Source organism: Hyperolius riggenbachi, chromosome 10 (genome assembly GCF_040937935.1).
Source record: "Hyperolius riggenbachi isolate aHypRig1 chromosome 10, aHypRig1.pri, whole genome shotgun sequence".
In the NCBI taxonomy this organism is placed as follows: Eukaryota; Metazoa; Chordata; class Amphibia; order Anura; family Hyperoliidae; genus Hyperolius; species Hyperolius riggenbachi.
In genome coordinates this window covers 261,712,553-261,856,731 of record NC_090655.1, presented here as the reverse complement: position 1 = coordinate 261,856,731, position 144,179 = coordinate 261,712,553, and the positions used below count along the sequence as shown (strand labels likewise).

At 45.9% G+C, this 144,179-nt stretch overlaps 1 pseudogene; it reads left to right on the top strand.

Moving 5' to 3' along the window:
* Positions 1 to 23,214: 23,214 nt before the first annotated feature.
* LOC137537144 (uncharacterized) lies at positions 23,215 to 140,599 on the top strand (annotated as a pseudogene).
* Positions 140,600 to 144,179: the final 3,580 nt, after the last annotated feature.

Here is a 144,179-nt window from a genome sequence, read left to right as displayed (position 1 = left end):
CAAAACATTCAATCAACTTTCTAAATGTTTAAATATAAAATAAAATCCTGGGATGTCTTAAAAAAATCATTTTTAGGAGTAGCAGGATAAATATAATTGTTTATCTCATCAGTTTATTTTCACCTCGGGTTCACTTTAAATCACCTGCCTCTTTTTTGAAGTCCTCTAATCTGTTGCAGTTCCTTCTTAATCGAAGAAACTGTCCTGTGGGCACCGCCCATTTCTGTGAAGGGAGGTGAGAGCTACTGGCGGACAAAAGGGTATTCCCTGCGGATGGTTTTCTAAATGAGCTTGTAATCAAGGTGTTATTCTTGCTAATCATTAAGTCCAGGAAGGAGATTGACGTGGGACTGCTTGTATAGGTAAGATATATATTTTTGTCATTTCTATTTAGGTCGTCTACAAACAATTTAAGTTCCAGATCTGATCCCTTCCATATCGACCAACAATTGCTTAGGAAAGAATCCATGTGGATCTACCAATGTGGAAGCCTATATCCAAACGGCCTGAATAAGGATTTGAATATAAAATCATTCTTATAGTTTGTAATGAACTTTTCTTGTTCCTTGATCTGCAGTTCCAAGTTTGCCCACAAGATGCCGCTCTAGTAGAGACATGCGTATAAGCGTATCTTTATGCGTCCCAGCGTGGCTATAAAAGAAAGCTCCGCACATGCGCAGTACGTCTGAGGAAGTCCAGAGTGACGAAACGCGTCACGTGCTGTGTGACGCCGATCCAGGAAGCTACCTTGCAGCGTCCCCCGTGCCTCCGCATCCCTCCTCTCCTCCCAGCCGGCCATATACAGATACGGAACTTGACAGGCTTTATCCTACAGCAGATAACCTAAGTGATCCGAGCGGACATCATACAATCGCCAGCGGTGGTCGAGAAACCCAATTCCAGGGTACCCCACCACGATGTATTCCAGCAGAAGGTTCACCGGAGGTTACGTGAGTTATACTTGATTAAGCCAACATTAGGACTGAGGTTAGACCTAAGTGGGTCTGTAATGGATGCCTATATGCATATGGCATAGAGGCTTGCTACACTTTGCAAACGAGGTGACAAAGGTGATTACTGCATACTGGAGTCCTGGTTGTTGCAACTGAAGCTTACCTTATATATGGGCCTGAAGATAAATGTGTACACAAATTAGTTCTTAACAAAAGGAGTGCACTCCAATTAGGACTAATATGGCCATTTAAACGGGTGCTTCTGTCAGTTTTTATATGGGGGGTTTTTATGGTATATGTTATATATGTATGTTCTCTCTTTTTGCTACCGAGTCTTTAATAAAGCCATTTGAATTATATTGCTCTAGTGCTCCCCAAATCCAAACAAATGGCATTACTAGGGTGGGGGACATTACATACTGGAGGATAATGGTAATGCTGGGGGACACAGGGCGGACATGGCTACACTGGGAAAGAAATGGCATTACTGGGGTGGGGGGACATTACATACTGGAGGATAATGGTAATGCTGGGGGACACAGGGCGGACATGGCTACACTGGGAAAGAAATGGCATTACTGGGGTGGGGGACATTACATACTGGAGGATAATGGCAATGCTGGGAGACACAGGGCGGACATAGCTATACTTGGAATGAAGTGGCATTACTGTGGTGGGGGACATTGCATACTGGAGGTGAACTACATTGCCCGGGGACTGTCACAGTATTCTACCATTTCCTGCCTGTTGGTGGTGGCATTAACTTGGACTGCCCTGGACATTCATTGCTCCACCAGCAGATGAACTTCGAGGACACCGTCCTGAAGCTCCCCCATCCACCAGCAGGTGGCCAATTACTGCTGTTGCAAAGACTTGAAGTTTCCTGTTTGGCCTGTGGATGGCTTCAAGTGAACTCTGTACGATTACAGCTGGTTCACACTAGGTCTGGAAATGTATCCGTGTCTCCGGTTTTAAAACCTGATCAAAACCGGTGACACGGATAGCAATGTTAAAAATAGCAGCTGTCTTCACCCAAAAAAAACAAAAACAAAAAACGGGGACCCGTTTTTAAAACCTGAACGGAAGGTCCGGATCTGCTGCATTTTCCTGCAACGCATATGGATCTGGATACAAGGAAGGTTAATGGCAGGCAATGGGAAAACAGATCCCCCTCGGGGGTGGCAGCGGTCAGAAGGGGGGGCGTCACCTGGGTCCCCCATCCCTGCTACCCCTTCCAGCTAGTGTCTGCAAAATTTGTTAAAATGTACAAGAGCATGGAGCGGGGAGCTTACCTCCTCCTTCCTCCGCTCACCGCCTGCAATGCTGCCCTCCGAAGTATAGAGGGCGGCTTTGCAGGCAGTGATGCGGTGAGCGGAGGAAGTAGAAGGAGGAGGTAAAATTCCCACTCGCCGCTCTTGTACATTTTAAAAACTTTTGCCGAAACTAGCTGGAGGGGGTAGCAGGGACGGGGACTCAGGTGAGGGAAAGGGGGGGGGAACTTCCCGCTCCCCCCTCCCCCCACGTCCTGTCTGCTACACCCTCCATCTGAACGCAAATGGATCAAAAACACATGCTGCAAAAAGTAGCATGGATCTATTTGTGTTCAGGTTTGGCTGGATCACGGACTGCTAGGATCACGGACCGCAGGCTCTGTCCTGCAACTGTGCCTAGTGTGGACCTAGCCTTACCACTAGCTGCATCCTGTGTCTGCTAATCACAGACTATCTAAGAACTGCCTCTTCCTCTCGCAGAACTTTGCAGTTACTTGCTAACCTGTTGCCGAACCAGCAGTCCTGTCCTTGATTTTGCTACTAGCCTCTTCCTTTTCTACTGTGCCTTGATCTGCAGCTAGCCTGTTGCTGACCAGGCTCTCCTGTTTGACTCTGTTACTGCCTGCTCCTTTGGTACAGCATATGTTTGTCCATATCAATATATCTGTATATACTGTATGTCCTGGTTTGTGAGTATTTCTTTCTATACATCTTGTATTGAAGTGATTGAATGGTGTTTGCACTTAATTTGCATGTATATTTGTATGCATATTTTACACCATATTGTTTGAAATAAATACTATTACACACTATTGTTCCTATCTCAATATCTCTGCAAACTGAGGTCATTCATTTTAATACCTTTTGAGTAACTGTGAAAGGGACATAAGGAGGACATGAGCATGTTAATTACAGTGCAGGAGATTTGGGCACAGCTGGCGCCACCATAGACCGTAAAAGGAATTACAGCTACAGCAGTGCACAGTGAGTAACTTTGGCGTTGTCAGAAGACGGAGCTGAAGTTACTTTTACAACACGGTTATTCGGCCGCCAGCAATAGCTAAGAGACGAATTACATAATTCCCCACCATCCACACCGACCGGGAGGGGAAATAGTAATTGACACCACCAGGACTTGTGCAGGAGCCGGGTAAACCGCATATCCTGCACCCAAATCTCCCAGCAGCAAGTCTGTACTAATTCCCCTACTGCTCCTCCATACCCATGTCTGTACTAATTCCCCCAATGCTCCCCCATACCCATGCCTGTACTAATCCCCCCAATGCTCCCCCATACCCATGTCTGTACTAATCCCCCCAATGCTCCCCCATACCCATGTCTGTACTAATCCCCCCACTGCTCCCCGTACCCATGTCTGTACTAATCCCCCACTGCTCCCCATACCCATGTCTGTACTAATCCCCCCACTGCTCCCCCATACCCATGTCTGTACTAATCCCTCTACTGCTCCCCATACCCATGTCTGTACTAATCCCCCCACTGCTCCCCCATACCCATGTCTGTACTAATCCCTCTACTGCTCCTCCATACCCATGTCTGTACTAATTCCCCCAATGCTCCCCCATACCCATGTCTGTACTAATCCCCCCACTGCTCCCCGTACCCATGTCTGTACTAATCCCCCACTGCTCCCCATACCCATGTCTGTACTAATCCCCCCACTGCTCCCCCATACCCATGTCTGTACTAATCCCTCTACTGCTCCCCATACCCATGTATGTACTAATCCCCCCACTGCTCCCCCATACCCATGTCTGTACTAATCCCTCTACTGCTCCCCATACCCATGTCTGTACTAATCCCCCCACTGCTCCCCATACCCATGTCTGTACTAATCCCCCCACTGCTCCCCCATACCCATGTCTGTACTAATCCCCCACTGCTCCCCCATACCCATGTCTGTACTAATCCCCCCACTGCTCCCCATACCCATGTCTGTACTAATCTCCCCACACCCATATCTGTACTAATCCCTCACTGCTCCCCCATACCCATGTCTGTACTAATCTCCCCACTGCTCCCCATACCCATGTCTGTACTAATCTCCCCACTGCTCCCCCATACCCATGTCTGTACTAATCCCTCCACTGCTCCCCCATACCCATGTCTGTACTAATCTCCCCACTGCTCCCCCATACCCATGTCTGTACTAATCTCCACACTGCTCCCCCATACCCATGTCCGTACTAATCTCCCCACTGCTCCCCCATACCCATGTCTGTACTAATCCCCCCACTGCTCTCCCATACCCATGTCTGTACTAATCTCCCCACTGCTCCCCCATACCCATGTCTGTACTAATCCTCCCACTGCTCCCCCATACCCATGTCTGTACTAATCTCCCCACTGCTCCCCCATACCCATGTCTGTACTAATCCCCCCACTGCTCCCCCATACCCATGTTTGCACTAATCCCCCCACTGCTTCCCCCATACCCATGTCTGTACTAATCTCCCCACTGCTCCCCCATACCCATGTCTGTACTAATCCCCACTGCTTCCCCATACCCATGTCTGTACTAATCCCCCACTGCTCCCCCATACCCCATGCCTGTACTAATCCCACCAGTGCTCTCCCATATTCATGTCTGTACTAATCCCACCAGTGCTCTCCCATATTCATGTCTGTACTAATCCCACCAGTGCTCTCCCATATTCATGTCTGTACTAATCCCACCAGTGCTCTCCCATATTCATGTCTGTACTAATCCCACCAGTGCTCTCCCATATTCATGTCTGTACTAATCCCACCAGTGCTCTCCCATATTCATGTCTGTACTAATCCCACCAGTACTCTCCCATATTCATGTCTGTACTAATCATACAATTTTTGCAATGCCGAATAGGCATAAACTTGGTAGTATAACAAGAATCACAAAATTACCTCTTTCAATAATGTATCCTGTCCATTATCTGCTAGTGTTGTCCGGATCATGAACGATTCGGATCCGAATCTATTTTATGAGTCGATCATCCGAATCATCAAAATGAACGATTCGGATCGCAAAAGGGGCGGGGCCATGAGCGACACGCCCCCTCTTAGCGGGCAGCGGGGTCCTGGAAGCAGAGATCGCTCTGTTGGATGGGAGGCAGCCTTGCAGGGAGACAGGTAGATGAGAGAGAGGGGACATGGGTGCCACTGCCAGATATGTGTAGAGCACACATACTGGCTATAACGTGCTGCCCATTATAGGCTGTCTGTTCCGTAGTGCTGCACAGTGAACACATTGGAAGCTTTTGGCTCAGCACAGCTCAGTAACTTTGCAGACAGTGTGATTGAAAGGCAATATAATCCTCCTGCTCTCGGCACTAAACAGCTGCACTTATCTTCTGGGAATGCTTTCTTTCACTGTGCGACCTTTTCTTTCAGAGTGTACAGATGAGCATATAGGTGAAATATATGTAAAGCACATGACTTCAGCATGTGGGTATTACGTGCAAACATTTCTGCTCTCTGCTCGTCCCTCCTCCCTTCTCTGTCCACTCCCTGCCCTCTGTCCATCTTCTCCCCTTCTCTGTGTGTCCACCCCCCTCCCCTTCTCCTGTCCACAGACCTGTCCTACTGTTCATTTCACCCCCGAATGCTTCCGGTAGTAAAATGATCCGAGATTCGGATCAAAGATCCGGATCTCTTCAATGATCCGATTCGAATCATCCGGATCATTGAAAAGATCCGAACTTCCCATCTCTATTATCTGCTGTGTTTTATCATTTCCTGTCTGTGGCTGTATTATTTCCTGTCAGTGTGATCGCCATCTTGTGGTGAATAGGCCAACTGCAGCCTCTGTGAAATCTGCACTAAACTTTCTAATATTATTATTGTTATTTCTGTTGCTGCAAACAGCCCTATCTAGAAACGTATCACATATAGTAATAATAAATTTATTATTATTATTATTATAAAAATAGACCTTCACAAGTTGACTGCCTATAAGATCTCCTGGATCTGAAAAATCTACACCTTAACCACTTAAGGACCAGGGGATTTTCTTCTGATCGGTGCTGCGTGGACTTTCCAGCCCGCAGCACCGATCAGGAAATAGCCAGGGCGATCAGACTGCCCCCCTTTTTCCCCCACTAGGGGGATGTCCTGCTGGGGGGGTCTGATCGCCGCCGGCTACCCGCACTTTCCGGGGGGGGGGGCTCTTCAAAGCCCCCCTCCGGTGCACTTTCCGCCCTCCCCGGCTTTCCCTCCCTCTCCCTTACCCTCTGAGCGGCGCAGGACGGATATCTGTCCTGCGCCTGATAGGATAGGCTTCTGCCTATCAGATGCTGGCGATCCCTGGCCAATCAGAGGCCGGGGATCGCCTATCTACATCACGGCGCTGCTGCGAAGCAGCGCCATGTGATTTAAACAGCGGGGATTTCTTCCCCACGTGTTTACATTTTGCCGGCGAGCCACGATCGGTGGCTGTTCACGGAGACACCCTTCGTGAACTGGCATGGTCCATGCTATACCACTAGGCGGTCGTTAAGTGGTTAAAGATGATCATCTTACCCTGTCTCTTATATTTATTTGAGACACTTTCAGTAGCGGTTCTATCCTCTTAACTGGCTATGCTACAGTCTGCTTTTTCAAAATTTGTCTGGAATCAAACGGCCAAGGGTCAGCTCTTCAATTCTACTCTCACTTAGAGAATTAGGCGGTTTAGGCCTACCTCACCTAAGATTTTACTATATGGCTGCACACTTACGCCAATTGAGAGAATGGACCAAGCTCAAGGTCTTTACTAAATGGGGGCTCATTGAGGCATAAAGACTTCAACCTATTTCTCTTGCCTCCCTGATCTGGTCTCATTCTGTTCCTAAACTTCCTCATGTTGATGTGCTCCCTATGATCACTTTTACTCTTCAGATTTGGCGTGCAATTGCTTCCTCAGCTGGTTTAAAATCCACTCCTTTCCCATTGCTCCCTATACTGGGTAACCCTGCTTTCCAACCTGGCCTATCGCAAACATTTATGTCCATTTGGTACAACCTAGGTTACTTTAATTTGCATAATTGGACTGACCCCTTAACGAGTGGTTTACTCTCTAGATCCAAGCTTGAAGAGAACATTTCTCTGAACCCCCAATGTATAATGGAACTGAATCAAATACTCCATTTCCTTCATATGATTATAAAGCCGAATCACACTATCCCTTCTCTTGCCCCATTTGAACATGAATGGACTAAAACTATGGAGCAAATGACTGCTTCCTTATGGGACACAGAACAGAGTATGGAGTCACTGGAACCTCTACTCCCCGATTATATGCCCTGTAAATTTCCTAGATCACATTCAGGCTCCTCCCCTTCCCCATTGCATACTCCTCAGGTTCACCCTCTATGTAGAGTGGTCTATGGGTCCTATGTTATTCGTTTCGGACATCCCCATCCTAGTTTATTTTTCTTTTTTTTTTTTTTAGCCCTGGCCTTCGAATATTCTCTCTTTCTTTTTATGCCTATTTCTGGGGTTGCCCTTCTTGGTCAACCATATATATTAACCTAGCTCCAATTTCCACCCTTTCCTTCTGAGATGACTGTCAGATCTTTTTCTCTCTATAAGATATTGTATCTCTTTTTCTTTCTTTACCTCAGGATCTTCGTTGGCTTTCCTCTTCTCCTATGCTGGATTCATATATCTCTTGACAAACACTCTCTAAGGGCTGGAACCCACAAGGGCGTTTTTGTGAGCATTTAGGGAGCGCTTGAAAACTCTGGCTAATGTTAATGGATGGGGCAACTTCCACAGGAGCGTTTGCGATTTGGAAAATCGCAAGTGCAGGACATGTAGCATTTTGTTAGCATTTGCGCTTCAATGTAAAGTATATCATCGATGGCGTAATCGCTCATCAAAACCTGCACGGAGCGATTTTGCTAACATTTTAAAGTTACTGCACACTAACACTAACAAAATTAAAATTAATTGAAAGGACCAATCAGACTTTAAATCGCTACACAACCGCTGGCAAATTGTTACACTTTTTAAAAATGCTCCCTAATACACTCATGAAAATCACTTACAAACTGCTCATTCAAAATGCTAGTGCTTGCGACTAGCGATTGCGTTTTGCAGTGGGTTCCAGGCCTTATTTTTAATGACATATTGTACTTTCTACTTTACTGATCTACTTGTTAACCTCATATCATCTGTTTTTGGACTATTAATGTCTATTCTCCTACTCTATGCTAAGAGATGTGTTAAACTTGGTTTGTTATTGCTTTGTATTGAAATGAATAAACTATAATGAAAAACAAATAAAATAATAATTAACAACAAGAAAAATAAAAATGTATATTATATTGCAGTGTCGGACTGGGAGCTGGAAAAGCTGAGGCAATCCACTTTCTGGCCAAGCAGCAGTAGTCAGGTGTTGCTGCTTACAGTGAAGGCTTGCTGCAGGTTTCAATTGGGAGTGATAACACAGGGTTTCTGCTTCTTGGCCAGCAGGGGGATTTCCTCAGTTTTTCAATCTCCCAGTCTGACACTGCACCAGACTGGCCATGGCCACAATACACTGACATCCCGGAGACTGATAGCATGTTTGGGCCAGTGGAAAGATGCGCAGTGCAGGTCCATGTATGAGTGGTGTGTCAGCCATTGCCATGGTGATGCATCAGAGGACTGCTACCCCTGCTCCCGAAGGGTGGCCTGAACATTTTCAGCCATCATCCACTCAGTCCCCAGGGTCATCAACAGCAGCAGTGCTTGGCATTGGCGGTGCTCCATGCTGCTACTGAGGCCGACAAGGTCACGGGGCGTGCGCACGGTTGCTGAGGAGAGCGCTGTAAAAACAGCTCGGTACTTCCATAGGCCATAGCATTGCTATTACAGCTATAGCGGTGCTCAGTAAGTAATTTGGGTGCCATCAAAAGACAGAGCACAAATTACAATAAAAACGCTGTAATCCGGCCGCCAGCAATAGCTGGAAGCTGAATTACATATTTCTCCATTATCCATGGCAGCCTGCAGGGGAATAGAAATTAACACCCCCAGGACATTTGCAGGAGCACAATGAGAATCTTTTTTTGCTTTACCTTGCACCCAAATCTCCCAGAAGATTAATCATATGTATGCTGCTGAGGGGCCGGGATCAGAGGAGACTGCGGCTCCCAGTCTCCCTGACCCCAAGAGGGGGCTCCACCAGCTGTGCTGCTGCTGCACCAGTTGCTGAGGCCCCACCCCCTTCCACAATGGTGACCCAGTGGCAGGTGAAGGACAGGTAGCAGCCCTGTCAATAGTGGCTGCTCCATGAGTCCATAGTCAGATGGACCCGGTTGCCCACAGAGTTATTGAGCACACGGGTCACATTCTGCTCGCACATATCAGTCCCCTCCTCCACATCGGGAGTATGGCGGAGCTGGGAGCACATCAAATGGGCCAGCATCCCATTCAGCTTCTGGATGGGCCTGTTGCTGGGAGGCAGAGCCTGGGTCACATGAATGGTCTCGCGGATCAAGGTCTGGAGCTGAACAGAGCAGGAAGCTGTGGAGGGTGTTGAGGAGGCCACTGAGGACTGGCTGGTGTCACCAGCCTCAATTTCAGGGGGAACACTGGGGGCTTGGCTGTGTTTCCTCCTTCCTACTGCTGCTCATGGAAGTTCCGGAGGATGGGATGGTTCAGCAGAAGGTGGCACAGTGGTACTGCTGCTCTGACCACCCTGGTACTTCCTGCATATCCCGAGCTCCCTCCAGTGGTAAATCCTCAAGTGGGAATGGAGGCCTCATGGACGCGGCATTTCATGCAGATGGTGATGCATAGATCTGCATCAGACTGGTGAACAAATTGCCACATAGACGAACATCCTCTTATGACTTGAAGGGGGTGCAGCTGTCACTCTGGTTGGGGGGTGGGTTGTGGTATCAGCAGCGGGCTGTGACTGCTGACTTCCATGTCCACTGGTGGACCTTCCACTGACCTCCATGACGCATTGCCCCACCCTCTACCATCCTGGTTCCTCTGCCTCATCTGAGCTCTCATCTGAGCTCACATCTGAGGCAAGTGGAACAAAAATAGGATCCTCCCCTCATCACTCACTTCCTCCTCTGACCCCATGACCTCTTCAGCTTCTTCCCCACATCTTCCTACAGGTGACATGCCACATGCAGGAGAAGATGCAGCAGGCACCTCCTCTTCCTGCAGATCCCCACCCTGCTGATCCTGCCCACCAGGCCCCAGGAACAACTCAGATTGCTCCAAAGCTAGGCGTACCTCCCAACTGTTAGAGCCAACAAAAAGGGACACTAAGACAAGCCCCCACCACTCCTTTAGCCACACCCCAATTGTATATATGACATGCCCCCTCCCTATCATTCCCTGGTCTCTCTCCCTCCCTCCTCTATACAGTTTCCTGGTGTCTAGTGTATCCCCCCCCCCCCAGTGGCTTCCCTGATGATCTAGTGCCTACCCTTGTACCTAATATGCACCCCCACCTTTTGTCTCTTGTGCTGCCTACTTTTCCTGGGCAGATAAAACAGAAAGGACCGGCACCGCTGTCTTGTATCAAAGCTCTTTTAATAGCACCAAAGTGGCAGCAGTGACAGACTGCTGTTTCGGTTTACACCTTTATCAAACTGCTCAAAGCCATAAAAATTGTGACAAGACAAACACCTTTAAATACCCCCTTCCTGTATGGGAGGGGCCCCAGAGCGGACCTGAGAGGGAACTTCAATGGTAATATGCAAATATGCTCATGTTTCATGCACACTGAAAAAAAAAGTGTAATACCTGAATTAGCTTGTACACCACACCCCCAAGCTGGGATGTATGGATGATCACTTCCAAAAAAGGGAAACACTTTCTCCTCCTGTCCCTCCTCCAGCCAGCCACTCACTTTTCCTGGGCAACCTGATTAGCATTAAAGATGGCCCAAACTGTTCACTGGCAGACAGTATTCGGTGAAGATTTGGTGTGTTCGACCCACCCCCTATACATCACCATTGAGCTAAACTCCAGTGCATTATTTGTAGAAATGTAATGTGATTACTGCCCTTTAGCGATTAAAGCATGACTGCGTCAACTCTGTAATAGAGATGTCGCGAACCTCCAATTTTCGGTTCGCGAACCCTGTTTGCAAACCTCCGCGAAAGGTTCGGTTCGCGAAAAAGTTCGCGAACCGCAATAGACTTCAATGGGGAGGCGAACTTTGAAAATTTTAAATTCTACTGGTTGGAAAAATGATAGAAAACATGTTTCAAGGGCTCTAATACCTGGAGGCCCTCCCTCCACCCTCCTACCTACTCTCTCCTCCCTCCTACCGGAGGGAGGAGGGTCTCATCTGCCAGGGAATTATACTATTTCAAAAACCAGTTTACATACCATAGCTGGGAATCGAACCCAGGTCTAACTGTGTGGTGGGCAAGCACCCTAACCGCTGTACCACAACAGTACTAACTGAAGCTGGCCTAGCATTTACTATTTATGCTCAATGCAATAGAAACATTAGGTTGCTTAAAGGGAACCTTAACTGAGAGTGATATGGATGTTTCCTGTAAACAATACCAGTTGCCTGGCAGTCCAGCTGATCTCTGTGACTTCAATAGTGGCTGAATCACACCCTGAAACAAGCATGCAGCTTCAGTTAGTACTGTTGTGGTACAGCGGTTAGGGTGCTTGCCCACCACACAGTTAGACCTGGGTTCGATTCCCAGCTATGGTATGTAAACTGGTTTTTGAAATAGTATAATTCCCTGGCAGATGAGACCCTCCTCTCTCCGGTAGGAGGGAGGAGGGAATAGGTAGAAGGGTAGAAGGGGAGGAGGGAAGCAGCTGTCCCTTAACTAATTAGTGTAGGCAGACAAGTGAGTGAAATGGCATAAGGACCTTGCTTGGAGGAGGGGGGGCAGGCCTCCAGCAGTGAGAGCAGTGTGTTTGGCAATAATGTGACTGCTGACTGTGATGTAGAGGGTCAAAGTTTTGCTCAATAGAGCATTATGGGGTGAATCGAATTTCCGCAAAAGTTCGCGAACCCCCAAAGTTCGCCTGGAACCGTTCGCCGGCGAACAGTTCGCTATATCTCTACTCTGTAATTTTTGGTGGGACTTTTGGCATGGATCCCCCTCCGGCAAGCCACAGTCCAGGTGTTAGGCCCGTTGAAACAACTTTTTTCATCACTTTTGTGACCAGAAACAGTCTTTGTAGGTCTTAAAATTTGCCTGCCCATTGAATTCTATGGCAATTCGCCAGATTCGCTTGTTCGCAAACATTTCGGAAGTTCGCGTTAACTGTTCAGGACAGAGCCCAAAATCTGATGTTCTTGAAATCTCTAATTAGCATTATGCTGTATACACCATACAATTTCCCCATCAGATTGATGAGTTGATAGAGAAATGGGTCGATTTCAATATCAGAACTGCACAAAATTGATCTCTTTCTTGATCGGAAGCAGATTGGAGATGCTAGAAATTATTAAACGACGCATCAATCTGATGGCAACATTGCATGGTGTGTACCAGTCCATGGGAGTTTGAGGATGGGGGGGCTGGACTTTATTCCTCCCATGGACTCCCCTCCTGTGCTTCCCAGTACTGGATATAAAAAACTGACAAATCTCACACAAAGGAATAGAGTCATAGCACTCCGTACGAGGGATGGGTGGATCAAAGGAACACACCCCCATCCTGCTGCAGGCAGGGCCGGTTATAGCTACAATGAGGAGGCAGCTCCCTTCCCCAGATGTCCCCCTCCTCCCTTTCCCAGTCTTCTCCTCCCTAGATGCATGGTGCTGCTTCACTCACCTGCTCCCAGCATTCCAGCAATCCTTTATCTATGGCTACAGTGGCACCTCATGTGACCTGTTACATGATGGCAGGTTACATGAGGGGCCACTGTAGTCAGAGGACTTCATATGTGGCTGCTGGCTGGTGATCCCATCACTAATCTGCTGAGAGCGGGTGATTGATGCGGCGCCAGTGCAGCACATACCTGGCATCCTGGGGATCAGGTGCTGCAGCCCAGCAGGGAGAAGATACTGTTTTGGAGGAAGCAGAGGGAGGTAAGTGCAGTGCCTGCAATGCACAGCCCAATGTGTCTCTCCTCTCTGGTCTGGCTTTGCACCTGCACATTGGGAAGGGGGGTTGTTTTGTCTACACAATGTATTGCCTACCGTATATACAAAAAATGACCGACACACCAGGCAGTTGTAATTGCATAAATCTTGTATTAAGGATCAAACACATGCAAAGTGTACAAACAATGGGCTTTGAGCAACAAAGTAAAGCCCAGACAGTGGTAACAATAAATATGCAAAGCTTGACAGCAAAAAACATCCACCACAGGGGGATCAATTGTAATGGCAATCAATATAACAAGTTAGCAGCTACCAAAGGCTATCAGAAAGCAAATAACCCCATCCATCGTGGTTCTACCATTGCTAGGTTTAGATATTTCCCATCAGAACCAGTTTTTGTGATTCACCACCGCTTTGTTCTAATATGACCCATTTTCCAGTTTTTTCCCACTTTTTTCATTTTCTTGCATTGCTGATCCCCAGGACTTACACGTTTTGTGTTACAGTCCCACTTTTCTGCCACCCCTTATCTTGCTGATGTGTGCTTAGTTGCTGGCTGGCCACCATTCTTTCTCTGTCTCAGAAGGATCAGTGCGCTCATGCGCTTAATACAAGATTAATTATGCAATTAAGACTGCCTGGTGTGCCGGTCATTTTTTTGTATATAGGCTATTGTGTAAGACCTTTAGGAGGTCTGGTTTATAGACTGAGCACCCTCTTGCATTTTTCCACCTGCTGTTTTATGGTGTGCTTACCTTCATCCATTTAATTACACAATGTATTGCTTCAGGTGACAAAAAGTCTAGAACTGGCCCTGGTGGGCACCTGACCCTGATTTACAATGTTTCCATAATGACTTAGCAAGGGAAGCGGATATGTGGGATAGTGAGCAGCCCAATATACCCATCTCAGTGATTAATGTTTGTGAGAGGGGGAATAGCGGGTGCTAAGTTCCCTGGGGTGAGCAACCTTTCCAGGTATAGAGACCAGTCCAGTGGATTTTCCTTCAAACAGTGGTGTGTTTATTTACAGCTATATACACAGGTGCATAAAAAGGTGCTTCAAAACAAAATAAATTCAAAAACAAAACCCTAGCCGTGTCTCAGCTCTAACTATATACAATATATACAGTTCTCACTATAGATTGAACAAGCCTTATGCTTTGTTTAGTCACACTGCAACAAATGACAGTTTTTAAACCAACCTTTTAGCTCCAGTCAGACCAACCTGTCTGCTCCCCAGGTTACAAAGCAATGAATGAGAGCAGGGCTTAGCTATTTAACATAATCCACCTCCTGAATACTAATTAATGAATCAGTTGGATTCCCGGAGTGGATTACAGCTCCCTGTAAGCAAAGGATAGAAGTCTGGGTGATCTATAAACTCCTGACAGGACTTTTCCAGGCTCTCTGTTAGCCATCCTGCTACATGTTCTATTTGTTATCCATACTACAATACAAAAGTTTGCCTTCTTAAAACAGAAGGTATTTGCAATAAGTCAGATTGGAGTGAGCACATGATGTCTCCCACGATGAATCACGGCTGAATATGCAAATCACCCATTGTTGTCCCTGCAAGCTAAACACACCTCCAGAACTGCTGGAATGCAATGATGTGTCAGCTTGTTAATTGTACTACACATACAATTCATTATATTATTAAAGGGGTTCTCCGGGGTAGAAAAAAAAAAGCGTCACTTACTTTACTACATAGCGTACTGCACAGGCATAGTATGAAGTTTTCCAGTACTGTGGCTGCACAGTAAGCTCCCGATGACGCACGCGGGAGTGAGGACGCGTGCGGCCATGGGCGCGCAGCCGCAGTACTATTCGTCTAGTTAGACGAATAATTAGCAGGTCACTGGCAGCGGCGAATGGCGGAGGCTTCAGTGATGGCGTGGGACTTAATAGCTGTAGAGGACCAGTAGAAGCCCCAGGTAAGTGACACTTTTTTTTTCTACCCCAGAGAACCCCTTTAAGTGATTTTTTTGCTTCAGGTTTGTGATAAGCACTGTATAAAGGTACTATCCCAGAGCCGGCCTTAGAGTACGCGGGGCCTGGGGCGAGTGTCATATGCGGGGCCTAGAGGCATAAGTGAAGGCCATGTACCGTACCACCACAGTCACGGGCTTGTCCACCTCTAAAGCAGTAAGACGTATTATTATTTAAAAACTTGTTAAAGGCCCCTAAGCCAACCAATACAGGAACAATTACAATACATAATGTAATCAAACTGTACCTGTCCCTAGCTCCCCAGCCAGCCTCTACCTATCCCTAGCTCCTCATGAAACCTAGCACCAATCCCCAGCCAGTCTGGAAGCTCCAGCCCGAGCCCCCTCTAGCTCCAGTCCATGCTTGACTGACCTAAATGCCCCTGGGGCCCTCAGGCTGAGGCTCTTGCATGTTACCTTAATCTGACATTTGGCAAGCTTCATGTCAGTGCAGAAATTCATTACAAAAAAGCAAACGGCATAGTACAGTAAAGCATGCTGAAGACGAAAACCTAAGCAATAAAATGGGGGGGGGGGGGGGGCAAAATAAAAGGTGTGTAAAACAAAATAGGAAAATCTGAGTATTTGTAAATGACACACTGCTCAGAACACAAACAGCTAGACCTCTGTAGACATTTCCTTCGACACCACCAAAATGAGCATGGTATGCCAGGCATGACATGCGGGGCCCTCTTCATGTGCGGGGCCCTCTTCATGTGCGGGGCCTGGGGCGATCGCCCCACTTGCCACCCCCAAAGGCCGCCTATGCACCAGTCTCTCTCTCTCTCTTCTTCAGTTGGCTGTACTGGTTGCTTCTCTGAGGAAAAGCTTGTACCTGATTGGTGGAGATGGCAAGGGAAATAGCAGGGGTTGCCCCACCCTCAGGAGTCTCAGACCCAATGGATACACTACCAACTTTACTGTCCACTGATAGGCTGAGAGGAGGAGCTTGCCCACACATGAACCTGTAATTGGCTGATCAGGATAGAACCCAGAAGCTGCAGCTTCAGGGACAGCTAGAATACATTTTAAAATAGCCAAACATAGGGGTCTGCCACAGGACACATTTCCCAACCCGGGGCAGTCACAATGAAATCGGGATGATTGGGACCTTTAGCAACAAACTCCCTGAGGTTGGGCTGAACACCAATGAGGTTTCATCCAGGGAGCTTGGGACCATTGGGGTAGACGTTGCCCAGGGTCATTTGCTACTGTTGCTGGACTAGTAAGAGGATGAGTAGTTATGATGGAGGCCTGTGTGGAACTGTCCTGCTGCTGCAGCATCATCTCCACAACTGCCTCGACATGGCTCCTCTCAAAGGGGTGATTACCCTAGGGGAAAAATAATGCCTTGCACCTTTCCAATCAGCTCCCTCCACCATTGCTGAATGCCCACTGGCTGGCGGTGAACAAGCCAGGGAGGCAGAAAAAGCACTGCCCCTCCTGCTTCTGCTCCTAGCAGATATTTTACTAAATTTTACAAAAACTTTTCTTAAACAGTAAAGGTGTAAATAAAATGTGTAGTGTGTTTTACTGTGAAAACTGTTGATATCAGATACAAGCAGTGAAATGTATGTGCATATTAAAAAAACTGTACCACTAAACTATAATTGAAACCAATCAAATACACTTACACTGAACAGAAAAGTTCTTCTATTAGCAAAGAAAAGGCAAGAAACACACAAAAACACAAGTACTTAACGACACTTGTAGCACAGAAAAGTTTTTTTTTTTTTTTTTAAACAGCACACAAACAATTGCACAGAACACATCGAAAGAAAAAAATAGAGATGAGATAAGCACAAGATAACAGAATAGTAATGTTTTTGTTTGTTTGTTTTACGTAAATAACAACTTTCAGACAAAAAGTGTCGCTGAGAAATTGCAATGCAACAGCTATGACACAAAACATAAGTGCAATGACAAAGTACAAAAAAAGCAGAAAAAACTATATAGCACACATAACCTGCATGGCTGCCTGTTACATAAACACTTACTATAGTAGTAAGTTACAGATGACCACTAAGCGTGATGCTAGTACATTAAGCTGGTTTACTGAGAATATATAGAGATGAACTGTGTAGTAGTAGTCAAATAGGTTAGTCAAATAGGTTGCTCAGAAATAACGTTTTATTTTGTTTTAGGCCTTGCGTTGAATCTAGGGGTTGAGAGGGGGTAATATCAGTAACTATGCCCTCATTTTCCTGCTGTTGGCAGCATATGCATGACTTTACCTGTATCCAGGTAGCAGTGACCCATGCAGCCCCAATACGTGTAAGTGCCGGTGACCTTGCCATGTTTGTGAGATGTCTGTTTCTCACGGAAATGACTCTTGACCAGAAAAAGGGAGTCCAAGGAGATATATTATTATTATTGTTATTATTATTTTAATTATTATTGAATAGGACACATCCAGGGGAATAACTTAGACATAACCAGACCTGCAAAAATGATAGCATGGATCCCCCTTGGTCCCCAAACCCCATGTGGGTTACGTGATTGAGAGCCAGTGAATGGCAGCAGAGAGTGTTCTGCTGTGAAGCAGCCTTTGGAAACAGGAAAAAATGATGCACGCTCCTGCACACGTTTTTGTCAGTGAATGGGGAGGTTACGTTGCTAAATGGCTGCACTTGCAATTGGGGAAAGGAATGCGGAGGGAAGTGCCCCTAAAGCCTCTGGGCCCCCCTGCGATGGCAAGGGTCACAGGGGTGGTTGCTACGCCCATGGATACATTTGTAGATGAGAATGTTGAGCAGCAATAGGGAACAGTGGTGTATCTAAGGAGCTATGGGCCCTCATAGGCAAACTCAGGGGGGGACTACAGCTGCCCAGAATCCCCCCTCAGACCAGGGCCGGTGCAATGTCTGGGGACAGGCACAAGCTTAGACACCAGAATATCTGCAGGTATCCTGCAGCTCACAGCACTGCCCCCTTTCTTTCCCTGCTACAGCTGACTTTGGATGGAGCAGCAGCGTGTGCACAGAGCATGGAGCAGCAGAGTGTGTACAGAGCATGGAGCAGCAGGGTGTGTACAGAGCATGGAGCAGCAGCATGTGTATATAGCATGGAGCAGCAGCGTGTGTACAGAGCATGGAGCAGCAGTGTGTGCACAGAGCATGGAGCAGCAAGGTGTGTACAGAGCATGGAGCAGCAGGGTGTGTACAGAGCATGGAGCAGCGCGTGTACAGAGCATGGAGCAGCAGCGTGTGTACAGAGCATGGAGCAGCTCTGGGGAACTTAACAGAGTCAGGGATGAGCACAGCCCTGTGCCCTGCTGTGTGAATGCTTCACGTTCCCCTTCATTAGCAATGTCGGCTGTCCTCATTATCAGCATCGAAATTGCTCCTGATCTATCCCGTTGTCGATCGGGAGCAGATAAGACATTTAGGAAATAAGCGTCAGATCCTACCAGTCGGACGGGAAATTGCATTGTGTGTACCCAGCATGATTACTATAACAACATATTACTATACTGTATTGTGTGTGGCTGAGGGAGACCTTTCAGGAATCTCCCCTTGAAAATCCTAGGTTTGCCCCTAGCCCTGGTGAAAGTTTTACATGGGGCCCCCAAGCACTCTAAACATAACAATTAATACAGCCCACAAAAAAAAAGCCAACGAAAACCACAGTGTCAGATGTGCAAGAAGAAGATGGGAAACAGCTTGTTAATGATTACTACCACATAGCTCCCAACTGTCCCTCTTTGGGAGCCCTGTCCCTCTGCCCCCCTCATTTGTCCCTCTTTCAGGAAATGGTCCCTCTTTCTATGTAAATATATATTTCTCTATTAAAAATGTGTTTGATTGACTCTAAACTTTATTCCCATCCTTTTAATTGATATATTTACTCAGAGCCGGCCTTTGACCTGAGCGACCTGTGCGATCGCTCAGGGCGCCGGCTTCCAGGGGGCGCTCCTGCTGCCTGTATTTTAATGTGAACTACGTTGCGAAGCTGCGGCCCCGGCTGGGTCCGTCTTGCTCCGCCCCCTGGTGCCGCTGCTGGGGGTGATGGCTGGGGGGCAAACTTGGCAAACGTGCCCGTGATAGAGGGGGAGCCGCGGGGAGGGCAGCCCGACCTCTCCCTCCCTTCCTCTCCGGGCCGCCCTCCGTGCTCCCCCCTCCGATGCAGACTGCAGTGCAAAGTGAACAACTCACCTCCCTGGTTCCGATCGCCGGCGCCTCTCACTTGCCGCTGTTCTCCTCTTCTACATTGTCACTGAACTGAACTGATGCACACTAAACTTCCTGCTTAACAGGAAGCTTAGTGTGCATCAGTGACAATGTAGAAGAGGAGACCAGCGGCAAGTGAGAGGAGCCGGCGATCGGAACCAGGGAGGGAGGTGAGTTGTTCTCTTTGCACTGCAGTCTGCATTGGAGGGCTGAGCACGGAGGGCGGCCCGGAGAGGAAGGGAGGGAGAGGTCGGGCTGCCCTCCCCGCGGCTCCCCCTCCACTATGAGGGGGAGGGGCACCTACCTATCTAGCCAATAGTGGGGGCACCTACCTATCTAACCTATACTGGGGGCAGCTACCTATCTAATCTATACTGGGGGCAGCTACCTATCTAATCTATACTGGGGGCAGCTACCTATCTAATCTATACTGGGGGAACCTACCTATCTAATCTATACTGGGGGAAGCTACCTATATAACCTATACTGGGGGAAGCTACCTATATAACCTATACTGGGGGAACCTACCTATCTAATCTATACTGGGGGCAGCTACCTATCTAATCTATACTGGGGGCAGCTACCTATCTAACCTATACTGGGGGCAGCTACCTATCTAATCTATACTGGGGGCAGCTACCTATCTAATCTATACTGGGGGCAGCTACCTATCTAACCTATACTGGGGGCAGCTACCTATCTAACCTATACTGGGGGCAGCTACCTATCTAATCTATACTGGGGGCAGCTACCTATCTAATCTATACTGGGGGCAGCAACCTATCTAATCTATACTGGGGGCAGCAACCTATCTAATCTATACTGGGGGCAGCTACCTATCTAATCTATACTGGGGGCAGCTACCTACCTAATCTATACTGGGGGCAGCAACCTATCTAATCTATACTGGGGGCAGCAACCTATCTAATCTATACTGGGGGCAGCAACCTATCTAATCTATACTGGGGGCAGCTACCTATCTAATCTATACTGGGGGCAGCAACCTATCTAATCTATACTGGGGGCAGCAACCTATCTAATCTATACTGGGGGCAGCTACCTATCTAACCTATACTGGGGGCAGCTACCTATCTAACCTATACTGGGGGCAGCTACCTATCTAATCTATACTGGGGGCAGCAACCTATCTAATCTATACTGGGGGCAGCTACCTATCTAATCTATACTGGGGGCAGCTACCTATCTAATCTATACTGGGGGCAGCTACCTATCTAATCTATACTGGGGGCAGCTACCTATCTAATCTATACTGGGGCAGCCCCATTAGTGTATGTGTGTGGTGCGCTCACACGCAAAGAGGATGAATTGGGGGGGGGGGGGGGCGCCAAAATCTGGTTATGCTCAGGGCGCTGTGAAACCTAAGGCCGGCCCTGTATTTACTCATTTTAAAATGTTAATGTGGAGGAAAATGAAACAGGATAGAAAGGACCAGTGTAGTTTGACTGATAATGCAACCTCTGCAACCCCTATTGCTACGCCACTGATATGGAATAATGACAATAATAATATTATTTGATAGCAGAGTGCCGGTGCGCCGACGAAATAACCCGTCGAATCTTCCTACATCCAGTGACCAACGCATAGAAGGAGCACAAACAGAGGCTGCAGTTAGCGTACTTACCACAAGATGGCGACCACACATCTCACAGGAGAAATAAACAGGCAAGACATAGTAAAGCCGAACCCAGGTAGTGATCTAAAGCAGGCAGGAAGTGATATTACACAGCAGGAGGAGACGTTGCACGAGGTGGAGAGGAGTCATTGTTGGAAGAGGTAATTGTCAGATTTTTGTTATATATTGAGCAGAGCAGAGGTCGGGGTGGACATACTTTGTTACAGAGGAGGTCATAGTCCTCCTTTCACTATCCTTAGTCTACGTACTTGTAGCTACTCGGAATCAAAATATAAATTACACAGCTGTGATCGGGGGTGGGGGAGCGGTTTAACTTACCCATGTTGCCGCCTGATCCGATGTGCTCCATTTGCGTTTCACGTCGCGTTCCGAATTTCGTTCACATCACTCCCACGCTTCTTGCTTCAGCCTGGAAGGAGGAAGCATGGGAGTGACGTTGGAACGCGACGTGCAATGCAAATGGAGCGCATCAGAGCAGACAGCCGGATGGGTAAGTTGATCCCCCTCTCCTTCTGGAACAGCTGTGTAATTTACATTTTGATTCTGAGTAGTTAGGTACTCGGAAGAACAAGACTAATCCGGATCACCCTCCGTGAAGTAATTGCCGTAGAAGAGACTTTTATAGAACTGCTCTGACTTGTTTGTCAGTTTTTTAGTGTCGTCCCCCCGCCCCCACATGTGCCATAGATTATAGCTGGCATCCACCTCCCCCCATCCCCTGTGTCCCCAGCATTGCCATTATCCTGCAGTATAAAATGTCCCCCCACCCCAGTAGTTCAATTTCTTCCTGGTATAGCCATGTCCTCCCTGCGTCCCTCAGCATTACCATTATCCTCCAGCATGCCATTATCTTTCAGTATATAATGTCCCCCACCACCTATTTCTTTCTTAGTATAGTCGTGTGTCCCCCAGCATTGCAATTATCTTCCAGTATGTATTTTCCTTACACCCCCCCCCCCCGTGTTCTTCAGCATTGCCATTATCCTCCAGTATGTCATATCCCACCCCAGTAATGCCATTTTTTTCCCAGCTTAGCCATGTCTCCCCCTGCCCTGCCCACCCAACATTGCAATTATCCTCCTGTATGTGATGTCTCCCAACTCAGTAATACCATTTTTATGCTTTCCTGTTATACTCTGCATGGTCCTCCTACCACCCACAAGTGACAGCAATGGGGAGGGCGATCCTGTATTTGTAATTCTTTCCGCTGATTACCTAGATTATCCTCCACTTATTCTCTATCAAAAGGCATCAGCATCCTTTACAGATCACATGACCACATCACTGAGGATGGAGGAGGACCAGAGTCACATGACCGAGAGGATATTCAACCTCACCCTGGAGATCATCTATCTGCTGACTGGAGAGGTGAGAAGGATTCTGGGAGGTCACATGACATCACTTTTATATCTGAATGATACAAGCCTTTCACATCAATTTCACTCAGACAGCTGCCAGGGGTTCTTTCAAGCAAAAGGTGCCAACAAATTATCCTGTAACCTCAGCGCTGTATGTCGACAACCTGCAGACATCCGGTTCACGACAAACCTCATAAGTGGCCACAAACATACAAATGAATAATAATAATCTGGTGTTTGGCCTTTAAAAAATTACTCATAAAACATTTTAAAAACATAAGCGCTCACATTGTGGGTCCTTGCATACAGGATCCCCATGCATCAAAAGCCTTAAAGCGGATCCGAGATGAAAAACTAAATATAACAAGTGACTTGTCTATATATCTTATCTAAAGTTTAGATAGTTTACACAGCAAATCTATCTTCAAACAGCTTCAACAGTATATTAATATTTTTCCTGTGATACAATGGGAGCAGACATGTTTTCTGCTTGTCACTATTACACAATTACACACACAGGCAAGCTTATCTGTATCTGGGCATGCTAATCTGCATATTCTGTGAAAACTCCACTCTTATCTCCTCCATTACACAGGCAACTGATCTGTATCTGCACTGCAGCTCTCAGATTGTGAAAACTCTGCCTCTGAAATCTATAGCTAGTAACACCTTTTTCACCTGCCCAGACTGAAATCCCACAATCCCTTGCAAGCGCCAAGGCACTCTGGAGAAGCTGTGGGTGTGGTTTGTTTAGTTTATAGGATATTAGGGTATTAAAACAAAACAAAACAAGTATTTGGCTTGAGGAATGCCCTATAAACTATATGTGAGGAACACAATTATGCAAGGAGTAAAAGTTCATCTCGGATCCACTTTAAAATACAGTTCACATAAAGTGCAAATTACACATAAATGTCTGATAAACTTTCCCACTTTTCTAAACCCGACTGGTTTCAGCCTTGCGCCATCATCTGGCGTGATTTGGAGAGTGAGCCCTGAGAAGGGCAATATATAGAACTCACTTTATCAGTTGTAAGAGAGTCCACTTGCAGCTGCCAGTATCCATTTGGTGCATTAGACACTTCTAAATCGTTGGGATCAGTCATGTGACTACCTCCCCAAAATCTAATCAACCACAATGGGTGCTGGGTATCATAGTTCACTACAGTGCCATTTATACACACTGCCAAAAGAGGCTAGTTCGGGGGCTCTTGAAGACTCTCCCAGAGTGCTCAGCTAGATTGCAAAAGCACTCTGGGTAATGTAGTGCGCTCGCGTAGGGCCAGTTTGTTGAAAAAAACTTGCAAAGTCATTAGACCGTGACAATCCCATGCATGTTAGAAACACATCCATTGATAAATCAAGAAATAAGCATTTTATAAATAACATAACTCAAAATATATAAATTGTCTAGTGGGGCTGTTAATGCGAATAACATAGCAGCATATTCTAAAATTCAACGTGCAATCTAAGTTCACAAATTGCATATACAAATAAATAAATGAATTGAGGATTGCAGCAATTAATTACTACATAAACAATAGCAGCAAGTTCAGAGTGCATAATGCACATCAGAATAACAGTTCATTCATAAATGGGTGACAAAGAGCAGCAATGTATAAACAGATCAAGATAAAAATAAATGAATGAGTGAGCCAATGAAAGCAATTGTATCTCTATTAATAAAACACACAGCTGACTGGAGAGGTGAAGAGGATTCTGGGAGGTCATGTGACATTGTTTGTCTTTCCATACAGAGTTTACCTCCAGTGAAGTCTGGTGATCATGTGACCATCACAATGCCCCCACCTCACTCCCTGATATGTGAGGGACACAACAAGCTGAAGATTCTGGAAGTGATCAGGAAGATGATGGAGCTGCTGACAGGAGAGGTGAGTGGTGCTGGGAATTATGGGACATTATCCAGTAATATCAAGGTGTGTTTAGTTTGTGACTGAATCATTGTGTGTGTCAGGTTCCTATCAGGTGTCAGGATGTTACCATCTATTTCTCCATGGAGGAATGGCAGTATATAGAAGGACACAACGACCTCTACAAGGACACCATGATGGAGAATCAGCTGCACCTCACATCACCAGGTAAGAGGAGACTTTCATTTCTTGTAAAGGAGAGAGCAGTACGGAGGGTCCACCTAGATTTACCATAAACACATATATGGGGTCGATTCATAAAGCATTACCGCATACGGTAATGCAGAAAACAGCTGACTTTACTGAGCGCTTAGAAAAATGTAAATTCATAAAAGCTGTTACCGCATGTAAAGCTGAAATTCCCAGCAGTGAGGTAAATTACTGACTTGTGCGGTAATTACCTCAACACATCAGTAAATGTCAATTCATAAAGATTTGAGCAGGTGGTAATGGCACAGAAGAATACAGCCTGCTTTGAAGAGATAAGAGAGCGATAACAGCAAAGTTGATGGAGACTCACAAGCAGAAGCAGTGAGATCTCTTCCCCCCCCCCCCCCCCCACAGGCAGAGTGGAACAAACAAGGCTTCCCCTAAAACCTTAGGGCTCGTTCACACTGCACGCGTTTCCAGCCGCGTTTTGGAAACGCGTGCAGGTGGCCGATACGCACGACATCAGACATTGCATAGAGTGCAATGTCTGATGTTCACACTGCATGCGTTCCGGACCTGTGCGGTCCGGGAACGCATGCTGCACGCAGATTTTGCTAAAACGTGTGGCTGTCCCTTTCACTTTTCAGTGATGGGATCAGCCACGCAACGCACACAAACGCGGATGGCCATGCGTTCGTACGCGTTGCGGTCCACACGCGTTCCGCACGCATGGCCATCCGCATTTGTGATCTGAACGGGCCCTTAGGTTGTGTGTTTAACCTCCTTGGGTTCCTGCTTTTAAGATGTTTATTTCACATCACAAAGCCTGGCCTGTGTCAAGTTTTTTGAAACTTTTCTAAGCTGTGGCAATTAAATATATTGTTTAGAAAGACTTATAGACAGATTCAGAGCAGACTCAGGGCAAGCGGAGGCAGTATAACAAATCATGCACATCTAAATTGAAGTTGGGGATGCCTCTTTTATTGTAATGCTGTCTCTACACCTAGAACAGCCAAATGTAACAACTCAGCCAGCTACTCTTCTCATGTTACCGACAGTTTAGTATGATAAATCACCACATTTCTATCGCAGCTGTGAAAATGTTTATGAATTAGCACACAAAAGTCCAAGATACCGAATGTGGTATTTTGTCGACCAGATTTTTTTTACCGCACAGCCTTTTATGAATTGTCCCCATGGAGACAATGTATTCAGTCAGTGTGTGTGTTTCCTACATATGTATCCAGTAACAGTATCCCACCAGAGAGATGTACAAGTTCTCTTTATTCCCTATATCCCCCATCTTCTGAAACGCACATAGAGACACTGTATTCAATTAGTGTGTGTGTTTCCTGCAGATGTATCCAGTAACAGAAACCCACCAGAGAGATGTACAGGTTCTCTTTATTCTGACAATTGTTCACAAGAAAGTCACACCATATCCCACCATTATGAGGTAGGTGGAACTGAGGGTCATAAGAGACTCTAAACTGTAACACATTCTTTCCTTCTGCATATGTTGTTATCTGTGTTCACAAATTAAATTACATTTTTATTTTGTGCACTTAGGGTGGAGAACTGATACATGTAAACACTGTGGTTAAAGAGGAAGAAGAGACATATGTGAGGAGTGATCAGCAGTCTATGAAGCAGAATGGCATGATGAAGACAAGCAAGGAGCAAGAAGAAAAAACATATGTGAGGAGTGATCAGCAGTCTATGAAGGAGGGTGACATGATGAAGACAAGTAAGGAGGAAGAAGAAGAGAAATATGTGAGGAGTGATCAGCAGTCTATGAAGGAGGGTGACATGATGAAGACAAGTAAGGAGGAAGAAGAAGAGACTTATGTGAGGAGTGATCAGCAGTCTATGGAGGAGGGTGACATGATGAAGACAAGTAAGGAGGAAGAAGAAGAGACATATTTGAAGAGTGATCAGCAGTCTATGGAGGAAGGTGAAATGATGAGGACAAGTAAAGAGGAAGAAGAAGAGACGTATGTGAGGGGTGATCAGCAGTCTATGGAGGAGGGTGACAGGATGAGGACAAATAAAGAAGAAGAGACATATATGAGGTGTGATCAGCAGTCTACAGAGCAGGGTGACACTGTGAAGAAAATTAAAGAGGAAGAAGAAGAGACATATTTGAAGAGTGATCAGCAGTCTATGGAGGAGGGTGGCATGATGGTGACAAGTAAAGAGGAAGAAGAAGAGACATATGTGAGGAGTGATCAGCAGTCTATGGAGGAGGGTGACATGATGGGGACAAGTAAAGAGGAGCATGCTGACAAAATGGGTAAGGAAAAAAAAAAGCTTTAACCACTTCAGCCTACAGTGTTGTTCACCTTATGCATCTGAGCAACTTTCACCTCCCATTCATTTCGCCAATAACTTTATCACTACTTATCACACCAAAATGATCTATATCTTGTTTTTTCACCACCATTTAGGCTTTCTTTGGGTGGTACATTTTGCTAAGAATTATTTTATCCTAAATCCATCCTGATGGCTTTTAAGTATGCTCTGTTCTGTTTTGTCACACATCGGGTTACCAGCCTGTAATAAGCTGATAATGGTCACTGTACATTACTGTACACAGATTGGTCACAGTAAGGGTGAATTAGTGTTACTGGCCTGTAATAAGCTGATAATGGTCAGTGTACATTACTGTATACAGTGTACAAGATACAGAGGCGCCAAAAGAATAAAAGGTAATTAAATGAACTTAAAAAAACAACTGGTTAAACAGAGGAGGCAGCAGTGGTCTTACCCCCTCCAAACAGACACAGGCAAGGACTGCGATTCAGACAGTCAACAATTTATTCAGAACTCCAAAAAACAATGCAACAGGCCATACATCCTGCTTCCTCAAAATTCCGGCAAAATACAGTAGGAGTCACAGCATCTGTATTTTATCAGCGGGCTCGGCGCCTCTGCAGAATATTAGGCTTTCTTTGGGTGGTACATTTTGCTAAGAATTATTTTTTCATAAATGCATTATAAAAGGCCATTATAGCTTTAAAATAATCCACGCTACCATAATTAAAACCTATCTATTTTATTTGCCCGTTTGTCTCGGTTATGACACCATTTAAATTTTGTCCCTATCACAATGTATGGCGCCAATATTTTATTTGGAAATAAAGGTGCATTTTTTTCCATTTTGCATCCATCACTATTTACAAGCTTATAATTTGTTCGTAGTATACCCTCTTCAAATGCATATTTAAAAAGTTCAGACCCTTAGGTAACTATTTATGTCTTTTCTTTTCTTTTTTTTTTGTAATTTTTTTTTTCCCATTAAAAATTTTATTTGGGTAATATTTTGGTGTGCACAGGCAGACAGCTGTTTGACCATTCCTTATGTCTGAGGGATGCAGGTCTCTGGATAAGAGACCTGGCTTTGCTTTGCAAGTTTCAGACCTGCTCTGCTGCTGAGGGATTTGCATACATTTGTTATGCAAATCACCTAGCTGCTTTCTTTGAAGGCTGGCAGTATATAGGCTGGGTCTTCCCACAATCCTTTGCTGGTCATTTTTCATGGTTTGTTGATACACTCCAGGAGTGTCAGCCTTGCTATTGTTTGGTAAAGTTATCTTAGAGTATTCTTGGGGGCTGTATTAAACACCCCCCAGTTCAGTCAGGTTGTATTATTTGTATTGCCTGTTCTGTCTGTCTGGGGGTGCTAACCAGAGCAGCGGTTGCTACTGGTAGCCCCTTCTGTTCATCTGTTTGGATCGCACTAGCCTCTAGCGGTAGCGGCTGTGGATCCTTCTGATCTGTATTCTTGGAGGGTAAGCTGGAACAGCGTTTGCTACTTGCTACCTCATCTGTCTGTCTTGCTGTGCTTGGATCGCACTAGCCTCTAGCGGTAGCGACTGTGGATCTTTCTGATCTGTATTCTTGGAGGGTAGGCTGGAGCAGCAGTTGCTACTGGCTACCTTACCTATCTGTCTTGCTGTACTTGGATTGCACTTGCTCTGGCGGAAAGAGCACTGGTTCCTGCTAATTCTGTTTCTGCACTGGCGGAAAGAGCGATGGATCCTGCTGACTCTGTTTCTGTACTGGGATCGCACTCGCTCTGGCGGAAGAAACAGTAGATCCTGCTAGCTCTGTTACTTTACTTGGATCGCACTTGCTCCGGCGGAAAGAGCAGTGGATCCTGCTAACTCTGTTTCCCTACCCTGATCGCACTCGCTCTGGCGGAAGAGCAGTGGATCTTATCTGACCTAGACCTGTGTCCTGTAGGTCTGTCTGTTTTGTCTGATACGAGCGCTTGCGCTACGGTGAGGTAACCGTTAAGTAAGCGTTCGCGTTCTCTGTTTCGTGTTTGTGTGTCCTCAGTTAGTTAGGGTTGTGTGCTTGTCTCTGTTGCGCTTAACGTGCGGAGACCGCGCAGTAAATGTGTTCGCTGTTGCGAATGAGTGCGGTGTTCGCATTTAGTTAGCGTTTGTTATTTTCTCTATCTTTCTCATTGTATTATTTGTTGTGCCTTTGCTCTGCTCCTGGGTTACCTCTGCTCTGTCTTGTGTCACTTGTGGCAATCGCTACTCTTGCGATTGCGTTCCTACTTTACTTCTGCGGTTGTGTATTCGCCGTTGCTGGTTGGCGACTAGATTGGTGCATACACATTCGCCCTGTCTCTGTGCTCTCTCTTTAAGGGCTATCTTGCCCTATCTGGTTGCGAATCGGACACTTCTCATCTGGTTTCTGTGGCAGCGCGGAGCCCTTGCTCCTCTGCGCTCCACAGCTCCACCTGCCGGTGAGAATTCCCCTCTACTGGTGCTTGCACCAAAGCTGGGTTCCCCCCTTCATACGCTTGTGGAGGATTTCTGCCGTGTCAGCGCACGCCTTGTGCGCTGATCACGGAGATTATTCCGCAATCGTTACAGGAAATAAACAGTTAATTTTGAATGTTATATGTGTAAAATGTAATGTAAAAAATATGTAGATGTAGTTTTACTATTTGGCCACAAGATGGCCACCTTGAGTTTTTTTCTCCCTCCTTGTGCTTCACGCTAAGCGGAAGCACAAGGGGAATGCGGACATTTTTACGTTCAGAAAGACTGAAGCCTCTTGTAAGAGCGCTTCGGGTTTTTTGCTGGTGACACGGATCGGTGATCGGGAACCATGTTCCCATTGGGATTCACTGAACCCAGGGCTACTGGAGGACACCACGGAAGCGCGGCACCGCAAGAGAGCAGCCGCCCGGACATGAGCTTCACTTCCGGGCGGCTGAAATGGTTAAAGAACAAGCGACACCCATGCTAACCTAGAAATAAAAAACACATATATAAGTAGATACATACTACTACTTACATAACAGATGTATTGTGCTATCCACGTAATGATTTTACAAAGGAAAAGCAGAAAATTCTAATCTAGGCAGTGGCCATTTTGTCAAGCTAATGCTGACATCATATGCTCCCTGACTCTTGTTTCCCCCCCTCCCTTCTCTTGCTCATTGTGTATTCATTAGCTGCCCTCCTCCCAGAGTCTTCAGACACTCGGAACACTAGGAACTGTACTTCTTTTCTCCTCCAATCGCTGAGTCACCTCAGCCTTGCTTGTAAACACAAGTGAGCAGGATCTTGTTTCAGATAAGAAGCTAGGCAGGGTAATAAATGGAAGAGGAGGAATATATTATAGATAAAATGAACCCCCAGCATTCCCCTGTTTGGCACTGACTACTAAAGGGCCAGTGCTCCTTAAGTATGTGATAACTCCAAACCATAACAGCAGAAAAAGTTTTGCATGTTTTGAATGCAGGATTAGCATCTTTATTACTTAATACACTCAGACCAGTTGCTGTTGAAATTCGATTTTTACTGACAATACTGCAAGAGATGTCATGATAGATAAAACAAGCAGTTTACAGCCAGCTGCAAGAGGAGCCTGGTACTTGGCATTCACTCTGGCTCCTTTCTCACTACATACACACTTGCTTTGTAATCTAACACTGCTGTCCCAGCACTCTGTCACAAACTGCCAAATGTCTTTCCCTCAGTTAAATCGTTGCAACATTCAGCTTTCAGAATCTGCACATAAATGGCTAAATATTCAGTTTAGCCCATCTGATCTCGGCTGTTATGCTTAGTACGCAACAATGCCATTTTCTGTCAGGTTGACAGTCTAATCGATTTATGTCCAACAGGTCCAATCTGATTTCCAATCGTTTTTCTGATCTTTTCTATACAAAATCAATCAGAAAAACTATCGAGAATCGGATCAGACCTGTCGGAAATTCGACTGGCAATCTGAATGAAAATTGCATTGTGTGTACTAAGCATTGTAAAGAAATTCTAAGGGCTGGAACCCACTAGAGCGATAGAGCGTTTAGGGAGCGATTCAAACGCTAGCGATTTCCCTAATCGCTCAGCTAATGTTAATGGATGGGCCAAATTCCACTGGAGTGATTAGCGATTAGCGTTGGCGTTTCTGCAATGTAAAGTATATAAATGCTGGCGTAATCGCTATGCTTGTTTAGGGTCTACGGCTAAACCTATTAGAGGATCAGCAGGTCAGACAGAAAAGTGAAAAAATGTGGCAGCCTCCACAAACCTCTCACTTCTGGTGTCCTTTAAATAGATAATTACTCTACATCGCAGCTCTTACAGTTTAGTGTTGTGTAACGTCACAATATGTTTATTTGGACAAATAGGAACATGAGAGAGATAAAGGTACATTACAAGGGGCATGTGAGTGACAGGAGGATACAATGGTAATAAGAATGTGTAAGTGACACCACATTGCTATACAAACATAACACAGATTTCTTGCTATAAGTACATATAGGTCTGTTGTCACAGGAGTAACACATTGCTTCCATTGTCTCATCAACCTCTACAAGTTACTGCTTTTCCATGTATGGCCAATGCTTTATGTATAGGGAGGTCAATGAGATGCAAATAACTGAGATTGTGCAAAGCGTATTTTAATAATATGCAAAGCTATCTGGTCCATTTCCAATTTGCATAAAGTTTTCATCAACTTGGAACTCTCAGCAGCTCACTGACCATCCCTAATGATAATTGTTCCTCCCCTCAGAATTCTAACAGGAAGTGATGATGTTTCTCTATTTGCAGGGCGGAGTCCCGGCATCAGGAACCTCTCAGAGACTCGTCTCTCTGTATCCACAGACTGCACAATGGATGGTGATGTCACTGGACAAGAGTCTCCTGCAGATATCCTGGTTACCCCAAATATTCCCCCAGACTCCCCTCACCTGTCTAACCCTTATACCCAGAACAGGTCTCTACCTGCTGGTGGATCTTATTCTTGTTCCACATGTGGGAAATGCTTTGTTCGGAAATCAAATCTTGTCGTACATGAGAGATCTCACACTGGCGAGAAGCCATATTCATGTGCTGAGTGTGGGAAATGTTATCTATATAAATCACTTCTTGTCACACATGAGAGAACTCACACAGGTGAGAAGCCCTATTCATGTGCTGAGTGTGGGAAATGTTATCTATATAAATCACTTCTTGTCACACATGAGAGAACTCACACTGGTGAGAAGCCCTATTCATGTGCGGAGTGTGGGAAATGTTATCTATATAAATCACTTCTTGTCACACATGAGAGAACTCACACTGGTGAAAAGCCCTTTTCATGTGCTGAGTGTGGAAAATGTTTTGCACAGAAACCACATCTTATCATACATAAGAGATCTCACACTGGTGAAAAGCCCTATTCATGTGCTGAGTGTGGGAAATGTTTTCTACAGAAATCACAGCTTGTCATACATAAGAGATCGCACACTGGTGAGAAGCCATATTCATGTGCTGAGTGTGGGAAATGTTTTCTACAGAAATCACAGCTTGTCATACATAAGAGATCTCATGCTGCTGAGAAGCCCTTTTCATGTGCTGATTGTGGGAAATGTTTTGCACAGAAAACACATCTTATCATACATAAGCGATCTCACACTGGTGAGAAGCCCTTTTCATGTGCTGAGTGTGGGAAAAGTTTTCTACAGAAAGCACATCTTGTCAGACATGAGAGATCTCACGCTGGTGAAAAGCCCTTTTCATGTGCTGAGTGTGGGAAATGTTTTGCATGGAAATCACATCTTGTCATTCATGAGAGAACTCACACTGGTGATAAGCCCTATTCATGTGCTGAGTGTGGGAAATGTTTTCTTCAGAAAGGCAACCTTCTTACTCATGAAAGATCTCACACTGGTGAGAAGCCCTATTCATGTGCTGAGTGTGGGAAATGTTTTCTACAGAAATCACAGCTAGTCATACATGAGAGATCTCACACTGGTGAGAAGCCCTATTCATGTGCTGAGTGTGGGAAATGTTTTGGGTCTAAATCAAATTTTGTCACACATGAGAAATCTCACACTGGTGATAAGCCCTATTCATGTGCTGAGTGTGAGAAATGTTTTCTTCAGAAATCACAGCTTGTCATACATGAGAGATCTCACACTGGGGAGAAGCCATATCCTTGTGCAGAGTGTAGGAAATGTTTTGCATCTAAATCACTTCTTGTCATACATAAGAAATCTCACACTGGTGAGAAGCCCTATGTGTGAGCTGAGTGTGGAAAACATTTTGCATTGAAATCAGATCTTGTCATACACGAGAGATCTCACACTGGTGAGAAGCCCTATTTTTGTGCTGAGTGTGGGAAATGTTTTGTTTCTAAATCATATCTTGTCAAACATGAGAGATCTCACACTGGTGAGAAGCCATATTCATGTACTGAGTGTGGGAAGTGGTTTGAGTGTAAATCACATCTTCTCAGACATGAGGGAATTCACACTGGTGAGAAACCCTATACATGTACTGAGTGTGGGAAATGTTTTCTTCAGAAATCTACTCTCGTCAGTCATGAGAGATCTCACACTGGTGAGAAGCCCTATTCATGTGCTGAGTGTGGGAAATGTTTTGCACAGAAATCAACTCTTGTCAAACATGAGAGATCTCACACCGGTGGTCAGTAAGGGTCAGGGAAACATAGCTTTGCCTTCAGTGAACCTGAACTGGCCACAGCACACTGCTTTCCATCTCCCCAACGTAGCTGGAAGTAGGGAGGATGGAGAGTGGAGTTCAGCAGCCAATAACAGGCTCGTTCAGTTCCGGTTCTCCCTCTCTCATCGCTGGTGAGAAGCTCTATTCATGTGCTGAGAGTGGGAAATGTATTAACCATAAGTGTTGCTTTTCAAATTTTCTTTTATTCGTTGCTAGATGCCCATTGCAGCATATTTACACAGCATTCCAAGGACTCTTTCATGCTACTCAGTGCATTGGCTTGTAAAGCATTAAAGTCCCTAAACTGAGGTGACATGATGAGAAAAACATGGATACCTATACTATTATGCCTAGTATGATCTTTGTTCGTTTTCTACTTTTTTCTTTGCATTGTAAGGGTTAATTAACCAGGTGCTCTATCTATGCAAGTGAGGTCGGATCTGCAGTCACATGCATCCATGGCTCTTGAAAATCAACATAACCAAAACACTTTTATCAGGCTGAACAAACACCCCTGATAATAAGAGTGCTGAAAGATAATTAATTTGTTATGGGGGGGTAGCTGAATATGACTACTGTGCAGAATACAGAGTCAGAATTTAACCCCGTGAAGTGAAAATCAAAATGTGAAACTGAAGTGAAGGGATAAAAAGAAGAGAAGGAGCTGTTTTATAAACCACCCAAATGCATTATATTGCACTTACTGGAATTAAAAAGTTACATGCATATAATGGGCATCTGCCCCTTTAATCCTTGAGTGTAGCCTCTCCACCTGCTGAGGCCAGAAGCGGTATGTGTCCTAGCTGGGAAAAAGATGGACACCCATCCTGGACTTCCGACTGCCAGTGATGTCACTACACGTTTCGTCATATCCACGTCTTCGTCAGGTACGTCACTGGCATGCACACAGAGGTTTAAATCTTTATGGGTTGCCGTGTATTGCCATGGCAGCACAGATCACACCGCTGACCTGCCAAAGAACTGTGTGCAAATCACAGCCATTATAAAGAAATGTAAATTTACAAACTGAAACATTCAAACCCATCCTCAATGTCACATCTGTGTTCCCCGAATCTTTCTCGTATTGGTCTAGTGGTTGTACCGACATAGTATTTTGGGCACCCACAGGAAATCAGATAAACAGCATTTTGTGGAGCAATTTGTGAATTGTTTATTGTAAATGTTTATTTTGATACAATTTGTGGGATGCCTAATATATTGACAGCAATGGCATTGCATTTTGCCACACTTGTAAGTTTCTGTTATTTTCTCTCCTTTATTGTACCGATATTGTTCCGTGCTATCTGATAGTTTGGAAACTTGGCTCTTCTGAAGATGACTTGTGCAGTGTTCTCCCCAGGCTCTTTTAGCAGAGAGCTCCACCATACTAGTTTAGGTGAGCACCCGGCTGTCATTGGCTCACCTCCTCCTATTCTGTTAGCAGAGTTGCACAGAGAAGCACCGATCCTGAATGCTCTCATCTCGCCCCTCCCAGCTACTTTTTCATGCCTCCAGGCTGGAAACAAATTCTGGGGAGAACACTGTTGTGGTCTAGAAGACAGATTCTTATGCAGAATTGGATTCATAACTAGAAGGGGACAGGTCACCCTGATGACATGGCTGGTTTCCTGTAGAAGGGGCCAAATTTAAAATTCCATTGCACTTACAGATTAATAGATGTCATCGAAAGCGTAGAGTATTTTCCCACGGGCTCTCCCCCGTACAGTTGGCCGGTTGGCATAGGCGCACCCCAATGTATCTGCAGAGTCCGCACCGCCGCGCGCTCGGTGTTCTCTCCTGCCCTGGGTGACGCCGCCGTCCGCGTGTGTGTACTTGTCTCTTACGCGTCCAGAAAAAAAAACTATAAATGGGTAGATTCCCATGAAAAGCATGTCACTTTCTAATTCCAGCAATGTATTGCGTTGTGTGGTTAGTAAAATAGCTGCGTTTCACTATCAGAGCGCTCCTCCCCTCCTTTTTATCCCTCTCTAAGATCAACCTGACAGGCTGGGTGAGGAGCTGCAGGAGAGAGTGATTTCAAGCCATAACCAGTTGCCTATTAGCTATAGTGAGTGCAGGGCTTGTTGTATGGGAGTGTATCAGCTATAGTGAGTGCAGGGCTTGTGGTATGGTAGTGTATCAGCTATAGTGAGTGCAGGGCTTGTAGTATAGGAGTGTATCAGCTATAGTGATTGCTGGGCTTGTAGTATGAGAGTGTATCAGCTATAGTGAGTGCAGGGCTTGTGGTATGGGAGTGTATCAGCTATAGTGAGTGCAGGGCTTGTGGTATGGGAGTGTATCAGCTATTGCGAGTGCAGGGCTTGTTGTATGGGAGTGTATCAGCTATAGTGAGTGCAGGGCTTGTGGTATGGTAGTGTATCAGCTATAGTGAGTACAGGGCTTGTGGTATGGGAGTGTATCAGCTATAGTGAGTGCAGGGCTTGTGGTATGGGAGTGTATCAGCTATAGTGACTGCAGGGCTTGTGGTATGGGAGTGTATCAGCTATAGTGAGTGCGGGGCTTGTGGTATGGGAGTGTATCAGCTATAGTGAGTGCAGGGCTTGTGGTATGGGGGTGTATTAGCTATAGTGAGTGCAGGGCTTGTGGTATGGGAGTGTATCAGCTATAGTGAGTGCGGGGCTTGTGGTATGTTAGTCTATCAGCTATAGTGAGTGCAGGGCTTGTGGTATGGGAGTGCATCAGCTATAGTGAGTGCAGGGCTTGTGGTATGGGGGTGTGTCAGCTATAGTGTGTGCAGGGCTTTTGGTATGGGGAGTGTATCAGCTATAGTGAGTGCAGGGCTTGTGGTATGGGGGTGTATCTGCTATAGTGAGTGCAGGGCTTGTGGTATGGGGGTGTATCAGCTATAGTGAGTGTCGGGCTTGTGGTATGACAATGTATCAGCTATAGTGAGTGCAGGGTTTGTGGTATGGGAGTGTATCAGCTATAGTGAGTGCAGGGCTTGTGGTATGGGAGTGTATCAGCTATAGTGAGTGCAGGGTTTGTGGTATGGGAGTGTATCAGCTATAGTGAGTGCGGGGCTTGTGGTATGTTAGTCTATCAGCTATAGTGAGTGCAGGGCTTGTGGTATGGGAGTGTATCAGCTATAGTGAGTGCAGGGCTTGTGGTATGGGAGTGTATCAGCTGTAGTGAGTGTGGGGCTTGTGGTATGTTAGTCTATCAGCTATAGTGAGTGCAGGGCTTGTGGTATGGGAGTGTATCAGCTATAGTGAGTGCAGGGCTTGTGGTATGGGAGTGTATCAGCTATAGTGAGTGCAGGGCTTGTGGTATGGGAGTGTATCAGCTATAGTGAGTGCAGGGCTTGTGGTATGGGAGTGTATCAGCTATAGTGAGTGCAGGGCTTGTGGTATGGGGGTGTATCAGCTATAGTGAGTGCAGGGCTTGTGGTATAGGGAGTGTATCATCTATAGTGAGTGCGGTACTTGTGGTATGTTAGTCTATCAGCTATAGTGAGTGCAGGGCTTGTGGTATGGGAGTGTATCAGCTATAGTGAGTGCGGGGCTTGTGGTATGGTGTGTATCAGCTATAGTGAGTGCAGGGCTTGTGGTATGGGAGTGTATCAACTATAGTGAGTGCAGGGCTTGTGGTATGGGGGTGTATCAGCTATAGTGAGTGCAGGGCTTGTGGTATGGGAGTGTATTAGCCTTAGTGATTGCAGGGTTTGTGGTATGGAGGTGTATCAGCTATAGTGAGTGCAGGGCTTGTGGTATTGTAGAGTATCAGCTGAAGTGAGTGCAGGGCTTGTGGTATGGGAGTGTATCAGCTATAGTGAGTGTAGGGCTTGTGGTATGGGGGTGTATCAGCTATAGTGAGTGCAGGGCTTGTGGTATGGGGGTGTATCAGCTATAGTGAGTGCAGGGCTTGTGGTATGGGGAGTGTATCAGCTATAGTGAGTGCAGGGCTTGTGGTATGGGGGTGTATCAGTTATAGTGAGTGCAGGGCTTGTGGTATGGGGAGTGTATCAGCTATAGTGAGTGCAGGGTTTGTGGTATGGAGGTGTATCAGCTATAGTCAGTGCAGGGCTTGTGGTATTGTAGAGTATCAGCTATAGTGAGCGCATGGCTTGTTGTATGGGAGTGTGTCAGATATAGTGAGTGCGGGGCTTGTGGTATGGGAGTGTATCATCTATAGTGAGTGCAGGGCTTGTGGTATGGGAGTGTATCAGCTATAGTGAGTGCAGGGCTTGTGGTATGGGAGTGTATCAGCTATAGTGAGTGCAGGGCTTGTGGTATGGGAGTGTATCAGCTATAGTGAGTGCAGGGCTTGTGGTATGGGAGTGTATCAGCTATAGTGAGTGCAGGGCTTGTGGTTTGGGAGTGTATCAGCTATAGTGAGTGCAGGGCTTGTGGTATTGTAGAGTATCAGCTGAAGTGAGTGCAGGGCTTGTGGTATGTTAGTCTATCAGCTATAGTGAGTGCAGGGCTTGTGGTATGGGAGTGTATCAGCTATAGTGAGTGCAGGGCTTGTGGTATGGGAGTGTATCGGCTATAGTGAGTGCAGGGCTTGTGGTATGGGGAGTGTATCAGCTATAGTGAAGTTAGCTTTAAAATTAATAATTTGCTGTTCTTCCAAAATGTATGGTCTGAATCAGAAGGCTCTGCCTGCTGCAATGCATTATGGGTGAATCAGAAGGTTTGGCCTATTGCAATGCATTATGGTCAGAATCAGCAGGCTCAGCCTGTTGCATTATATTCTGGGCTGAATCAGAAGGCTTAGCCTGTTGCAAGGCATTATGGTCTGAATCAGAAGGCTCTGCCTATTGCAATGCATTATGGTCTGAATCAGAAGGCTCAGCCTGTTGCAAGGCATTATGGTCTGAATCAGAAGGCTCTGCCTATTGCAATGCATTATGGTCTGAATCAGAAGGCTCAGCCTATTGCAATGCATTATGGTCTGAATCAGAAGGCTCTGCCTATTGCAATGCATTATGCGTGAATCAAAAGTCCCTGCCTGTTGCAATGCATTGTGGGTGAATTCGAATGGTCGGCCTGTTGCAATGCATTATGGTCTGAATCAGAAGGCTCAGGCTCTTGCAATGCATTATGAGGGAATCCGAACGCTCGGCCTGTTGCAATGCATTTTGGTCTGAATCAGAAGGCTCAGGCTATTGCAATGCATTATGGGGGAATCAGAAGGCTCGGCCTGTTGCAGTGCATTATGGTCTGAATCCGAAGGTCTGTTGCAATGCATTATGGGGGAATCAGATAGAGGCTCAGTCTACCACAAGGTGTGAAGATTCTGTGAATACTCAGCTTGGTAAGGTAGCAGATGCATCTGTGATGAGATTTGTGTGTAGCTGCATGGCTGGGAGTCACAGGCTTGATAAGGTAGCAGATGCATCTGTGATGAGCTTTGTGTGTAGCTGCATGGCTGGGAGTCACAGGCTTGAGAAGGTAGCGGATGCCTCTGTGATGAGCTCTGTGTGTAGCTGCATGGCTGGGAGTCACAGGCTTGGTAAGGTAGCAGATGCATCTGTGATGAGCTTTGTGTGTAGCTGCATGGCTGGGAGTCACGGGCTTGGTAAGGTAGCGGATGCCTCTGTGATGAGCTTTGTGTGTATCTGCATGGCTGGGAGTCACAGGCTTGGTAAGGTAGCAGATGCATCTGTGATGAGCTTTGTGTGTAGCTGCATGGCTGGGAGTCACAGGCTTGGTAAGGTAGCGGATGCATCTGTGATGAGCTCTGTGTGTAGCTGCATGGCTGGGAGTCACAGGCTTGGTAAGGTAGCAGATGCATCTGTGATGAGCTTTGTGTGTAGCTGCATGGCTGGGAGTCACAGGCTTGGTAAGGTAGCGGATGCCTCTGTGATGAGCTTTGTGTGTATCTGCATGGCTGGGAGTCACAGGCTTGGTAAGGTAGCGGATGCATCTGTGATGAGCTTTGTGTGTAGCTGCATGGCTGGGAGTCACAGGCTTGGTAAGGTAGCGGATGCAGCTGTGATGAGCTTTGTGTGTAGCTGCATGGCTGGGAGTCACAGGCTTGGTAAGGTAGCGGATGCATCTTTGATGAGCTTTGTGTGTAGCTGCATGGCTGGGAGTCACAGGCTTGGTAAGGTAGCGGATGCATCTGTGATGAGCTTTGTGTGTAGCTGCATGGCTGGGAGTCACAGGCTTGGTAAGGTAGCGGATGCATCTGTGATGAGCTCTGTGTGTAGCTGCATGGCTGGGAGTCACAGGCTTGGTAAGGTAGCGGATGCAGCTGTGATGAGCTTTGTGTGTAGCTGCATGGCTGGGAGTCACAGGCTTGGTAAGGTAGCGGATGCATCTGTGATGAGCTCTGTGTGTAGCTGCATGGCTGGGAGTCACAGGCTTGGTAAGGTAGCGGATGCATCTGTGATGAGCTTTGTGTGTAGCTGCATGGCTGGGAGTCACAGGCTTGGTAAGGTAGCGGATGCATCTGTGATGAGCTTTGTGTGTAGCTGCATGGCTGGGAGTCACAGGCTTGGTAAGGTAGCGGATGCATCTGTGATGAGCTTTGTGTGTAGCTGCATGGCTGGGAGTCACAGGCTTGGTAAGGTAGCGGATGCATCTGTGATGAGCTCTGTGTGTAGCTGCATGGCTGGGAGTCACAGGCTTGGTAAGGTAGCGGATGCCTCTGTGATGAGCTCTGTGTGTAGCTGCATGGCTGGGAGTCACAGGCTTGGTAAGGTAGCGGATGCATCTGTGATGAGCTCTGTGTGTAGCTGCATGGCTGGGAGTCACAGGCTTGGTAATGTAGCGGATGCATCTGTGATGAGCTCTGTGTGTAGCTGCATGGCTGGGAGTCACAGGCTTGGTAAGGTAGCGGATGCATCTGTGATGAGCTCTGTGTGTAGCTGCATGGCTGGGAGTCACAGGCTTGGTAAGGTAGCGGATGCAGCTGTGATGAGCTTTGTGTGTAGCTGCATGGCTGGGAGTCACAGGCTTGGTAAGGTAGCGGATGCATCTGTGATGAGCTCTGTGTGTAGCTGCATGGCTGGGAGTCACAGGCTTGGTAAGGTAGCGGATGCATCTGTGATGAGCTCTGTGTGTAGCTGCATGGCTGGGAGTCACAGGCTTGGTAAGGTAGCGGATGCCTCTGTGATGAGCTTTGTGTGTAGCTGCATGGCTGGGAGTCACAGGCTTGGTAAGGTAGCGGATGCATCTGTGATGAGCTTTGTGTGTAGCTGCATGGCTGGGAGTCACAGGCTTGGTAAGGTAGCGGATGCATCTGTGATGAGCTCTGTGTGTAGCTGCATGGCTGGGAGTCACAGGCTTGGTAAGGTAGCGGATGCATCTGTGATGAGCTTTGTGTGTAGCTGCATGGCTGGGAGTCACAGGCTTGGTAAGGTAGCGGATGCATCTGTGATGAGCTTTGTGTGTAGCTGCATGGCTGGGAGTCACAGGCTTGGTAAGGTAGCGGATGCATCTGTGATGAGCTTTGTGTGTAGCTGCATGGCTGGGAGTCACAGGCTTGGTAAGGTAGCGGATGCATCTGTGATGAGCTTTGTGTGTAGCTGCATGGCTGGGAGTCACAGGCTTGGTAAGGTAGCGGATGCATCTGTGATGAGCTCTGTGTGTAGCTGCATGGCTGGGAGTCACAGGCTTGGTAAGGTAGCGGATGCCTCTGTGATGAGCTCTGTGTGTAGCTGCATGGCTGGGAGTCACAGGCTTGGTGAGGTAGCGGATGCATCTGTGATGAGCTCTGTGTGTAGCTGCATGGCTGGGAGTCACAGGCTTGGTAAGGTAGCGGATGCATCTGTGATGAGCTCTGTGTGTAGCTGCATGGCTGGGAGTCACAGGCTTGGTAAGGTAGCGGATGCATCTGTGATGAGCTTTGTGTGTAGCTGCATGGCTGGGAGTCACAGGCTTGGTAAGGTAGCGGATGCATCTGTGATGAGCTTTGTGTGTAGCTGCATGGCTGGGAGTCACAGGCTTTGTAAGGTAGCGGATGCATCTGTGATGAGCTTTGTGTGTAGCTGCATGGCTGGGAGTCACAGGCTTGGTAAGGTAGCGGATGCATCTGTGACGAGCTTTGTGTGTAGCTGCATGGCTGGGAGTCACAGGCTTGGTAAGATTGGCTGATTGCTGGCTTACATTCTGATCACCAATTCTATGTTATATGTTACTGTGACATGTTACTAGATGTGATTGCTAGAGGTATTACAGCCATATCAGTCACTGCTTATTATTAGTATGTTACGCTGGACACACACACAGGACTGATATTCAGAGAGATTGGATCACTGTGACTGAGATGGGATCTTCCAGGGATCTCCTGATTTCTCTACATAATTTTAGGAGTAATGTTATAGATCTATATTGTTACACCCTCACAAAGAAAGATTGGCAACTATTTTACATAACGCTATAAATATGATAGCAGCAATAGATAAGGTATTAGAAGTCAGATGTATTCCCAGGTCATATTATACTCCAGCACAAATAATGCAGATACACCGCAATGCCTCAGTACTGCACCCCATATGTAAATTAGAAGGAGATGATTGGATACAGGTGTTTGGGGTGGAGGTGAGATACAGGAATTCTGGGGTGGAGAGGGGGGCAGGTTATTGTTATATGTGTTACAGTCACTGCTACAGACAAAAGTGGGAAGCTGTTGCTGGAAACAATTCTGTGTTCTGTAACAAAATAAATCCTATTAGAATGCAAAATCTGATGCATCTCCAAGTATCTCTCCTGTGATTAAAGCTGCTAATAAAGTTATTCCTCTGGATAATGTGCTGAATATCAGCTGTATATTGTTCCCACAGTGTGACGTGATTTGTTCCTCTGCATGTAATGTAAGATGTACTATTATCTGCATCACTCAGATTTACTGAAATAAATTCATTGCGTTGTTATAATTAATGAGGCCAGTGTAAGCTCAGTGTTTGTAGCCGGAGCTCTCTGTAACATTGCAGGTCTGTAGTCTGTCACTGGTGATGGTCAATGACATGCAAATAATTCTGAGTTAATGCAAAATTATGAAAACGTTTTATGCTAATTTTTGCAGCTTGAGAATGGACTAGTCAAATACAGATGAGGTGGGATACGATTGGACCATTTGTATTCTGTGTAAATTTGCATCAACTTAGAATTATTTGAATCTCATTAACCCTCCATATCTGTCACCTCTAATGTATACAGGCATAAGCTGGAGCACATGCCGCCCCCATGGAGGTACCCCTCACCTGCTGGTAAAATGGTCTTTCAATAATAAATAGTTCAACTCCAACACAAGCTGCATCATATCACATATGAAGTCATTGTGTACATCCCAGTCAGGGAATGCCTCATTCTGGAAAACACTGTCTAATACTTCTGTGCAAAGCCAGGGATCCTTAGTGACATTTACTGCAGTAACCAAGTAAGCTAACCAACCATTCATCAATGTGCCCCTTATCTGGTGATTCCTCTACCTGATAAATGCGTCTGTACCTGTGCCATGCTCAGACCGGACAACTAATGTCAGTTAGGCTGCTGGCACTGTGTAGTTGAAGTGTCCACACATCACACAATTCCCGATATATTTTGATATGGCCCAGTATGGGAGTTTATCGGCTATAGTGAGTGCAGGGCTTGTGGTATGGGAGTGTATCAGCTATAGTGAGTGCAGGGCTTGTGGTATGGGAGTGTATCAGCTATAGTGAGTGCAGAGCTTGTGGTATGGGGAGTGTATCAGCTACAGTGAATACAGGGATTGTGGTATGGGAGTGTATCAGCTATAGTGAGTGCAGGGCTTGTGGTGTGGGGGTGTATCAGCTATAGTGAGTGCAGGGCTTGTGGTGTGGGGGTGTATCAGCTATAGTAAGTGCAGGGCTTGTGGTATGGGAGTGTATCAGCTATAGTGAGTGCAAGGCTTGTGGTATGGGAGTGTATCAGCTATAGTGAGTGCAGAGCTTGTGGTATGGGGAGTGTATCAGCTACAGTGAATACAGGGATTGTGGTATGGGAGTGTATCAGCTATAGTGAGTGCAGGGCTTGTGGTGTGGGGGTGTATCAGCTATAGTGAGTGCAGGGCTTGTGGTGTGGGGGTGTATCAGCTTTAGTAAGTGCAGGGCTTGTGGTATGGGGAGTGTATCAGCTATAGTGAGTGCAGGGCTTGTTGTATGGGAGTGTATTAGCTATAGTGAGTGCAAGGCTTGTGGTATGTTAGTCTATCAGCTATAGTGAGTGCAGCGCTTGTGGTATGGGAGTGTATCAGCTATAGTGAGTGCAAGGCTTGTGGTATGTTAGTCTATCAGCTATAGTGAGTGCGGGGCTTGTGGTATGGGAGTGTATTAGCTCTAGTGAGTGCAGGGCTTGTGGTATGGGAGTGCATCAGCTATAGTGAGTGCAGGGCTTGTGGTATGGGGGTGTGTCAGCTATAGTGTGTGCAGGGCTTTTGGTATGGGGAGTGTATCAGCTATAGTGAGTGCAGGGCTTGTGGTATGGGGGTGTATCTGCTATAGTGAGTGCAGGGCTTGTGGTATGGGGGTGTATCAGCTATAGTGAGTGCCGGGCTTGTGGTATGGCAATGTATCAGCTATAGTGAGTGCAGGGTTTGTGGTATGGGAGTGTATCAGCTATAGTGAGTGCAGGGCTTGTGGTATGTTAGTCTATCAGCTATAGTGATGCTGGGCTTGTGGTATGGGAGTGTATCAGCTATAGTGAGTGCAGGGCTTGTGGTATGGGAGTGTATCAGCTATAGTGAGTGCAGGGCTTGTGGTATGGGAGTGTATCAGCTATAGTGAGGGCGGGGCTTGTGGTATGGGAGTGTATCCGCTATAGTGAGTGCAGGGCTTGTGGTATGGGGGTGTATTAGCTATAGTGAGTGCAGGGCTTGTGGTATGGGAGTGTATCAGCTATAGTGAGTGCAGGGCTTGTGGTATGTTAGTCTATCAGCTATAGTGAGTGCAGGGCTTGTGGTATGGGAGTGCATCAGCTATAGTGAGTGCAGGGCTTGTGGTATGGGGGTGTGTCAGCTATAGTGTGTGCAGGGCTTTTGGTATGGGGAGTGTATCAGCTATAGTGAGTGCAGGGCTTGTGGTATGGGGGTGTATCTGCTATAGTGAGTGCAGGGCTTATGGTATGGGGGTGTATCAGCTATAGTGAGTGTCGGGCTTGTGGCATGGCAATGTATCAGCTATAGTGAGTGCAGGGTTTGTGGTATGGGAGTGTATCAGCTATAGTGAGTGCAGGGCTTGTGGTATGGGAGTGTATCAGCTATAGTGAGTGCAGGGTTTGTGGTATGGGAGTGTATCAGCTATAGTGAGTGCAGGGCTTGTGGTATGTTAGTCTATCAGCTATAGTGATGCTAGGCTTGTGGTATGGGAGTGTATCAGCTATAGTGAGTGCAGGGCTTGTGGTATGGGAGTGTATCAGCTATAGTGAGTGCAGGGCTTGTGGTATGGGAGTGTATCAGCTATAGTGAGTGTGGGGCTTGTGGTATGTTAGTCTATCAGCTATAGTGAGTGCAGGGCTTGTGGTATGGGAGTGTATCAGCTATAGTGAGTGCAGGGCTTGTGGTATGGGAGTGTATCAGCTATAGTGAGTGCGGGGCTTGTGGTATGTCAGTCTATCAGCTATAGTGAGTGCAGGGCTTGTGGTATGGGAGTGTATCAGCTATAGTGAGTGCAGGGCTTGTGGTATGGGAGTGTATCAGCTATAGTGAGTGCAGGGCTTGTGGTATGGGAGTGTATCAGCTATAGTGAGTGCAGGGCTTGTGGTATGGGGGTGTATCAGCTATAGTGAGTGCAGGGCTTGTGGTATAGGGAGTGTATCATCTATAGTGAGTGCGGTACTTGTGGTATGTTAGTCTATCAGCTATAGTGAGTGCAGGGCTTGTGGTATTGTAGAGTATCAGCTGAAGTGAGTGCGGGGCTTGTGGTATGGGAGTGTATCAGCTATAGTGAGTGCGGGGCTTGTGGTATGGTGTGTATCAGCTATAGTGAGTGCAGGGCTTGTGGTATGGGAGTGTATCAACTATAGTGAGTGCAGGGCTTGTGGTATGGGGGTGTATCAGCTATAGTGAGTGCAGGGCTTGTGGTATGGGGGTGTATCAGCTATAGTGAGTGCAGGGCTTGTGGTATGGGAGTGTATTAGCTTTAGTGATTGCAGGGTTTGTGGTATGGAGGTGTATCAGCTATAGTGAGTGCAGGGCTTGTGGTATTGTAGAGTATCAGCTGAAGTGAGTGCAGGGCTTGTGGTATGGGAGTGTATCAGCTATAGTGAGTGCAGGGCTTGTGGTATGGGGGTGTATCAGCTATAGTGAGTGCAGGGCTTGTGGTATGGGGGTGTATCAGCTATAGTGAGTGCAGGGCTTGTGGTATGGGGAGTGTATCAGCTATAGTGAGTGCAGGGCTTGTGTTATGGGGGTGTATCAGTTATAGTGAGTGCAGGGCTTGTGGTATGGGGAGTGTATCAGCTATAGTGAGTGCAGGGTTTGTGGTATGGAGGTGTATCAGCTATAGTCAGTGCAGGGCTTGTGGTATTGTAGAGTATCAGCTATAGTGAGCGCATGGCTTGTTGTATGGGAGTGTGTCAGATATAGTGAGTGCGGGGCTTGTGGTATGGGAGTGTATCATCTATAGTGAGTGCAGGGCTTGTGGTATGGGAGTGTATCAGCTATAGTGAGTGCAGGGCTTGTGGTATGGGAGTGTATCAGCTATAGTGAGTGCAGGGCTTGTGGTATGGGAGTGTATCAGCTATAGTGAGTGCAGGGCTTGTGGTATGGGAGTGTATCAGCTATAGTGAGTGCAGGGCTTGTGGTTTGGGAGTGTATCAGCTATAGTGAGTGCAGGGCTTGTGGTATTGTAGAGTATCAGCTGAAGTGAGTGCAGGGCTTGTGGTATGTTAGTCTATCAGCTATAGTGAGTGCAGGGCTTGTGGTATGGGAGTGTATCAGCTATAGTGAGTGCAGGGCTTGTGGTATGGGAGTGTATCGGCTATAGTGAGTGCAGGGCTTGTGGTATGGGGAGTGTATCAGCTATAGTGAAGTTAGCTTTAAAATTAATAATTTGCTGTTCTTCCAAAATGTATGGTCTGAATCAGAAGGCTCTGCCTGCTGCAATGCATTATGGGTGAATCAGAAGGTTTGGCCTATTGCAATGCATTATGGTCAGAATCAGCAGGCTCAGCCTGTTGCATTATATTCTGGGCTGAATCAGAAGGCTTAGCCTGTTGCAAGGCATTATGGTCTGAATCAGAAGGCTCTGCCTATTGCAATGCATTATGGTCTGAATCAGAAGGCTCAGCCTGTTGCAAGGCATTATGGTCTGAATCAGAAGGCTCTGCCTATTGCAATGCATTATGGTCTGAATCAGAAGGCTCAGCCTATTGCAATGCATTATGGTCTGAATCAGAAGGCTCTGCCTATTGCAATGCATTATGCGTGAATCAAAAGTCCCTGCCTGTTGCAATGCATTGTGGGTGAATTCGAAGGGTCGGCCTGTTGCAATGCATTATGGTCTGAATCAGAAGGCTCAGGCTCTTGCAATGCATTATGAGGGAATCCGAACGCTCGGCCTGTTGCAATGCATTTTGGTCTGAATCAGAAGGCTCAGGCTATTGCAATGCATTATGGGGGAATCAGAAGGCTCGACCTGTTGCAGTGCATTATGGTCTGAATCAGAAGGTCTGTTGCAATGCATTATGGGGGAATCAGATAGAGGCTCAGTCTACCACAAGGTGTGAAGATTCTGTGAATACTCAGCTTGGTAAGGTAGCAGATGCATCTGTGATGAGATTTGTGTGTAGCTGCATGGCTGGGAGTCACAGGCTTGATAAGGTAGCAGATGCATCTGTGATGAGCTTTGTGTGTAGCTGCATGGCTGGGAGTCACAGGCTTGAGAAGGTAGCGGATGCCTCTGTGATGAGCTCTGTGTGTAGCTGCATGGCTGGGAGTCACAGGCTTGGTAAGGTAGCAGATGCATCTGTGATGAGCTTTGTGTGTAGCTGCATGGCTGGGAGTCACGGGCTTGGTAAGGTAGCGGATGCCTCTGTGATGAGCTTTGTGTGTATCTGCATGGCTGGGAGTCACAGGCTTGGTAAGGTAGCAGATGCATCTGTGATGAGCTTTGTGTGTAGCTGCATGGCTGGGAGTCACAGGCTTGGTAAGGTAGCGGATGCATCTGTGATGAGCTCTGTGTGTAGCTGCATGGCTGGGAGTCACAGGCTTGGTAAGGTAGCAGATGCATCTGTGATGAGCTTTGTGTGTAGCTGCATGGCTGGGAGTCACAGGCTTGGTAAGGTAGCGGATGCCTCTGTGATGAGCTTTGTGTGTATCTGCATGGCTGGGAGTCACAGGCTTGGTAAGGTAGCGGATGCATCTGTGATGAGCTTTGTGTGTAGCTGCATGGCTGGGAGTCACAGGCTTGGTAAGGTAGCGGATGCATCTGTGATGAGCTATGTGTGTAGCTGCATGGCTGGGAGTCACAGGCTTGGTAAGGTAGCGGATGCATCTGTGATGAGCTTTGTGTGTAGCTGCATGGCTGGGAGTCACAGGCTTGGTAAGGTAGCGGATGCATCTGTGATGAGCTTTGTGTGTAGCTGCATGGCTGGGAGTCACAGGCTTGGTAAGGTAGCGGATGCATCTGTCATGAGCTCTGTGTGTAGCTGCATGGCTGGAAGTCACAGGCTTGGTAAGGTAGCGGATGCAGCTGTGATGAGCTTTGTGTGTAGCTGCATGGCTGGGAGTCACAGGCTTGGTAAGGTAGCGGATGCATCTGTGATGAGCTCTGTGTGTAGCTGCATGGCTGGGAGTCACAGGCTTGGTAAGGTAGCAGATGCATCTGTGATGAGCTTTGTGTGTAGCTGCATGGCTGGGAGTCACAGGCTTGGTAAGGTAGCGGATGCATCTGTGATGAGCTTTGTGTGTAGCTGCATGGCTGGGAGTCACAGGCTTGGTAAGGTAGCGGATGCATCTGTGATGAGCTTTGTGTGTAGCTGCATGGCTGGGAGTCACAGGCTTGGTAAGGTAGCGGATGCATCTGTGATGAGCTCTGTGTGTAGCTGCATGGCTGGGAGTCACAGGCTTGGTAAGGTAGCGGATGCCTCTGTGATGAGCTCTGTGTGTAGCTGCATGGCTGGGAGTCACAGGCTTGGTAAGGTAGCGGATGCATCTGTGATGAGCTCTGTGTGTAGCTGCATGGCTGGGAGTCACAGGCTTGGTAAGGTAGCGGATGCATCTGTGATGAGCTCTGTGTGTAGCTGCATGGCTGGGAGTCACAGGCTTGGTAAGGTAGCGGATGCCTCTGTGATGAGCTTTGTGTGTAGCTGCATGGCTGGGAGTCACAGGCTTGGTAAGGTAGCGGATGCATCTGTGATGAGCTTTGTGTGTAGCTGCATGGCTGGGAGTCACAGGCTTGGTAAGGTAGCGGATGCATCTGTGAAGAGCTTTGTGTGTAGCTGCATGGCTGGGAGTCACAGGCTTGGTAAGGTAGCGGATGCATCTGTGATGAGCTTTGTGTGTAGCTGCATGGCTGGGAGTCACAGGCTTGGTAAGGTAGCGGATGCATCTGTGATGAGCTCTGTGTGTAGCTGCATGGCTGGGAGTCACAGGCTTGGTAAGGTAGCGGATGCAGCTGTGATGAGCTTTGTGTGTAGCTGCATGGCTGGGAGTCACAGGCTTGGTAAGGTAGCGGATGCATCTGTGATGAGCTCTGTGTGTAGCTGCATGGCTGGGAGTCACAGGCTTGGTAAGGTAGCGGATGCATCTGTGATGAGCTTTGTGTGTAGCTGCATGGCTGGGAGTCACAGGCTTGGTAAGGTAGCGGATGCATCTGTGATGAGCTTTGTGTGTAGCTGCATGGCTGGGAGTCACAGGCTTGGTAAGGTAGCGGATGCATCTGTGATGAGCTTTGTGTGTAGCTGCATGGCTGGGAGTCACAGGCTTGGTAAGGTAGCGGATGCATCTGTGATGAGCTTTGTGTGTAGCTGCATGGCTGGGAGTCACAGGCTTGGTAAGGTAGCGGATGCATCTGTGATGAGCTCTGTGTGTAGCTGCATGGCTGGGAGTCACAGGCTTGGTAAGGTAGCGGATGCCTCTGTGATGAGCTCTGTGTGTAGCTGCATGGCTGGGAGTCACAGGCTTGGTAAGGTAGCGGATGCATCTGTGATGAGCTCTGTGTGTAGCTGCATGGCTGGGAGTCACAGGCTTGGTAAGGTAGCGGATGCATCTGTGATGAGCTCTGTGTGTAGCTGCATGGCTGGGAGTCACAGGCTTGGTAAGGTAGCGGATGCATCTGTGATGAGCTCTGTGTGTAGCTGCATGGCTGGGAGTCACAGGCTTGGTAAGGCAGCGGATGCATCTGTGATGAGCTTTGTGTGTAGCTGCATGGCTGGGAGTCACAGGCTTGGTAAGGTAGCGGATGCATCTGTGATGAGCTGTGTGTGTAGCTGCATGGCTGGGAGTCACAGGCTTGGTAAGGTAGCGGATGCATCTGTGATGAGCTCAGTGTGTAGCTGCATGGCTGGGAGTCACAGGCTTGGTAAGATTGCCTGATTGCTGGCTTACATTCTGATCACCAATTCTATGTTATATGTTACTGTGACATGTTACTAGATGTGATTGCTAGAGGTATTACAGCCATATCAGTCACTGCTTATTATTAGTATGTTACGCTGGACACACACACAGGACTGATATTCAGAGAGATTGGATCACTGTGACTGAGATGGGATCTTCCAGGGATCTCCTGATTTCTCTACATAATTTTAGGAGTAATGTTATAGATCTATATTGTTACACCCTCACAAAGAAAGATTGGCAACTATTTTACATAACGCTATAAATATGATAGCAGCAATAGATAAGGTATTAGAAGTCAGATGTATTCCCAGGTCATATTATACTCCAGCACAAATAATGCAGATACACCGCAATGCCTCAGTACTGCACCCCATATGTAAATTAGAAGGAGATGATTGGATACAGGTGTTTGGGCTGGAGGTGAGATACAGGAATTCTGGGGTGGAGAGGGGGGCAGGTTATTGTTATATGTGTTACAGTCACTGCTACAGACAAAAGTGGGAAGCTGTTGCTGGAAACAATTCTGTGTTCTGTAACAAAATAAATCCTATTAGAATGCAAAATCTGATGCATCTCCAAGTATCTCTCCTGTGATTAAAGCTGCTAATAAAGTTATTCCTCTGGATAATTTGCTGAATATCAGCTGTATATTGTTCCCACAGTGTGACGTGATTTGTTCCTCTGCATGTAATGTAAGATGTACTATTATCTGCATCACTCAGATTTACTGAAATAAATTCATTGCGTTGTTATAATTAATGAGGCCAGTGTAAGCTCAGTGTTTGTAGCCGGAGCTCTCTGTAACATTGCAGGTCTGTAGTCTGTCACTGGTGATGGTCAATGACATGCAAATAATTCTGAGTTAATGCAAAATTATGAAAACGTTTTATGCTAATTTTTGCAGCTTGAGAATGGACTAGTCAAATACAGATGAGGTGGGATACGATTGGACCATTTGTATTCTGTGTAAATTTGCATCAACTTAGAATTATTTGAATCTCATTAACCCTCCATATCTGTCACCTCTAATGTATACAGGCATAAGCTGGAGCACATGCCGCCCCCATGGAGGTACCCCTCACCTGCTGGTAAAATGGTCTTTCAATAATAAATAGTTCAACTCCAACACAAGCTGCATCATATCACATATGAAGTCATTGTGTACATCCCAGTCAGGGAATGCCTCATTCTGGAAAACACTGTCTAATACTTCTGTGCAAAGCCAGGGATCCTTAGTGACATTTACTGCAGTAACCAAGTAAGCTAACCAACCATTCATCAATGTGCCCCTTATCTGGTGATTCCTCTACCTGATAAATGCGTCTGTACCTGTGCCATGCTCAGACCGGACAACTAATGTCAGTTAGGCTGCTGGCACTGTGTAGTTGAAGTGTCCACACATCACACAATTCCCGATATATTTTGATATGGCCCAGTATGGGAGTTTATCGGCTATAGTGAGTGCAGGGCTTGTGGTATGGGAGTGTATCAGCTATAGTGAGTGCAGGGCTTGTGGTATGGGAGTGTATCAGCTATAGTGAGTGCAGAGCTTGTGGTATGGGGGTGTATCAGCTATAGTGAGTGCAGGGCTTGTGGTATGGGAGTGTATCAGCTATAGTGAGTGCAGGCTTGTGGTATGGGAGTGTATCAGCTATAGTGAGTGCAAGGCTTGTGGTATGGGAGTGTATCAGCTATAGTGAGTGCAGAGCTTGTGGTATGGGGAGTGTATCAGCTACAGTGAATACAGGGATTGTGGTATGGGAGTGTATCAGCTATAGTGAGTGCAGGGCTTGTGGTGTGGGGGTGTATCAGCTATAGTGAGTGCAGGGCTTGTGGTGTGGGGGTGTATCAGCTATAGTAAGTGCAGGGCTTGTGGTATGGGGAGTGTATCAGCTATAGTGAGTGCAGGGCTTGTTGTATGGGAGTGTATTAGCTATAGTGAGTGCAAGGCTTGTGGTATGTTAGTCTATCAGCTATAGTGAGTGCAGCGCTTGTGGTATGGGAGTGTATCAGCTATAGTGAGTGCAAGGCTTGTGGTATGTTAGTCTATCAGCTATAGTGAGTGCGGGGCTTGTGGTATGGGAGTGTATCAGCTCTAGTGAGTGCAGGGCTTGTGGTATGGGAGTGCATCAGCTATAGTGAGTGCAGGGCTTGTGGTATGGGGGTGTGTCAGCTATAGTGTGTGCAGGGCTTTTGGTATGGGGAGTGTATCAGCTATAGTGAGTGCAGGGCTTGTGGTATGGGGGTGTATCTGCTATAGTGAGTGCAGGGCTTGTGGTATGGGGGTGTATCAGCTATAGTGAGTGCCGGGCTTGTGGTATGGCAATGTATCAGCTATAGTGAGTGCAGGGTTTGTGGTATGGGAGTGTATCAGCTATAGTGAGTGCAGGGCTTGTGGTATGTTAGTCTATCAGCTATAGTGATGCTGGGCTTGTGGTATGGGAGTGTATCAGCTATAGTGAGTGCAGGGCTTGTGGTATGGGAGTGTATCAGCTATAGTGAGTGCGGGGCTTGTGGTATGTTAGTCTATCAGCTATAGTGAGTGCAGGGCTTGTGGTATGGGAGTGTATCAGCTATAGTGAGTGCAGGGCTTGTGGTATGGGAGTGTATCAGCTATAGTGAGTGCAGGGCTTGTGGTATGGGGGTGTATCAGCTATAGTGAGTGCAGGGCTTGTGGTATGGGAGTGTATTAGCTTTAGTGAGTGCAGGGTTTGTGGTATGGAGGTGTATCAGCTATAGTGAGTGCAGGGCTTGTGGTATTGTAGAGTATCAGCTGAAGTGAGTGCGGGGCTTGTGGTATGGGAGTGTATCAGCTATAGTGAGTGCGGGGCTTGTGGTATGGTGTGTATCAGCTATAGTGAGTGCAGGGCTTGTGGTATGGGAGTGTATCAACTATAGTGAGTGCAGGGCTTGTGGTATGGGGGTGTATCAGCTATAGTGAGTGCAGGGCTTGTGGTATGGGGGTGTATCAGCTATAGTGAGTGCAGGGCTTGTGGTATGGGAGTGTATTAGCTTTAGTGATTGCAGGGTTTGTGGTATGGAGGTGTATCAGCTATAGTGAGTGCAGGGCTTGTGGTATTGTAGAGTATCAGCTGAAGTGAGTGCAGGGCTTGTGGTATGGGAGTGTATCGGCTACAGTGAGTGCAGGGCTTGTGGTATGGGAGTGTATCAGCTATAGTGAGTGCAGGGCTTGTGGTATGGGAGTGTATCGGCTATAGTGAGTGCAGGGCTTGTGGTATGGGAGTGTGTCAGCTATAGTGAGTACAGGGCTTGTGGTATGGGGGTGTATCAGCTATAGTGAGTGCAGGGCTTGTGGTATGGGGAGTGTATCAGCTATAGTGAGTGCAGGGCTTGTGGTATGGGAGTGTATTAGCTTTAGTGAGTGCAGGGTTTGTGGTATGGAGGTGTATCAGCTATAGTCAGTGCAGGGCTTGTGGTATTGTAGAGTATCAGCTATAGTGAGTGCATGGCTTGTTGTATGGGAGTGTATCAGCTATAGTGAGTGCAGGGCTTGTGGTATGGGAGTGTATTAGCTTTAGTGAGTGCAGGGCTTGTGGTATGGGAGTGTATCAGCTATAGTGAGTGCAGGGCTTGTGGTATGGGAGTGTATCAGCTATAGTGAGTGCAGGGCTTGTGGTATAGGGAGTGTATCAGCTATAGTGAGTGCAAGGCTTGTGGTATGTTAGTCAATCAGCTATAGTGAGTGCAGGGCTTTTGGTATGGGGAGTGTATCAGCTATAGTGAGTGCAGCGCTTGTGGTATGGGTGTGTATCAGCTATAGTGAGTGCAAGGCTTGTGGTATGTTAGTCTATCAGCTATAGTGAGTGCAGGGCTTGTGGTATTGTAGAGTATCAGCTGAAGTGAGTGCAGGGCTTGTGGTATGGGAGTGTATCGGCTATAGTGAGTGCAGGGCTTGTGGTATGGGGAGTGTATCAGCTATAGTGAGTGCAGGGCTTGTGGTATGGGAGTGTATCAGCTATAGTGAGTGCAGGGCTTGTGGTATGGGGAGTGTATCAGCTATAGTGAGTGCAGGGCTTGTGGTATGGGAGTGTATCAGCTATAGTGAGTGCAGGGCTTGTGGTATGGGAGTGTATCAGCTATAGTGAGTGCAGGGCTTGTGGTATAGGGAGTGTATCATCTATAGTGAGTGCGGTACTTGTGGTATGTTAGTCTATCAGCTATAGTGAGTGCAGGGCTTGTGGTATGGGAGTGTATCAGCTATAGTGAGTGCAGGGCTTGTGGTGTGGGAGTGTATCAGCTATAGTGAGTGCAGGGCTTGCGGTATGGGAGTGTATCAGCTATAGTGAGTGCAGGGCTTGCGGTATGGGAGTGTATCGGCTATAGTGAGTTTGGGGCTTGTGGTATGGAGTGTATCAGCTATAGTGAGTGCAGGGCTTGTGGTATGGGAGTGTATCGGCTATAATGAGTGCGGGCTTTTGGTATGGGAGTGTATCAGCTATAGTGAGTGCAGGGCTTGTGGTATAGGGAGTGTATCAGCTATAGTGAGTGCAAGGCTTGTGGTATGTTAGTCAATCAGCTATAGTGAGTGCAGGGCTTGCGGTACGGGAGTGTATCAGCTATAGTGAGTGCAGGGCTTGCGGTATGGGAGTGTATCGGCTATAGTGAGTTTGGGGCTTGTGGTATGGAGTGTATCAGCTATAGTGAGTGCAGGGCTTGTGGTATGGGAGTATATCGGCTATAGTGAGTGCGGGCTTTTGGTATGGGAGTGTATCAGCTATAGTGAGTGCAGGGCTTGTGGTTTGGGAGTGTATCAGCTATAGTGAGTGCAGGGCTTTTGGTATGGGGAGTGTATCAGCTATAGTGAGTGCAGGGCTTTTGGTATGGGAGTGTATCAGCTATAGTGATGCTGGGCTTGTGGTATGGGAGTGTATCAGCTATAGTGAGTGCAGGGCTTGTGGTATGGGAGTGTATCAGCTATAGTGAGTGCAGGGCTTGTGGTATAGGGAGTGTATCATCTATAGTGAGTGCGGTACTTGTGGTATGTTAGTCTATCAGCTATAGTGAGTGCAGGGCTTGTGGTATGGGAGTGTATCAGCTATAGTGAGTGCAGGGCTTGTGGTATGGAGTGTATTAGCTATAGTGAGTGCAGGGCTTGTGGTATGGGGGTGTATCAGCTATAGTGAGTGCAGGGCTTGTGGTATGGGAGGGAGTATATCAACTATAGTGATGCTGGGCTTGTGGTATGGGAGTGTATCAGCTATAGTGAGTGCAGGGCTTGTGGTATGGGAGTGTATCAGCTATAGTGAGTGCAGGGCTTGTGGTATGGGAGTGTATCAGCTATAGTGAGTGCAGGGCTTGTGGTATGGGAGTGTATCAGCTATAGTGAGTGCAGGGCTTGTGGTATGGGAGTGTATCAGCTATAGTGAGTGTAGGGCTTGTGGTATGGGAGTGTATCAGCTATAGTGAGTGCAGGGCTTGTGGTATGGGAGTGTATCAGTTATAGTGAGTGCAGGGCTTGTGGTATGGGAGTGTATCAGCTATAGTGAGTGTAGGGCTTGTGGTATGGGAGTGTATCAACTATAGTGAGTGCAGGGCTTGTGGTATGGGAATGTATCAGCTATAGTGAGTGCAGGGCTTGTGGTATGGGAGTGTATCAGCTATAGTGAGTTTGGGGCTTGTGGTATGGGAGTGTATCAGCTATAGTGAGTGCATGGCTTGTGGTATGGGAGTGTATCAGCTATAGTCAGTGCAGGGCTTGTGGTATGGGAGTGTATCAGCTATAGTGAGTGCAGGGCTTGTGGTATGGGAGTGTATCAGCTATAGTGAGTGTAGGGCTTGTGGTATGGGAGTGTATCAACTATAGTGAGTGCAGGGCTTGTGGTATGGGAATGTATCAGCTATAGTGAGTGCGGGGCTTGTGGTATAGGGAGTCTATCAGCTATAGTGAGTGCAGGGCTTGTGGTGTGGGAGTGTATCAGCTATAGTGAGTGCAGGGCTTGCGGTATGGGAGTGTATCAGCTATAGTGAGTGCAGGGCTTGCGGTATGGGAGTGTATCGGCTATAGTGAGTTTAGGACTTGTGGTATGGAGTGTATCAGCTATAGTGAGTGCAGGGCTTGTGGTATAGGAGTGTATCGGCTATAGTGAGTGCAGGGCTTGTGGTATGGGGGTGTATCAGCTATAGTAAGTGCGGTACCTGTGGTATGGGGGTGTATCAGCTATAGTGGGTGCAGGGCTTGTGGTATGGGAGTGTATCAGCTATAGTGAGAGCGGTACTTGTGGTATGGAGGTGTGTCAACTATAGTGAGTGCAGGGCTTGTGGTATGGGAATGTATCAGCTGTAGTGAGTGCAGGGCTTGTGGTATGGGAGTGTATCAGCTATAGTGAGTGCAGGGCTTGTGGTATAGGAGTGTATCGGCTATAGTGAGTGCGGGGCTTTTGGTATGGGAGTGTGTCAGTGTAATGATGTGGTGTTTTGGTGTACACACTCAGAGTTTTCTGATTATTGGTGATCCGCAGTATCACCAGTAATACAGATATATTTGATTATATGGTGATCTGCGGAATCACCAATAATACAAATATTTATACGTACTCTGGAAAACACACGGTACGGATGATATAACTTGTGGAAAACCCACCACACTGACGTTAACTCAGAGGGATGGTGACCTTTGGAAGGAAGGGCAGTGTTTGCGATTCTGCGACTAGGATAAGAACGCAGAATCGCGTTTCTCAACAGCAATGATATGCTGAGAAGTTACTGAGTTCCCCACAAGGAGAACTCAGCAGAGTATAACCCTTTAGTGGATGAACCACTAAAGGGGGAGAAGTCAAACGGAAAACGGTTCGGTATCAGAACTGGCAAGGAAGTACTGAATCGACAGACGGAAATCAAGATCAGAGGTAAAGCCAAGGTCAGCAACGGAAAATCAGATGGGCAGAGGTACAGAATCGAGAAACACAAGAGTAGTCAGAAGCCAAGCCAATAGTCGGTAACGGTACGGGCTGGCGAAGTACAAAATCAGGAGACAAGAGAATAAACGGGTAACAGGCAAAAGGTCATATACAGTATACAATGCAATTAGTACTTTAGGCTATCAACAGAATCTGGCTAAGTGTGGATCCCCAGCTCCAGCTGGTTCTAGCACACTTTGGGATCTGACTAGGGTCTGAGTGCTAACACACAAGTATTCGCTGACTGCAGACAACCTGCAACTGACAGAATGCCTGCTTTTATACTGTGCTGGACTCAACCAGCCCGCCCAGCCATTCAACCAATCACAACATGGCTCAAGGACCTTGCAGCACAGCTCAAGGACCTTGCTGAGGTCAGCTGACTCTCCTAAGAGTATAAAAGGCTCTACTGCGCACGCGCGCGGCCCCTACGGGGTCCAGACTGTCAAGAGAGGTGCCTCGGCGAGCAGCATGCCATGGGGCCTGTGAAGGTGTTCAGGAGTGCAGCCTCGGCGTGGAGTACGCCAAGAGGTCTGCAACTGAGCGGTGCATCGTGCTGCCGACCATGCGGGCGGTCGCGCTGCTGATGCAGACGCGGACAATCCTCTGCGTCCAGCCTGCTGTTGCCTCATTACAGTCAGCTATAGTGAGTACGGTACTTGTGGTATGGGGGTGTATCAGCTATAGTGGGTGCAGGGCTTGCGGTATGGGGGTATATCGGCTATAGTGAGTGCAGGGCTTTCGGTATGGGAGTGTATCGGCTATAGTGAGTGCGGGGCTTGTGGTATGGGAGTATATCGGCTATAGTGAGTGCGGGGCTTGTGGTATGGGAGTGTGTCAGCTATAGTGAGTGCAGGGCTTGTGGTATGGAGTATATCAGCTATAGTGAGTGCAGGGCTTGTGGTATGGGAGTGTATCGGCTATAGTGAGTGCGGAGCTTGTGGTATGGGAGTGTATCAGCTATAGTGAGTGCTGGGCTTGTGGTATGGAGGTGTTTCAGCTATAGTGAGTGCAGGCTTTGTGATATGGGAGTGTATCAGCTATAGTGAGTGCTGGGCTTGTGGTATGGAGTATATCAGCTATAGTGAGTGCAGGGCTTGTGGTATGGGAGTGTATCGGCTATAGTGAGTGCGGGGCTTGTGGTATGGGAGTGTATAGGCTATAGTGAGTGCGGGGCTTGTGGTATGGGAGTGTATCGGCTATAGTGAGTGCTGGGCTTGTGGTTGGAAGTGTATCAGCTATAGTGAGTGCAGGGCTTGTGGTATGGGGAGTGTATCAGCTATAGTGAGTGCAGTGCTTGTGGTATGGGAAGTGTATCGGCTATGGTGAGTGCGGGGCTTGTGGTATGGGGGTGTTTCAGCTATAGTGAGTGCAGGGCTTGTGGTATGGGAGTGTATCGGCTATGGTGAGTGCAGGGCTTGTGGTATGAGGGTGTATCAGCTATAGTGAGTGCAGGGCTTGTGGTATGGGAGTATGTCAGCTATAGTGAGTGCAGGGCTTGTGGTAGGGGAGTGTATCAGCCATAGTGAGTGCAGGGCTTGTGGTATGGAGTGTATCAGCTATAGTGAGTGCAGGGCTTGTGGTTTAGGAGTGTATTAGCTATATTGAGTGTGGGGCTTGTGGTATGGGAGTGTATCAGCTATAGTGAGTGCAGGGCTTGTGGTATGGGAGTATGTCAGCTATAGTGAGTGCAGGGCTTGTGGTATGGGAGTGTATCGGCCATAGTGAGTGCAGGGCTTGTGATATGGAGTGTATCAGCTATAGTGAGTGCAGGGCTTGTGGCATGGGAGTGTATCAGCTATAGTGAGTGCAGAGCTTGTGGTATGGGAGTGTATCAGCTATAGTGAGGGCAGGGCTTGTGGTATGGGAGTGTATCGGCTATAGTGAGTGCGGGGCTTGTGGTATGGGAGTGTATCGGCTATAGTAAGTGTGGGGCTTGTGGTTTGGGAGTGCATCGGCTATGGTGAGTGCGGGGCTTGTGGTATGGGGGTGTTTCAGCTATAGTGAGTGCAGGCTTTGTGATATGGGAGTGTATCAGCTATAGTGAGTGCGGTACTTGTGGTATGGGGGTGTATCAGCTATAGTGAGTGCAGGGCTTGTGGTATGGGAGTGTATCAGCTATAGTGGGTGCAGGGCTTTATGGTATGGGAGTGTATCGGCTATAGTGTGTGCAGGGATTGTGGTATGGGAGTGTATCGGCTATAGTGAGTGCGGGGCTTTTGGTATGGGAGTGTGTCAGCTATAGTGAGTGCGGGGCTTGTGGTATGGGGCTGTTTCAGCTATAGTGGGTGCAGGGCTTGCGGTATGGGAGTGTATCAGCTATAGTGAGTGCAGGGCTTGCGGTATGGGAGTGTATCAGCTATAGTGAGTGTCGGGCTTGTGGTATGGGGGTGTATCAGCTATAGTGAATGCAGGGCTTGTGGTATGGGAGTGTATCAGCTATAGTGAGTGCAGGGCTTGCGGTATGGGAGTGTATCGGCTATAGTGAGTGTGGGGCTTGTGGTATGGGGGTGTATCAGCTATAGTGAATGCAGGGCTTGTGGTATGGGAGTGTATCAGCTATAGTGAGTGCAGGGCTTGTGGTATGGGAGTGTATCAGCTATAGTGAGTGCAGGGCTTGTGGTATAGGGAGTGTATCATCTATAGTGAGTGCGGTACTTGTGGTATGTTAGTCTATCAGCTATAGTGAGTGCAGGGCTTGTGGTATGGGAGTGTATCACCTATAGTGAGTGCAGGGCTTGTGGTATGGAGTGTATTAGCTATAGTGAGTGCAGGGCTTGTGGTATGGGGGTGTATCAGCTATAGTGAGTGCAGGGCTTGTGGTATGGGAGGGAGTATATCAACTATAGTGATGCTGGGCTTGTGGTATGGGAGTGTATCAGCTATAGTGAGTGCAGGGCTTGTGGTATGGGAGTGTATCAGCTATAGTGAGTGCAGGGCTTGTGGTATGGGAGTGTATCAGCTATAGTGAGTGTAGGGCTTGTGGTATGGGAGTGTATCAACTATAGTGAGTGCAGGGCTTGTGGTATGGGAATGTATCAGCTATAGTGAGTGCAGGGCTTGTGGTATGGGAGTGTATCAGCTATAGTGAGTTTGGGGCTTGTGGTATGGGAGTGTATCAGCTATAGTGAGTGCATGGCTTGTGGTATGGGAGTGTATCAGCTATAGTCAGTGCAGGGCTTGTGGTATGGGAGTGTATCAGCTATAGTGAGTGCAGGGCTTGTGGTATGGAGTGTATCAGCTATAGTGAGTGCAGGGCTTGTGGTATGGGAGTGTATCAGCTATAGTGAGTGTAGGGCTTGTGGTATGGGAGTGTATCAACTATAGTGAGTGCAGGGCTTGTGGTATGGGAATGTATCAGCTATAGTGAGTGCGGGGCTTGTGGTATAGGGAGTCTATCAGCTATAGTGAGTGCAGGGCTTGTGGTGTGGGAGTGTATCAGCTATAGTGAGTGCAGGGCTTGCGGTATGGGAGTGTATCAGCTATAGTGAGTGCAGGGCTTGCGGTATGGGAGTGTATCGGCTATAGTGAGTTTAGGACTTGTGGTATGGAGTGTATCAGCTATAGTGAGTGCAGGGCTTGTGGTATAGGAGTGTATCGGCTATAGTGAGTGCAGGCTTTTGGTATGGGAGTGTATCAGCTATAGTGAGTGCAGGGCTTGTGGTATGGGGGTGTATCAGCTATAGTGAGTGCGGTACCTGTGGTATGGGGGTGTATCAGCTATAGTGGGTGCAGGGCTTGTGGTATGGGAGTGTATCAGCTATAGTGAGAGCGGTACTTGTGGTATGGAGGTGTATCAACTATAGTGAGTGCAGGGCTTGTGGTATGGGAATGTATCAGCTGTAGTGAGTGCAGGGCTTGTGGTATGGGAGTGTATCAGCTATAGTGAGTGCAGGGCTTGTGGTATAGGAGTGTATCGGCTATAGTGAGTGCGGGGCTTTTGGTATGGGAGTGTGTCAGTGTAATGATGCGGTGTTTTGGTGTACACACTCAGAGTTTTCTGATTATTGGTGATCCGCAGTATCACCAGTAATACAGATATATTTGATTATATGGTGATCTGCGGAATCACCAATAATACAAATATTTATACGTACTCTGGAAAACACACGGTACGGATGATATAACTTGTGGAAAACCCACCACACTGACGTTAACTCAGAGGGATGGTGACCTTTGGAAGGAAGGGCAGTGTTTGCGATTCTGCGACTAGGATAAGAACGCAGAATCGCGTTTCTCAACAGCAATGATATGCTGAGAAGTTACTGAGTTCCCCACAAGGAGAACTCAGCAGAGTATAACCCTTTAGTGGATGAACCACTAAAGGGGGAGAAGTCAAACGGAAAACGGTTCGGTATCAGAACTGGCAAGGAAGTACTGAATCGACAGACGGAAATCAAGATCAGAGGTAAAGCCAAGGTCAGCAACGGAAAATCAGATGGGCAGAGGTACAGAATCGAGAAACACAAGAGTAGTCAGAAGCCAAGCCAATAGTCGGTAACGGTACGGGCTGGCGAAGTACAAAATCAGGAGACAAGAGAATAAACGGGTAACAGGCAAAAGGTCATATACAGTATACAATGCAATTAGTACTTTAGGCTATCAACAGAATCTGGCTAAGTGTGGATCCCCAGCTCCAGCTGGTTCTAGCACACTTTGGGATCTGACTAGGGTCTGAGTGCTAACACACAAGTATTCGCTGACTGCAGACAACCTGCAACTGACAGAATGCCTGCTTTTATACTGTGCTGGACTCAACCAGCCCGCCCAGCCATTCAACCAATCACAACATGGCTCAAGGACCTTGCAGCACAGCTCAAGGACCTTGCTGAGGTCAGCTGGTCAGCTGACTCTCCTAAGAGTATAAAAGGCTCTACTGCGCACGCGCGCGGCCCCTACGGGGTCCAGACTGTCAAGAGAGGTGCCTCGGCGAGCAGCATGCCATGGGGCCTGTGAAGGTGTTCAGGAGTGCAGCCTCGGCGTGGAGTACGCCAAGAGGTCTGCCACTGAGCGGTGCATCGTGCTGCCGACCATGCGGGCGGTCGCGCTGCTGATGCAGACGCGGACAATCCTCTGCGTCCAGCCTGCTGTTGCCTCATTACAGTCAGCTATAGTGAGTACGGTACTTGTGGTATGGGGGTGTATCAGCTATAGTGGGTGCAGGGCTTGCGGTATGGGGGTATATCGGCTATAGTGAGTGCAGGGCTTTCGGTATGGGAGTGTATCGGCTATAGTGAGTGCGGGGCTTGTGGTATGGGAGTATATCGGCTATAGTGAGTGCGGGGCTTGTGGTATGGGAGTGTGTCAGCTATAGTGAGTGCAGGGCTTGTGGTATGGAGTATATCAGCTATAGTGAGTGCAGGGCTTGTGGTATGGGAGTGTATCGGCTATAGTGAGTGCGGAGCTTGTGGTATGGGAGTGTATCAGCTATAGTGAGTGCTGGGCTTGTGGTATGGAGGTGTTTCAGCTATAGTGAGTGCAGGCTTTGTGATATGGGAGTGTATCAGCTATAGTGAGTGCTGGGCTTGTGGTATGGAGTATATCAGCTATAGTGAGTGCAGGGCTTGTGGTATGGGAGTGTATCGGCTATAGTGAGTGCGGGGCTTGTGGTATGGGAGTGTATAGGCTATAGTGAGTGCGGGGCTTGTGGTATGGGAGTGTATCAGGTATAGTGAGTGCTGGGCTTGTGGTTGGGAGTGTATCAGCTATAGTGAGTGCAGGGCTTGTGGTATGGGGAGTGTATCAGCTATAGTGAGTGCAGTGCTTGTGGTATGGGAAGTGTATCGGCTATGGTGAGTGCGGGGCTTGTGGTATGGGGGTGTTTCAGCTATAGTGAGTGCAGGGCTTGTGGTATGGGGAGTGTATCGGCTATGGTGAGTGCAGGGCTTGTGGTATGAGGGTGTATCAGCTATAGTGAGTGCAGGGCTTGTGGTATGGGAGTATGTCAGCTATAGTGAGTGCAGGGCTTGTGGTAGGGGAGTGTATCGGCCATAGTGAGTGCAGGGCTTGTGGTATGGAGTGTATCAGCTATAGTGAGTGCAGGGCTTGTGGTTTAGGAGTGTATCAGCTATATTGAGTGTGGGGCTTGTGGTATGGGAGTGTATCAGCTATAGTGAGTGCAGGGCTTGTGGTATGGGAGTATGTCAGCTATAGTGAGTGCAGGGCTTGTGGTATGGGAGTGTATCGGCCATAGTGAGTGCAGGGCTTGTGATATGGAGTGTATCAGCTATAGTGAGTGCAGGGCTTGTGGCATGGGAGTGTATCAGCTATAGTGAGTGCAGAGCTTGTGGTATGGGAGTGTATCAGCTATAGTGAGGGCAGGGCTTGTGGTATGGGAGTGTATCGGCTATAGTGAGTGCGGGGCTTGTGGTATGGGAGTGTATCGGCTATAGTAAGTGTGGGGCTTGTGGTTTGGGAGTGTATCGGCTATGGTGAGTGCGGGGCTTGTGGTATGGGGGTGTTTCAGCTATAGTGAGTGCAGGACTTGTGGTATGGAGTGTATCAGCTATAGTGAGTGCAGGACTTGTGGTATGGGAGTGTATAGGCTATAGTGAGTGCAGGGCTTGTGGTATGGGAGGGTATCAGCTATTGTGAGTGCAGGGCTTGTGGTATGGGAGTGTATAAGCTATGGTGAGTGCAGGGCTTGTGGTATGGGAGTTTATCAGCTATAGTGAGTGCAGGGCTTGTGGTATGGTGTGTATCAGCTATAGTGAGTGCAGGGCTTGTGGTATGGGGGTGTATCAGCTATAGTGATTGCAGGGCTTGTGGTATGGGAGTGTATCAGCTATAGTGAGTGCGGGGCTTGTGGTATGGGAGTGTATCGGCTATAGTGAGCAGGGGCGCTTTAAGGCTAAGGCAGCCCAAACCGTTGCCTGGAGCGCCGTTCGTGGTCAGGGCGCGACTGCTGGATATTGTAGTGCGCCTGACACGCTCATTTCCCCCGCGCTGGCCGCTGCATACACTAGATTCAAATTGCCACCATAGCAGCACCTTCGTGCGCTCCACGCCAACCTGGACCAATAGAGAGACAGAGGAAATGGGCTCTGTCTCTCCTGGCCAATAAAAAACTATGCAGTAGTGCTCTGCCCCTCCTCCGATTTTAACTCCGCTCCCCGCCGCACGAAAGTTCGGGTTAGCAGGTGCCGGACAGGGCAGCTGATCTGATGCTAATTGCCTGTCCGGCATGCCTGCTGAGTGTAACGGCGGGGAGAAGAGAGGTGCTGGGACATAGAGGGAGCCACCAGAGAGAAGAGAGCGAGTGCCGGGAACTCGGCGCCGGCGGTGATTGGTGAGTCAGTCAGTGACATCACAGATGTCTGGGAGGCAGAACTAGCAGCAGCTGCTGGTCATAAGCACAGCATGGGCATATGTTTGCACAGTGCATGAGGCTAAGCCACTGTGCATCGCCTGCTGCTGCTGCTGCTGCACACAGCAATATTCCAAGATGTCTGCTGGAGAACTGTCAGAGCATCTATCTATCTATCTATCTATCTATCTATCTATCTATCTATCTGTCTGTCTGTCTGTCTCTCTATCTATCATGTTTGTACATCTTAATGCAAAATGTCTAAGTGTCCCCCCCCCCCCCCCCCCCCCCCAATCTGTCCTAGTGGAGTTTTAACTTCTTCAGTGCCAAAGGTCTATGTTCTCTCCCCTCTTTCTCTGTGGGGTCCAAATATTTGGAAGTGGACATGAGATAGCAAGCGAGAGAGAAGTTATACATACCTGGGGCTTCCTCCAGCCCCTCTCAGGCTGATTGCTCCCTCGATGTCCTCCTCTGCTTCCTGGATCGTCTGGAATCTGGCTCTGAAAGTCCTCTGGTCTGATGCGTACTGCGCATGTGTGAACCTGTCACGTTCCCGCCGCCGGGAGCATTCTGAATCTGGGCAGTACTACTGCGCAGGTGCAGAACGCTCCCGACGATGGGGACACGATAGGGAAGGACTGCGTCTGCGCCGACTGGAGGACTTTCGGGCATTCCAGGCGGAGTATGACGGCGAGGGAGAGATTACCATGGAGGAAGCTCCAGTTATGTATAATTTTCTCTCCCTCTCTGTCTCAGGTACACTTAAAAGGTCCCCATTTGGCTAGACTTCCCATCCTAGCATCACTCTGCCCCCCCCCCCCCCCCCCCCCCACACACACACACACAGCTGTGACTGGAGACAGTTGAACAAAAGCCTACAAAGTGTGGCATGTTCTATCCACTCCATGCTCCTTGTATTTCCTTGTATTTCAGCACTCTTGCCTGGCTGTGTATAGCAGCTGCAACCAGGCAGTGCATACTTCAGAAGCAGCACTAAACACTCCCAACAGCGACTGTTGTGCGCAGGCAGGTGGGAGCGTTCACATACAGGGAGAGAGTAGTAGACAGAACATGCCATGCTATCTCAGCCTCTGTTCAACTGCCTCCAGTCAGAGTCGGGGAGGGAAAACCATTTAAATGGAGACCTTACAGTATTTGTATCTTACTGTGCAAAGAAGAGTTCTCAAACTGCTACTATAGCTGAGGGACTATGGAACTTGTCCAGTGTACCCCAAAACCCTTTATTTTCCGAGGTATTTTCTCCAGAGTCCTGTTGGATAGACTCCTCTCCCTGGTGCTACTTTATTCCCATGCGGTTCTGACTGGAGGCTGGCATTCCTTCCACTCCATGGTCTGTGTATGTCAGCTTCTGTTCAGGGCTGTGGAGTCGGAGTCGAGGAGTCAGAGCAATTTTGGGTACCCGGAGTCGGTGATTTCATAAACTGAGGAGTCGGAGTTGGGAGTCGGATGATTTTGTACAAAATCCACAGCCCTGGTAAGTATTAGACGAAGGAGTCGGAGTCGAGGAGCCAGAGTCTGAGCCATTTTGGGTACCCGGAGTCGGAGTTGGAGTCGGTGGTTTCATAAACTGGGGAGTCGGAGTTGGAGTCGGAAGATTTTTGTACCGATTCCACAGCCCTGCTTCTGTTCACAGCCAGGCGGAGGCACTGACATTTAGGGAGAGTGGAGTATAAAGAGCATGCTACACTCTCTCGGATTCAGTCCAGCCTTTAGTCACGGTCCAGAACAGGGGGCATAGCAGTGCCAGGGTGGAGAGCTCATCCAAACGCAGATCTTTCAGTATTTGCACTTTAGGACACACATTGGTAAAGAAGAGTCTAATAGGCACTTTGGCAAAGTTCAATGGTGTTCTCTACCCCCCAGCTATCCTAGCAGTTTTTTTTTGGGGGGGGGGGGGGAGGGCGCCACGGATTTTCCCGCCTGGAGTGACGGAAGGGCTAGAGGCACCCCTGGCGCGCAAAGTCCCGCACGCAAAGCAGCGCCATTAAACTCTATGCGAAGTGCACCAGACTTTGCTAGTGCAAAACATTTGATCAGCTGTGCACAGCGGTGCTAACCCAGTTGGTGCTTAAACTTATCACACCTAAACTTATCACACCTAAACTTATCATGCCTAAACTGAGTTTAGGCGTGATAAAGGGCTTTTCACCAGCGTGCTAACTGTTAGCACCGCTTTGTGAATCAGGCCCCAAGTGTTTGACACATGATGGAAAAATAAAACTATGCGTTGCTCTTTGAAAAGCTTGTGTGCGAACCAATCCTTTGGACTTATTTCACATCTAGAATGAGGTCCAGGGCCAACAGGATAATGTTTGACCACTCCCAACCCGGCAGTCATTTCTCACCCTCCTTCTGTCAGGATGACGCTACAAGACCATCCTCAACAAAGCCTCCAGGCACATGAACACCTTCTTCCCCCATGCAGTCCTCCTGAACTCAAGCCCCCTCCTGAATGTAACCTCCCAGACTTCATCCCCAGTATCTCTGGGGTGCTAGTATACTGCACCTATGTCTTACACCAAACATGTCTTAGCTTAGTCTCCCAACTGTTGCACTGTGTCACTGGTTGTAATGTCATATGATGTTATGTTGTTATTTGCACAGTTTTTTTGCTCTATGTAATTGCCGTGTGTACCACAAATAATTCTGAGTGTGGCACCTGTCGCACTTGGCGAATAAATACAAATCTGATTTTATGTGATGTCAGCATATTGTGGACAGTGGAAAGCTGTGATGTTCTGGTGCATTTGAGTGAGTGATGCGTCAGCCGTTGCCATAGTGATGTGTCACTATGAAGGAGAAGACAGGAGGAATGAGAGGGTGCTGAGCAGATCTCACTTCTGCTTGGCACTGTCTGATAGCATGGAAAAAGGGTAATCAATTTTAAAATAAACCCGAGATGAAAGTAATATGAAGGCTGCCATATTTATTTCCTTTTAAGCAATACCAGTTGCCTGGCTGTCCTCCTGATCCTCCTCCTCTAATACTTTTAGCCATAGACAATAAGCAAGCATGAAGTAGATCAGGTGTTTCTGACATTATTGTCAGATCTGACAAGATGAGCTGCATGCTTCTTTCTGGGTTAATTCAGACACTTCTGCAACCAAATAGATCAGCAGAGATGTCAGGCAACTGGTATTGTTTAATAGGAAATAAATATGGCAGCCTCCATATCCCTCTCACCTCGAGTTCACTTTAAAATGGACATCCCAGTGCTGATTTCTCCAGTAATTCTGCCTCTTCCTCCCAGTCTGGTGCAAGAAACTGACACTTCATGTAACTATGGAGCCACATCCATACAGAAGCTTTACATCTCCAGCAACTGTCTGAGGACTTATAATAGTTATTATTCATCATCATAATAAAATGAGATGCATCTGCAGGATTAAGAGGTTGTTCAATGAAAGAAAAACAGAGAGCATTCCACAGAGGCTGCAGTTAGCATATTCACCACAAGATGGCGATCACAGCACCCCTAGGTGGAACGCACAGCCTGGCAATAATGAAACCAAAGGCAGGAAGAGGCGTAACAGCAAAAGGAGAAGTTGCAGGAGCAGGAGGTGGAGGGAGCGCACGGCTGGAAGAGGTAATCGTGTGATTGTTGTTATATATTGAGCAGAGCAGAGGTTGGGGTGGACATACTTTGTTACAGAGGAGGTCATAGTAAACCGGTCACTATCCTGATCATCCTCCTTGAAGTAATTGCAATAAAACTACTCAACTCTGGCTTCCTATATGAGGGCTAACTAAAATGGGGTACGTGGCTACCTATATGGGGGATGCTACACAATATGGGGTACATCTGGCTACCTACATGGGGAGAGGTCTACCTAATATGGGGCACATCTGGCTACCTATATTGAAGGGCTACATAATATGGGTTGGCTACCTAGTATGGGGCACATCTGGCTACCTACATGGGGAGAGGTCTACCTAATATGTGACACATCTGGCTACCTATATTGAAGGGCTACATAATATGGGGCACATCTGGCTATCTATATGGGGGTGGGCTGCCTAGTATGGGTCACATCTGGCTACCTATATGGGGGGGGGGGGGGAGTCTACATAATATGGGGCAAGTTTGGTATGCCCCATGCAAAGTAGAGGTATATTCCTGCTAAAGCTACCAGTGCTTTTTTCAGCTGTTTCACTGTTTGGTGAAAAACTACTCCATACGGGGGTACCCCCAGATCATTTAGCTCTCCTCCAACAACAGTTTGGAATTGTCCCGATCAAATGCTATTACAGCTGATTTTGATTGGTCTGCAAACTAATTGACTATCCATATTTCCTACCACCACCTTTCTATCACTAGAATCTACTTATTACTACCTAACTGTGATTAGAAACTATTGATCAGAATTTGTATTAATAGAATGTCAGTGGGATCTACATGTTGTTGGTAATATCTGCACATTGTTGGTATTCTCAACTCGTCTTTGGTAATATTTGCATTACCTTGTGTGCTTTTATTTAACAAGACAAAGGGGGCATGACATGAGGAGGTGAGGTCTGTGTGGTCCTGAGGGGCGGAGTTTATGGCACAAGAGCTTATACGCCGAATAGCTCCTGAGTTGTGAATCCATCCATGACTGCTTTATTTCCCATCTTGTGATGACTGATTATGAATATGGAGCGACTGTTTCCTGCTATTGCATTTCCTGTTTATTGATGGCCTGCATACGTATCTGTCTCCCTACATAGTCTGTTGGGCCATGTTCTTCTCCAGTTATGTACTATGTTCCCAAGGAACGCATGGCCAGACTCCCACCTCCATTATACGGAGCCCCCACCTGCGCTCCCCCTTCTCCCCCTCACCGCACTTCCGCTGGGAACACCGATCAGGTGTGCTCCCTGATGCCAGGGCCCTAAAGAAGTCCATCTGGGGCCACATCCGCCTCCTCACTAGAGCCGATACACAGGCAGAGAGCGCCACAGAGGCAGACTTGCAGGGGCTCTCATTAGACTATCCATCCTCCGGCCATCCCATCCATCTTCCTAGCAAATGTCTGATCCCTCCCAGGTAAGCTCAATGAGCTCCTGTCACTCAGCTCCAAGTACAGGACCAACCACTCCCCCATCCTCTGCTTCACTGAGACCTATCTGAACAATAACTTCCCAGATAACTCAATAAATCTCCCGAACTTCAGCCTCTTCTGTGCTGACAGAGACACTATGTTATCTGGGAAGGAGAGAGAAGGCGGCATCTGCTTCTACATCAACTCCGCATGGTTCCCAGCCACTATAATTCTGACCAAATGCTGCTCCCCATGACATAGAACTCCTTCTCAGCTTCTTCAGCGACACCATCTCGCACTGGGAAACTGTCCTGCCAGACTCCCTCTTCATCAAACTGTTAAACTGCCGTTGAGGAAGATGGCATCTTAATTGACAGCCATGGCCACTAGATTCTGGATTTTTCTTGTTTTTGTTCCCTTTTTCCCACCAATTCACCTTATTTTCCCCCTGAAGGCGTGCAGTGTGGTCCAGTGTAGCTTTGAACGCTGGTGCGGGTCGTGGGGAGTCCGGGACCTGGAGTTTTTTTTTTTTTTTTTACCTTGCAGCTGCCTGGGCCCGTTGTCTTTGCAGGTACAGGCTTTGTGGAGTCCACCGCTGCTACCCAGGAGATCAGGGCTCCACTGAGGTAGGACACTTCGCTGATCCGGAAACCTTTGATTTCGCTTAATTCAGGCTCTATCCATCCATCGGCTGCTGTTGCTCGATCGCAGCAGGGACACCTTAGGTTCAGCATCCCTGTGATGCCAGCCACTAAACCGGAAGTAAGGGCCACAGCTGGATGCTTCTGTGTTAGCCAGATTATCTTGACCAACCCCGCTCAATGCTGCCCAGGAGTCGGGACCACCACAGAAATGAACACTATGGCACTTTTTGAACTGGAACACCTTAGCCAGCATTGCTAAATGTCAGCAATCAGGATCCTCAGCGGCGTCAGCCATCACCGCTGGTTTCTATGAAGAACTTGGCCATCACTGCTGAACCTTCACCTCCCTCTGTCCCCCTCCACCCTTGTCGTCTCCTTAGGGATGACAGATGCTTGCCAAGTGTGACTGGGGGCACTGTAGTATGGCAGCCTCGGCTCTTGACTTTTGGACATTATTCCCCCCATCCTTTCAGAACCTGGATGAGCCAAAACCAATTCCAGGTACAACCCCCCGTTTGTATTTGTGGATTAAATTATTCTGATTCTGAGATTTTAACAAAGCCAACCTTTTCTCAGTGATGCCACATCACATTCAGCACATCATGATCAACCAGTAACAGCAACATTCTGCACCACTGCTACATCGTCCTCAAAGGTGCCTTCAAAGCTCCCCTCTGGCCCACCCTCGGGGAACTCTGACCACTGCCTCATCCAACTAATCCCCACCTACACGAGACGCCTTGAGTCCAGCATGGATAAAGAATGCCGAAAGGTGGCAAACTCTGTTCTGCAGGCATTTGAGCAAGACGCGGGGGGCCAGTTCAGGAGCCCATCTGAAGCAGGCCTAAAGGATACCCGAGAAAAATACTAATGGACAAGATGAGGCTGCTGACAGATGTGGGCATGTTTGCAGAGCTACATCGCATTTTCTGATGACTCTCCAGAGGCTCCGTGCTTCTGTAAGAGGCTGTATTAGTGGATGTGACTTTATAAGTCGTCCACCTGGAAGAATTAGCTCTGTGAATGACCAAACCTGAAAGCCACCACAGCAGCATGGCCCTTTTTTACATTTGGGTATCTGCCTTAAGGTGGGCAGAAACGATCATTCAGGCCCACTAATAGAAGGATAGCTGCTATCCAATTTGATTATATTAATGGAATCGATCTGAAAAATGGGTCAATGCAATTGATATACGATTGAATTGGATAATCGATCGTTTGAAGAATCGTATAGTTTATGGCCACCTTACTAAGGATAATTGGATAGGGGTGCAAATTCAATGTTTGCCATAGGCGCGATTTTTCCTAGATATGCCACTGCATGTGGGTATCTTGGAATTACCAAACCGGTCTTAGTCTCCTTAAGGCAGGGGTGTCAAACTCAATACAAAGTGGGCCAACATTAACCTCTGGGACGAAGTTGCGGGCCAACCTCAATGTCTAGTGGTGCCCCTCGCTCTCCTATACAGTTCCCTGGTGTCTACTGCCTTCCTTCATCCCCTATACGATTCCCTGGTGTTTAGTGGTCCTCTCTCCCTCATCTATACAGTTCCCTGGTATTTAGTGAATCTCCCTCCCCTATACAATTCCCTGTTTAGTGGTTCTCCCTTCTACCCCTACACAGTTTCCTGATGTCTAGTACCCCCTCCCTCTCCTATACAGTTCACTGGTATCTAGTGCTTTCCCCCTCCCCTTATGTCTTCCCAGGTGATCTAGGGCAGTGTTCCCCAACCCTGTTTCAAGGCCCACCAACAGTGCATGTCTTGTGGAAAGCCACACAGGTAGTTAATAAGCTCTTCTGAGACACTAATTACCTCACCTGTGCATGTTTGTGGTTTCCTGCAAAACATGTACTGATGGTGGGCCTTGAGGACAGGGTTGGGGAACTCTGATCTAGGGCTTACCCTCCAGTATCGCGTCTCCGGTGGTCTAGAGTGGGCCAAACATAATTCAAAGTGGGGAAACCACCTGAGGGCCAGATTTGGCCAACGCACCGCAGTTTGACATATATGCCTTAAGGCATGAAAGAAATGGATTTATGCCTGGATAGTGTAATGGTTAAGGGCTCTGCCTCTGACACAGGCGACCAGGGTTCGAATCTCTGCTCTGTCTGTTCAGTAAGCCAGCACCTATTCAGTAGGAGACCTTAGGAAAGTCTCCTTAACACTGCAACTGCCTATGGAGCGCGTCCTAGTGGCTGCAGCTCTGGCGCTTTGAGTCCACCAGGAGAAAAGCGCAGTATGTGTTTTTGTTTGTTTGTTTGTTTTTTTATTATTATTTTTTATGCTATGATACTGCTGCTGTCAGTCCGTATGTTAACATGCAGGGCTGTGGAGTCGGTACAAAAATTTTCCAACTCCGACTCCTCGTATGAAACTCAGACTCCTACTCCGGGTACCCAAAATAGCTCAGACTCCGACTCCTCGGTCTAATACTTAACAGGGCTGTGGATTTTGTACAAAAATCATCCAACCCTGACTCCGACTCCTCAGTTTATGAAAGCACGACTCTGACTCCAACTCCGAGTGCCCAAAATTGCTCCGACTCCTCGACTCCAACTCCGACTCCACAGCCCTGTTAACATGACATCAAAATATCTGTCCACTTAAGTGTTTGCCATACAGCTTCCAACTCCATTCGGTTTGAGGATTAATTCTGCATCCGTGTGGATCTATGTTGGGCAAAAGTCCATGTGGGCCCCCCCCCCCCACCCCAAGAGCTGCCATCTGTCATGATTGTTTTTGGGATGGATAACTCCATAGACTTCCCTGGATAGATGAAGTGAAATCTGCCACCACATGAGGGATACTTTCACAACTTCTTGTCTAAGGATCTGAAGTTCTTTTTTCCAGACTTTGAGTATCCATTTTCGTAGGATCGTGGTGTGTAGTTGTCCCCACTGGACTGCCGGGAATGTGGAGGTTAATATTCTCAGGACTGCCATGGCCTTTCCTATTGATATGGCCCCTGTATTCTGAAAAGAGAGACTAGTGTTTAGTGTTTAGAATCATCGAAACCTTCCTGGTTTGGTAGCAATAGTTTCTCAACTACTGTACAAATATTTAACACCAAACCTTCCATAGACTGTGCAAAGTAAGATCCGCTACAACCACCCAAAACCTTCATAGTGCAGGAGCGGAGGATGCAGACGCCCACCACCAATGTGTATCCAAGAAACTCCACTATGACTAAGGAGCCATGCTATGCTCCAATACGCGTAAGCTTATTGATGCTGCTGTCCATGTCTGCACAATAAAGTTCGGACTTTTATTAACGTATGCAGTAGAGTGGAGTTTTTTGATACATATTCCATAAATTATTGAGGCTGAAGGGAAGACTTGTCCCATTTAATTGACCACCCCAAGGATTGTAGATAGGACAGGGAGCATTCTACCTGGGCCCTCACAGAGTTTACAGAAGATCCCCAAATTAGTACGTCATCTAGGTAAGCTATTATCTGAGTTGAATTTTCCCTAAGGGTTGTCCAAACTTCTGCCATGATGTTAGTAAATAGCCAAGGAGCAGATGCAAGCCCAAATGGTAAAGCATTACATTGAAAATGTCTCGCCTCTCCCTGTAACTGCAAACCTGAAGAATTGCTGCGATTTCAGATATTGGCAGATGCAGGTAGAAGTCTTTCAAATCCAGTGAGGCCAGGAAATAGTCCTCCTATTACTGAATAAATGTTGTCCATCCAAAATCACCTGTATTTTACTGCTTTAACCTTTTCAGATTCAGGATAAAGCGTCCCTGAGGCTTTTACTCAAGGAACACTGGGGGATAATATCCCTGAAGTCTCTGACGTTTGGAACTTCCTGAATTACTCTCTTCTCTAGTAGAGCAGAAATTCCTCTTTGCAGTTTAGTTTTGTGTGTGTGGTAGTGGGGGGTGTCAAGAACATTGTTCAGTAGCCACCACTTATTTGTGAATGTCTGTTGCCATGATTGGTAAAAGTGGGATATTCTCCCTCCCACAGGGATCCTGGCATCCTTATTTAGAGGGTTGGGCTGAGGGGTTGAAGGTAAAATTGGACTTTCCTTGTTTTCTGGCTCTGTTGGCTTTGGGTCGCGAAAAGATCGCTTGAAACAAAAATTCTTCTTTCTAGGAGGGATTTTATTTCTTATTTCAGCTGTTCTGTCTAAATACTTGTCTAACTTATACCCAAACAAACGGTCACCTTTACATGGTATATCACACAATCTAGAACAATGATCACCTTGCCAAGTCTTACCCCAAAGCCCTCTTTTAACATAGTTAACTAAAGCAGTGTTTTTTGCTGTTAATCTTCATCTGCAGCATCGAACAAATAATTTGTTGCATGGAGGATGTTAGGACAACTGTCTAGAATCTAGTTTTGGACACCCCTGAAGAAATCTTGGATCGAAGATCTAATCTTAGATTGAGATCCACAAACAATTGACAGAAGGCGACACCACAGTTAAGAACACTAATTTCTTGTTCTGTAAGTGTATGTATTGACAAATTAAAAATAGATTTAAAAAATACTGTAGGGGGGTCGGGGGAAAATGAGTTGAACTTACCCGGGGCTTCTAATGGTCCCCCGCAGACATCCTGTGCCCGCGCAGCCACTTACTGATACTCCGGCCCCGCCTCCTGTTCACTTCTGGAATTTCAGACTTTAAAGTCTGAAAACCACTGCGCCTGCGTTGCTGTGTCCTCGCTCCTGCTGATATCACCAGGAACGTACTGCGCAGGCCCAGTATGGTCTGCGACTGCACAGTACGCTCCTGGTGACATAAGCGAGAGCGAGGACATAGCCATGCAGGCACCGTGGTTTTCAGACTTTAAAGTCTGAAATTCCAGAAGTGAACCGGAGGCGGGGCCGGAGCATCGGTGAGTGGCTGCGCCAACACAGGATGTCTGCGGGGGACCATTAGAAGCCCCGGGTAAGTTTAACTCATTTTCCTCCAACAGTATTCCTTTAAGGTTATCGGATGTGGAGGAGGTGATAGCAGAATTGGAAGTTATTTGTAGTCGGTCCGTTCTCTTTTGGCCACTCCTTCTACCCAGTTTTCGGATCTTGAGGCCAGGCATTTGAGGGACTTGGAGGAACGAGTGTGATTGGGGGCCATGGGAGGGCAGTGGGGCTGGCCAACAATGGCCTTGAGCGGAGGAGTTGTGGAAAGAAGGTGGGCAATGCTAAAAAAAAAAGAGTCTGATTGGGAACTTGAGAGTGGAGGTGGAACTAGAGGTAGAAGCATTTGCAGGAATGGTGAAAAAATGAGTTATGGCTCCGTGTGGCTCAAGGTGGATGGCGTTGGTGGTGGTGGGGCAAGGACAGGTGATGTCCTGAGGGGGGGGGGGCATCTAGTGTTGGATGCGGAGGAAGTGTGTTTGTGGGCTGTGTGGGAGGAGATGGCTCACAGGTGGATGTAGGCTGAGAGTGGGTGGGGCTGTAAGTGCTGAGATCGTCGGGGTTGAACTTGAGGTCGAGGTCAGTGCCCGGGGAGGTAGTAGAAAGGGGTTGGGAGGAGGGGGGAGGGGACAGGGGGAATGGGGGAAGGTGGGACAAGTGGAAGGGAGAGACACAGACAAGACACAGAATGGAGAGGGGGAAGGGGGGGGCGATGGAGGGTGTAGAGAAGAGGTAGATGGTGGGGGAAGGGAGAGCGGTGGTGTTGGATGGGGGGGGGGGGTAATGTTGGGGTGAAGGATCATGTGGGGAGGGGGCGTCTAGGGTGTCAGGGAGGTCAGAAAGGGAGTGGAGGTGTTGGTCTGGTGGGTGGTGGAGGCGGTCGAGGATGTGTGGGTGCAGGATGTGTGGGGTTAGAGGGGTGTGGGGGAAAATTAGGGTTGGGAGTGTCAGGTGGGGTGAGAGGGAGGGGGGATATAAGGGGGGTGTCTACCTCTGTGCAGTTTCTTCTTAAATTGGGTTTGTGTGGCATATGCCACCCGATCACATTTGAGTTTTTTCAATTTACTCTCAATGATATCACCCTCAAATCTGTGCATCTTATTGTTTAGAGAGTCTGACAAAGTTTTCTGTTCCTTTGTATCACTGTATGCATTCAGGGTTTCCTTTTTGTGTAGCATTTGTGGTGGAGCGTTCCATGAGGATACTCTCTCTTTTGCGTATGATTCTCTCATTTACTGTACGATCGATTTTCCAGTCATTTTTCATTCACTTCTATGAAAAACCGATCGAAAATCAGATCGGACCTGTTGGCAATGTTCTATCGAACCATCTATCTGCCAAAAAAATCTCACGGTGTATTCCCAGCATTAGTCAATCTGGCGCAATGCCTTCCTCAATGTATGTTTTTTGCATGGCTATGTCAGTCTGATTAAATAATTCACTTCTCAGTAGACCCTCTAGTTCATAGAATACTGGTCCTTTGGGTCAGTGATGTCTAAACTCTATGCTGAAAACATGACAACACGCTATTTATGCTTGTTGTAGAGAGCTATAGAACTATATAAAACTTTTAATAAACATTTTAAAACTTCAGGTACGGCCTGTATTGCCTATGTGGTTTACTTTACATGTGACATAAGAGGTAAAAATATGTCAGACCACCCTGTTAGGATTAATGTAGCCTCAGTATTAGCAGGATGTTTATACGCAACGCCACCCTCCACTTAGCGTAACATGTTTCACTCCCATAACTACTGGAAGCTTCATCAGAGGACAATCACAGTGCAGTAGTGCAAAACATACAGTTAAAATACATTTATATTATCATTTTTATCAATGTAGCATGGCCTCACGGCCATACTGTATGTAGAACCCAAATGTTTGGCTTGGAACAGGGACAACGGGAGCCCAAACACAGTGTTCTCCCCAGGCTCTTTTAGCCGGGTGCTCCACCTGGCTAATTTTGGTGAGCACCCAGCTGTCATTGGCTCACATCCTTATCCTCCTCCTATGCTGTAAGCAGAGTGGCACCAGTCCTTTATTCCCCCACTCGCGCCCCACCCGGCTACTTTTTAATGCCACCCGGCTTGAAAAAAAATCTGTGAAGAACACTGAAATAGCCAATATGTAAGGATCAAATCATATGAAATCATAGCAATATAAAACTACTCACAAAGTTGGGTTGAACAAGGGGCAACTGACCACTTACAGGATTTTCTCAAAAAATTAGCATATTGTGATAAAGTTCATTATTTTTTGTAATGTACTGATAAACATTAGACTTTCATATATTTTAGATTCAAATACACACAACTGAAGTAGTTCAAGCCTTTTATTGTTTTAATATTGATGATTTTGGCATACAGCTCATGAAAACCCAAATTTCCTATCTCAAAAAATGTGCATATTTCATCCGACCAATAAAAGAAAAGTGTTTTTAAAGCAAAAAAAGTCAACCTTCAAATAATTATGGTCAGTTATGCACTCAATACTTGGTCGGGAATCCTTTTGCAGAAATGACTGCTTCAATGCGGCGTGGCATGGAGGCAATCAGCCTGTGGCACTGCTCAGGTGTTATGGAGGCCCAGGATGCTTCGATAGCGGCCTTAAGCTCATCCAGAGTGTTGGGTCTTGCCTCTCTCAACTCTCTCTTCACAATATCCCACAGATTCTCTATGGGGTTCAGGTCAGGAGAGTTGGCAGGCCAATTGAGCACAGTAATACCATGGTCAGTAAACCATTTACTAGTGGTTTTGGCACTGTGAGCAGGTGCCAGGTCGTGCTGAAAAATTAAATCTTCATCTCCATCTCCATAAAGCTTTTCAGCAGATGGAAGCATGAAGTGCTCCAAAATCTCCTGATAGCTAGCTGCATTGACCCTGCCCTTGATAAAACACAGTGGACCAACACCAGCAGCTGACATGGCACCCCAGACCATCACTGACTGTGAGTACTTGACACTGGACTTCAGGCATCTTGGCATTTCCCTCTCCCCAGTCTTCCTCCAGACTCTGGCACCTTGATTTCCGAATGACATGTAAAAGTTGCTTTCATCCGAAAAAAGTACTTGGACCACTGAGCAACAGTAAAGTGCTGCTTCTCTGTAGCCCAGGTCAGGCGCTTCTGCCGCTGTTTCTGGCTCAAAAGTGGATTCATGCTTCCATCTGCTGAAAAGCTTTATGGAGATGAAGATTTCATTTTTCAGCACGACCTGGCACCTGCTCACAGTGCCAAAACCACTGGTAAATGGTTTACTGACCATGGTATTACTGTGCTCAATTGGCCTGCCAACTCTCCTGACCTGAACCCCATAGAGAATCTGTGGGATATTGTGAAGAGAAAGTTGAGAGACGCAAGACCCAACACTCTGGATGAGCTTAAGGCCGCTATCGAAGCATCCTGGGCCTCCATAACACCTGAGCAGTGCCACAGGCTGATTGCCTCCATGCCACGCCGCATTGAAGCAGTCATTTCTGCAAACGGATTCCCGACCAAGTATTGAGTGCATAACTGAACATAATTATTTAAAGGTTGACTTTTTTTTGTTTTAAAAACACTTTTCTTTTATTGGTCGGATGAAATATGCAAATTTTTTGAGATAGGAAATTTGGGTTTTCATGAGCTGTATGCCAAAATCATCAATATTAAAACAATAAAAGGCTTGAACTACTTCAGTTTTGTGTATTTGAATCTAAAATATATGAAAGTCTAATGTTTATCACTACATTACAGAAAATAATGAACTTTATCACAATATGCAATTTTTTTGAGAAGATCCTGTATAGCAGGTGGAAATTTTAGACCCGACTCCACTCGGGGTGTCCAACAGGATCTTTTTATGTGACAGAAATGTACAGATTATTTGAAGTTTTGAGATCTTATTGTCTATAATACTTTGATCTTCTATTATGTTTTATGTTGTTCTTAGTATATTGAGCAATCCATTTTTAATGCTTTTAGGCATTGTATTCCCCTGAGGAAGTGGGCTCAGACCCACAAAACGTGTTGTCCGTGCTAATACATTTTACTGACATGTGACTGTCGTTATTGAGGTAAGCCACCTCCTCTTCTCGATTTTAGTGTTTTTAACCTAATCTACATATCCCTGGGTGCCTCTTTTTCCTATTGTGCTGTATATACCCCCCACCCTTCCAGCTTGGAGGGGTACTTCCAAGCCCCACATGGTGCTGACCAGCATGGAGGCAAGCAAGTGCTTTTTTCTGCAAGAGAGTGACCCCATCCAGTCCTGTCGATCGATGTCGATTTTTCAAGTTGCCAGGACACCCCATACTTTTATGTTTGTAGATAAGTTGGGGCGTCTGCCAGGCTCTCATACATCTGCTTATTCTGGCCGCTATCCAAGCCCAGATTTACATCACAGGAGCCTATAGGCACAGATATCCTGGCACCTTAGACTTCGCCCTCCATGAGCCTACAAACCTCAGCTGAACCGCACTACAAGTGTGCTGGCTGGCCCTGCTGTCACTTCTCCCTTACTTCCCTTGCCCGTCATAGGTAGCTACAAGTGCCTCTTAACCCTTTGCTGACTGCTCCATGCCGATTGGCGTGAACAGGGCGGCAGCCCCAGGACCACTCCACACCAATTGGCGTGAAGTCCTGGGGCGGGGTTTCGTAGGTGATCGCGCGTGCTGATGCTACATTCAGTCATCAGTCTCCCAGCAGCGATCGCCGCTAGGAGACTGTTGGTTGGCGAAACTACCATCTAATAACACTGTACAGTGCTGCGATCTAAGGCAGCGCTCTACTGGGGACAGCCGTGTGACCCTGGGCTGAAGCCTATGAAAGTCGATCGCACTGATTGGCTGGCGGGGAGAGGGAGGGAGGGAGGCTTAAAAAAAAATAGCTTAAAAAAAATAGCAAAATCTATTAATAAAATAAACAAATACATGTTTTTAATAAATGTAAAATAAATAAACTTTGAGGGAGCAGTCACAGCCCACCAACAGAGAGCTCTGTTGGTGGGCAGAAAAGGGTAGGAATCACTTGTGTGCTGAGTTGTACAGCCCTGCAGCGAGGCCTTAAAGCTGCAGTGGCCTATTTTGTAAAAAATAGCCTGGTCACTAGGAGGGTTTAAGCCCGTGGTTAATATTAGGTAGCCAGAGGTACCCTAAGTATTAAGACTGAAGGGAGATTATGTCAGAGGAATTCTGAGAGCTGAGAGAGAGAGAGAGCGCATGCCCTCTTATTTACACTCTGCTCGGGAATCTGCATAGGGGAGGAGGGAGGGAGGCACTAGGGGAAGGGAGGGAGCCGCCTTTCCATCATCAGGTGCCTGTACAGTGGTTTATTGTAAATCCGCTGCACCGCTATCTATAGTGCTGGAGCTACGTGGATGCCAAAGCCACGTGGGACGCCATCACATGACAATTAGGTGGACTTTTGCCATGCGGAAATAAGTGCGCACCCCGCGCCCTTAATAATGTCTGCCTCATTTAATATTTAAATCTTATGCTAATAGCATGCTGTCCAAAGCTGGTTGGGAGACAAGTCTCGGGGGTTGCTGTCCTAAGGATGTCCTGGGAAAAACTATTTTTATTTTCACCATCATTGGCTTTTATTTAAAAAAAAAATGTATGTACTTTACTGATGGGGTTCACAGAAAACTACTTCCTTTTAACCCTTTAGCAGCTAATTTATTTAGATACTTGCAAGTCCTCCAGGCAAAATTATTTTGGCACATTTTTATTTATTTATTTGTTACATTTTCTTACTTCTAATTAGTACTGCTGTTATGTGTATTTATGGACAGTTGTGACTGGGGGGCAGTGTGAGACAATAACAGAGGACTTCTTTCATTTTCTATATTTTCTGCTAGAGAGAGAGATATCAAAGCATTTACAGCACAAAGAGTTCAGCCAACTGAGATATTGAAGCTGCTAATGGGATAATAGTTGTGCTTTAAATACTGAGCACATAAAGGTGCATACACACGCACTACTAAAGAGAAGGACGGGTCCGTCAGACCCTCCCGCTGGGCGGTTGTTCTCCCGAATGTAGTGCGTGTGTACAGTCTATCTGCAGACTGATAAGGCTGTTTCTGAACGATCCGCTGAGCAGTCGTTCTCTTTAGTAGTGCGTGTGTATGCACCTTTAGATCCTCGTGGAGCAGCTACCACCTCCAGCTGGTGCCTCACACGTATGCACACTCTCTGTATTACCTTATCCAGTGTTCTCCCCAGGCTCTTTTAGCCGGGTGCTCCACCCGGCTAGTTTTGGTGAGCACCCGTCTGTCATCGGCTCATCACCCTCCTATGCTGTAAGCATAGTTGCTCACACAAGCACCGGCCCTGCATTCTCTCATCTCGCACCACCCGGCTACTTTTTCATACCACCGGCTACCATTTCATGCCACCCGGCTGGAAAAAAATTCTGGGGAGAACACTGCTCATCTCTGGATCTCTATTACTACTTATGCTATAAATAATGCATCTAAATACACCTCTTATCATTTGTGTTTATTACTGCAGTCAGAGGAGTTTTATGTTTATCCCAGCCATTATGGGAGGCCGGCCTGTATCTCTTCCCTGTGATGGAGGACATTACCCTGATAGCTGCTGTGCATGTGCTGCAGTTGTGGCTTGTGGTTATCACTGATGGACTGCCGCTGTGCATGTGCCGGTATGGCTTGTGGTAATCACTGATGGACTGCCGCTGTGCATGTGCTGCAGTTTTGGCTTGTAGTAATTACTGATGGACTGCTGCTGTGCATGTGCTGCAGTTGTGGCTTGTGGTAATTACTGATGGACTGCCGCTGTGCATGTGCTGCAGGTGTGGCTTGTGGTAATCACTGATAGACAGCCAATGTGCATGTGCTGCAGTTGTGGCTTGTGGTATTCACTGTTGGGCTGCTGTGCATGTGCTGCAGTTGTGGCTTGTGGTAATCACTGATGGGCTGCCGCTGTGCATGTGCTACAGTTGTGGCTTGCGGTAATCACTGATGGACTGTCGCTGTGCATGTGCTGCAGGTGTGGCTTGTGGTAATCACTGATGGACTGCCGCTGTGCATGTGCTGCAGGTGTGGCTTGTGGTAATCACTGATGGACTGCCGCTGTGCATGTACTGCAGGTGTGGCTTGTGGTAATCACTGATGGACTGCAGCTGTGCATGTGCTGCAGGTGTGGCTTGTGGTAATCACTGATGGGCTTCTGCTGTGCATGTGCTGCAGGTGTGGTTTGTGGTAATCACTGATGGACTGCGGCTGTGCATGTGCTGCAGTTGTGGCTTGTGGTAATTACTGATGGGTTTCTGCTGTGCGTGTGCTGCAGTTGTGGCTTGTGGTAATCACTGATGGACTGTCGCTGTGCATGTGCTGAAGTTGTGGCTTGTGGTAATCACTGATGGGCTTCTGCTGTGCATGTGCTGCAGGTGTGGTTTGTGGTAATCACTGATGGACTGCTGCTGTGCATGTGCTGCAGTTGTGGCTTGTGGTAATCACTGATGGACTGCCGCTGTGCATGTGCTGCAGGTGTGGCTTGTGGTAATCACTGATGGACTGTCGCTGTGCATGTGCTGCAGTTGTGGCTTGTGGTAATCACTGATGGGCTGCCGCTGTGCATGTGCTGCAGGTGTGGCTTGTGGTAATCACTGATGGACTTCCGCTGTGCATGTGCTGCAGTTGTGTCTTGTGGTAATCACTGATGGGCTGCCGCTGTGCATGTGCTGCAGGTGTGGCTTGTGGTAATCACTGATGGACTGCCGCTGTGCATGTACTGCAGTTGTGCCTTGTGGTAATTACTGAGGAGCTGCCGCTGTGCATGTGCTGCTTTGTGGCTTGTGGTAATCACTGATGGGCTGCTGCTGCGCATGTGCTACAGTTGTGGCTTGTGGTGATCACTGATGGGCTGCCGCAGTGCATGTGCTGCAGTTGTGGCTTTTTAAAGTCACTGATGGACTGCCGCTGTGCATGTGCTGCAGGTGTGGCTTGTGGTAATCAGTGATATGCTGTCGCTGTGCATGTGCTGCAGTTGTGGCTTGTGGTGGTCACTGATGGGCTGCCGCAGTGCATGTGCTGCAGTTGTGGCTTTTTAAAGTCACTGATGGACTGCCGCTGTGCATGTGCTGCAGGTGTGGCTTGTGGTAATCAGTGATATGCTGTCGCTGTGCATGTGCTGCAGTTGTGGCTTGTGGTAATCACTGATGGACTGCCGCTGTGCATGTGCTACAGTTGTGGCTTGTGGTAATCACTGATGGGCTGCTGCTGTGCATGTGCTGCAGTTGTGGCTTGTGGTAATCACTGATGGACTGCCGCTGTGCATGTGCTGCAGCTGTGGCTTGTGGTAATCACTGATGGATTGCTTCTGTGCATGTGCTGCAGGTGTGGCTTGCATCTGTAGGTAAATTCTGCCTGGTAGATCATATTTAATTTATTTTTGAAGCAGCTCGCAAGCTGAAAAGTGTCAGTGCCTCTGGTCTATGGGAGATCACCAACCCCCAGCAAATTGTTATTTTGTGTTCTCTGTTTATTAGTACTAATATCTTACATATATCATTTCTTATCCTTTTCAGAACTAAGATCTGAGCCCAAAGAACAAAAGACGTATGTGAGGTGTGATCAGCTGTCTATGGAGGAGGGTGACATGATGAGGACAATTAAAGAGGAAGAAGAAGAGACGATTTTGAGGAGTGATCAGCAGTCTATGGAGGGGGGTGACATGATGAGGACAATTAAAGAGGAAGAAGAAGAGACGATTTTGAGGAGTGATCAGCAGTCTATGGAGGGGGGTGACATGATGAGGACAATTAAAGAGGAAGAAGAGACGTATGTGAGGAGTGATCATCAGTTTGTGGAGGAGGGTGACACAATGAGGACAATTAAAGAGGAAGAAGAGACATATATGAGGAGTTATCAGCCGTACATGGAGGAAGGTGACATGACAATTAAAGAGGAAGAAGAGACATATGTGAGGAGTGATGAGCAGTTTGTGGAGGAGGGTAACACAATGAGGACAATTAAAGAGGAAGAAGAGACATATATGAGGAGTGATCAGCAGTCTGTGGAGGAGGGTGACATGACAATTAAAGAGGAAGAAGAGACATATGTGAGGAGTGATCAGCAGTCTGTGGAGAAGGGTGACATAATGAGGACAATTAAAGAGGAAGGAGAAGAGACATATGGGAAGAGTGATCTGCAGTCTATGGAGGAGGTTGGCATTATGAGGACAATGAAAGAGGAAGAAGAAGAGACGTATGTGAGGAGTGATCAGCAGTCTATGGACGATTTAATAATAAGAGTAATTAAAGAAGAAGAAACAACATATGTGAGGCGTGATCAGCAGTCTGCAGAGGAGGGTGACATGATGGGGACAACTATAGATGAGGACCCTCTTTCAGAGAGCAGAACAGGTGAGTGATCAACATTAAATATTGAATATCTTTAGTTGATATGACTGTGTCACTGCTCACAGACTGGCCATATTAGGGGTTGTGCTAGATGATGTTGGATTGCAGTTAGATTTTTGTCATCTAAAACTAACTTTCTTGATTGTGTTATTATTATTTTTATTATTTATTGTATGTATAAAGCGCCAACGTATTACGCAGCGCTGCACAAAAGATAAATGGGTTAACATGAAAGGTAGGACATACATGGAGCTCACAACAAAACAAGATCATGCAAATGTCTCTGATATCAGTAGTTCAGTGTCTTTGGTCAAATTAGAGACTGTTCTAGTCCACAAGATGGGTGATATACAGTGAGATTGCATAATCAAGCTGGAAACACTAGGGAGGAAGGCCCTGCCGGACAAAGCAGGTGGTTTCACGGAGCTCAGCACCGGGTGTCGAAACCAGGTGCCCCATAGCAGAAATGTTATGCTGCGCGGGGTTGCGTAATGGTAATTTGGGGCTCCGGTGGCTGCCAGACCCAGAATTACATCTTTCTCCATATCGAAAGAAATGACAAGGACACCGAGAGCCCAATATAGTGTAGTATGTATTAGTATGTCAGGAGGGTGTTAGAGTAAGTACAATAATACTCACAAACTAGGGCCACCGCATAGACAACCACTATCAATGCAGGTGGGAAGATTAGACCTGTTCCCACTCAGAAGCAAGAAGCCGCTCTCTGTTGATAGGATGAAGAAAAAGGGTTTTCACCCCTCCACCTGGGTTGGATTTAATACACGGGTGAACAGAGCCACCAAAAGAATAAAATAAGATATTTGTCTAGAGGCGCATGGCACAGACCTGGAGTGCATCTGCTGTATACTCCTATCTGACTGCAAAAACCATGGAGTGTATAAATACATTTCTTTGTTAAACGTTAACCCGTTGCTTCTGATGTGTCCTGTGGAGTGTGTAAAAAATCCACCACTAACACTTCCATTTTTATCATATCTTATTCTTTTGGCGCCTTTGTTCACTCGTGTGTTGTACATCTCCCTCCGAGTTGCGACAACTCAGAGGGGGAATAGTGCCGCCAGGGAGTTTTACGACAGCAGGGAAAGCCAGTGTTCTGTCTGATCGCGCTGCCTGTAAATGTGCGCTGCCCCGCATGTGCAGTAGTAGCCTGTGTGCCCCAAATAACACCCCAAATATCTCCGCTTCCACACGTCCTAAATTCCCCAAATTTTCAGGGTGATCCCCTGAACTACCTCTGTGCCAAATTGCAGCCCTTAATTCACGCTGGTTCACAAGACAGCTTCATGTAATATATCTCTGCAACCAGCGGGGCTTGGAGGCTGCTAAGTGATCCCCTCTCTACCCTGAATATTTGGGGAGTGTAGGTGGTGTGGAAGCTGAGATTTTTCGGTGGAATTATATTTATGTCCCCACTGAGCTTGCATGATACTCAGTGAGGAAGGCAGCTTCCCGGCAGCATGATCAGACATAACACCGGCATTCAGCTCTCCCAGTACCCAGCTCACCGACAGCATGAGGATAAATACTCCTGCCAGAGACTTACAATCTAAAGGGTACGGATAGAGACAATCGTTGCATCTGTTGAGAGGGTGCCCAGCAGAATGTTTTATGGTGTTGATGTAGGGGGTATGCGAGCATGAAAAGGTGTGTCTTGAGGGCTCGTTTGAAGGTATTAATAGTGAAGTCCTACTATCGTGCATGGGAGTGAGATATGCGCAATGCGGCCAGGCGCAGGTCGTTGGAGGATCGTGAGGGGGGTAGGGGCGGTATTTGTCTGTGCAGAATCATCAATTCTCAGAAAGATAGTGACATATTGCAACAGGATCTGGATAGGATGGCTATATGGGCACATAAATGGCAGATGACATTCAATGCTGAAAAATGTAATGCATGATTTTGGTCATACTGGTCTAGCACCATACAAAATAGACGGGATACAGATGGGGACATACACCATACATACAGACAGATGGGGACATATGCATCAGCAAGCAATATAAAAGCTTGGCAGATGAGTTTTTTTGTCCCTAACTGCTGCCAGATGGCTGTCATGTGCGGAAAACACAAAGAATTGTCTGCAAAAACCAGCAGCCATTTTCAGCGGACTCAGGTGTCATCCCTGCCTCACTGTAACAATGTGTGTGAAGCGTGTTCTGATGTCTCTGTATGTGTGTTAGTGTCTGTTGTAAATAAACTTGGTTTAAATGAAAAAGTAAAGTGTATTTGTTTGGTTTGTATGGACTGAGCATGTGCAGATATGACATCATATGCACACCTCCCAACTTCTGAAGCCAGAAAAAATGGACACTAAGACCCGCCCCTGCCACATCTTTTGCCATGCCCCTTCCACACCATTAACCGTAAGCAATATAGCATGCCACGTGGCACTTATACAGCTCCCTGGTTTCTACTGGTCCCCCTCCAATCCCTAAATTGTTCTTTGGTGCCTAGTAACCCCCTCTTCCCCAATACCGTTTCCTTGCTGGTGGGCTTTTCCTCCCCCCCCCTTTCCCACAGCTTCCCTGGTGGTGGTGGGCTTCCTTCTTCCTCCTCCACAGCTTCCCTGTTGGTGGGCTCCCCCTGCCTCCTCCACAGCTTCCCTGGTGGTGGGCGTTGCCCTCCCCTTCAGCTTCCCCTTCCCCTTAGCAGTATAAGTGCAGAGTATTGTGCTGTAGAAGCCTTGCATCTCTTACCTCTCCAGTGCTGTGAATCCTACAGCCACTGACCCCCTTAGTGTCCGGCGTCTCCATCTCCTCATATCATCAGGCGACACTCATGAAGATGCCGGGCACTAGAGGCAGCGGTGACAGGGAGGAGTGATGGAGAGGTGAGAGATGTGCGGCTTTCATTGCACAATACTCTGCATTTATACTGCACACATAGATCACCTAGAACACACAGTACGGTCACACAGGTGTTAATGTGAGATGGTAACAGTACATGCTGATCACACAGCAGGCAGTGACCAGCCTAGGGGTACAAATCTCATTTTTTAGGGGGCACACAGAGATCACCTACAACACGCAGCACAGTCACACAGATGTTGAAGTGACACGGTAACAGTCAGTACTTCGAACTTTGAACACACAGCAGGCCTGACAGTGACCAGCCAAGGGGTATTGGCACAAATCTAATTTATTTATTTATTTTGGCCCACAAAGATCACCTAGAATGCACAGTATGGTCACACAGGTGTAAACGTGACATGGTAACAGTACACGCTGATCACACAGCAGGCAGTAACCAGCAAAGGGGTATTGCCACAAATGTCTGCCACACTGGGTTTTTTTTTGTGTGGCAAACTCTTATCACCGATAAGTCAGTATGGTCGGTCACACGGGTGTTGCTGTAATATTGTGCGGGGGTAACATAGCATGTGCCGTGTCACAAGTGTCAGACGCGAAATTACTTTTGCGCAGGGCGGCGGGCTTTAAAGGGGCACTATGACGAAAAATTGTAAAATATGCAAGACAAATAAGTATGTTTTTCCAGAGTGAAATGAGCCTTAAATTACTTTTCTCCTATGTTGCTGTCACTTACAGTAGGCAGTAGCAATCTGACAGAAACGACAGGTTTTGGACTAGTCCATCTCTTCATAGGGGATTCTCAGCATGGCCTTTATTCTTTATATATTCCCTGAAAAGGATTGAAACAAAGATGCTGGCCAGCTTCCCTGCTCACTACACAGTTTTTTGGCAGTTGAACAGAGCAACTGCCATTCGCTAAGTGCTTTTGAAAATAAATAAATCTCTAAGAATCCCCCCATGAAGAGATGGACTAGTCCAAAACCTGTCGCTTCTGTCAGATTTCTACTACCTACTGTAAGTGACATCACCATAGGAGAAAAGTAATGTATGGCTCATTTTACTCTGGGGAAAAAAACATACTTATTTTTTTATGTTTGCACATATTTTAAATTTTACAATATTTTGCCATAATGTCCTTTTAGTGGTGACGCATCCACACACTATACTGTATATAATGGTGGTGTGTTGCAAATGGCCCGCATCGTTTGCACTACTCCACATAAGTGTTTTGCCATCCCTACTGCAGAGTTGCCCAGAAGGTTTTAGATGTTTGCGTGCCATTAAAGAGAATCTGTACTCTAAAATTCTTACAATAAAAAGCATACCATTCTATTCATTATGTTGGGCCCCTCTGTTCTGTTTCTGCCACTCCCTGCTGCAATGCTGGCTTGCAATTGCCAGTTTTAGGCAGTGTTTACCAACAAAAGACATGGCTGCTAACAGCATGTGATAGGCTGAGAGTAGCTCAGTGTGTGACTCATACAGAGCTTGCAGGGGGCCTGGAGAGGGTGTGTATAGCTTCTATCCTATCACAAACAAAGCTGCACATTCCAGCTTGAGTGCCTGAGCCCGATAAAGCCGTCAGAGGAAAGAAGATTAGATTATACTGTGCAACTAGAAAAGGCTGCAGTAATCCAGAGCACATTAGAACAGGTATAGGAACATATAGGACAGAAGACATAAGGATGAACATTTTGTTACAGATTCTCTTTAAAGTCAAAGGGGCTTGCCATGATCGATCAGTTTGCAAATTTTCACATAAAAATTTTGCAAACGTGAAATTGCGATGTTTAGCCATCACTAATAATTTATATTATACAGTAGTTTATATCAAATAGTATATGACCTATGCAATACAGAATTGCATTCATTTATATGCTGTATATCACATCATCCTGTATGTAAGCCACCTCTTTTTTCCTCAATTTTATTGGTTTCAAACCATTTTATTTTTGCCCCTTTGCATTGTCACCTCCTCACCAGGAGGGATCGGGCTCCAGCTTGGGCCACCAGGCCTGTCCCACCAACTAAAGCTTTATCAAGAGTGTGACCAAGACCTAGAGGAAGCCCTGGGGAGCCGAGTGCAGACTGATTCCTCCACATGCCTATATTGCTGGTGCCCTAAAAAGTTGAGTTTCCCTTCACACTTCACAAATCACCAGCTCACCATTAATACTAACACAAAGAAGGATATTTTGCGCTCCTAGTCCGGGGTAACCAATTAGAGATGTGTTCCTCTTATGAAGTCATGCACTGCGACACTCCGTAATAGGGTAGCTTGGCAAAAAGATCAAAGAGAAATGGAGCGCGAGAAGTGGGCGTGGCTGGTATTCATCAGGCGTGTGACGTCACATGACGTCACACGCCTGATGAATTCCAGCCACGCCCACCTCACAGCGAGACGGAGCCCAGGCCATCGGGACTCGCGCTGCTGGCCACAGCGCGTCATCCTCCTCTGTTGAGGCAAGCGGTTGGCTGTCCGCTGATATGCGAATTGCACAATTAAGTTTGTGAGTATAACTTTTAATTCTCAATAAACAATCCTTTATGATTAATGCACTATGGTGCGCTCCATTTCTCTTTGATCTTTTCACCATTAATACTACACAATCTGGGCTCCCTTTGTCTCTGTATATTTTATAAGGTGATGAACATCTTGTCTCTCAGATGAGGATACAGCGGTAATAAGAATGTGTAAGTGACACCACATTGCTCTACAAACATAACACAGATTTCTTACTATAAGTACATATAGGTCTGTTGCCATAAGAGTAACACATTGTTTCCATTGTCTCATCAAGCTCTACAACTTACTGCTTTTTCTAAGAAACTATACGTTGGTTGCTATTGGTAACAACCCTACACCATTGTTCCGGCACCAGCAACTCATTAGAGCTGCAACGCACTTGACTCTCATCACAGCAACAGCATAGGAGATAGAACTTCTTAGGCGTCCTCGGAGTTTATTCAGTAAACAGATATACAGTACATGTGGTTACATCTTAGTGAAGCAGATTGTTCTGTAGTAAGTCCTTTGAGTTACAGCTCTTGGCTCCATTGCATGGCAACCAGGTTTTATCTTATGTTCCATCTATCCTACATTACATCTAGACTACGTGGCCCATAGGTCTATATACATCATACAGTTAGATAAGATGACAAGACATATTATAAATACTAGTAAAGGGTGGAAGTCATCAGCCAGCAGTCAGAAGAAGCAGAAGAAGTGCCTCTCTTGCGCCCGTCACCTGCTTTAATACCGATCACTAAAGAGTTAAATGTGACATCATCTGAGCAGTGACGTATCAATACCTCATCGTCTGTTATTGGCTCAGATCCTCGTGGTATCATGACACGCACAGTTGTTACTGCACATGGCCTGGAAAGTCCCATGTTCCAGGCACCGGACATCTTGTTCTGAAAAATAACTGATGTTTACAGAACAAGACTGCTTATCTGTCTGTACATCGGGTAGATAAACTCTTTAACCTTGGCTGGTTCTGTGTAAGACACAAACCCATGTTCCAGAGTTTCTAGAAATGCTGCTTACAAGGAGACTCTGCAAATCAAGTCTTTTAACTAAACTCAGTTAAAATAACTGAGGCCTTACATTCTAACACTTTTCAATGTATGGCCAATGCTTTATCTGTAGGGAGGTCAATGAGTTGCAAATAACTCTGCATAACTTGTATGCAAATGTAATACAAATTGTATGCAAATAATCACATTTGTCAGGAAATGCGTTTCATTGGCTGAATTCCAAGATACATAAAATTAGCATGCCAGCCAAGGTTATAGTCATGTCATTAGCGGCTGCACTTGCTCCATTTCGCCTGCATAAACTTTGCAACAACTTGGAATTATCAGCAGCTCACTGACCATCTCTAATGATAATTGCTCCTCCCCTCAGAATTATCGAACAGGAAGTGATGATGTTTCTCTATTTGCAGGGCGGAGTCCCGGCATCAGGAACCTTTCAGAGACTCGTCTCTCTGTATCCACAGACTGTACAACGGATGATGATGACATTGGACAAGAGTCTCCTGCAGAGATCCTGGTTACCCCAAATATTCCCCCAGACTCCCCTCACCTGTCTAACCCTCATACCCAGAACAGGTCTCTCCCTGCTGGGGGATCTTATTCTTGTTCCACATGTGGGAAATGTTTTGTTCGGAAATCAAATCTTGTCTGCCATGAGAGATCTCACACTGGTGAGAAGCCCTATTCGTGTGCTGCATGTGGGAAATGTTTTGCACACAGATCACAGCTTGTCACACATGAGAGATCTCACACTGGTGTGAAGCCGTATTCATGTGCTGAGTGTGGAAAATGTTTTGCACAGAGCTCCCACCTTGTCACGCACGAGAGATGTCACACTGGTGAGAAGCCCTATTCATGTGCTGAGTGTGGGAAATGTTTTGTGCGGAAAGCAAACCTTTTAACACATAAGAGATCTCATACTGGTGAGAAACCATATTCTTGTGTTGAGTGTGGGAAATGTTTCCCACATAAATCATATCTTGTCATTCATAAGAGATTACACACTGGTGAGAAGCCCTATTCATGTGATGTGTGTGGGAAATGTTTTGAGCGTAAATCAATCCTTGTCACACATCAGAGATCTCACACTGGAGAAAAGCCCTATTCATGTGCTGAGTGTGGGAAATGTTTTGTTCGGAAATTACAGCTTGTCAGACATGAGAGATCCCACACTGGAGAGAAGCCATTTTCATGTGCTGAGTGTGGGAAATGTTTTGCTCAAAAAAAAGATTTTGTTATTCACGAGAGATACCACACTGGTGAGAAGCCCTATTCATGTACAGAGTGTGGAAAATGCTTTATATCTAAAGCAAGCCTTATATATCATGAGAGATCTCACACTGGTGTGACACGCTATTCATGTGCTGAGTGTGGGAAATGTTTTGGATGTAAATCAAACCTTGACAAACATGAGAGATCTCACACTGGTGTGAAGCCCTATTCTTGTGCTGGATGTGGGAAATGTTTTGGAACTAAATCAAACCTTGACAAACATGAGAGATCTCACACAGGTGTGAAGCCCTATTCTTGTGCTGAGTGTGGGAAATGTTATGGAACCAAATCAAACCTTGTCAAACATGAGAGATCTCACACTGGTGAGAAACCATATCAATGTGCTGTGTGTGGGCAATGTTTTGAGCGTAAATCAAACCTTGTGACACATGAAAGATCCCACACCGGTGAGAAGCCCTATTCATGTGTTGAGTGTGGAAAATGTTTTCTTCAGGAATCACATCTTCTCAGTCATGAGAGATCTCACACTGGTGAAAAGCCCTATTTATGTGCTGAGTGTGGGAAATGTTTTTTACTGAAATCTAACCTTGTCAGTCATGAGAGATCTCACACTGGTGAATAGCCCTGTTCATTTGCTGAGTGTGGGAAAGGTATTCAGCATAAGTCACTGCTTATCAGATTATCAGATACTTATGTTGTGTGGGAAATGTCTTTGCTATAAATGCTCTAATTTACTTTATTTCTCTAATCGTCCTCCAGGATGATTACCACCTGAAAGAAGACTGGTCCCACCCCTTAAAGTAAGCACAGCCCATATATTCTCCCCCTCTTTCATCACTATCCAGTTTTGTGACGTTTTCCCTACACCCGTGGTCACAGGCAGCACAGGGATACTTGGACGGGGAGCCTGTGGGCAGCTGTCTATAGAAACTCCAAGTTATGTATTACATCCGGCTGCAGGGGAACCTCTTTTGTGTGAGGTTTCTGTGGGGCTGTATACTGGAGGGTGTACCTTTCATTAGCTGGTTCACTAGATGTTTGCATGTAGGAGCCAGTATAAGGTGGTGGTGCACTCCGGAATGGGGCGTCTGGGCATGCCATGTCTCCTCTGCTGGCGTCTTCTACATCTGGGCAGAAGATGTCTCGTCAGCTGATCATCAGTGTTTTTCACCAATCAGAGAAGAAGGGTGGTCTGAAGATGAACGGAGGACTCCTTCGGCCATTTCTTGTGGGGGGTGGAGCTTCACCATGTGTCGGCCTCTTCTGCATACAGCAAAGGGCGGTGCAGTGACGAGCTGACTGGCATCTCCTTCTAAAAGTCAGCATGCAGGGGCGGTAACTTTCTCTTGTATGCGGACAACAAGCGTCATAAGGAGGCAGATGTGGAGTTGACTGACGTCAGCTGTGGGGGGCGGTGCTGGACTCTGATTTAAAAGGAAACACACACACACGCACGTGCAAACGCTGAACGGGCAGCATGGAGCAGGCGGAAGCTATAGCTGAAGCTATCATACAGACTGTGGAGGCATCAGAGCAGGCTGTTACTGCTCCACAGGTATTGTGTCTCCCTCCTCATCTCTGGTATTGCTGGTATGTAGGGTAGTTAGTGTGGAGTTTTCTAACAAACATTATAATTAAGTTACGTATATGTATAGGCCAGTACTCTTTAGAAAGGACAGGGTCTCTTAAGTTTTCCATTTTAGCTAGAGTTGCTTCTGCTTGCAAAGCTTCAGAAAGTTAGAATCAATAAGTTACATTCATTTGCTACGGTTTTTAAGGATATGTAACCGATCATGTAATGTTGTAATTATTAACTGAATAACATGAGCTTTATGTAACGCAATGCTATAAAACCAGATGACTTTTTAATAAACCTGCACAGGAGAAGCAAGTTGGTAACTGAACACTTGTGTCTGTGTGCTTCTTTCAGGGCCTAAATAATTGGGAGCCCTAAGCCAACCTCACCCTAGAGGTGTTTGGCCTCACACTAAATGTTCTTATATTACAGGTCCTCCTGAGTTAAACCTCACATTAGGTTAATACTTACCTATGTAGTTTTGCTATTTTCTAAGCAGTTAAACGCTCTGCAAAGTCTGATATTTGCAAGAGATGTGACACTAAATTGCCATCGGGGTGTAATAGATCACATTGTGCAAGATGTTTAGCTAATCAGGTTCCTACACAGGTTCCAGATACAGGTGTAACCAATAGAGCCATGTAAGACCTTATGAAGACTATGAAAGATGAATTATCTTCCACTTTTGCAGCCCTTAGAGCAGCATTCCCAGTGCCAGCACAGACTAGATTAGAGCTGCAGTCCCAGCAGCCTCTAGTTCAGGAGTAACAGGCCATCCCTGAGATTGCTTCCATGGCTTCTACAGGCCCAGATTCAGTCCCTAGACCACAAGACACCTCAATGTTTTCAGGCCCAGTCTCAGATACAAGTACAGAGCCAACCTGCATCCCAGCTAGTCATTGAAGGAACCTAGATAGATGTGAGTCCTACTGTAGTATCAGAGGAGGAGTATGAGGAGTCCTTGGAGGAGGCTATATACTCTGATGGCTCATACAAACAGTGAAGATGCGGCACACAAAAGGCTTGCTATTTAAAGCATATATTGATGGTGGAGCAACACTACATGTTACGAACCCTCACGGTTCTTCATCAGGTGTAAAATGAAACCAATTACAGCACACACATTTATGCAGGTTCAAAACCACACCCCTTAGCTGGGGGGCGTGGTGATCTTAACTAGACACTGGCCACACCTTACTATCACAGTTGCACACTGTTTACAAAATTCGTCAATTCTCTGTATGGATAAATAGATCAAATATAAATACATATGAATAATGCAAAATTATCTTTGTAATAATTCTAAACACAATACCACATTAGGGGCACTCCACATAAGGCTACCCCTCTAATAAACATTATAACTGACCGTAATCCTAGGGCACTCCACTAGGGCTACCCGTAAATTCCGACCTAAAAAAAGAAAGGTGAAGAATGTAACCATAGTCACTACCACTGACTTCCATTATACATTACACCGCTAACGTTACATAGCCTACTTATAAACAACAATAAAATACACTGTAAAAAACACTGTAAAAAACGTCCTTGCTGTGGGTACTATGCAGAAGAACCCTATACACAACGCTATAAAAATGCTGTAAAAGCGCTGTACTGATGCTATAAAGATGTTATATGAAATAGCTATATAAAACATTTCCACTGCACATGCTCATTCATCCCTCTTGGATGTATAACATCGAGGTGACTGATCCATTGTGCCTCTTTCTGGAGCAACAGCTTTTCTTTGTCGCCCCCGCAACGTTGTAAATCTAAGGAATCAAGTACCATCCATCTTAATTGTGAGGCCCTGTGCCTAGCATCACGAAAATGTCTAGACACAGAAGTCTTGTATTTTTCTTTACCTTCCAGGAACCTACTGATGAATCGCTTGTGCTCTTGAATTCGCACACGCACTGCCCGTGTGGTCATGCCTACATACATCATGCCACACGGACATTTTAAACCGTAGACAACATAGGTACTGGCACACGTATACCTGCCTCGGATTTACACTTGCCTTCCTGTGTGCGGATGGGAAATGGAGTTGCCTCCTACTATTGCTGAACACACATTGCAACTGCAGCAGGCAAAGGTACCATTCCTCTGTTTATTCTGCCTATTTATGGTGGTGGCAGTATCTACCTTCCTAACTGTACTCTGGATCGTTTTCCCTCTTTTGAGGGCAAACAAAGGTTGCTCTCGGAAAAGATCTCCTATCCCCTGATCGCTACTGAGTACCGGCCAGAACTTCCTGACTACCTTTTTGACCAAGGGGGTATTTTTCCCAAACTGCATGACAAATGGTATACGTCTAACTCCACCCACTGTTTTGTTGTTACCGCTCAACAGATCTTCTCTCTTTAATGTCCCTACTTCATCTTGGATTCTAACTACCTGCTCCCTTGGGTACCCCTTGGTGACAAATTTGTCTACCAAATCTTGCCCTGCCAGAGCATAGTCCTCTGGTATGGAACAGATCCTTTTAGCCCTTAAAAATTGGCCCCTGGGTATAGCTCTTGTAGTGTGGGGGTGGTGATAACTGTCTTTCCTTAGTAAATTATTTCGATCAGTGGGCTTTTTAAACAGTTTTGTGCTCAAGCTGTTCCCCTGTTTAGAGATGGTAACGTCAAGGAAATTGACCATCTCCGTTGACGTCTCCATGGTAAACCTGATGGTGCTATGGCCTATATTGGCCTCACTCACCATCTCCTCAAGTAATTCCATAGATCCGTTCCATAGAATGAGCACGTCATCAACAAATCTAAAGTATCGATAGATGTGCTCTCTGTATTTTGGATTCTCAAAAAAGAATTTCCTCTCCAGGGACTCCACGAATATATTTGCCACCGAGGGGGCAGCTGGTGAACCCATGCTTGCCCCTTGTTTCTGGAAATAAAACCTGCCATGGAATTTAAAATAATTAAATTTGAGAATTAACTCCCAATACATCCAAAAGGAAGTACACCTCAGCATTTGTCAAATTCATATCTAACAGATTGCTTTCTACACAGTTAATGGCTTCATCCTGTGGGATAGCAGTGAACAGACTTTGTATGTCTAAACTACAGAAAATCAATTCTTCTGGGACCTCATTCAGGGACTCCAATCTACATAGCAGATCTGTAGTGTCCTTTAGGCAGTGAGTAAAAGTTCTTACTATCTCCTGCAAGTAGCCATCTAGATACCCCGCTAGCGGGTATAAAACACTCCCGCGGCTGGATACAATGGGGCGGCCAGGAGGATCCTGCAGCCCCTTATGAATCTTGGGGAGAAGATATAGCAAAGGGACACGGGCAGTCGGTGGTCAAACCTCTTGCTATTTGTTGTGAGATTGTCCCATCCTCGACTGCACAAGCTAACAGGAAGTCCACCTTAGTTTTAACTTCATTGGTTGGGTCGTTCTCACATAACTCATAGTGCTCAACGATCCCCACTTGCCTCAATCCTTCCTGTACATAGCTGTCCTTATCTTGCACAACTGTTGCACCCCCCTTGTCCGCTTTAAGTATGATAATACTATCATTGTCCCGAAGTGCACTGAGTGCCTGCTTTTCTGCCATAGAGAGATTACTATTTGCCTTTCTGTTATCCCACTTTGCTTTTACTTCGTTTTTTACTGCCTTTTCAAATGCATCAATTGCTGGACAACAGACATCAGGAGTCTATTCTGATCTATTTAGATATCTTGTGACATTCGCATGTTTATGTTCAATGCTGAATGGCTGGTCTTTAAAGTGCACTTTCAGCTTCAGTGTGCGAATGAACTTGTAGAAGGCCACTTCCCACTCAAATAGTTGGTCATTGTATACGGGGACAAAGCCTAGTCCTTTTTCCAACACTGACACCTCAACTGGTGATAAAACATAGCTTGAAATATTGATCACATTGCTCACCTTCGGCCGGTTTCGTGTGTTGTAGCCCTCTCGCGGTGGCAGTGCCTCAGTGGGGTCAGTGCTAGTGCCGGTGATGCCCCGATTCGTCTGACTTCCTGGAGTAGCTCTTTCATATTCAGTACCCGAATCTTCTGTCATTGAGTCAGAGGAGGCCGCCTGCCTATAAGCTGAACCCCTCGTGCCGCCATGACCACAGCGCCCACGGCGTCCCCGCTGTCCGCGGCCTCCTCCTCGGCTTCTCTCTGGCCTGGCTCTTCCACCGCGCCGCTGAGCAAAGCGGCGTCTCTGCGGGTACTCATCCCTCGCATTTCCGGGTCGTTCGCTCACTCCGGAAGTGACGTGGCTCTGACTCACCAGCTCCTCCTCAGCATCTTCGAAACGAGAGTAACGGCTTCTCGTTTGGCGTCTGTCGTATTTCCAGGAATAAACTCGATCTAAGGTATAGTCCTCAAGGTCTCTTTGTATCTTTTTCTTGTCCGAAATGGCTAACTTTTCATCCTCGAGGTTATTATCTAACTCCTCCATTATGTTAATATACTCGCAATCCTTCGTGCAGCTCTCTAGGTCATTAGTTGCAGTGGTGGAGGGAACGTCAAGGAGCTGTTGTATGACCTAAAGAGAAAAGAGTTAAGATACAATTTGCACCGCATGTTTCTGGCCGATTACGTTAAGAACAGGAGGATACCAAGGGGATTTCGAATTGGACTGAGGTCCACACTGCTTAACAACGACCCCATTTTTGTACAAAGATTCTTTGAAATATTGAACAAAAGCAGCATAGATGTCATGACACTGACTATAGAGAGATTATCAGTGCATCTGAACAAACTGAAGGTCGACATCACCACTGCAACTAATGACCTAGAGAGCTGCACGAAGGATTGCGAGTATATTGACATAATGGAGGAGTTAGATAATAACCTCGAGGATGAAAAGTTAGCCATTTCGGACAAGAAAAAGAAAAAGATACAAAGAGACCTTGAGGACTATACCTTAGATCGAGTTTATTCCTGGAAATACGACAGACGCCAAACGAGAAGCCGTCACTCCCGTTTCGAAGATGCTGAGGAGGAGCTGGTGAGTCAGAGCCACGTCACTTCCGGAGTGAGCGAACGACCCGGAAATGCGAGGGATGAGTACCCGCAGAGACGCCGCTTTGCTCAGCGGCGCGGTGGAAGAGCCAGGCCAGAGAGAAGCCGAGGAGGAGGCCGCGGACAGCGGGGGCGCCGTGGTCATGGCGGCACGAGGGGTTCAGCTTATAGGCAGGCGGCCTCCTCTGACTCAATGACAGAAGATTCGGGTACTGAATATGAAAGAGCTACCCCAGGAAGTCAGACGAATCGGGGCATCACCGGCACTAGCACTGACCCCACTGAGGCACTGCCACCGCGAGAGGGCTACAACACACGAAACCGGCCGAAGGTGAGCAATGTGATCAATATTTCAAGCTATGTTTTATCCCCAGTTGAGGTGTCAGTGTTGGAAAAAGGACTAGGCTTTGTCCCCGTATACAATGACCAACTATTTGAGTGGGAAGTGGCCTTCTACAAGTTCATTCGCACACTGAAGCTGAAAGTGCACTTTAAAGACCAGCCATTCAGCATTGAACATAAACATGCGAATGTCACAAGATATCTAAATAGATCAGAATGGACTCCTGATGTCTGTTGTCCAGCAATTGATGCATTTGAAAAGGCAGTAAAAAACGAAGTAAAAGCAAAGTGGGATAACAGAAAGGCAAATAGTAATCTCTCTATGGCAGAAAAGCAGGCACTCAGTGCACTTCGGGACAATGATAGTATTATCATACTTAAAGCGGACAAGGGGGGTGCAACAGTTGTGCAAGATAAGGACAGCTATGTACAGGAAGGATTGAGGCAAGTGGGGATCGTTGAGCACTATGAGTTATGTGAGAACGACCCAACCAATGAAGTTAAAACTAAGGTGGACTTCCTGTTAGCTTGTGCAGTCGAGGATGGGACAATCTCACAACAAATAGCAAGAGGTTTGACCACCGACTGCCCGTGTCCCTTTGCTATATCTTCTCCCCAAGATTCATAAGGGGCTGCAGGATCCTCCTGGCCGCCCCATTGTATCCAGCCGCGGGAGTGTTTTATACCCGCTAGCGGTGTATCTAGATGGCTACTTGCAGGAGATAGTAAGAACTTTTACTCACTGCCTAAAGGACACTACAGATCTGCTATGTAGATTGGAGTCTCTGAATGAGGTCCCAGAAGAATTGATTTTCTGTAGTTTAGACATACAAAGTCTGTTCACTGCTATCCCACAGGATGAAGCCATTAACTGTGTAGAAAGCAATCTGTTAGATATGAATTTGACAAATGCTGAGGTGTACTTCCTTTTGGATGTATTGGAGTTAATTCTCAAATTTAATTATTTTAAATTCCATGGCAGGTTTTATTTCCAGAAACAAGGAGCAAGCATGGGTTCACCAGCTGCCCCCTCGGTGGCAAATATATTTGTGGAGTCCCTGGAGAGGAAATTCTTTTTTGAGAATCCAAAATACAGAGAGCACGTCTATCGATACTTTAGATTTGTTGATGACGTGCTCATTCTATGGAACGGATCTAGGGGATTACTTGAGGAGATGGTGAGTGAGGCCAATATAGGCCATAGCACCATCAGGTTTACCATGGAGACGTCAATGGAGATGGTCAATTTCCTTGACGTTACCATCTCTAAACAGGGGAACAGCTTGAGCACAAAACTGTTTAAAAAGCCCACTGATCGAAATAATTTACTAAGGAAAGACAGTTATCACCACCCCCACACTACAAGAGCTATACCCAGGGGCCAATTTTTAAGGGCTAAAAGGATCTGTTCCACACCAGAGGACTATGCTCTGGCAGGGCAAGATTTGGTAGACAAATTTGTCACCAAGGGGTACCCAAGGGAGCAGGTAGTTAGAATCCAAGATGAAGTAGGGACATTAAAGAGAGAAGATCTGTTGAGAGGTAACAACAAAACAGTGGGTGGAGTTAGACGTATACCATTTGTCATGCAGTTTGGGGAAAAATACCCCCTTGGTCAAAAAGGTAGTCAGGAAGTTCTGGCCGGTACTCAGTAGCGATCAGGGGATAGGAGATCTTTTCCGAGAGCAACCTTTGTTTGCCCTCAAAAGAGGGAAAACGATCCAGAATACAGTTTGGAAGGTAGATACTGCCACCACCATAAATAGGCAGAATAAACAGAGGAATGGTACCTTTGCCTGCTGCAGTTGCAATGTGTGTTCAGCAATAGTAGGAGGCAACTCCATTTCCCATCCACACAGGAAGGCAAGTGCAAATCCGAGGCAGGTATACGTGTGCCAGTACCTATGTTGTCTACGGTTTAAAATGTCCGTGTGGCATGATGTATGTAGGCATGACCACACGGGCAGTGCGTGTGCGAATTCAAGAGCACAAGCGATTCATCAGTAGGTTCCTGGAAGGTAAAGAAAAATATGAGACCTCTGTGTCTAGACATTTTCGTGATGCTAGGCACAGGGCCTCACAATTAAGATGGATGGTACTTGATTCCTTAGATTTACAACGTTGCGGGGGCGACAAAGAAAAGCTGTTGCTCCGGGAAGAGGCACGATGGATCAGTCACCTCGATGTTATACATCCAAGAGGGATGAATGAGCATGTGCAGTGGAAATGTTTTATATAGCTATTTCATATAACATCTTTATAGCATCAGTACAGCGCTTTTACAGCATTTTTATAGCGTTGTGTATAGGGTTCTTCTGCATAGTACCCACAGCAAGGACGTTTTTTACAGTGTTTTTTACAGTGTATTTTATTGTTGTTTATAAGTAGGCTATGTAACGTTAGCGGTGTAATGTATAATGGAAGTCAGTGGTAGTGACTATGGTTACATTCTTCACCTTTCTTTTTTTAGGTCGGAATTTACGGGTAGCCCTAGTGGAGTGCCCTAGGATTACGGTCAGTTATAATGTTTATTAGAGGGGTAGCCTTATGTGGAGTGCCCCTAATGTGGTATTGTGTTTAGAATTATTACAAAGATAATTTTGCATTATTCATATGTATTTATATTTGATCTATTTATCCATACAGAGAATTGACGAATTTTGTAAACAGTGTGCAACTGTGATAGTAAGGTGTGGCCAGTGTCTAGTTAAGATCACCAGGCCCCCCAGCTAAGGGGTGTGGTTTTGAACCTGCATAAATGTGTGTGCTGTAATTGGTTTCATTTTACACCTGATGAAGAACCGTGAGGGTTCGTAACGTAGTGTTGCTCCACCATCAATATATGCTTTAAATAGCAAGCCTTTTGTGTGCCGCCTCTTCACTGTTTGTATGACCTGATCCTCAGGGGGGTGACCTGAGCGAGGCGTAGCACCGGCAACGTAAGGAATATTCTTCCTGAAGGGGTTCCAAGACCGTGACGTAATCCACAGCGTATATACTCTGATGGCTCACCTGAACCCAGACCCACCAGATCCCCACATTATCTATTCTGTGCAGAAGATACGGTGGAATTGGTATAGGAGGTATATGACAAATTCCTGAGATGACACCAACCTCTTTTGGGCAAGACAATGGCCTCAATTCACTAAGCTTATCTCCTGTCTTTAATAACTCTTCTAGAGTTGTTACCATGGTGATAAGGCATGTAGTATTCAGGAAACATTTTACCTCAGGCAAACCTAAAGTTAACTCTTCTGTCTTTAAGTTAACTCTCCAATCCTTAAAATAACTCCAGAGTTAAAGACAGGCTGTTAATTAACTGTGTGTGAAAATAACTACAGAGGAGGTAAATTAACTACAGAGGATGTAAATTAACTACAGAGGAGGTAACTTAAGGAATGAAGAGATAAGAGAACTCTCTTACTGTGTGGAGGTAAGCTTTCTCTTGCCTTATTATCTCCAGCATGATCTTAGTGAATTGAGGCCAATATCTATAGAGGTAGCCGTAAACCCTTTCAGAATAAGGAACCCTATGCACATGAGCTGTCAGGGGGAGGAACCAGGGGCAGTCCAAAAGGTGGATGTATAATTCTAGGAGAGGAAGATCAGCCTTCTTTTTCAACAAGACCAGAAATCCCACTACCCCCAAACCTGACAAATGACCAGAGGCTTCTAGTCGGGGGGGGAGGCTTCTTTCCAGCTTGGAAAACAATTACGACCAGTAGGTTTATCCTAGACCTATTAAAGAACGGATATAGACTGGAATTTCAGTCCTGACCTCCCCCCAGTCGCTTAGTTACTGGGATCCAAGCCTAACTAAATTCAGCGGAGCAAAGGCTACCGCTAGAAGACCATTTCAAGGGATTCTACTTGAAGGTATTCATTATCAAAAAACCTTCAGAGAAGTTTTGGGTGTTTTAAAATCAGAAACCGTTAAACCCTTAAATTGTAGAGAAGCATTCTCAGATGGAAGGCATCGCCTCGGTTTGAAATCTGATATGGCCTGGAGCATTTATGACAATTAAAAATTTGGCAGACGCATACTGACACATACTGATTCATCCGCGGTTTCAAAATTTCTAAGATTTGCAGTCAGGTTCTTCGACAGCAATTGCCATTATCAGTACCGAGCTCTTCCTTTCAGAATATCGTCGGCTCCGCCTCCACAATGTAAGGGTTCTTCCTTACCTGGATGATTTTTTGTTTCTAGTGGACTTTCCGGCAGATTTGCGCAGGGATCTACATTTTTCTGTTCAAGTCCTCTCGGACTTGGGGAGGCTGAAAAGCAGGAAAAATCCAACCCGCTACCATCTCAAAAGTTAGGAATGGTCTCTTATCTTTTACAGTCGCTCATATTCAGGGCAAGCTGGATAAAATGGGCAGATTTGCTCAGCAGAGCTCCAGCAGAGTCAGAATAGGAACTAAACCAGGAGGTATTCAACTCTCTAGTTCAGAAGAAATTGGGGTTACCCATCTTAGATCTGTTTGCAACTCTGGCCAATACAAAGTTGTTCCCTTCACCCTTCCTCTTCACCCAGCAGGCTGGATGCCCTGTCAGGGACACATTTTACCCTTTCAGTTGGATACCAAGGGTACTCGGGCAGAAAGAGACATCAAGGACATGACCCAGATCATGTTCATAGCCCCGTGGTGGCCGAGGAGAGCATGGTCCCCTTTATACAGAGACTTACCCTGAAGGGCCCCTGGCATGTGGATCCCAGACCAGACCTACTATTTCAGGGTAATCGGGTTCACCTCAATCCAGACCAGTTCAAACTTACAGTGTGGCAAATCCTAAGGAGGCAGGGGCTTTCAGACAGAGTGACTGTGACTTTGGTTAATTGTAGGAAGCCTAATACTAGGCAAATCTACAATAAAGTCTGGAATGTTTTCTGTTCATGGGGACTAAGGAAGAATGTTTGTTCAGATAGTTTACAGTATATTTTAGAGTTTCTCCAGGATGGAGTGGATTTAGGTCTTTCAGCCAGTACACTGAGAGTACAGATGGCCGCTCTTTCAGTTTTCCTTGACAAGCAGTTATCTGCAGAAATTAATATCAGGAATTTTTTGAAGTCTGTGACTAGATCTCATTGTCCCCTTCAAAGCTTGTGCCTCCTTGGGATTTGTCCAGAGTTCTCAATTTCCTCATGTCCAGTATTTTTGAGCCTCTAGGCAGTACCTTTTTAAAGAGACACTGAAGCGAAAAAAAAATGATGATATTATGATTTGTATGTGTAGCACAGCTAAGAAATAAAACATTAAGATCAGATACATCAGTGTAATTGTTTCCAGTACAGGAAGAGTTGAGAAACTCCAGTTGTTATCTCTATGCAAACAAGCCATTAAGCTCTCCGACTCCTGGAGAGGGCTGTTATCTGACTTTTATTATCTCAACTGTTCCTGGACTGTTTACTTTTCCTCTGCTAGAGGAGAGGTCATTACTTCACAGACTGCTCTGAAAGACTCATTTTGAATGCTGAGTGTTGTGTAATCTGCACATATTATAGAATGATGCAATGTTAGAAAAAACACTATATACCTGAAAATAAAAATATGAGAATATTTTCTTTGCTGCTAATCTTCTAGTAATTATTCATAGTACACAACCAATTCACTATATCATATTTTGTTTTTTGCTTCAGTGTCTCTTTAAGAAACCTGAAACGAAAGGTTGCATTTCCGCTAGTCATAACAATGGCCAGGAGAGAGTGATATTCAGGCCCTGTCCATTGAGGATCTGTATATGATTATACGTGACGACAAGATTGTATTTAAACCTGATCCAGCCTATTTTCCTAATGCTAGGTACACACGATGCGGGTTTTTTTTGGGCCTTTTTTCCATCTGTTCGATTTCTGATTTGATTTTCCGATCGATTTCCGGTCCGATTCTCTTATCTTTTCTTATCTATTTCCATTCACTACTATTAGAAATCGATCAGAAAAACGATCAAAAATAATATCAGAAATTATCTATCGAACCATCTATCTAACACAAAATTGTATGGTGTGTACCTAGCATAAGGTAGTGTCTGCATTTCATAGATCTCAGGAAATTGTTCTACTGTCCTTTTCAACAAATCCCATAAATGGGAAGGAGGTGGCCTTAGGAACTTTGAAAGTCCGTAGAGCAGGTCTGATGTACCTGGAAAGAACTTAGTTAGAGCTCGTTCACACTGTAGGCGGTTTTTGTACACGCCCACCAAACACTTGTGCAATGAATGTCTAAGAGAAGGTTCATATCAGCACAGGTCATGCACTGTCCATTCAGTAAAGCGGTGCGTGGACCATTTTTGAGTTGATTCCGCCTCATTAGAAAGTATAGGAGAGACGCAAAACGCTCACAAAATTGCTTTGTGTAGCGATTGCATTTGTGTTTTATGAAAAAATACATTGTATTTATTCATTTCCGGGTCAAAGAGTTCACTTCCTGACTTGCGTCAGGGAGTGAAGTACAAAACCGCTCTGAAAAAAAAACGCTTAGAAAACCGGTAAGCACAAAAACGAATCACCCACCCAAGCACCGGGATTCGGGAAAAAAAGACGCCTCAAAAACAGACTAACGCGGACGGACGCGAGCTGAACGCAATGTGAACAAGGCCTTATGGTGGAAAAGTAGTAATTTATCTGTAGCCTATGTAGGCAAGCATAGGGGTCTACAGGTATCAAATAATCTGATATCCAGATGCATCAAGGAACTCATAACTTTAGTTTACAGAGAGTCAGGTTTGAATACCCCGATTGGCATAAATGCACTCTACAAGGTCCTTATCTGTGTCTTGGGCAGAGAAGTCTCACGCCTTCACTGGAACAGATCTGCAGAGCCGCAACTTGGTCTGGTCATGCGACCTTTGTCAAACATTATCGAGTTATATTTGCGGGGCTCTTTTTGCGCATGGCAGCATTTTTTCTCAGAAGGACTCTTTCATGTAACTAAAATGTTAAAGTGAACCCGAGATGAAAATAAACTGATGAAATAAACTATTGTATGTATCCTCCTACTCCTAAAAAAAAGACTTTTTTCAGATATCCCACTGTTATTATTTTATATTTAAACATTTACAAAGTAGATTGAATCTTTTACTGTCTCTGCTTAATGGCAATCTATTAAGTGTCCCTGAGTTAAAATACAGAACCTTTTTCTATCTCTCCCCTGCCCTAAGAAGTTGTGTTCTGCCAGGAAAACTTTTATGGCTGCAATTTCCTTATTAGTGAGGTTTACTATATTCCCGACAAGGTACTGGCAAGACAGAAGCTGTCAATTACATGCCTGATAATGTTTTGCACTGTGCATACACGTTTATCTCATCATGCCACATGTCACCTAGGGTACACTTTAAAGTCCCTGAGCTGAAGTGACATGATGAGATAAACGTGGGTAAATATAGTACTAGGCCTAGTTAGAACTTGCCTGCATTCATTTTTTATATTTTACCTTGAAAGGGTTAATAAACCAGGTGCTTTATCTAGGCAAATGAGGCAAGATCTGCGGTCACATGCAGCTACAGCTCTCCTGAAGAGTAAATAGAAGCCAAATCACATATCTGGTTGAACAAACACTCCTGATAGCAAGAACGTGCTGAAAAAATGAATTATTTGTTTTGACCTCCAGCATCACTTGTTCCCTAGATATCACATGCAAACTGATCTAGGACTCTGTTATTTAGTATGGGAATAGGTTTGGGGTCCCATCCTTACTCTCCAAATTTGGGGTCTGTAGGAGGCAAGGTTGCTGGGATCCTGTGGCTCAGATTTGAAAATTGTAGGATTCATATTTACTGTGACACCGAAGCCCCCGTAAGAAGCGGAGGATTCAGCTCTATGACAAATGTAAGACACACGGGCCACGGGGAGCAGTCGGGGGTGGCTGCTAGGCGGGCAGCTGGCTCTGGGGCCCGGGGGATGACTTTGCTGGGGGGGGTACCCCAAGTTACCTTTGCCCCGGGGCCCCCATGCTACTTAAACAAGCACTGTGCGTAGGATGAGTTCCCTATTTAATCTCACAGAGGATCATGCATCTTTTCCATGTCCTTCTAATTCCACATGGCTGATATACACTGATCTTCAGAAGGTCTGCCATCAGTTTATCTGGGCAGGGAGCTCACCATCTTGACAAGCCTGTGCTCTGAGAGTGGGCTTAACTCCACACCATTCTTTCTCTATTATTTTGCTCCCCAAGACACAGTTGGCTCCTGTAAATGTTTTTTCTCCCGGGCCCCTCAATGGCTCCAACTGGAATCAGCCTTATTGCAGCAATTCACCTCGGAGGCCTAATGTGGAGTTCCTCGTTTGACTGGACGTCTTGCAAAAACTGGAAGCTTGTCAAAACTCCTCCCACATTCCTGCTCTTCACTGATTGGCTGAGGGAAGTTCAGTGAGCGGCTAAAATCTGATCTATGCTGTGCTCACATGTGTTTACAAGAGCAGTGACAGTGCAGTTTCTAGGAGAAAAAAAAAGTAAGGGAGGAAATGACATCAGGATTGGCTTCAGTCAGAGGGAATAAAAATGCCAGGAACAGTTTTCTCTTTATTTAATCTATAAGATTCACTGAAATCAAAATGTGGGCAGTACAATGCATATGTTATGTAAGTAAAACAAGTATTTATCATCTTATATACTATATGTGTTTTTTCCCCCCTGGGATAGTATGGCTGCCCTGCTGCTTTAAGGCACCTGTCTTCACCGGACTCCATTCCCAGCTTTATTACGAAAGAGGCAGTCATTGTTCAGAGGTAGATGGACTAGATGTTGTATAACCCTCACTAAAAGGTGCATGTATGATTCCATAGTGGAACCAATGTACATCTGACCTCTTTGTGGAAACAACCATTCCTCAATCTATCAGCAGTGTCATCTAGAGTTACAGAGGTTATGATTTCTGAGAACATCCTTGCTAAAGTTGATGACACCCTGCTCAACTTTCAAAGGACCTGGTCACCTTGGATAAGCCCTTCAGCCCACCCTGCTCTTCAATGTTTTTCCCCCTATGGACTTCTGTTTCTCATCTTGGTTTCTCTTTCTTTGCCTTTGGTCTTTGAAAGAACTCAACCACCTGACCTCCACCCTCAGAATTCCAAGATGTCAAAATACTGTCTTATCTGCGAAAAGCAAATATATCGCACACTCAGATGCAGGTCCTATACTCTGCTTTATTCACCTTCAGGGCCCAATAGATCTTCATCTTCAGACAAGCATACGCAAAGACAGATACTGTTTCAGTTTACAATTTTTAGTTGATAACGTTGAGTTAATTCAGGAAATAATCAATCAACAGAACACATTTTAGCAACGAAGTGTCACTTCCCTTAGCTGGCCAGCTGCTGTAAAACTGTGAGGTGGGTAATTGTAAGGGGAGGGGTACATAAAACATTGGGGGGGACAGTGGCCGGGGGATTTTGTCACGTTCATGATTATCACACAATGTTACCATCGCACACCCAATCAAGCATATCAAGCGTATGACTGTATGTCCTGGTTACAAAAAGTAGGCAGAGCAAAAACCAAATTTCACTAGGAAAATGTAGACTGCAGGCCTTCTTACACTGTTAATGGCAGGGTTCCCAAACTTTGCCCAGATGGTTAATGGGTGACTGAAATTAATATTCAGGGAAGTGGGTGGAGCCTATAATAGCCAATCAAAATTCACCTGTTGATTCTCAAGGGGAATATTTAAATTGCTGCCATTTTAAAACTGGTAATAGCAGATGCCTCAAACCTGCTACAGTTGGTCATTGGGTGACTGGGGTTCAAATGCTGGAGAGGGGCGGAGCCACAAACAGCCAATCTGATTTGTTTAATTTCTATGGGAATATACAAATTATCGATGCTAAAGACACCAAAGCTCACAAACTTGGTCATTGAGTGTTTGTGCGTTAGGGTTAGAAAGTGGGCGGAGCCAACACCAGTCAAATACATACACAGGCAACGCCGGGTCATCAGTGGATGGAGACAAATACAAATTTCCCTGGGAAAATGTAAACTGCAGCCATTCTTATACTGTTAATGGGAGGGTTCTTAAACTTTGCACAGTTGGTCACTCAGTCAGTGAATGGGATTAATATTCAGAAAAGTGGGTAATGGCACAGGCCTCAAACCTGGTACAGTTGGTCATTGGGTGACTGGGGTTCAAATTCAGAAAAGGGGGTGGAGCCACAAACAACCCATCAGATTTTTTCATTTCAATGCAAATTATTGATGCCAAAGGCTACAAAGCTCACAAACTTGGTCATTGAGTAATTGTGTGTTAGGGTTAGAAAAAGTGGGTGGAGCCGACACCAGCCAAATACATACCCGGGCAACGCCGGGCAATCAGCTAGTAATCTAATATTATAGGGGATTGTTCTTGTTGGAAAGGACCTGTTTCAATTGTTTTTAATACCTACTTTATAGTGTGTTATCATATTCGTATATAATAAAAATGGTTATACTTTTGATTATAACAGTGTGTGGTGCTGATTGTGGGCTTATATAGTTGCTGCTTTTTGACTTATTTGCATTGGAGACTGGACATAGACTTTACAAAGCCTGCGTGCAGTGAGTTAGAATAACGCGATCAGTTACAACGCACACAGTACTGTGAACAGGCCGCTATGATTCTATGGGCAGTGAGTTGAAATCAAATGAAAGCAGAATGAGGCCTACAAAGAAAAGAACACAATACCTTTAGTGAAATATGGTCTAGGTTCATTGATGTTTTGGGGTTGTCTTGCTGCCTCTGGCACTAGGTGCCTTGAATGTGTGTAAGGAATCATGAAAACCGAGGATTACCAAGGATTTTGGGTCGCACTGTAGAGCCCAGTGTCAGAAAGCTGGGTTTGCGTTTGAGATCTTGGATCTTCCAGCAGGACAATGACCCCAAACATATGTCAAAAAGAAGCACCCAGAGATGGATGGCAACAAAGCGCTGGAGAGTTCTGAAGTTGCCAGCAATGAATCCAGATCCAAATCCCATTGAACACCTGTGGAGAGATCTTAAAATTGCTGTTGGGAAAAGGCGCCCTTCCAATAAGAGAGACCTGAAGCAGTTTGCATAGGAAGAGTGATCCAAAACTCCAGTTGAGAAGTGTAAGAGGCTTTTTCATCTATGTTTTGGTGTTTTTTCCATTGCAAAGTGCTAAAAAGTTACTCTAAATGGAAGATGAAAAAATTATCTCTTAGGAGAAAACTCAGGAGAAGAAGGTAATTGCATATGGCCCCCAGTGTACATGCATACAACTTTTGAGATCATAAAGAATGACACTTAAACCACACCCATGCCACACCTCTAACCACTCCCCTGACACTCCCAGTCACGCACACTATAAAGATTACATAAGACAAATGTTGTTTTATACCTCAAATCACACTCGTCCTTTTTATCCTGATTCACTTTCCTTTATATTAACATTTGGAAATAAAAATATAATAATTATATATATATATAATATATTTTTATAGTTATATAAATAAAAATATCAATTACGACGATAGGGATAACGTTTAGAGTCAATTAAACAATTTTTTTTCAGTAGAAAAATACATTAACACAGAACTGTACATGAGTCCTGAAAGAGGGACAAATGAAGGAGAAAGAGGGACTGGGTTCACAAAGAGGGACTGTCCCTTCAAAACACAGTTGGGTACTATGACAGTGTATAATGGCAGATTAAACAGAAACCAATTGGAGGGCCATTTATTGGGCACACAACTCCCACAAACGGTACAAAATATCGCTATACAATCCACAAGCGAGTGTTACAGATTCCCCCCCACCAAGGGGTCACAATTCCCAGCTTCACAGGAAAAGAAACATGAGTCCCAAAGTCCCAGTCGCTCCACAAATAGCAGAAATCCAAGAGGTGCACAACTGATCCCAGGAGTCCCAATAGGTGCAGTTTTCATCAGTCACAACATCGAGTATCGGTCCATAAGTCCACACGACCAGCTGAAGGAAGAATACACCAGTCCACAGTCCTTGGTCTAATAACTCTCTGAGTTACTGGCTCCTGGCTGCATGGGAGGTCATCCTGGATTCACCACAGGACTCTGAGCTGCTGTCCTCTACAGACACAACACAACTTCCTCACATGAAGAACAAGCATGACACCAGCTTTCCTCTGTGGTGCCTCACTGTCCGCTCCCCTGCTGAGAGCTACAGAGGACAACTGCCTCACATGAGGTACAAGCATAATACCAGCTTTCCTCTGTGGTGCCTCACTGTCTGCTCCCCTGCTGAGAGCTACAGAGGACAACTGCCTCACATGAGGAACAAGCAGGATATCAGCTTTCCTCTGTGGTGCCTCACTGTCTGCTCCCCTGCTGAGAGCTACAGAGGACAACTGCCTCACATGAGGAACAAGCATGACACCAGCTTTCCTCTGTGGTGCCTCACTGTCTGCTCCCCTGCTGAGAGCTACAGAGGACAACTGCCTCACATGAAGAACAAGCATGATGACAGCTTTCCTCTGCGGTGCCTCACTGTCTGCTCCCCTGCTGAGAGCTACAGGGGACAACTGCCTCACATGAGGAACAAGCATGATACCAGCTTTCCTCTGGGTGCCTCACTGTCTGCTCCCCTGCTGAGAGCTACAAAGGACAACTGCCTCACATGAGGTACAAGCATGAAACCAGCTTTCCTCTGCAGTGCCTCGCTGTCTGCTCCCCTGCTGGGAGCTACAGAGGACAACTACCTCACATGAGGTACAAGCATGATACCAGCTTTCCTCTGTGGTTCCTCACTGTCTGCTACCCTGCTGAGAGCTACAGGGGACAACTGCCTCACATGAGGTACAAGCATGATACCAGCTTTCCTCTGTGGTTCCTCACTGTCCACTCCCCTGCTGAGAGCTACAGAGGACGACTGCCTCACATGAGGAACAAGCATGATACCAGCTTTCCTCTGGGTGCCTCACTGTCTGCTCCCCTGCTGAGAGCTACAGAGGACAACTGCCTCACATGAGGAACAAGCATGACACCAGCTTTCCTCTGTGGTGCCTCGCTGTCTGCTACCCTGCTGAGAGCTACAGAGGACAACGGCCTCACATGAGGAACAAGCATGACACCAGCTTTCCTCTGCAGTGCCTCACTGTCTGCTCCCCTGCTGAGAGCTACAGAGGACAACTGCCTCACATGAGGTACAAGCATGATACCAGCTTTCCTCTGCGGTGCCTCACTGTCTGCTCCCCTGCTGAGAGCTACAGAGGACAACTGCCTCACATGAGGTACAAGCATAATACCAGCTTTCCTCTGGGTGCCTCACTGTCTGCTCCCCTGCTGAGAGCTACAGAGGACAACTGCCTCACATGAGGTACAACCATGATACCAGCTTTCCTCTGCAGTGCCTCACTGTCTGCTCCCCTGCTGAGAGCTACAGAGGACAACTGCCTCACATGAAGAACAAGCATGATGACAGCTTTCCTCTGCGGTGCCTCACTGTCTGCTCCCCTGCTGAGAGCTACAGGGGACAACTGCCTCACATGAGGAACAAGCATGATACCAGCTTTCCTCTGGGTGCCTCACTGTCTGCTCCCCTGCTGAGAGCTACAAAGGACAACTGCCTCACATGAGGTACAAGCATGAAACCAGCTTTCCTCTGCAGTGCCTCGCTGTCTGCTCCCCTGCTGGGAGCTACAGAGGACAACTACCTCACATGAGGTACAAGCATGATACCAGCTTTCCTCTGTGGTTCCTCACTGTCTGCTCCCCTGCTGAGAGCTACAGAGGACAACTGCCTCACATGAGGAACAAGCATGATACCAGCTTTCCTCTGCAGTGCCTCGCTGTCTGCTCCCCTGCTGGGAGCTACAGGGGACAACTGCCTCACATGAGGTACAAGCATGATACCAGCTTTCCTCTGTGGTTCCTCACTATCTGCTCCCCTGCTGAGAGCTACAGAGGACAACTGCCTCACATGAGGAACAAGCATGATACCAGCTTTCCTCTGCAGTGCCTCGCTGTCTGCTCCCCTGCTGAGAGCTACAGAGGACAACTGCCTCACATGAGGTACAAGCATGATACCAGCTTTCCTCTGTGGTTCCTCACTATCTGCTCCCCTGCTGAGAGCTACAGAGGACAACTGCCTCACATGAGGAACAAGCATGATACCAGCTTTCCTCTGCAGTGCCTCGCTGTCTGCTCCCCTGCTGAGAGCTACAGAGGACAACTGCCTCACATGAGATACAAGCATGATACCAGCTTTCCTCTGTGGTTCCTCACTGTCTGCTCCCCTGCTGAGAGCTACAGAGGACAACTGCCTCACATGAGGAACAAGCATGATACCAGCTTTCCTCTGCAGTGCCTCGCTGTCTGCTCCCCTGCTGAGAGCTACAGAGGACAACTGCCTCACATGAGATACAAGCATGACACCAGCTTTCCTCTGCAGTGCCTCACTGTCTGCTTCCCTGCTGAGAGCTACAGAGGACGACTGCCTCACATGAGGAACAAGCATGATACCAGCTTTCCTCTGGGTGCCTCACTGTCTGCTCCCCTGCTAAGAGCTACAGAGGACAACTGCCTCACATGAGGAACAAGCATGACACCAGCTTTCCTCTGTGGTGCCTCGCTGTCTGCTACCCTGCTGAGAGCTACAGAGGACAACGGCCTCACATGAGGAACAAGCATGACACCAGCTTTCCTCTGCAGTGCCTCACTGTCTGCTCCCCTGCTGAGAGCTACAGAGGACAACTGCCTCACATGAGGTACAAGCATGATACCAGCTTTCCTCTGCGGTGCCTCACTGTCTGCTCCCCTGCTGAGAGCTACAGAGGACAACTGCCTCACATGAGGAACAAGCATGATACCAGCTTTCCTCTGTGGTGCCTCACTGTCTGCTCCCCTGCTGAGAGCTACAGAGGACAACTGCCTCACATGAGGTACAACCATGATACCAGCTTTCCACTGTTGTGCCTCGCTGACTGCTCCCCTGCTGAGAGCTACAGAGGACAACTCCCTTCCGGACTGATGTACAGATCTGTGTGAATTTGTCAACTAAAAATTTGTTGAACTGCCTCAAAACTTTTTCCCATCATTTAATTTGATCTATTTCTTATTTTCAAATGTTAAAATGAAGGAGAACTAAAAGGACCAGTGTGGCTTGAATGCTAAAACTACATTTTTGCTTCGGAATTCTCTGTGATATGCATGGTGATGGGTGTGGGCACCTACCTATCTAATCTATACTGCAGGCACCTATCTATTCTATACTGCAGGCACCTACCTATCTAATCTATACTGCAGGCACCTTCCTATCTAATCTATACTGCAGGCACCTTCCTATCTAATCTATACTGCAGGCACCTACCTATCTAATCTATACCTCAGACACCTACCTATCTAATCTATACTGCAGGCACCTATCTAATCTACACTGCAGGCACCTATCTATCTAATTTATACTGCAGGCACCTATCTAATCTATACTGCAGGCTGGCACCTATCTATTTAATTTATACTGGAGGCACCTATCTAATCTATACTGCAGGCACCTATCTAATCTGTACTGCAGGGCACCTACTTATCTAATCTTTACTGGAGACACCTACCTATCTAAGTGTGTGTGTGTGTGTGTGTGTGTGTGTGTGTGTGTGTGTGTGTGTGTGTGTGTGTGCGTGCGTGCGTGCGTGCGTGCGTGCGTGCGTGCGTGCGTGCGTGCGTGCGCGCGCGTGTGTGTGTGTGCATGCGTACGGTTAGAAATGTGTCAGGGGCGTGTCTTGAGGTGTCTCACTTTCTTATCTCAAAATGTTGGGAGGTATGACGGTGCTGTGGGGTCATGTACAAAAAGATATTAATGAGGGGTTAGAACGATCAGGGTTCAGGGAGGGAGAGTGGGAAAGGGGAGGAAAGTCACAAGGGCAGCCTGGCCCTGACTGGAGAGCTGCTCATTATTGTACACATCACCCAGCTTGTCAGTCCTTGTCACTGATGGTGATCATCATTATCCTCCATATAGCTGACATTCAGTGAAGGTAGAAGATCTCCATGTTTGAAGCTAACAGCTCTCGTTGTCCGTTGTCCCAGGTCCCTTCTTCACTGCATGTTTAACTAGAAAACTTTGTCCCATGCCTGTCTGCAGCAGCCCAGCAGTGAAGCGGCTGTGTGCATAGCCAGAGATGCACAGCCTGGAGAGATGGGGGGGAGGGGTAGCAGGATTGCACAGTGCCGTGCTCTGCCAGAGAGCTTCTGTGTTGTAGCTGTTCTATCCACAGCAGAGGCTGCCCAGACTACACAGCAGATGCTGCTCAGGGCCGGACCCCAGAATCGCCTCGGGCCCCATTCAGCCTTCTGATTCCCTGATGGCGGCCCTGCTGCTGCAGTTACCCCAGACACTTGCTGCCAACACAATCTCAGGTGCTGTTGCATTGGTGGAATGTTTCCACTAGTTACTGTCAGATGTTTCATCCATGTCAAGCTGCCAGCTACCCATCTATATGTCCCTCATGTGCTGTTATTATGGTGTGATGATGCAACGTGCTGACAATTCATGCTGTGTGAAAATTTCCTACTGGTTAGTGTTGGAATTTATTTTTTCAGCACTCATGTTGTCATGTGACAAACTACCAATCATATGTATATGTTTGTTATGCAATATTAAATTACTGGAGATGTTACAAAATCAGTTCTGGCTCATGGACATCTGCATGGAGTTTGTATATTCTCTCCAAGTTTGTATTGATGTCTTCTGGGGTCTCCAGTTTCCTCCCAGTCCCACATCCCATAAACACGCACAGATAGGTTATTTGTTCTCCTTGCCCCTCCAAAAACATAAAAATAAGCTACAAAGGCTACAATGGGCACATAAGTGGGCATCCCAGTCCAGGCAACTCCAGTATTTCTCCCTCTTCCTGACAGTCTGATGCAAGAAACTGACACTTCCATACCTCCCAACTTTTTGAGATGAGAAAGAGGGGCACTTAAGCCACGCCCCTGCCACAACCCTAATCACACACCCCTACCACGCCCCTGCCACACCCCTGATCACACCCCCACCACGCCCCTAGTCACACATACCATAAATATTTCATAAGAAAAATATGTTGTTTTATCATTCAAACCACGCTGGTCCTTTCTATCCTGCTTCATTTTCCTTCATAGTAACATTTTACAATTAGTAATATATCAATTTAAGGGATGGGAATAAAGTTTAGAGTCAATGAAACACATTGTTTAGTAGAGAAATATGTATATTTACATAGAAAGAGGGACAAAGTCCTGATAAATGAGGAGGAAAGAGGGACAGGGCTCCCAAAGAGGGACGGTCCCTCCAAAAGAGGGACAGTTGGGAGCTATGCACTTCCTGTAACTATGGCGACACATTCATATGGCAGCTCTACATTTCCAGCAACTGTCTGGGAACTAAATTATAATAATGATGATAATAAATAATAAAATCAACAAAAATAACAATAAGAATATTAGAAGGCAGGTGATGCCACAAACAGAGGCTGCAGTTAGCTTATATACCACAAGATGGAGACATCACCGCTCCCAGGTGGAACGCACAGAAGGGAAATAGGAAAACCAAAGACAGGAAATGGTGTAACGTAGACTTTTAGGAGGTAGAGAGAGCACACGGCTGGAAGAGGTAATTGTGTGATTGTTGTTATATATTGGGCAGAGCAGAGGTCGGGGTGGTCATACTTTGTTACAGAGGAGGTCATAGTACACCTGTAACTATCATGATCACCCCCTTTGCAGTAATTGCAATACAAGATACTTTTATATAACTGCTGTGACTTGTTTGCTGGTTTTCTAGAGGACCCCCTACATGCAGGGCTGGCGTTGCCCCAGGGCCCCCGACTGCTCCAAACCCCCCTTCCCAGTAGACGTGGGCATAGCTTCCACATGACACTCTTTTGGAGGGACAGTCCCTCTTTTAGAACCTAGTCCCTCTGTCCCTCTTTCTTCCTTGTTTGTCCATCTTGTAGGTCTGATGTAAAGAGCTATGTAAATATATTTTTTTTTCTACTGAAAAAAGTGTTTAAAGAGAGTCTGAAGCCAGATTTAAAATAAAAAAGATACTTACCTAAGGAGAGGGAAGGCTCTGGGTCCTATAGAGCCTTCCCATTTATCTCCTGGTCCCGCCGTTCCTGCGCTGGATCCCCCATTAGTAGTCTCCGACTGAAGGGTCAGAGACTGCTCTCTGCCACTTTCTTGTGCATGTGCAGTACGGAGCCACCCGTCTTCAGGAGCGCTTAGGTGGCCAGGAGTGTCCTGCGAGTACATTTGAAATCGGCGCCGGTAGACTTGCGCGCAGGATACAGCGGTATATGGCTGATCCTGATGCTGCACAAGTCCGGGCCGTTTTAATTACTATTCCCCCTCCAGGCCGACATGGATAGTGGGGGAATGAAATAATTCGGCTTCCAGCGATTGCTGGAGGCCGAATTATTGTGTTTTTTAAGCAACCTCGGCTCCGTCTCCTGACGGAACCAACGTTGCTCACTGAGCACTGCAATAGGAGTGATTCCTATTGTAGCCTATGGGGGCACCGGCTGCGCCCAAATCTAGCAGCGCTGAAAAGCACTGCTCCGGTGTCCTGCACCTGCTATGGGAGCGCATGGGAGGATGAGCAGTGCATATACAGTATGCTCCAGACTGGAGGAGGTTCTGGGTCGAATTTCAGAGGATCCAGGTGGCGCAGGAGGACGGTGAGTGAGCGATCAGCCTTGAGGAAGCCCCGGGTATGTATATATATATATTTTTTTTTAAATCCCCCATCTCAGGTTCCCTATAAGTGTCCCTCTGTCTCACCTGATCTTAAGGAGCATCTGTCCTTTTCACCAGCTTGCCACTCTCTGCAAGTCATGCAATCATGTGACATACAGAGCAGGAAGAAGGTTGTGGCCAGTTGACACTGAGGAGGATGGACGGTCTCTGGGATCATGTGAGAGTCACTTAGGCCACCCCACTGTGCTCTGCAACAGGAGGACACAGGAGGAAGGGGGGGGGGGCATGGACAGGAAGTATGAAGTCAAGCCCCCCTCCCCACATCTTCAGACACCCCCACCACTAATAGGCTGCTCTGGGAGCAGGAGGAGGCTCAGGACACATGGGATTGTTGGGACACAGGACCAGGCCTCCCAACCCTTCCAGCGCAGCGAGACCGGGACATTTGGTAGACATGCCTGTGATATTGCAGCGCTCTCCTGAGGTCTCGGGTAGTTGTCACCTCTCTTCCCCCTCCAGAACAGCTCAGTTTTGGGGTGTGAGATATGATTGATGTTCTTATGTGGAGGGACTGAAGTTGATAAAGGGTAGGAGATAAACATCTCACTGTATAAAGGCATAAGGGTGTTTACATGCATCTAATTGTGATTGGCCAATCTTACCAATTCCATGTAATATGAGAGATTGCCTACACAATCTGTTCATAGTATTCAAAATTTGTTTGTCCTCTTACTTTATGGAAGTGGAAACATTAGCCAATCAAGATCGGATCCAGGCACAGAGCCAAAGTCTTCCAGATGTTGAGATTGATGCATAAGATCACCCCTTCAGCGTCATCATTATATTATCAATGAATATATAAAGTCAGCGCAGGTCTATAGTAATACAGCTTTCATCATTTTTTGGTATACAGGATCTTCGAACAAAAGGGTAAAGAAGCAAGGCTTACCAGATTCCAACAACCCACATTATAAGGTTGTAAACGAGTTTGATAGGTGGTCCGCAGAACTTTCAAATGGTGTCGTTTCACCAGCGATGTTGCACACTACAGATTCCTCCGGAATATTGTAGATATCCTGAGATCGCAGAGACTCACCAAAGGGGAGTCCAGTAGGATAGTGACATGAAAGAGATGTACGGCACATCTAAGTGTAAACCGTCTTTATTACATAACAAGTAAAACAATTAAAAACAAGGATAAAGGAAAACTCACATACGGGGCCCGTGCACTGGGAACCCCGAAAAAGTAGCGTGCATAAAATGGTCAATAGAAGACCTCAAATAAAATGGTGCCGCCTGTCGCCTTCCCGACCGGTTTCGCAATCTTGCGTCATCAGGGGAGAAAGGCGACCAGGCGGCCAGCACCAACTTTATAACATTTTTGAATTAAAAAGTGGGAGTGGTTAGGCTCCACCTTATTCAGACTACACTAGTCAAAGGCAGAAAGCATCAAACATGAAATAAAACATTGTGACAAATTGCATTGTGTCAGAGAGAACTCTCAGATAGTGTGAATAAAAAGAGGTGAATGCAATATTACCTGCATATTCAATTCGTAGTAGGCTAGTTAAGGCTAAATTAAAAGCTAGATTGATTACTCTGCCTTAGGGCATATCTTTCCTATGTAAAAACTTCTTTCTAGATGAAAAGCAGGCACTTCCTGTACCAGAAATAGTCACTGGAACTCAGGAAGTAGCCTTGCACTCCACCAGGGTCAAGTGGAGCACAAGTTCTTCCTGTGAAGGGAAAAAAAAAAATCCAATGCGTATGCAATGACGCATACGATCATAAAAACGTAAACAATAAATCACATAGCAGTGCAGTGCGGCTATAAATATGCATGAAGTGTACTCAGGTGTGCAATGAAAAGCGCGTCTAATGTACTATACTAAAGAGGTGCATAAATCTGTATGCATAGTAAAAACAATGAAATGATAAAACAGCCTCCATGGGAGCTCCAGGGACCTTAAGTAGTGAAAGTGAAGAACATCCATAGTGATCATGCAAGACAGATCCCATAGGTATCCGATAGATGGAAATTATGCAAAGTTATGCAAATGTATATACACAGCAGTGTAATGCGGCTATGATTACGCATAAAGATTACTCAAGCGTGCCATAAAGAGCACATCTAAAGTGAAAGCGGTCTCTACTACAATGTAGAACACGCATGCGGCGAAGCATAAAACAACAAAAAGCGCACATAAGGACAAAAACACAATGCGAGCATCTAAACCGACATATGGAACAATAAACAAAAATAATTGATCTTATGCTGCAATAAAGTCGCATTTAGTAAAAAAAAAAAAAAAAAAAAAAAAAATGCAATGCGTATGCAGTGACGCATACGATCATAAAAGCGTAAACAATGAAGCACATAGCAGTGCAGTGCGACTATACATATGCATGAAGTGTGCTTAGGTGTGACATGAAAAGCACGCCTAATATACTGTACTAAGAAGGTGCATAAATCTGTATGTATAGTGGAGACAATGAAATGATAGAACAGCCTCCGTGGGAGCTCCGGGGACCTCAAGTGATGAAAGTGAGGAGCATCCATAGTGATCATGCAAGACAGATCCCATAGGTATCCGATAAATGGAAATTATGCAAAATTATGCAAATTCATATACTGTCGTGTAGTGCGGCTATGATTATGCATAGAAAACTCCATGCACCGATAACAGAGGACAACAGACAGCACTCTGTGGGGTAGGGAGCAACAAAGGGAAAAAGAGGGACCACGACCTCCCAATATATCCTATCAAAATTAAGAGGGTATATAAATTTGTATGCTTGGTGAAAAAACAGTGACAGAATAGAACAGCCTCAAATGGAGCTCCGAGGGCATCTAGTGGTGAAATGAGAAACAGTCACAATAATCGTGCAAGACAGGCCCCAAAGGAAACAATGAAATTTATGCAAAAAATTAAAAATTATTAAAAAATATTAAAAATGCAGTCAAATTGACCAGTATATGCGGGCCTTACAAAAAAGCATGCAAATGTATGGAAAATAAAAAATATGATAAAGCATTAAGAATTATTGATAAAACAGTTTACATCCTGTTCAATATTCAAACCAGCTGGACTGAGGGTATTCAGTCTAAAGATCCATTCAGTTTCTAATCTCGAAATATATCTCTTTCTAAATTTTGTCCCCTCCAGCATCTTTTAGTACCATCGATAACACAAAACTTCAAGCCTGAAGGGTTCCTGTCGTGATGGAGGGCAAAATGTTTTGAGACCGAATGATCCTTAAACCCTTTACGTATAAGGTAGACGTGTTCTCCCAATCTTTCTTTAAAGGTTCTAGTGGTTCTACCTACATATCTCAGTCCACAAGGACATTCTAAAAGATAAACTATATGTGTGCTTTCGCATGTGAAAAGACGTCTAATCTGCAGTGTGGGACTTCGGTGATCATTCCCAGCAAAGGAAGTAATTTTTCTGGGCATATTAATGCAAGCCTTACAACCTTTGCATTTCTTGCATCGAAAAAAACCTTTTAGGGGTAATAAATGGGCAGAGGCAGTTTTAGGTGGATCTATATGGCTATGTACAAGGCAATCTCTAAGATTAGGCGCTCTCCTGAAGATAACTCCCGGATTGTCCGCAAGCATAGGACCAATCACTGGATCACTCCTCAGGAGATGCCAATTCTTGTGCAAAACTTTTTTTATGTCTTTGTGTTGGATATTATATTGAGTGAGAAAGTTAATGCCATTCTGTTTAGTATTATCCACTGTTCCATTATACTACTAAACAGAATGGCATTAACTTTCTCACTCAATATAATATCCAACACAAAGACATAAAAAAAGTTTTGCACAAGAATTGGCATCTCCTGAGGAGTGATCCAGTGATTGGTCCTATGCTTGCGGACAATGGGGGAGTTATCTTCAGGAGAGCGCCTAATCTTAGAGATCGCCTTGTACATAGCCATATAGATCCACCTAAAACTGCCTCTGCCCATTTATTACCCCTAAAAGGTTTTTTTCGATGCAAGAAATGCAAAGGTTGTAAGGCTTGCATTAATATGCCCAGAAAAATTACTTCCTTTGCTGGGAATGATCACCGAAGTCCCACACTGCAGATTAGACGTCTTTTCACATGCGAAAGTCACATATAGTTTATCTTTTAGAATGTCCTTGTGGACTGAGATATGTAGGTAGAACCACTAGAACCTTTAAAGAAAGATTGGGAGAACACGTCTACCTTATACGTAAAGGGTTTAAGGATCATTCGGTCTCAAAACATTTTGCCCTCCATCACGACAGGAACCCTTCAGGCTTGAAGTTTTGTGTTATCGATGGTACTAAAAGATGCTGGAGGGGACAAAATTTAGAAAGAGATATATCGAGATTAGAAACTGAATGGATCTTTAGACTGAATACCCTCACTCCAGCTGGTTTGAATATTGAACTGGATGTAAACTGTTTGATCAATAATTCTTAATGCTTTATCATATTCTTTATTTTCCATACATTTGCATGCTTTTTTGTAAGGCCCGCATATACTGGTCAATTTGACTGCATTTTTAATATTTTTTAATAATTTTTAAATTTTTGCATAAATTTCATTGTTTCCTTTGGGGCCTGTCTTGCACGATTATTGTGACTGTTTCTCATTTCACCACTAGATGCCCTCGGAGCTCCGTTTGAGGCTGTTCTATTCTGTCACTGTTTTTTCACCAAGCATACAAATTTATATATTGATAGGATATATTGGGAGGTCGTGGTCCCTCTTTTTCCCTTTGTTGCTCCCTACCCCACAGAGTGCTGTCTGTTGTCCTCTGTTATCGGTGCATGGAGTTTTCTATGCATAATCATAGCCGCATTACACGGCTGTGTACATGAATTTGCATAATTTTGCATAATTTCCATTTATCGGATACCTATGGGATCTGTCTTGCATGATCACTATGGATGCTCCTCACTTTCATCACTTGAGGTCCCCGGAGCTCCCACGGAGGCTGTTCTATCATTTCATTGTCTCCACTATACATACAGATTTATGCACCTTCTTAGTACAGTATATTAGACGTGCTTTTCATGGCACACCTAAGCACACTTCATGCATATGTATAGCCGCACTGCACTGCTATGTGCTTCATTGTTTACGCTTTTATGATCGTATGCGTCACTGCATACGCATTGCATTTTTTTTTTTTATTTATTTTTTTTTTTTTTACTAAATGCGACTTTATTGCAGCATAAGATCAATTATTTTTGTTTATTGTTCCATATGTCGGTTTAGATGATCGCAGTGGATTTTTGTCCCTATGTGCGCTTTTTGTTGTTTTATGCTTCGCCGCATGCGTGTTCTACATTGTAGTAGAGACCGCTTTCACTTTAGATGTGCTCTTTATGGCACGCTTGAGTAATCTTTATGCGTAATCATAGCCGCATTACACTGCTGTGTACATACATTTGCATAACTTTGCATAATTTCCATCTATCGGATACCTATGGGATCTGTCTTGCATGATCACTATGGATGTTCTTCACTTTCACTACTTAAGGTCCCTGGAGCTCCCATGGAGGCTGTTTTATCATTTAATTGTTTCTACTATGCATACAGATTTATGCACCTTCTTAGTATAGTACATTAGACGCGCTTTTCATTGCACACCTGAGTACACTTCATGCATATTTATAGCCGCACTGCACTGCTATGTGCTTTATTGTTTACGTTTTTATGATCGTATGCGTCATTGCATACGTATTGGATTTTTTTTTTTTTTTTCCCTTCACAGGAAGAACTTGTGCTCCACTTGACCCTGGTGGAGTGCAAGGCTACTTCCTGAGTTCCAGTGACTATTTCTGGTACAGGAAGTGCCTGCTTTTCATCTAGAAAGAAGTTTTTACATAGGAAAGATATGCCCTAGGGCAGAGTAATCAATCTAGCTTTTAATTTAGCCTTAACTAGCCTACTACGAATTGAATATGCAGGTAATATTGCATTCACCTCTTTTTATTCACACTATCTGAGAGATCTTTTGCTACTGTCTCTCTGACACAATGCAATTTGTCACAATGTTTTATTTCATGTTTGATGCTTTCTGCCTTTGACTAGTGTAGTCTGAATAAGGTGGAGCCTAACCACTCCCACTTTTTAATTCAAAAATGTTATAAAGTTGGTGCTGGCCGCCTGGTCGCCTTTCTCCCCTGATGACGCAAGATTGCGAAACCGGTCGGGAAGGCGACAGGCGGCACCATTTTATTTGAGGTCTTCTATTGACCATTTTATGCGCGCTACTTTTTCGGGGTTCCCAGTGCACGGGCCCCGTATGTGAGTTTTCCTTTATCCTTGTTTTTAATTGTTTTACTTGTTATGTAATAAAGACGGTTTACACTTAGATGTGCCGTACATCTCTTTCATGTCACTATCCTACTGGACTCCCCTTTGGTGAGTCTCTGCGATCTCAGGATATCTACAATATTCCGGAGGAATCTGTAGTGTGCAACATCGCTGGTGAAACGACACCATTTGAAAGTTCTGCGGACCACCTATCAAACTCGTTTACAACCTTATAATGTGGGTTGTTGGAATCTGGTAAGCCTTGCTTCTTTACCCTTTTGTTCGAAGATCCTGTATACCATAAAATGACGAAAGCTGTATTACTATAGACCTGCGCTGACTTTATATATTCATTGCTTGTGTGGACTTTTGGACATTGTCCTTCTCGGCTGCGGTCGCCTTCTGCCTTGGCGCTGACACTTGTTTTTTATTATATTATCAATGACTGGAGAGACACAGTTTATATGGCTGAGAGGTGTCTGATGGGAATTTTATACTGAGGTAGAAGGTGAATTTATAGTGATATGAAGGGTGTGAGCAGGAATCCAGGTGCATACATCTTTAATGAAAGAACTTGCAGGGAGTAGTAGAGTTTTATATTAAGGCTGCTTCCACAGTGGGACGTTAAAGTCCCACATTATACAAGCCTGTAACGCAGCCCAACTCACTGTACTGAAAAATCAATGTGCTGTTCTGAGTGCCCACGTTGTGTTACATTATAACGCTACACGTTGAATGAAAGTGCAGCATGCTGTGCGTTATACTGGGCTTTAGCTGCGTTAGACTGCTTGCACCTGCTCTGTGACTAGCCACATGGCTAATTCATATTCACTGCACTGTGGTGACGTAACCTGGACTCCTAGTGTTGTCCGGATCATGGATGAATCGTTCATTTGATCCGGATCTTTTTTTGTGAGTCGAATCATCCGGATCATCACAATGAACGATTCGGTTCACAGTGGATGTCTGGAAGAAACAGGAACATACAGAATGTACAGTGCAGGGAAAGTCCTGTCCTGCTAGTCATTTCACCCCCAGTCTGCTTCCCTAGTAAAATGATTCAAATGATTTGGTTCAAAGATCCAGATCTTTTCAATGATCCAATTTAAATCATCCGAATCCTTGAAAAGATCCGGACTTCCCATCACTATCCTGGAGCAGCTGTTCTATCAGTATAGATAGAACGAAAACAACGCACCAAGAGCTGCATAACGCGGCTCAATCTGACATCCAACTTCAACACCACCACGCGTTGCATTAGGGGCACGTTATGCGACCTTAACGTCCCCTAAAACGCAACATCCAAGTGTGAAAGAGGCCTTAGGGTAGTAGGCCTTTACTCCTGAGAATGGTGCAAAGTATCTATATGGTGGATTAGGTGAGATAATTGCCCCTCCGGGATGGTGACATAAGGAGCACATTGTCAAGTGCAAAAATGTAAAACGATTTGAATTTTATCCTGATCTTCTCAATTCCCTTTTTGACCAAAGCATCTGCAAATTGTTTATAGTAAATATTTCCTAAGGGCCCTTTTACACGTAATCAGTTGCTCTCAGTTATAACTGAAAGAAAACTGATTTTCAAAATAATGCCCATGTTTTCCTATGGCACAATTCACACTTAACGCGTTTTAACTGAAATCTTTTTCACAGTGCACTGCTATGGAAAAAAATGCGCACCAACGCGCACTATTGCACACTAACACACACCAACTGATTAAGTGTAAATGGGCCGTTACACATCCATATACCCTCACATAACATTGGGTGCCGCCAGCTACATATAGAGACTATAAGATCCTTGTGGAGCAGCTACCACCTCCAGCTGGCGCCTCACACGTATGCACACTCTCTGTATTACCTTATCTCTGGATTTCTATTACTTGTTATGCTATAAATCATGCAGCTAAATAAACAATAATGTGGGTTTATTTAATCAGAGGTAGTTTTATATCCCACAGGGGCGCACGTGAATTTCGGGCTCCATGAAAAATCTGACGCAGGAACAGTGCCGATAGTAGAATATCATACATTTAGAGATACTCTACTACTTACAGTGTAATTGTTACTGATATTTTACTATAGCTAAATGAAACCTTATTCTCACACAAAACCCTCCACTACCTATGCCTATCCCTAGCCCCCCCTTCTGGTGCCTAACCCTAAGATGCTCCCCCCACCCCGTTGGTGCCTAACCCTGGCACCTGAATTTCCCTTTTGGTGCCGGCTTGCCAGTATTTTCAATTAAAGTCTACGGCAGTGCCCGATTTGCCTGATACCCCCATGGTGGGAGAGGTTGGAGTCTACACAAGGATGATGGCTGGTGAGTCACAGCTAGAGGGTGGAACAAGGTCACAAGGGGTGTGGCTGGAAGGACAGGCTGAGAACATGGAGGCTGCAGCTGGCTGGGGAGCGGTTGGGTGGCCACTGCTTATTTGGTTCTGGTATTGGCACTATTATTATTAATTTTTATTATTTAGTAATTATACAGCGCCAACATCTTCTGCAGCGCTGTACGGAGGATATTGTCTTGTCACTTAACTGTCCCTCAAAGGGGCTCACAGTCTAATCCCTACCATAGTCCTATGTCTATGTATGCATCGTAGTCTTTGGCCAATTTAGAGAGTAGCCAATTAACATGCATGTTTTTGGGATGTGGGAGGAAACCAGAGTGCCCAGAGGAAACCCTCACAGACACGGGGAGAACATACAAACTCCGTACAGATAGTGCCCTGGCTGGGATTTGAACGGGGACCAGCGCTGCAAGGTAAGATTGCTAACCATTACGCCACCGTGCTGCCCATAACCCAGCTGAGATGTTTGTTGCTACCATCTTGGAGGGTTTGGGGTTAGTAGGTGATGGACAGGTGGGCTGAGGATATGGAGCTGCAGTCCCTCTGCCTAGTTCATCAGGTGTCAGAGCCATAAGTAATGATAATTTATAGCTAATTAGCTGCAGGCCTCTGCTCCTATCTTCCTCTGTCTCCAGCTGTTCTCTCCTCACATCCTCATCCATCTACCACTGCCGGCACTGCTGTAACCTCCCAGGAATGTGTGCATGGAGAGGAGGAGAGAAGCACCAGATGATGAGCAAGGCACACTGGGAGAGAGGACTGTGGTGCTGAATGTGCAGGATACCACAGCGTATGGGATATTATCACCCCTAGCAAATTATGTTCTTTTCTGTGCTCTGTTTATTACTGCTGATATCTTACAGCTTTAATTTGTTATCCATTTCAGAACTGAGATCTGAGCTCAAAGAACAAGAGACATATGTGAGGAGTTACTGATCAAATGTCTATGGAGGAGGGGGACATGATAAGGATAATTAAAGAAGAAAAACAAGATGTACATGTGAGGGGTGACATGATGGTGACGACTAAAGAGGAAAAAGAAGAGGCATACGTGAGGAGTGATCAGCTGTCTATGGAGGAGGGTGACACGATGAGGACCATTAAAGAGGAAGAAGAGGAGATGTATGTGAGGAGTGATCAGCAGTCTATGGAGGAGGGAGACATGATAAGGACAATAAAAGAGGAAGCAGAAGAGATGTATGTGAGGAGTGATCAGCAGTCCATGGAGGAGGGTGATATGATGGGGACAATTAAAGAGGAAGAAGAAGAGACGTATGTGAGGAGTGATCAGCAGTCTATGGAGGAGGGTGATATGATGGGGACAATTAAAGAGGAAGAAGAAGAGATGTATGTGAAGAATGATCAGCAGTCTATAGAGGAAGGTTTAATAATAAGAGTGATTAAAGAGGAAGAAGAGATGTATGTGAGGAGTGATCAGCAGTCTATGGAGGAGGGTGACATGATGGGGACAACTATGGATGTGAACCCTCTTATAGAGGGCAGAACAGGTGAGTAATCAACATTAAATATTGAATATCTTTAGTTATTAAGACTGTGTCACTGCTCACAGATTGGCCATATTAGGGGTAATGCGGCGTACTCGTGTTCTTTCTTAATTGTGTTTAATGACAGCTTACTAACAATATCCGTACAGGCACCCTGATGTCTTTGGAGTGCCCTGTTCTGTCACACACTTCTGTACACAAATTGGTCACAGTAGGGGATTTCCGCGAACGACGCTTGGCGGATCGCTCAATTCAGCTCTTATCAGCTTAACGACAGACTGTACACACACCTGATTTGACGTCAGAATGACCGGTCGTTTGGATGACCCGTTGTTAGCGGAAATCCGGCGTGTGTATGGGCCTTTAGTGTTACTGGCCTGTAATAAACTGATGGTCACTGTACATTACTGTACACAGATTGTTCACAGTAGGGGTGACTTAGTGTTACCGGCCTGTAATAAGCTGATAATGGTCACTGTACATTTCTGTACACAGTTTGCTCACAGTAGGGGTGACTTAGTGTTACCACCAGCCTGTAATAAGCTGATAATGGTCACTGTACATTTCTGTACACAGATTGGTCACAGTAGGGGTGACTTAGTGTTACCGGCCTGTAATAAGCTGATAATGGTCACTGTACATTACTGTACACAGATTGTTCACAGTAGGGGTGACTTAGTGTTACCAGCCTGTAATAAGCTGATAATGGTCACTGTACATTTCTGTACACAGTTTGCTCACAGTAGGGGTGACTTAGTGTTACCACCAGCCTGTAATAAGCTGATAATGGTCACTGTACATTACTGTACACAGATTGGTCACAGTAGGGGTGACTTAGTGTTACTGACCTGTAATAAGCTGATAATGGTCACTGTACATTACTGTACACAGAGTGGTCACAGTAGGGGTGACTTAGTGTTACTGGCCTGTAATAAGCTGATAATGGTCACTGTACATTACTGTACACAGATTGGTCACAGTAGGGGTGACTTAGTGTTACCGGCCTGTAATAAGCTGATAATCGTCACTGTACATTACTGTACACAGAGTGGTCACAGTAGTGGTGACTTAGTGTTACTGACCTGTAATAAGCTGATAATGGTCACTGTACATTACTGTACACAGATTGGTCACAGTAGGGGTGACTTAGTGTTACTGGCCTGTAATAAGCTGATAATGGTCACTGTACATTACTGTACACAGATTGGTCACAGTAGGGGTGACTTAGTGTTACCGGCCTGTAATAAGCTGATAATCGTCACTGTACATTACTGTACACAGAGTGGTCACAGTAGGGGTTACTTAGTGTTACTGACCTGTAATAAGCTGATAATGGTCACTGTACATTACTGTACACAGATTGGTCACAGTAGGGGTGACTTAGTGTTACTGACCTGTAATAAGCTGATAATGGTCACTGTACATTACTGTACACAGATTGGTCACAGTAGGGGTGACCTAGGTTGCCGGCCTGTAATAAGCTGATAATGGTCACTGTACATTACTGTACACAGATTGGTCACAGTAGGGGTGACTTAGTGTTACCGGCCTGTAATAAGCTGATAATGGTCACTGGACATTACTGTACACAGATTGGTCACAGTTGGGGTGACTTAGTGTTACTGGCCTGTAATAAGCTGATAATGATCACTGTACATTACTGTACACAGATTGGTCACAGTAGGGGTGACTTAGTGTTACCGGCCTGTAATAAGCTGATAATGGTCACTGTACATTACTGTACACAGAGTGGTCACAGTAGGGGTGACTTAGTGTTACTGGCCTGTAATAAGCTGATAATGGTCACTGTACATTACTGTACACAGATTGGTCACAGTAGGGGTGACTTAGTGTTACCGGCCTGTAATAAGCTGATAATGGTCACTGTACATTACTGTACACAGAGTGGTCACAGTAGGGGTGACTTAGTGTTACTGGCCTGTAATAAGCTGATAATGGTCACTGTACATTACTGTACACAGAGTGGTCACAGTAGGGGTGACTTAGTGTTACCGGCCTGTAATAAGCTGATAATGGTCACTGTACATTACTGTACACAGAGTGGTCACAGTAGGGGTGAATTAGTGTTACCAGCCTGTAATAAGCTGATAATGGTCACTGGACATTACTGTACACAGATTGGTTAGTCATCTCATCACCTCTGTCCCCCTCAGTACTCGGTGACCTCTTAAGGCCTGTACACAAGGTAGACTGATGTTACCCGACAGAGCTGATCCCTCAGACAGCATCGCTGGGCTGAGTTTCTACAGACGGTTACTCACCCTAGAGTTCTGCTGCAACACGGGGAGGTGTAAAGCTGATTGAGCGGCACCAATGTGACATCACACGTTGGGCGGGTGCACAACAATGGTATCAGCTGTCTCTTGGCTGAGTTGGTCAGCCTGGCAGATCGCTGGTTGGGTGATGAACGCTGGTCGGGAGCTGCTGTACACATGCGAATTATCGGCCGTAGCATGTGGGCGGGGCTTTACCTCTAATCCTCTTCGTCTCAGAATCGCAGTTGCGGCAAAGTTGCTGTGATTTTAAGAAATTACATAAAAAATCATGGCAAAATTACTGCGACCATGTCTGCGATTCTGAGCCCTGACACACACGGACGCAGACACAGAAACCTGTCACTTTATTAGGCAGGATGGCTAGCTTGAAGCTGGCTTCACACTATAGATTGGCGTAAGCGGTGCGCCGCGTCCACTGCACCGCCAAGAACAGGCCTTCAGGGAATACCGTGTTACTATGCGGTATGCCCCTTCTGGTATCCAGCCAAATAGTGCGGTCACTTCCTGTTTTTGAAATAAGGAAGTGCATGGAAGTGTATTGTAAGCATATGCATATGTGCACCGCGAGGTCGGCGCACCACCGCCACCAACATTTAGAAAATCCCTGTGTTGCCATAGACTTACGTCATGTAAGTCTATGGCAACACAGGGATTTTCTAAATGTTGGATGCGCAGTAGCGTCGCTTTGGAAGCTCTTCAGATTGACCACTTCTGGCAAACTTCACCGCAGGTAATGAAATCATTGTATTGTCAGTTGTAGCGCTTCAATATCTTTATCTAGACTGCAGAGAGGAATATGGGATTGCTCCACCCCCACCGATGCTTAAAAAACAGGATAGTATCCTCTTGCGCCTTTAACAGCAAACACTGTCCACCATACCAATAAAAAAAATTTTTTTTTAATTGACCAAAAGGTTTATTGAATAAAAAAAAGGAGGAGTGCATTACAGAGTATACAAAATATTCAAACAGGTACAGGCAGTTGTGGTATCTGGAAAGTACATATGAATTTACAGAGTCTTAAACACAATCTGCATCAAGTGAACACAGTGACAAGTATGAGAGAAGGATTTAATATTAAGTGTATTAAGTGGATAATACCCAAATGTCCTATTCTGTGAGTTCTAAGGCCAGCACACGAGAGGAGGTGAGAGGTTGTAGGTTTAGAGGATAAGAGACAAGAGTGTCTCCACTTAATTTATAGGCGGAGTTCTCCAGAGTGAGGCAAAATAATCAGGCAGAGAGACCGAAAGCGGTGAGCATTAGCTTATAAGAATCTTGTAGGTAGAAAACAGGCAAATCAGGTATTTTTATTCGTCCATCTATCCCAAATTTTATTAAATTTAGAGGGGCAACCCCTATGCTGATATACTAATTTTTTTAGAGGGAGAGAATTCTTAACCTTAATTTTCCAGTCAAGAAACGTGGGAAGTGTGGGGGATAACCATCTAAATGCTATGCACAATTTGAGCATGAATAAAGTCTCCAGTAAAAAGTATTTGTCAAACTTGTTTATGTCTTGGTCATATATGTTGAGGATACAGCTTTTTATATCTAAGGAGGCTGGGGAACCCATGGTGTCGTGAAGAAAATTTACAACTTGTTTCCACAGGTCGGCAATTGGGGGGCAAAGCCATAAAAGATGTAGGAAGGAGGGGTCGGACAGTGCACATTTAGGGCAGGAGTTTGTGGTGTTCTGAGCATATTTTGAAATACGGTTAGGGGTGAGGTAGCTTTGGTGGATTATATAGAGTTGGGACAGGCGGTCTCTAATACTGGGGGATACGTAGCGAGTGGCTAGCAGGCAATCTTCCCATTCTTCTTCGTCTAATTGAACGTCCAATTGTAACCATTTTCCTTTGGAGTTTTCCACTATTGGGCCTGAGATTTGTTCATTAAGTGTATTGTATAGGATACCTATATGGTGAGGGAGAGGGCCGTCTTTGAGGAAATCCATAAGGATTGAGTTTTCAGTGTGTGGGAGTCCGTTGGGGAATTGAGAGCCCAAGGCATGTCTCAATTGTAGATACATATAGTGGAATTGCGGGGGTAGTGAATATTGACTTTGGAGGTCAGTAAAGGGAAGAAGAGTTGATTGTTTGATTATTTGACCCATGTAGTGGATACCCCTATCTGCCAAGCGGTTGGCATTGTTAAGTTTAAGTAGCTCAGGGAGTTTAGGGTTGTGCCACAGGGGAGTGTAGGATTCCCAGACCGGGGAGGACATTAGTCTGTTTGCAGTACGCCAGATTTTGGAGGCTTGGAGTAAGATAGTGTTTGAGGGGGATTGAGAGGTAAGGGTGCCCTTCAGTAGAGCAAAAGGTAAGTTATTAGAGCTGTCTGTGGAGGGGAAGCCAAGCAGGTCTGGTGATTGCAAGGAATTTGTTACAAACCAGTGGGCTAGCTGTTCTAGTTGAGAGGCGATGTAGTACAAGTGTGGAGATGGTAGAGCTATTCCGCCCAGGGAGGTGGGGCATTGTAGTATTGCATGTCTGAGTTTGGCCCGGGATTTATTCCAAACTATAGATAGGAAAAGGGATCTGAGTTTATTGAAGAAGATTAAAGGTAGATGCACAGGCGAGTTGTGTAGTATGTAGAGGATTTTTGGCATGAGAACCATTTTAATTAGGTTGGTTCGACTCATAACGGATAAGGGTAGTTTTGTCCAAGATGATAATTTATTTTGAGTGAGTGATAGTAAGGGAGTGACGTTGTCCTGATAATATTTAGCTACTGAGGCTTGGACCACCACTCCAAGGTATCTGAAGGATGTGACAGGTTGAAGAGGGCATGCTAGCGAGGAGGCCGAGATCATCAGACCATCAAGAGAGAGAATGGCAGATTTGCTCCAGTTGATTGACAAACCCGAATATTCTCCCATTTCAGTGATTAGTTCAAAAGCAGTGTTGAGGGAATTATGGGGGTCTGCTAAGTATAGGATAGTATCATCAGCGTATTGACTGATTTTCTCCTCAGTATTACCTATTTTAAGGCCTTCTATTCGTGGGTCGGCTCGGATCTTGCATGCCAGTGGTTCGGCAGAGAGAGCATATAATAAGGGCGAGAGGGGACAGCCTTGTCTGGTCCCCCGGCCTATAGAGAAAGGGTCTGAGATATTTGAGTTGGTACAGATCTGGGCCATAGGGTTTGTGTAAAGAATTTGCACCCATCTAATAAAGTTATCACCGAACCCAAACCTGGAAAGTGTAGCTAGTAAGAATGGCCATTCTACAGCATCAAATGCCTTAGCGGCATCCAAAGAGACCACAACTCTGTTGCCTTTATTTATATGGTTGGCTTGAAGGTTTGCATATAGTCTTCTGATATTAAGAGAGGTTTTTTTGCCAGGCATAAAGCCGGTTTGATCATCATGGATAAGGGATAGAATGACTTTGCTCAGTCGTGCAGCTAGTATTTTGGCTAGAGTTTTAACATCAGTTGGGAGTAAGGAGATGGGTCGGTAGGAGTCGCATAGTGATAAATCTTTTCCAGGTTTGGGGATCAGAATGATAAGGGCGGTACGCATGGAGGCCGGGAGGATACCCTGTTTGAAGGCAAATTGGAATGTCTGGAGGAGAGGGATGAGATAGTTTCAGAAAATCTCTTAAGAACTTCACTAGGGATGCCATCTATTCCAGGGGCTTTTTTATTGGGGAGCGAGTGGAGAGCAAGTTCTAGTTCCTCTAAGGAGATGGGTGCATCTAGTAATTCTACTTGTTCTGGGGTAAGACGTGGGAGAGAAATTTCAGATAAGAAGATCTCGGCCTCCTCGCGTGTGAAGGCAGATTTAGCAGTGTATAAATTTTGGAAGTAGGTGGCAAAACACTTGTTAATTAATACTGGACCCGTGATTATTGAGGACATTGCGTCTTTAATGCTGCTAATGAAACCTGTGGAGTTTCTATCCCTGGCCATTCTGGCCAGTATTGTACCTGTTTTTTCACCCTGTTTGTAGAATGTTTGTTTGTAGAAAAAAGCTTTGGCATGTGCTTTCCCCTTTAATATACCGGAAAGGTGAGCTTGTTCCTTTTTCCAGGCACTCTCATTCACCTCAGAGGGATCTGAAATATAAGCTTGTTCTAGTATCGGAATGTTAACCTGGAGTTTGGAAATAGATTTATTAGTTTCTTTTTTAAAATGTGACACCGCACTTATAAGGAGACCTCTAAGGTAGGGTTTAAAAGTATTCCAGACAAGTGCTTTATCTTTTTCCTCTCTGTGTGTGTGGAAAAAAGATGTCAGTTTATCAATTAGCCAGTCGTCTGAGGTGAATAAAGATAACCAAAAGGGGTTGAATTTCCAAATAACTTGTGTGGGTGAGTCATCCCAGGACATTGTCATGCAGATTGGGGAATGATCAGAAACTATGCGAGGGAGGAACTCCGTGGACATTATTACTGACAGCAAATTTTTGGAGACAAAAAAGTAGTCCAGTCTGGATAGAGTATTGTAAGAGGCAGAAAAGCATGAGTATTGTTTAGATGAAGGATGTAGATATCGCCAGACATCAATTAGGGACATTTCAGACATTAAATGAGCAAAAGCAGTTGGTTTGTTCAGTACAGCGGGAAATCTGTCCATAGCAGGGTTGCAGACCATATTGAAGTCACCCACCCAGATACTAGGGCATAGGGGTAATGTTGATGTGAAGGCCAGACCTTCTTTTAGGAGTAGTGAGGAGTAAGGGGGAGGAATATAGAAGGTGAGTAAAGATATAGGCTTGTTGTATAGCAGGCCGTATAGAAAAATATATCTGCCGTATTGGTCAATTTTGACAGAGTGGGATTGAAAGGGGACAGATTTCCTGATGAGAATAGATATTCCCCTGGAGTATTGGGAGAATTCAGAGTGGTATGCCCTGCCCACCCATTGTCTTTCCAGAGTTTTTAATTTGCTGCCTGTAATATGAGTCTCAATTAGGATAAGGATATCTGGCTTCTTTTTGTTCACATAATTCAAGACAGTGGAGCGCTTGATAGAGTCATTTAGACCCCTCACATTCCAACATATTATATTTAGGTTATTGGTGTTTCTAGCCATCTAGAGAGTAGCGTGGGTATTTGAAGAGGACACCGGGGTAAAGAGAAAGGGGTTAGAGTATACATCATGATAACATTATACTGAAACTGTGTTGTAGAGAGCAGGAGCATACCAATAAAATTAGATTTGTTTAAAATCACAATATACATTGGGTTCTCACTAATTTATAAACAAGTATTCTTTCACACACCACCTCTGTCACTCCGCTAGTCTGCTATATTCTCATACAGCCATGCTGCTTCAGCCACCATACATTCATACACTTCATCTAAGACCGATCTGCCAAAAGCCAGCTCTAAATTGACAATCCATTGATCATTCAGGGCAGCCCATATATGAACAGAAAGTTCCCTGGAGTGCACTCCTATATTGGCATAAAAAGTCCGTCCTAGACAGTATTGAGATAGCAGGTTGCAAAGAACTTCAAAAAGCTTTATAATTGCATAAAATTCATAAAAGAAATAAAAAACTGTGCAGAATTTATTCAAGAATGGAGAGTGCTCGTTCTCCATGTATCATAGCCTCATTGCTTAAAGAGAATCTGTATTGTTAAAATCGCACAAAAGTAAACATACCAGTGCGTTAGGGGACATCTCCTATTACCTTCTGTCACAATTTCGCCGCTCCTCGCCGCATTAAAACTGGTTAAAAACAGTTTTAAAAAGTTTGTTTATAAACAAACAAAATGGCCACCAAAACAGGAAGTAGGTTGATGTACAGTATGTCCACACATAGAAAATACATCCATACACAAGCAGGCTGTATACAGCCTTCCTTTTCTATCTCAAGAGATCATTATGCACAGGCAGTGTGCATAGAGGGGCCAGGAAAGGGGAGATGCATCACAGAACCACAACACTGAAGAACTTGGCAGCCTTCCAGACACAGGCTGACAAGTCTGACAAGAGAGAGATAAGTTGATTTATTACAGAGACTGTGATAGTGGAAAGTGCTGCAGTAAGCCAGAACACATTAGAATAGCTTTTGGAACTTGTAGGATGATAAAAAAAACAGGATGTAATTTTTGTTACGGAGTCTCTTTAAATTGCTTTTATGTGCACTTGAAACTGTCATCCAGTTTGTTTACAGATCGCTGTTTCCATAACAGTTCCGTATATAGCACACTCACATGTCCCGTTTGTAGAGGGGGGAGGGGGGACAGATCTAGTCCAAGGTTTTTCACACCGGCTCTACCGACTCTTCGTTCCTGGCCCGATAAACTGGATGACAGTTTCAAATGCACATAAAAGCAACTGAAGCAATGAGGCTATGATACATGGAGAACGAGCACTCTCCTTTCTTGAATTAATTCTGCACAGTTTTTTATTTCTTTTATGAATTTTATGCAATTATAAAGCTTTTTGAAGTTTTTTGCAACCTGCTATCTCAGTACTGCCTAGGACGGACTTTTTATGCCAATATAGGAGTGCACTCCAGGGAACTTTCTGTTCATATATGGGCGGCCCTGAATGATCAATGGATTGTCAATTTAGAGCTGGCTTTTGGCAGATCGGTCTTAGATGAAGTGTATGAATGTATGGTGGCTGAAGCAGCGTGGCTTTATGAGAATAAAGCAGAGTTGTTCAACTAGCGGAGTGACAGAGGTGTGTGAAAGAATACTTGTTTATAAATTAGTGAGAACCCAATGTATATTGTGGAGGTAATGAAATCACCCATAGGATGTCATTACTCGGTGGTAGCAGTGCGGTAAATTGCAGTGACACACCGCGCCAGTGGGAAAGGGCCCTGAGGCACGGAGCACACTTATCTGAATCATGTGCCTTGCCTAGCGGAACACGCACTGCCGCACTATCCAGTATAGGCAATGGCCCGCTCGGGAATTGCATGTCATTCACATATTTCCCATGTTTAGGAATCAGACAGCTTTCTGCTTTTTATGTACAACACAAACATTCCTGATTCCAATGTATTTCACTGCATCCAAAAATTACAAATGAACACAGAAAATGTGATGACCTTTATGGTCCAGTGTTAAAGGCTATCCTAGGTGACAGGGTTTAAAAAAAGTAATTACCTATTCAGCTGCATAAACTTGCAGGGAAGCTGTCTGCGTCCTTTTCCCCCCAATTGCCTCCAAGTGCTTTCCAAAGTGTCATCCTTGACCCGGAAGCAGAAGTCCATAATAGCCACAGCGACTGCGCAATTTGTATGGCTGCGTGCGTGCCTGCGCAGGTCGGAGGCCTTCTGATGATGCTTCCTCACTGCCAGACCGCTGGGAGCGAGGATGCAGCGGCAGAGGGCTACCGACCTGGGCAGGCACTCGAGCAGCCATGAGAACTGTAAATAAAGTTGGTTTAAATGAATAAGTAAAGTGTGTGTGTGTGTGTGTGTGTGTGTGTGTGTGTGTGTGTGTGTGTGTGTGTGTGTGTGTGTGTGTGTGTGTGTGTGTGTGTGTGTGTGTGTGTGTGTGTGTGTGTGTGTGTGTGTGTGTGTGTGTGTGTGTGTGTGTGTGTGTGTGTGTGTGTGTGTGTGTGTGTGTGTGTGTGTGTGTTAGTGTTATGGACTGAGCGTGTGCAGATACGACATCATATGCACACCTCCCAACTTTTGAAGTCAGAAAGAATATTCACTAAGACCCGCCCCTGCCACACCTTTAGCCCTGCCCCTTCTACACCATTAGCCATGACCTATTTTGCATGCCACATGCCCCTTATACAGCTTCCTGATTTCTACTGGTCCCCCTCCCACCCTTAAACAGTTCCATGGTGTCTAGTAACCCCCCTCTTCTCAATTCAGTTTCCCTTGTGGTAGTTTCCCCTTCCCTTCCCAACAGCTCCCCCCATAGCTTCACTGATGGTCATTCCCCCGCAGGTACCCTGATGGTGGTGGGCTCTCCCCCCTTCTCTCACAGTTTCTCTGTAGTGGTGGGACTCCCCCTACCCCACAGCTCCCCGAAGAAAAAAAAAACAGTTAAAATAATGAACACGTAATGAACACCTGTAAACCCAGTGGAACTGGAAATGTTTTGGCCAGAGATCGCTGTACAGCCACAATGTGACTGTATAATGATCCCTGGCCATTTTAACCATGATATGATATACAATACAGTAACATTTGTAAAGTGCTTTTCTCCTATAGGACTCAAAGTGCATATTTATGTCTCAGTACAGGGTTCCAGGCTGGACTGTGTTACAGAGGAAATAGGTGTTTATAAATGCCAGAATAAACAGGTGGCTTTTCACTTTGGACGTAAATGCAATTAAAAAATTAAAAAAAATTTTTTAAATGACATTGGGTACCCCATCCTGAGCCTATTTAACTCCTTGTCCACCATGCAGGCTGGGATAGCCAGAAAGCAAAGCCCGGACTAAATGGGGCTCTGTGTCCTGAGCTATACCAGCCTGCATGGTCTATGGTATGGGGGGCTCTGTAGGAGAAGGGTGACCAAGCCTCCCCTTCTCCCCCAGAGCCCTTGTCCAATCCATCCATCCATCCAATACAAGGGGCTCTTTCTCTCCTCTGGTGCCCAGGTGGAGGTGGGGGGTGTCAATGCCTTGGGGGGGGGGGGGTTCATAGTGGTATCTGGAAGTATTCTTTAAGAAGGGGACCCCCAGATGCCCTGGTGGTAAGCCACCTCCTCTGTCTTCAATTTATTAGTTTTATACAATTGTATCAGCTCCGAGCACCTCTTTCCCCCTTTGCATTGTCCCCTCCTCACCAGGAGGGCTCGGGCTCCAGCTTGGGCCACCAGGCCTGTCCCACCAACTATAGCTTTATCAAGAGTGTGACCAAGACCTAGAGGAAGCCCTGGGGAGCCGAGTGCAGACTGATTCCTCCACATGCCTATCTGGCTGGTGCCCTAAAAAGCAGCCTTATTTTGTGAGTTTCCCTTCACACTCCACAAATCACCAGCTCAGCATTAATACTACACAATCTGAGCTCCCTTTGTCTCTGTATATTTTATAAGGCGATGAACATCTTATCTCTCAGATGAGGATACAGCGGTAATAAAAATGTGTAAGTGACGCCACATTGCTCTACAAACATAACACAGATCTCTTGCTATATAAGTACATATAGGTCTGTTGTCACAGGAGTAACACATTGCTTCCATTGTCTCATCAAGCTCTACAATTTACTGCTTTTCAATGTATGACCAATGCTTTATGTTTAGCAGGCTGATAACTAGTGATGGTCAGTGACATGCAAATAACTCAGAGATGGTGCAATTTGTATGCTAAGTATAGGCAAAATTATGCAGCTGCTGCATCAGGTCCGTTTCCAATCTGCATAAACTTTGCAACAACTTGGATTTATCTGCAGCTCACTGACCCTCCCTAATGATAATTGTTGCTCCCCTCAGAATTCTCTAACAGGAAGTGATGATGTTTCTCTATTTGCAGCGCGGAGTCCTGGCATCAGGAATTCCTCAGAGACTCGTCTTACTGTATCCACAGACTGTACAACGGATGATGATGTCACTGGACAAGAGTCTCCTTCAGATATTCTGACTACCCCAAATATTTCCCCAGACTCCCCTCGCCTGTCTAACCCTGAGGGGCCTCATAGCCAGCACAGCTCTCCCCCTGCTGGAGGGTCTCATTCCTGTTCCATGTGTGGGAAATGTTTTTTTCAGAAATCACATCTTGTCATTCATGAGAGATGTCACACTGGTGAGAAGCCCTATTCATGTGCTGAGTGTGAGAAATGTTTTGGAAGTAAATCAAACCTTGGTCTTCATAAGAGATCCCACACTGGTGAGAAGCCCTATTCATGTGCTGAGTGTGGGAAATGTTTTGTTTGGAAATCACATCTTGTTTCTCATAAGAGATCCCACACTGGTGAGAAGCCCTATTCATGTTCTGAGTGTGGGAAATGTTTTGTTTTTAAATCGCATCTTGTTTCTCATAAGAGATCTCACACAGGTGAGAAGCCCTATTCATGTGCTGAGTGTGGGAAATGTTTTGCACAGAAATTAAGCCTTGTCAGACATGAGAGATCTCACACTGGTGAGAAATCCTATGCATGTGTTGAGTGTGGGAAATGTTTTGCACAGAAATCGACTCTTATTACTCATGAGAGATCTCACACTGGTGAGAAGCCATATGCATGTGCTGAGTGTGGGAAATGTTTTGGGAATAAATCAAACCTTGTCTTACATAAGAGATCTCATACTGGTGAGAAACCCTATTCATGTGTGGAGTGTGGGAAATGTTTTTGGTGTAAAACAAACCTTGTTGCACATGAGAGCTCTCACACTGGTGAAAAGCCCTATTCATGTGTCGAGTGTGGGAAATGTTTTGCACTGAAATTAGGCCTTGTCAGACATGAGAGATCTCACATTGTTGAGAAGCCCTTTTCATGTGCTGAGTGTGGAAAAAGTTTTGTGCAGAAATCAAATCTTGTCAGACATGAGAAATCTCACGCTGGTGAGAAGCCCTATTCATGTGCTGAGTGTGGGAAATGTTTTGAGTATAAATTCCGTCTTGCTGCACATGAGAGATCTCACACTGGTGAGAAGCCCTATTCATGTGCTAAGTGTGGGAAATGTTTTGGAGATCAAGGCAACCGTAACAGACATGAGAGAGCTCACACTGGCGAAAACTCCTATTCTTGTGTAGAGAATGTGAGAGATTAGGAAAAAGAAATCGAGAGCCCCTTTTGGCGTAGTATTTTCGTGCCAAGGGAGCTGTATAGAAACGTATATAAATTGTACACTCACGAGAATGTTACCAGTATAGGCAACCAATTTTTTAGATGGGAGGGGAACTTTAAAGGAAAGCACAGAGGATTTAAAACAAAGGTTTTATACATACTTTGGGCTTCCCCCAGGCCCATGCGCACGGATCGCTCCCACACTGCCATCCTCAGCCTTCTGTACCGCTGGTATTGGGTCCCATAACTTCAGCCAGTCACGGCCAGGGTGCACAAGATAAGTGCGCCCTCTACGTATCTCTGGCAGGTGCTGGAGAGGTATGAAGAGGGCGCATTTCTCTTACACAGACTGGCTGCGACTGGCTGAGATTATGGGACCCGGTACCAGCAATACAGAAGGCTGAGGATGATGGCGTGGGAGCGATCCGTGCGCGCATGCGCTGTTTATGTATATAATTATATATAAGTGTGTGTGTGTGTGTGTGTGTGTGTGTGTGTGTTATGTAATTGTTACGTAATTGTTACTGGCTTCGCCCGTACTCGGTGTTTTCATACTTGATTAGTGAATCAATAAAGGATTACTGTCTCTGGGTTAGTGCTTTTTTGGTAATGTCTTTCTTTCCTAGCCCTTTAACACTGTTTGTATTCCTAACATGTCTCAGTTTTGAATTACACATTGAGGCATTGTATGATGCTTGTCAATTTCTTCATAACCCTCCTGGTGGTTAATTAATTCTGCCAAATAGGCAGAAATACGTTTTTTTTGGTACTTTTTTTTTGTGTCATGTAAAGCTACCAGAGTGGTAGCTACATGAAACAACACTAGAGGGCGCATGTGTCCCTTTAGTGCGATCGTCGCCGGCATCAATAGCAAACAGGGTAAAGCGTATATAACCCGTTCCCCTGTTTGGCTTTACCTGTCGCCATGGCGACGATCGGAATGACAGCTCAGCTCGGGCTTACCACCAGGAAGGTTAAAGGAGAACTGTAGTGAGAGGTATATGGAGGCTGCCATATTTACCAGTTGCCTGGCTATCCTGCTAATCCTCTGCCTCTAAAACTTTCATCCATAGGCCCTGAACAAGCATGCAGCATATCAGGTGTTTCTGACAAATTTGACAGATATGACAAGATTAGCTGCATGCTTGTTTCTGGTGTGATTCAGCCACTACTTCAGACAAATAGACCAGCAGAGCTGCCAGGGAACTGGAATTGCTTAAAAGAAAATAAATATGGCAGCCTCCATATACCTCTCACTACAGTTCTCCTTTATAGAGACTCCGTAACAAAAATTGCATCCTGTTTTTTATCATCCTACAAGTTCCAAAAGCTATTCTAATGTGTTCTGGCTTACTGCAGCACGTTCTGCTATCACAGTCTCTGTAATAAATCAATGTATCTTTACCCTGTCAGACTTGTCGGCCTGTGTCTGGAAGGCTGCCAAGTTCTTCAGTGTTGTGGTTCTGATATGAACTCCCCCTTCCAGGCCCCTCTCTGCACACTGCCTGTGTGTTATTTAGATTAGAGCAGCTTCTCTCTTCTCTCATCTTTTACAAGCTGGAAAAATCGTCCTCTGAGCTGGCTGGGCTTTCACATACTGAAGAATTACAAACAAGGGCAAAGCTGTTTGCAGGAAGAAAAGAGCAGCCTGAAACTTCAGTGCATGGGGGAAAGAAACACACAAATGATCTCTTGAGATTCAAAAGGAATGCTGTATACAGCCTGCTTGTGTATGGATGTATTTTCTATGTGTGGACATACTGTACATCAACCTACTTCCTGTTTTGGTGGCCATTTTGTTTGTTTACAAACAAACTTTTTAAAACTGTTTTTAACCACTTTTAATGTGGCGAGGAGCGGCGAAATTGTGACAGAGGGTAATAGGAGATGTCCCCTAACGCACTGGTATGTTTACTTTTGAGCGATTTTAACAATACAGATTCTCTTTAAAGGAATACCAAGGCAAACATACAGTAGATGAAAAAAAAGACTACATGCTGTCATGTGCTATTACACTTAGGCTTTGTTCACACATAAATCTGCACATTTCCAGTCGAGCACTGCCCTGTCCTGTCAGTTTTGTATCAATATTCTATCAGTGTTACCTGCCTGGACTGGACATGTACACCTTTTATGTGTAAAAATGATGCCAACTGTCAAAAACTGACAGGACAGGAGTGGACACCTCCTTTTATGTGTGAACCTTGCCTTACAGCGTCTTCTGTTCCAGTCCAGAATCCTCCAGCAGCTTGTAACCCCCACCCTCTTATCAGTCATGACCAGAGGTGTGACAGTGACTGATAAGGAGGTCAGGAGGTAATTTATCTGAGCATGTGCAGAAGGACAGTTTCGGCATCCAGAGCTCGCTCCCTTCCCCGCTGTGATGCTGCAAGCGTGCTTAGCTCTGCTCAGATGAATTACCTCCGGGTCAGAGTTCTCTGCCACGCCTCTGGTTGTGACTGATAGGAAGGGGGGGTTACAAGCTGCTGGAGGATTTTGGACTAAAACAGTAAAACAGGAGATGCTGTAAGTATAAGAAAACATGACAGCACATATACAGTAAGTCTTTTTACCTAACTGTTGCCTCTGTATTCCTTTAACTTTTTTTTTATTTATGGGGGCCAGCTACAGATTTCCTTAATCCCCCATCCCTGCAAAGGAACATTGCTGAGAGGCAGGAAGCTGAAAGGGGACTATTTTTCACCTTACGTCTCCCTGTGCATTGATATGGCTCTGTGTTCCCAGCCGACAAATTGATTTTACTTCTGGCTGGGAAAGCACGCAGCACTGTGCTTTCACTTTCTTCTAATGTCTGTGTGAGGGAGGATTCTGGTACCGCCCCCTTGTGTGTAATGTGAGGAACTACTTTTCTCATGCATCTGCAGCTGGTGGTGACAGGAGGAGGGCATTCTGGCAGGCTGGTACCAGTTGCATGGCTGTACAGGGTCAGTCTCCTGGAGGCATTCTTGTACAAGCTTAAAGATATTCTGGAGTTTGGATCTTGGTAATGGCAGTACTGTATTCCTGCTACTTGTGGCTAATGAGCTCAGCTGCCTTCAGCACTGCCTGTGCGTGTCTCTGTTCTCAGGAGAACATCAGACGCCGTGTTTCTGTCAGCCTGAAGGAGGAGGTGAGACTGAGCAGCACAGTAGCATTGGCAGGACATGGGACAGCTGAGACACACATGAGAAGAATCCGACACAAGCCAGAAGCAGAAAGGAAGGATGTCATCTGGATCTTTGATTGCACCGGATACTACTGATGTGCAGTATCATTATTATTGGTTTATATAGCGCCAGCATCTTCCGTGGTGCTGTACAACAGAATACAGGGTATAACAATGCAAAATAAACAATACAACAGTGAATACAAGACAATGGTGGATTACAGCTGATGCAGTGAACAAATCAACTACAGATTATTACACAGAGGTGGGAGGTATGCACTCACATTACACAGGTGGGAGGTATGTACACACATTACACAGGGGTGGGAGGTATGTACACACATTACACAGGGGTGGGAGGTATGTACACAGCATTACACAGAGGTGGGAGGTATGCACACACGTTACAAAGCATTACACAGGGGTGGGAGGTATGGACACACATTACACAGCATTACACAGGGGTCGGAGGTATGTACACAGTATTACACAGGGGTGGGAGGTATGTACACACATTACACAGCATTACACGGGTGGGAGGTATGTACACACATTACACGGGTGTGAGGTATGTACGCACATTACACAGGGGTGGGAGTTATGTACACAGCATTACACAGGGGTGGGAGGTATGCACACACATTACACAGG